Here is a 139,623-nt window from a genome sequence, read left to right on the forward strand (position 1 = left end):
TCTCCCACCCCCATCCCCTGATAATGTATCTCTCCCTAAAGGCTAGGCCTCCGTGACCTTGTCTTATTCATCGAGGGCGTCTTAAGTGAAAGAACTGAATCCTGAATGGGCCATTTCCCCTCTTTTAACACCCCTTGAATGTCATCAGTGAAATATGAAGTCATTAGGCGATATTAAAACACTGCTGACAAACTAATTAACGGGAGACATTAAACAGGACCAGCTTGATTAATCCGCTTTAACGATTATTTTTAAGTGGTTCTGGTCAAAATTAATACAGATTTACTGGTGATCTTAAGAAAAAAACACTCTTATGTGTATCAGACCTCAAGGGCAACCTAAAGTCACTGGTCCTTTACCCACCACAGATCTCATCCTGTACGCTGCTAAACCCACTTCAAACACAGCCTGAACTCCCACAGTTGGTTTCTCAGTCAATGGATAAAACTTACGGAACTATATGAAAACACTCATAGACTGTACATACAGTCTGTGGACACACACATGGGTAGATGGATGGATGGATGGATGGATGGAACTCACATTGCAGAATAATATTGATAATAAAAAAAGTATTTTCATATCATCTCATATAGAATTTTTTACTCAGTACAATGTAATAAAACATTTCTGTGAATATTTCTTGTTGGTTTATATTTCTAATTAGTGATGGCTTTTGCAATTTGCATTGTGTGACCTTTCAGTCCAAAATCGTTAAGTGCTCAATTTTTTCCAGTAATAATAATAATGATGATAATAATAATAATTTGTTTGTACTTTTGTATGTTATTTTGTTTTGTTTGTTTGTTTATTTATTGAGGGGGGGGGGGGGGGGACGACGCGGGAATGTGCTTGTAAATGTCTCCCTCTTGTGGTAATAGGACAAAAACAGCAACGTATTTGTTCCGAGATGGCATGAAAACTCAGCAAGTGATCAGAAACAAAGCAGACGCCTTTCATTTATTTATTTATGTATTTAATTGAGTGTTTTGCATCCATAATAATAACTTGTTTCTCTATTATGGTACAAATGCTTGATTAGGTAGATATCAACAATTAAAACAGATGCTTTGACTAAAGACCTTTTGATTACTGATGGGCAACACTGATACAGATAATATATAATCATTATTATAGATCATAACAACAACGAAAACGACAACAACAACAACAACAATAATGATCAGAAAAAAGAAGCAGACGCTAACGACAATAAAAAACAAAAAAAAACTAATTTACAGATCAAACAAAAGACAAAAAATGTAATGTATTGTTAAGTTAAAAATGTATATACTGCAGATAACTTAAAAAATATATCGCTATTAAACGTTCAGCGCTTGACCGGATGTCATCATCTAATGTGTGATGTGTTTCCGTCATCAGCAGTGTGCCGTCTAATGTCGGTCGCTCAACTGCAAAACCGTATGAACATTTTTCTAATATAGTTTCACAGCGTTACATCATATCCTACAACGGATAGCTGTTATTTAATCTGTGTTGATATCTTTATTTAATGTGTTGATGCTCAGTGGGGAAATTAGAATGTAGCCGTCGTTTTGTTTAAAAAACGTAGGTCGACGTTAGCTGTTAGCTTTGGAAGCCGCTCCGAGCTAGGCTGTATGTGCCTCCACAAAGGCCGTGTGCTGCTTTGTTTTTAACGATGTATCCTACCTGGGGAAATTACGGTGCACCTCAGTCCCAAAACTATGGAGGTGCTGGGCCCCGTAAGCCACTGGCTGGCAGCCACACTGGCCAGGCTCCCGGATTCGGCGGTTTCGAGGCCTCTTCCAGCGGCTCGTTGTTTTCCAGCTTGCAGGAGCAGCACCTCCAGCAGATGCAGCAGCTGCAGATGCTCCACCAGAAACAGCTCCAGTCTGTATTACAACACGGCAACAATGCCAGTACTGCTGCTCCTGCATACGGCGTTGCACACGCTGGTGGGTACATGGGGTCGTCGTGGCGTCCAGAAGGACCTGCACATGTAGACAGCGGCGCTGGCGCTCAGTCCTACTTTAAACCAGAAGAGACTTCAGCGACGAGAGTACCCCCTGCTCCCAAACAGGGTCACCAGCAGCCTCCTCCACTTCCTCCGCAACCGCATCCCACCGATACCCAGCCTGTGCCTCCCCCTCCAGAGCCGCAGCCATCAAAGCCACCAGAGAACAGCAGTCCTCCCAAACCCAAGGAGGCCCCCACGGCAGAAGACGAGAAATCCTTACCGTTGCAGGTAATGGCTTTTAGTGTTGAATTACTAATAATATACATGAAATTAGTAAATAACAAAGACATATGAAGGTACATTGCACTATTTAACAGGAAAACACCGTTCAACCCAAGCTAGTGAAGAGTACAATATATTATTATTTTTAAAATGTAATTTTCAGCTAGGGAAGCTTGGACCCTAATTTGATATTTTACTGTTAAGCCACCTGATTCTTAATAATACCACCAAGTAAATATCCTGAGCTTTTTAATCTGAAGTATAAATTTAAGAGAAGTGTGACATATTCTTAACTTCCTAGCCTTCTTAATTTAAGAAGGTACAGCATAAAGAAATCCTACTCCTTTGTTTTTGTTTCTAAGTATGACTCGACTTCTCCTGTAATTGTCCAAGATTATTGTGTGAAAATGGCTGAACAGATCTTCTTGTAATTGTTTCTGCAAGGAGCAGCAGCAGCTCTGGTACAAACAGCATCTTCAGAATCTGCAGAAACTGAAGCAAGAGAGAGCCAAACAGAATCAGAAAGATGGAGATGGCTCTTTTCCCCTGCCACCACCCCCAGGCAAAACAGCTCCTCCGCCCCCTCCATTAGAACCACCAAAAAGCACACCACCACCCCCGCCGCCTAAAGAGGAACCTCCAACACCGCCACCACTACCTGAGGAAGTAAGGGTAAGAATTCCTACACCATTGGATGCATAAACAGTGAACGCCATCAATTTGCACATTAATATCTTATTAGTTTGCTACAATGAAAGCAGTGCAAAATCTGTTGGAATTTGTAAGTGATATCGGTTTTCAATAGAGCTGAACTCTAAAAGTGAGCTTAACCCACACATCTCTGTAGGATTATCCGGATTTCTGCTTGAGGCTAGCATGTCAAGGCTTCCAGTTAAAAATTTGACTTGCATTGTGGATAATATATAAGAATTAACACATAAATAGTTTCCTAATTTGATAATTTTTTTAAATAATTTGCGATACAACGTACTATTAAAATGTTGCATAAGTCATAAAATACATTTTAACAGCATGGCTTGCTCTCTGTGAATTAAACGTTGGTGTGTGCTCAAAGTTTATATTATAGGTTTGTCAAACTAAATATATGAATAATAATAAAATAATAATGCATTTGAATGCTGTAATGGACAATTAAAATTTCCTGGGCTGCACCGAATTCTGTGGATATCTGAGATCATTTATTTATTTATTTATTTTTGCAAATTATTAATGAAGGCTTTACCTCTACCAGCAACTATTCAAGAAGCAGTCACAGATAAAATGTTTGTCCGTTTGCCTGGGAATTTAAGCAAGTTGCATAGTGTTAACATTACCAGTGTTTTATTCAATAGCCTCTAAGAACACACCACAACCAGTATTAAGAGAAATTAGTTTGTTCCTGAATCTAAACACTGTTTATATTGTTTACATAAATTTACAGAGTGAAAATGTAGGAAAACCACCTACATTTACAGACACAGTAAGTCACACTACCCATTCTGCCATTATTGTAGTGTTCCTCGATAAACTCACTGGATACTTCATTAGGTACACCTTTTTAGTACTGGTTTGGGCCCACCTTTTCCTTCAGAACGACCTTAATTTATCATGGGATAGATTGAACAAATTCCTGGAAACATTCCTTTGACATATTGGTCCATATAGACATGATGGGATCGTACAGATGCTGCAGATTTGGTGGCTGTACATCATTGTTGGGAATTTCCCATTCTACCACATCCTAAAGGTACTTTATTGGATTGAGATTTGGTGAGCGGTGAGGTCATTTGAGTACAGTGAACTTGTTGTCATGTCTTTTGCTTCTATAGTGTATCTGCCTAAAAGTGTTGTGCATTCAGAGATGCTCATCTGCATATCTTGGAAGAACAAGTAGTTATTTAAGTTACTGTTCCCTTCTTATTGGCTTGAAGCAATCAGACCATTATCCTCTGTCCTCTGGCATCAACAAGGCACCTCGAAGAAAATTATCCCTTACTAGATAATTTCTTTTTTTTGGACCATTCACTGCAAACCCTAGAAAAAAGAAAATGATTGAAAATGCATGATTTAGAGTCACTTAAATCACCTTTCTTCCCCACTCTGATGCTCAGTTCAAATTTCAGCAGGTCGTCTGGACCATGACCTCATACTGAAATACATATTTGCTGCCATTTAGTTGCTAATTAGAAATTTGCGTTAACAACCAGGTAAACAGGCATACCTAATGAAGTAGCGGGTCAGTGTATTTTATCCCATTGTTTGTGTTAACTGCCATAATATGAATTAAGTGGCTTAAGTGTGCAGGAATCAACCACTTTCATTCATCCTTCCCATTGTAATTGTAATAGTGTTTGTAATGGCTCTTTCCCAGTTATAGTACTCATCCCATGTCCAATATTTCAGCAATATGAGCAGTATTTTAAGGCACTCTTACCTAAAAATGTTTTTGTTCTCAATAGTGTCTTGGATTCATCGTAATTTCCTTCCTTTCATTACAAACTGCATACACTTTTTTTTTAAAGAAAAATTGTGATTTACAGTGATATACTGTGCTATAATTTTTTCTTGTTTCTGTTTAAAGCCTGAAGTACCAAAAGACCCAGAGGAAGCTGCTCGCCTTCAGCAGTTACAGGCTGCAGCAGCACACTGGCAACAAGTTCAACAGCAGAGAGCCGGTTTACAATATCAGGCTCTCATGCAACAACATGAGAAGCTTCAGCAGATTCTGGAGCAATACCAACGCCTCATTCAACAGCCTGCAAACCTACAGGTAGGTAAATGGCCAATGGGATCTTGATGGCCAATAAGTTTTCAGTTTCATGTGTAATGTCTGAGTAATTACTTTGTTATAACTTATGTACAGTTGTAATTACTTTCTTATAACTGTATGTACAGTTGCATCTGGAAATATTTAAGCAGTGACACAGCTTCCATGATTCCTCCTATGCACTTTTGGACCATTCTCTTTAAACTCTAGAGATGGTATTGTGGGAAAACTCTTGGGGTGCAACAGCTTTGTTACAGTTGGCTTAATATGAGTGCACAGCATATCCTTATACATGTCTGAAGTCAATGGGATTCACATCATCCCTAAACATATAGTGAAGCATGCCCATGTATCATATTGCTTCCACTGTGTTTGATAGGTGGTGTTATGCTTTGAATCATGAGCTGGTCCCAGCTTTCTTTGTGCTTTCTGCTGATTATTCTGTATTCTGTCTGGCTTTTTGTTTTTTGGCAGGTTCAGCCATTCTCCATTTTAAGGCTGATGAATAGTTTGCGCCTGGTGTTAAACCTTCTGTATTTACAGTTATAAAGTCTTCTCTTGGTGACTTGTAAAATTATATGTTTACCTGTTGCAGTTTGTGCTACACTTGGCTGTTTTTTGGGGATAGTTTGTTTTTTGTCTTCACCACGGAAAAGCTCATGTGTTATCATCCACTTCTGTTGTCTGTAGTAAATCTCCAGGCCTTGTTGACTTGCAGAGCAGCTTAAAAACTTGCTACTAATGCTTTCTGCATATCACATGGGATTTGTTTTATATTTGCAGCCTAAGGATGATCTGTTTTCATTAATAGTTTGTTAGATATTGTGTTGTGCTTTCACACCAACCTTTTACCTTCTTAATTAGTTTAGAATTAAAGAATAGCTCAATTCTGTCCATAAAATATCTTTTGAATCATTAACCCAGTTATGTTGGTTCCTAAAAAGAATGTATTTCCTATTAAAAAGCAAAGCCCTAAACCCTTCATTCAATTTGGGTACAAACTCAAATGTGTTTTTCTAAATACTTATCCTATCTGCATGTAAAATTAAGCAATAAATAATCACCAAAATTCTCTTTTGCAGTCAATGTCTGCAGAATTGCAGCTGAGGCACTACGAAATGCAACAGCAACAGTTCACACCTCTATTCCAAGACTGGAATCACTCCTTCACCCTGTGGTATGAGCAATTCCAGAGCTATCCTCATAAAGACCAACTGCAGGATTATGGGCATCAGTGGAAACAGTGGAAGGAACAGATGAATGCAACAAATGCCCACCTTCAAGAAAGAGTGGCTACTCTCACTGCCATGGTACCGTTTGCGTCAAGCCAATATAATAGTGGAATGATGGGACAGTATGGCCAGTACCCTGTACAAGACACGCCTTTGCAGCAGTCAGTAAACCCAGGTATGCAGCAGACCCCTGTTACTGTTGGTCCAAGACTTCAAGGTCCACAGCCTACTGGTTTTGTAACACATTCAGAATCACCTGCTGTGCCCTCAGTTCGAGGAAGTGCCCCTAGTGGCATAGGAGTCCAACCCCCAGTTCCCCCAGTTGTTCAGCCACCAAGTTTCAACAATGTCAGGGGTCCACAGTAAGTTGTAATTGTCTTTTATTACTATGTGTTACTATGTTTTGCTCAGTTATACATTTGGTTATATTTATCTTTTAAAAGCACATCTTTATATAAAATTGCTTCATATTTAATTGTAATTATTGTTTTCTTTAAATGGGGTGTTTTTTTTTATTTTTATTTCAATTTTTGTTTTTATTTTGTTATATTTCCCAGGGTAAACAACCCCAGATTTGAACAACCACATCAGCGATTTGATGGACCCCCAAGGTTTGACCAACCGCAACAGCGATTTGATGGGCCTTCAAGATTTGACCACCCACAACAACGCTTTGATGGTCCTCCAAGGTTTGACCAACCACCTAACCGTTTTGATGGTCCCCCTCGATTTGACCAACCAAGGCATCGTTTTGATGGTCCACCTAGATTCGATCAACAACGGCAACGGTTTGATGGACCGGCCAGATTTGATCAACCTCGATTTGGGCAGCCACCTAGGTTTGATTCCACAAGGCTCACTGGCCCTTCACCTCGTCTTGAATGTCCACCAAACCTTCAAGAAAAACAGCAGCAAGGAATGCTGCCTAAGGTGGAACCAGTCACTCCGCAACCTCCAACTCCAGATTCTAAGACTCCAGAAAAATCGTCTGATAAGCCGCTATCTGAAAATGAAAAAGATAAATTGAAATTGGTTGATAAGAGCGCTTCTGAAGATATGACAGATGACAACTTACTTTCAACTGAGGGTTTTTTTGTCCAAAGTGAACCAATTCCTCAGACATTACAAACAGATACAAAACCTGAGGATTCAAATAGCAGTGTTACTTTGGACAAAGGTGAGAAATCTGAACCTGTTAACAGTAAGCCCCCTGTAAATACTAGTTCTGCTGTTACATCAAACACTACAACACAAAATTCGCAAAAACCAGATGGACCACTGGGAAACAGCAAACCACCACAGATTCCAAAGTCCTCAGGAATCCAACCAGAGCCACAAAAGCAGTCAAAACTAGATCCTCCAAAACCTCCCCCTGGTCGGGGACGAGGCCAGCCCCCAGTGCCTAGCCAGGTGCGCGGACGAGGACGTGGGCAGAGGAGCAGTGGAGAGTTTAAGGGACAAAACACTGTACCAATTGGGGAAGAGATGGGGGAAATGCCTTATGATTACATGCCCCCTGAAGAAAATGTGGGTATGCAAGAAGAACAAGAAAACTACTATTGGCAAGATCCTTCACATGAACAGTTTGGTGGTGAGGAATCAGAAATGCCCCCAGAAGAAATGTGGATGCCAGAAGAACATCACTTCACAGAGGAAGAGTACTATCAAGAGCCAATAGGAGGACCCCACATGGGGAGAGGTAGGCCTCCAATGATGAGAGGAAGGCCCCCAATGCCTAGAGGTGGTCCTCCCATGGGAAGAGGTGGTCCTCCCATGGGAAGAGGTGGACCCCTTATGGGTCGGGGAGGTCCTCCTATGGGTCGAGGAGGACCACCAATGGGTAGGGGAGGACCACCAATGGGTAGGGGAGGGCCACCAATGGTTAGGGGAGGGCCACCAATGGTTAGGGGAGGGCCACCAATGGGCAGAGGTGGACCACCAATGAGTAGAGGTGGACCACCCATGGCCAGAGGAGGTCCACCCATGGCCAGAGGAGGTCCACCTATGGGAAGAGGATTACCCATGGGAAGAGGAGGACCACCTATGGGAAAGGAAGAACCAGTGGACAGACACTGGGAAGAAGCTGAATCAAATGAGTACTTAGAGGATGAAGACCCTTACTGGATTGAAAGGAGACCACCAATGAGAGGCATGAGACCTCCATTTCCTCCTGGTCGGGGTCGTCCCCCACGTGGTCACCCTGGTTTCATGCTTCAAGGACGAGGCCGCCCCCATTTCCCACCACATGGGCCAATAGATCACGAGCCATTAGGCCACGGAATGGAATCTGATGATTCCAATATGGATCCATCAATGCATCCCATGTACCATGGACATGAACCCCCTAGCCATGCGATGCATCCTGACGTAGGACGAGGCAGGCGTCGTGTGCCACCACCACCTCATGAAATGATAGATCATTTGGAGGAGCCAATATACGATGAGGGAACGGAAGGAGAATTAGATTGGCAGCCACCACCTGGCAGAGGTCCTCCACCACCTCCACATGAGATACTAGATAGGGAAGGACTGAGGAGGAGACCTATGGGTCGGGGAATAGGAAGAGGTATGTGGCCGCCAGGTCCAACACATGAGGATTATGAAGAAGGTTATAAAGAGGGTTATGCCGTAGATTATGATCATGGGGAAGATGGGTATCGCTGTCGGCCACCACCAGACTATCATCCTGATGACTGTCGTCGTGATGCCAGGTATCATGAGTCTGAGTGGGACAGAGAGCATGCTCTCTCAGAGAGGGACTATCCCCCCCGCAAGGCACCATCAGAGCCATTCAGAGAACCCCACTGGCAAGAGGAAAGAGAAAGAGGTCACCCATATCAATATGATGAACTTGAGCGGGGGAGAGGAGAACTCAGAATTCGTGAATACAGGGATGAGCCACCTTACCGGAAGGATGAAACATCTTACCCACCTCCTTCAGACTGGGAGAGGCCTTCCAGACGTCCTCCACTGCCAGAGAGAGGGTATCCAATAGACTATGAAGATCGTAGACCTCGCTATGAGGAACAAAGAGAAGAAATTCCTTTGCATATACCTCCACCTACAGCTGCACCTGTCACAAACCTGCCTGAGAGTTCAGTTGAAGCAGCCAGTGGAGCAAATGTACTTGCCCTTTCCCAACGCCAACATGAGATCATCTTGAAAGCTGCTCAAGAGCTTAAACTAATAAGGTAATTTCTAAACATTTACCATTGATTAGGCAAACAAAAACTAGCATCTATCCATGTGATTTACAATTATTTTATTTTCATAGATTGAAAAAAATGTATTTTCTTTGGTTTTTTGTTGAAACTCCATAATTTCACACATTCATTTCTGTTTTAATTTATGGTTAAATCATCTGTTTTAACTTAGTAATTCCTTTCGGGTCCACAGGGAATTGCAGGAGGGTAAAACCTCTGGTAGTGAATCCAAGCCTGCACAAACTGATGTTCTGCCAGATTTGCCTGCTGGTCTTCTTGGATTAGAGATTCCACCAGAAGTCAGGAATGCTCTGAAGGTAAATAAAAATCAACTTTATTATTTTAGTCTGCTTGGTGTGACTACATTGATGTAAAAAGACCAAGATAATTGATTATGTCGATTCAAATCCCGTCTGTTTTGTTTTCATCTATTTAGATATTTTTTCCATGTTTTCTCTTTTCTCATAAAATACAATACAATACATAGAATTTTTTTCCTCCATTTTCTTTTAGTTTTACTGTTAGATCATTCTAATATCAAGTATGTTCCCAGGGTATGACTGCAACAACTCAGACAACTGCAGCTGAATCTGTGCCTCGCGATATAAAATCTACTGCCACACATTATCAGCCGTCATTCCCTGCACCTGCAGTGCCGGTTATTCCAAAGACGGTTGATTATGGTCATGGTCATGGTATGAGCAGCTTGTAGTACCTTTTTTTTTGTTTCCAAATGATGTTTTGGATTTATGCTGATGTGCACTTGATATTTTAGAGCCTGGAACCATGGTTGAGCGGATCTCTTATGGTGAGAGGATTGTGTTGAGGCCTGACCCAGTGCCATCGGACCGGGGCTATGAAAAGGGTAGGTTTCAGTTGTATAATGTGAGGTTGGGCGATTTACTCAATAGTCTTAATTTTCCTGTTGTCCCAACATGGGATCACAGAGAATTGCTGGAAGGATGGGTCACCAATCAGGATCCACTAATCCTGTGTGACTGAAACACAAAAAAATTCAGCAGCAAAACAATTCTGAGAAAAACATACAAAATGATGATTTATTTCTCACTTCCACCATAGGCATAAGCTTTGGTGCATGCTAAACAACAAAAGCTGATTTCAAGCAAACATTATGCCAGCTAATGTTAGGCTTGCGTGTCCTAAAAATCAGGCTTTCCCTCTAAAAAAACAAAAACAGGTTGATTCGATTCTCACATTGTCAGTGTCTGATTTGTTAACAGCATTAAATCCACTTACCAACAGAAATGTTTGGTATGTCCAGTATTGCTGTCATTGGACAGAAGTGAGCTTCTCTGTCTCTTTGACTCATATTACACTCCTTTCACAAAGTTTTACACCAGGGGTCCCCAATCCCAGTCCACGAGGGCCGGTGTCCCTGCAGGTTTTAGATGTGGCCTTGATCCATCACAGCTGATTTAAATGGATAAATTACCTTCTCACCATGTCTTGAAGTTCTCCAGAGGCCTGGTAATGAACTAATCATGTGATTCAGGTGTGTTGACCCAGAGTGAGATCTAAAACCTGCAGGGACACCAGCCCTCGTGGACTGGGATTGGGGACCCCTGCTTTACACCCTCCTCTAGAGTAAATGATCATGGACACAATGGAAGCAGTGATCCGACCATCTAAAATGTGTAGCTAAACACCAGCCAGAGCCTGTGATTTTATTCAAATGATTTGAAATATAATGTTTTGTAAAATTATCATGTTTTATGCACAAACAATAGTAGAAACAAGTCAGCTGGCTGCCATACACGTGTCATGCATCAATAGAGAAGTTAACTAAAGTCCTGCATATATATATGCAGGATTTTATTTTATATTTTCTAATACATGGTTATTAACTACTTGATTCTCATAGAACCACTCAGAGATCCTTACGGCAGAGACTCATATTACGAAAGACGATCAGACCCTTACATGGACCGCCGGGAGTACAGCAGAGAGAGGGAATTATACAGAGAGAAGCCAGAATATGAAAGAGAAAGATTTGACAGGGAGCGCTACCCCCTGAGAGAAAGAGATGACAGGTAAGAAGCTTCTTCACCGTTACTGACAGCATTTTTCCCTACCTATGGAGTAGTGTGCTGCTTCTTTATATATATAATATTGTTTTTTATTTGTCTGTATTTTTGATTCAAGCACTCAGGCCATGAATGATGAAAGGTACTATATGACATTGTGTCATACACTGTGATAAGTCTTCACTGTGCCTTTGTGCTAGTCTGAAATATGAAGTTCTGTTGATGAAATGAAACTTATTATGCCCCCATTCTCTGTAGATCTCCACTGGCATCTTCTCTACGCTCCGGATACAGGGAGAGGGACCGGGATGTTCGAGATAGGGACCGTAGTGGCAGCCGTGATCCAGATGAACATTATGGGAGGCCAGGTTATGATAGACCTCCATATGAGCGTGCTATACTTGAGCGTACTGGGCCTGAACGTTACAGCCATAGCCCATCACCTTACAGTAAGTTGAACATGAGGTAACTCAGGGTAAATTGGTAAAGTAAATATCAAATAAGAAAATCTAAGCTTAAGATTTTTTTTTATCCTATAGTGGACAGAAGAAGTTATCCAGATGACAGAGGGCCCCCCACTGCACCACCAGTCCCACCTCCACAACCTCCCCCACGTGTTGAGAAGAAGCCGGAAATCAAGAATATCGACGATATCCTTAAACTACCTGGCAGATTGTCTCGCCCTGAAAGGGTACCAGCTATCACTGCGATCTTAATTCATGCATCAATACCCCACTCTTTAAATGAGCAGCACTCATTGAAGTTCTCTATTTTAACAGATTGTCATAATCATGAGGGGGCTTCCAGGAAGCGGAAAAACCCATGTTGCAAAGCTCATACGGGTGAGTCGAGTCCTTCTAGCAAATTATAGGGTTATGTAATTTGATTGTAAGCTAAATGAACTTTTATAATAAGTGCACAAACAGTAGAACCTTTACTTATAGACTGTCTTTATGTGTCATTAGGTTTCAACATAATAAATGCTCTTTTGTAAACGACACAAAATCTTAAATACTCTTTTCTGTCTTGTGGACAATGTTAAGGACAAAGAGGTTGAATGTGGCGGTGCACCTCCCCGAGTTCTTGTTTTAGATGATTATTTCATGACAGAGGTTGAGAAAGTTGAGAAGGACCCAGACACTGGGAAGAGGGTAAAAAAAAAGGTAAGTCTGACAGATGAATTACATTGAACATGCAGTAAAGAAAAATACATGCACGATGTAATGCAGAAAAACCTGTCTTGCAGGCTATGGAGTACGAGTATGAGCTGGAGATGGAGGATACTTACCGGAGCAGCATGCTTAAAACGTTTAAGAAAACCTTGGATGATGGCTTTTTTCCTTTCATTATTTTAGACACTATTAATGACAGGGTTAAACATTTTGATCAGTTCTGGAGTGCAGCTAAAACTAAAGGCTTTGAGGTGAGTTATATTAATGAGAGAGCCAGAAAAACACTCATGTCTGCCCTGTGCTAAAAAGGATTTGTTTCTCTCATTTCAAGGTGTATTTGGCTGAAATCACTGCAGACACTCAGACTTGTGCAAAGCGGAATGTCCATGGGCGCACGCTTAAGGATATAATGAAGGTCTATAAGATCACTTAGCTGATCTCAAATACAGAGATATTTGTTTGGACTGCAAAAAGGGTAACGTTTACTAAACGTATAGATGCAGCATTCACTTCTCAATGATACATTCTGTATACAGATGTCTAATAACTGGGAGCCTTCACCACGTCACATGGTGCGCTTGGATGTCCGGTCCCTGCTGCAGGATGCTGCTATAGAGGAGGTGAATTTTTTCAGTCTTGAAAAAAAATCAGAAAATTACACTTCTTTGTTACTAATTAAGATAAACCAACATGTGCTTGTTGTATTTTTTTTAGGTTGAAATGGAAGATTTCAACCCTGATGACGAGCCCAAGGAACCCAAGAGAGAAGAGGAAGAAGAGAGTGATCTGGTAGGACATGAAAAGTTTCACTTCATAAATGCGTGGTTCTTAGATTCATATCCACTATTTTTTTTTCCCATCTTCCACTATTTTTTTTTCCCATCTGGCTTATCCAGTAATTTTTACACAAGTCATTAGTGTTATCTCGCCACTTCTTGTTTCAGCAAGGTGAGTTTTATGTCTCAAATGAAAAGCAAAACATGTGAAATTCATGGAAACGGTCAGGTTCATTCAAAATAATTAGGCTCGTGCTCTTTTGTGTTTATGTAGCAATTAGAAAATTTACAGCGAAGCTCAAACAAGAGCAGGGAAAATAGTACCAAGACCGAAACATATATATGATATGTATAGCTGGAGCAGTCCATTAACTAAAGGAGGAAAGTACCCCATTAGTGTCATGGTTTTCTTTTTAGTTTTTCTAGCATTTGCTCAGGTGTCCATGACTGACTTAGTTCAAAATAATTTTCATTCTCAACTCAATGTCAGGGATTAAAAAATGGCTTTAAATGGTTGCTACCTCATGAGAAACTGTCTCACTTCAGTGTCATGATTCTGGTGAGACCAAAACCAGTTGCTCAGTTTTGGTTTCCTTTTATTTTTAAGGCACACTTTTATCTAGACAAATCACACGTAACACAACCCTATAAAAAATTTCTCATTGTGCAAAATGTTTTTACTCTTTACCACCCGCTTTTATTTTGTATGCCGTTACTACAAAGTTGAAAGTTTTTCAAGAAAGAATTGACATAAATTTTTCTGCCAAATTTTGCACCCGAGGTCAACAGTGCCTGTTGAAATGCAGTGCAGTTGAGTTATATTTTAAAAGGAGGTAACACAGCTGTAAAGATTTTCTAACCTGGGCAAATTTGAGTGATGGACTTTTTTTTTTCTTCTTCTATCTAGAATGGTAAAATGAAACTTTCTCTTCACTGTTTGATGAAGCCTTTGAAGCTGTACCACATAAAATACCAACGTCTAAAAGTTTCCAAACGTGTTTCATACAGTATCAAATTCAGTGGCTTGTTCCCACATTGGACTGCTGGGAAAAGGTTTATGAACTCATGAATAAAAATTCAGTAAACCAGTTTCAAGTTAAACTCTCAATTTATTAAATTAAAACTATTATGTTTTGTTTCTGTTTTTTTCTAATATTCGCAAAACATCCCGGGAGCAACACGTTCTTAAAACATACACTATATTTGATGGTTAATAAAGTTTTATTTAATCTTAAATAAATTAATAACTGAATTTCCTCGAGGAACCCACTCGAGGGATTAATCAAGTTTTATCTAATCTAATCTAATCTAATCTAATCTAATCTATAGTGACAAAAATATTGGGCCACCTATATATATTAGACCTGCTGCTGATTTTATGGCATTCCATGCAAAATTTGTCTTCCCTTTGGATCTGTAACAGCTTCCACTCTTCTGGAAGAGCATTTGTGAGGTTGAGCACTGATGTTTCACGAGAGCATTCCTGGGCATGCTCATGGTGAAACAGAAAAGGGCATTCCTCCTAACTATTCCCACAAAGATGGAAGGACAGAATTGTCCAAAATAGCTTGGTAAGAAACAGCATTAAGTTTTCCCTCACTGAGAGAGAAAGAAAAACAAGCCATAGTATTATTCAGTAAGTTTTGGTCTAATTCTTTTGTCCATATAGTGCAGAGGTATTTAATTAAAGTTTAAGGAGGTCCACTTGAGAAAATCTCTTTAAATATAACATAAAGTACAAATCAACAATGTTTATATATGTTTATTATATTAAACATCATATTAATTTTCACAATGAACTGGAGGGAGTTTTAGTAATAAAATGGTAATAATAATAATAGTAAAATGTTCTTTTCTCATTTCAAGTAAAATAAGGTTTACAGTCATAAATGTAAAAAATAGAGCTTTTGAAAAAATTATAGTTGCTTTTCCTGTTTTCTTCATTTTTCCTACATTTGACTACATTTCGCTTCTCAGCTTCAACCCCTCTTTTCTCAGTCTAGTACTCTGACTTACTTCTTCAGACTTATGCATCTCGTCTCCTTGCTTAGTTTTCTGTTTTCACACACACACACACACACACACACACACACACACACACACACACACACACACACACACACACACACACACACACACACACACACACACACACACAGTTTGCTTGACTAAGTAGCATCACCTGGGATGAATTAGAAAGCACACGTCTGTTTTTCTGTGCGCATAAACTGACTGCTATAAAGACAAAGGAAGAGAGTGTGCATCTTAAAATAGCCTTAACTTAAATACAAGAAAAGCTACACAGAGTAAAATAGAAACAGTCCATCAGCTTAGTAATAGGTCTGGATTTGGGTCCGGACTGCAAGTGTATTCTCTCATGCTGGTTTTTCTGAAGTAGCACAGGCAGTCTTGGGTAAAAACACTGACTTTAGTTAAATATATTTTAAATGGCATGATAAAGTTCCCAACTAAACCTATCCTGCTTGGAGTAGGAAATAGCTCATTCAACAACACTAAAAACAGTCAATATTAATAATTACATAAAAGTATCTTAATAATTTTTTTTTTAATTTCTTCCATTATAATATAAAGATGAGCTCCTGTCCCATGTTGTTAACTGAGACAGTTAACATGTGTGGTATTAGAGCAGTTTGCAGGCTTAGGGGGATTATTTCATTCCAAACTACTTTTTCAAATCTTTTGTTTAGTGGTTTTTGTTTTATTATTTACCCTTTTTGTACTTTTTATGGCTTTTAGTAGTTTTATGAAATGAATTATGAGAGATTTATCCTGCTGAATTGTTAATATTAGTTCATATGTATTGTGATTACATATTGAAAAATTTCCAGTGCAGACCATTTTTATGCAGGTGTTTTCTCCTTTGTGTGCATATGTCATAATTATAAACTTGACAGATTTTTTTTTTTTTTTGCATATGGCTTCATTTTATTGATACTGAGATGATTTTAATTTATGTAAATAACTTCATGAATAAAGAAAAAAAGAAATTCTAAATATCCCTTAAATTCTAAAATATTAAAGTAACTATTGCAGTTGTTGTAATGCTAGCATGTATGCAGCAAGTTAAAAAATCCAATGTTATATAGGACTATGTCATTTTACGAAATATTATTTATATTCAGTTATTTTTGTTCTTATTTATTTAAATATTGTTTGATACTTAAACCACCAGGTCATTGATTTATCTGAGTATGGTCTATTATTTATGAGATTAAAAGATAAAAATATGGATTGTGCAGAAATGTGCAGTCTGTCATAGGACAAACAGAAAAAAACACTAATGTGTAAGGCTGTTTTGACCACTTCAGTCTTGCAGTCCCACACAAAACCTGTGTTATCTTTTATTGCTGTCTTGTCAAACTAAGATTAACAGTCCATGTAAACTGCAGGTCTCAAACTGCTCTGACATTGAATCAAATTGGGTCACTTTGAAGGGCCGCCATGTTTGTTTTATTATCAGAGCTGTCACTGTAAAATTAAGTTCTTTACATTTTTGTTGATAAATGCTTGGATGTGAGACATCTAAACTTCAGAGTTAATTTGAAATAAACAAAACATTTTAAATTGTTTTTACTTAACCTCCTGAGACCCTATGTGCACATTTTAGCTTTTCTGCACTTTACACTTCATTCTGCTCAGTGTTGTTGGTACATTATGTGCTATGTACAACTAACATTTTTTATTTAGATTTTATTCTTAAATTATATATTGCGATGTTAGTACAGAAGATGTAGCTATGGGAAAGTATTTAATCAAATTTAACAGACTTCTCAGATATCAAACTATGTGTGACAGCTCACCTGTCTAAAGTGAAGTATACAAAATTCTGACACATCTAGTCTCCATGTTAAATATAATTTATTATAAATAGATAATGAAGTTACTACAGTTGTGCAAAAACATAAGCTTTCTTGTTTGGAAACCCCGGTGGGATTTATCCTGCTGCTGGTATCTAAGAAGAAAAGGTCAAAGACTGCTTTAAAAAGCTGGAAGCAACCAGCTAACTTCAGTTTTGGATTGTAGCCCAATCAACAGTTTAACAGACTCATTAATTCAACCTGTGACAAACTCTGTTTTTGTATGGTGTTGTAACTTGTGATTTAAAGACAATTCAAACAGTAATAGTAAGAATTCTAGAGCAGAGTGGATGAGGGGAAAAATTGTCTCTTAATTTTATCTTTTAATATAACAGGATCCTGGCTTCGAGGTGAGATTACAGATGCCATATGCGAGTGTTTTACTGTATTTTTTCCCCCCTCTTGTTCTTTTTTTCAAGCATCTTGAGATGCAGGTGACAGTGGTCCTCTTGATAGAATTTAGTCCAAGTTGGGGGAGCTTTTAGGATTTATGTGTGAAGTGTGGCTACCACCCTGAGCACCAAAAAACTTCTTTGTATAAATGGTATTTGAAATGTAGTTTTCCTTAAAATAAGCCATAAAAATCCAGTTTCAATCATACAAATACAATTTGCTATGGAAGGATAGTCATCTAACAAAACATAGATAAAATGTACTCTACACACATTATAGAGGCTGGGTACTGGCTCATAGGAAAGCCAGATGTACACAATATTTGATAAGCTTCCACACAAAGCCCACACCTTACCTGCAATGACTCACACTTTGGCAAAGCCAACAGTGTTCTGATATCAAGCATACCCAAAGTACACAACCATTATACAACAGCTGCAAAGCATTGTTATTATGAAAGACATCATTTACAGAAGAATATCTGCCACTGTCAATTATATAAGTAAAACCAGGACATCAGATCATCACGCAACAACTAATATTAGGCTAATGTGTATTTAAAGCTATAGTTGGTGAAAAAAGGATAAGCATAAGAGAATGGATGGATGTTCTTAATCTCATTCTTGTACTCCAAAAGTGCTTTTTACTTGTGATTCACTGATGACGCTTTTTTATCATGTGTATCTCCAGTCACTGGAGATACTTGGGCCATCATCAAGTTAACTGTAGCTGCTACAGTTAACTTGAGTGCTCATTTTTTCTCCTGTTCATCCGTCTGTTGTCAGTTTATTCCTAGAATTGAGGGCAACCTCAAGTCCAGTTTGGAATTACGTTTGGATTTCCAAGCTGTCTCTTGTTGGATTGGTCTCTTGTGGAGGTACTGTGAAAAACAGATGTGAGCAAGTGTGCCTTAAAAAAAACAAAAAAACAAGAAGAAAACATTGACATCCCTTAAGACAGGGGTCTGCAACCTTTAACACCCAAAGAGCCACTTGGACCCGGTTTCCACGCAAAAGAAAAGGCTGGGAGCCGCAAATACTTTTTGAAATCTAAAATGAAGATAACACTGTATAAATTGTTTTTTTTACCTTTATGCTTTGTGTGAACAACTAAAGTAAGTAAGTAAAGTTTATTTATTAAGCGCTTTTCACAGACAGGCAGTCACAAAGCGCTGTACACAAATATTAAAATAAACAATACAATCAATAGACATTATACACAATGTAAAAGATCAAATGTAAATAATGTAAAGAATATAAAATACGTAGATCAACAAAAGGCTTGTTTGAAAAGAAAAGTTTTTAACTGCTTTTTAAAAGTATCCACAGAGCAACTAAGGTGTGTTGCTTGTGAAATCCATGAAGTGCTACAGAGAAAATTTAATTTTATTTATGTAATTAACACATTTTGAACTCTTAAAAGAAATATAACAAAAGGAGAGACACCCAGCTGAACTAAAATGATCCATGTAGCAAACAAAAACTGTTGTGAGCCACCACCTTTATATCTCCTTTGGGCTTTTGGAGCCTTGACCTGACTTTTAAAAAATAATTGGGGAAAAAAAGCACTATGCTGCTAAAAAAAAAAAAAATAGATATTTGCAAAATTCTGCCTAAATATGTATTTTACCTGGTTAATGTGTGTGGCGGGGCGTGGTCTGCAGTGCCGCTGCATGGGAGTCGGACGCACCTGAGCTGCACCCGCAATCACGCCTCGCCGCCTTAAAGTCTGTGCTCTCTCTGCTGTTGTGTTGTCGGGCTGTGAGCTGAAAAGCTACAGCCGGCTGTATGCGTACAGCAACCGTGGTGAAAAGTGGTCAATAAAGAGATGCTGAAAAGCATGTTCATGTAAACATCATCGAGTCTGCCGCGATATGTTTACAATGGGACTTCTGGTCCCGAACCTCTGCGCACAGCGCCTGCAAATCGGGGCTTTCATCTTTACGCAGGACTGTGAGCTGTCATCTGTGGGGCGTGAGCGGTGTTTGTTTTTAACATAGTTCACGGAGGAGAACAGCTGCCGACATAATAAGGATCTGAAGATCCAGCTACCCGGGGTCCGGCTTCCGCGAGTGTGACGCTTATTTTGAGCAATGAAAAAAATAATAAGATATAATTTTATTTTTATATTTCAAAATCACAATAATCTTCCAATTTAGAACTACCGGTACAAGTTAAAAAAAAAGAACTAAACACAAATAAAATACACTTGAGCTAAATACTTCTAATTTAATTTCCCAAACCACCCGGAGCCGCAAAATAAAGACTAAAGAGCCGTGGGTTGCCGACCCCTGCCTTAAGACATCGAGCCCCAGGGTCTTTTGTATTTCACAAATAGGCTTTTTGGGGTAACTGCATATAAGCTCAAATTGACCCTAAAATGGTTAATGCAATGTGCCTATGTTAGGTTGAGCAACAGAGGTTTGTGTATTTCCCTCTTATTTACTATTTGTTAAACGTCAACTTTAACCAGAAATGTAAAGGGAAAAAAATCACTTTGTAAAACTGATGATTGTCTTTTGGGCAAAGGCCAAATTATCTTAAAACCCTGCAGAAAGCTGACATGTTCAAATGCCATCATATCAAATGAAGACAAATACCTGAGCTATTTTCTTTTCTTTAAAAAAAATATTTTATCTAATTTAATCGTCGAACAAGGAATACGTTCACATTTAAAACAAAAGGAATATGTATATTTTGTCACGTTTTTCTTTTTTTTTGTGATATTTGAGATGATGGGGATATGTTAAAAAAAATCTTCAATTAAAAAGAGGTTCCTCTAAAATGATACTAATCCTAAAGCCATCAGTGTGCCAGTTGCATTTTAACTTTTCCAAAAAACCCACGGCACTTGGGCCTTTCACAGGGTAATGCAGCAAAATAAATAAAAGATAAGGATTTGTACAAGTCTGCAGTGATCGAAAACTTGATCTCGTAGGTGAATATACTTGAGGATGTTGGTAATCAATCGCATATAACATGTTTTTGGTGTTTTTGATTAATTTTCACAGAAAACAAAATCTGTATGTTTGGTAAAATCCTTAAAAGTATCCTATGGAGCCCATGGAACTGTTGCGGAAGGCATCACCAATAACATTACAAAGAGATGAAATTGATATTGAGCAGAATTGAGTTCAGTTTGTTGGCGTTATGCAAATGTTTCCCTGTTGACGTAGAAAAGTCATAAAAGAAAAGCCTGATGTTTTCAAGCAGTATTTTCTGTGGGAGAAAAAAACTGCACCAGAGTGCTGGTGTTATTTTGGTCCCTGTAACTTTGCAGTTAAATAGTTACACACATAAGTTTTAACACATTTGTTGATGTTGTTGAAGTTTTGCAGAGGTGAATTCTGATAAAGAAATCCAAACAAGCCAGCAACCAAGTGTCTTCAATAAATAACACATGTTAAATTCCTACATGCCAATGTTGTCATGCATATGCCATGTGGAATTAAACAGTCAGATTTTATCATACTCATTTGCAGGGTGATTTCCACACTTATATAATGGATTTGACATTTTATGTTTTTGAAAATAGAAAAACCACTTAAAAAACACCTTGTACAATCATTAAACGCAGTATTCACAACATGTGAACTAATTCTGATGCTTTATCTTTTTATAATACGTATGGTTGGTCAAGGTTAAAAACGCATGTTTTTATTGTTGTATTTGTTGTAACTTTTGCTGCCATGATGGCCAGTTCTCTCTTGAAATGGAATTTAAATCTCAATGAGACTTTCACCTGGATAAATAAAGGATAATAAATTGCTTAAAAGTAAAGGACCTTCAAAACGGTTGATATAGTAATAAAAGCAATGCAATCAGTTAAAATGACAAAGCATGCATTAAATATGCGCCTCATGATCTCAGGACCCTCAAAATTCAGACATTACATTTTTTTAGTGAAATGGCAAACATAGTTCACAATCTCATGCTAGAGAAGATGATCTGAACAAGTTCCTGATGCCTTATATTAAATAATTTACCTCTTGTCATCTATAAAGTTAAGCAGTAAAAAGATGCTCTCTCAGTCTCTTTTAGGTGATATACTAACATTATAAGCGCTATTGTTCAGTCTAACAGAAATGACTCCTTCAGAGATTAACAAACAATCCTGAAATTAATAATTAAATAGTGGAGTTCGAGCAATTTGCTGTTGCTAACCAAATATCCTTTTTATTTTAATGTTTTTGTTTTTTTAAATTTGTTTATTTTGCTTTAAAGGCCAGCTAACTACACAGTGATGTTACAGCAGGGAACCTCATTCATGATGATTTCATGTTTGGTAACGAAAGATCTCTACACACTAAAGCCTTTTCACAAGTAGTACTACTGCAATCTAAGAATCAAGAACCTTTGTTCTTTGTAAATTTAGTTATAGGTTTATCAGTGTGTGTGGAATTGAATTGATTTGAAAAAATTACATGTGAAATGTGTTCCAATCACATGATCATTAGCAAACTTCTCTCTCTAGATTCAGTAGCGCTCTGACTGTTGTTAAATGAAGTTTGTGTTCACCAAAGCAGAGCACAGTTGTCCATTTTTAAGCCGGTAACAGAAAACAAAAGACTCAGTGTGAACACGTCTCACCTTGCAATCAAATTAAATTAAACTCTGTGCATGCCATTGTTAGTAGTTACTGTATGTCTTTACCAAGTATTGTACCAAGTTTCACCCTACAGTTGTGCTTGTTTTTGTGTCTTATAACCTCTGATAAACCAGTTTCCTGTCTTTTCAGCCAACCCCTTTCCCCACTTTCTCCACCCTTCCCTTTTCCCCCTGTATCACCCTGATGTTTAACCATTGCAGTGTTTCTTTATGTAATATAGGGCTACATTCCAAAAAGCAAATGGGAGATGGACACATCAGAGGCAAAACTTGGTAGGTATTTATTTTTTAATGATGATCCAGTCTTGCCTTTGTCATATAGAGCCTTCTGCATCATTAAAATGTGTTTTAAGTGTCATGTAGCGAGATCTGTGAAGTCGTGTGTGTATGTTTTGTGTTCTTTTTTCTGTTCCTATTGTGAACTTTGTTTGATTGATGCGATTCTTTTGCATTTTGATTGAGTCACTGGTGGACTTGGTCAAGTTACTGGTCTAATGCTTTGTTGCTGATGAAAAGCAATAATAGTTTCAACTGGTTTCTATATCCCACTAAAGACCAACCAACAGCCAAACCTCATCATTATTAAAACTGCATATAGGGGATACAGCAAATAAAAAAAATATTTTAAAAATCTTTTGGGGGGGGGGGTTAAACAGGTGTTTTAGCTTTATATCTACATATAATTCTTTAGGAGCATACAATTTTGGTGCTCTGAAGGGATTTATTCAGAAAAAGTTTGAGTCAAAGCTTCTTTTGGCTGCTCCTTTATTGATGAGGGGTCACCACAGTGAGTAGCTACCTAATGTTTAATTTGTTTAATCTCCCAAAGGGATTTGAGTCTCCTCCCAGCATTGAACTGGGGATCTTTTGCGCCTGTTAGTACATTAGAGTACACTGTAAACCATAAACCAGTTTATGAATTATGCTTATAGAGAGAGAAAAATGATTTGATAGGACTTGTACAGCTGTTCTTCATTTAGTTGAGCAGGTGTTTTGTTAGATGAGGCTTATGGTGTTATAATCAATAACAGCACAGTACCTCCAGGCTGATCAGATCTAGTACAAACCGCTATTTATGTTGTTAGCATGTCAACAGGAAACAGTCAGTTACTGAATGAGACATGGGCTGCAGTTTCTGTAAGAACACCAGGAAAGCGCCTTAAGTTGTTTCTATTGTGACTGTAAATTTAAAAAATAAAAATAAAAAAAAAAGGTTAAATTTTAAATAAAGACCTCATTTCTCTTTAAGTTAAAAAGACACATTATAGACTAATTCTTTGTATAAAAAAGATCAGGTCCTGGATCATCGTTTTATGGAGCAATGATAAAACAGATGTTACTAGTTGTCTCATAATTTTATTTTATTTTTTGATAAATGAGTGATACCTTGTTGAGGTTTTATGTTGTTTTTATGGGGGAGTAGAGGTAAACTGAACGGTAATCTTCAATTTAAACAGACAAGTTGGATGGTCTGGGGAGTGGCGGGAAGAGGAAGCGTGAAGGCGAACATATGGCAGGCCTCGAAGACTACCTACAGCTGCCAGATGACTATGCCACACGCATGTCCGAACCTGGAAAGAAGAGGGTAAAATTTGACCTGACCATCTATGAGTGCATTTGTTTGTTAGTAAGGAAAAACCAAAAGTTCAAGGTTGTTTTTTCCTTACCATTTCTAAGAATGCATTGATACAACAGCTAGCAAATCAGCAAATATGACCTTTATCAATATCAGAGGCTGATATGTATATTTATGTCAGGTGTGAGCTGGCTACATGTTTAAACATGCATTTAAACAGTGAACGTCAGTTCACTATTAATTAAAAAAGAAATATAACAGAAAACTGAATTATTTTTAGCATTTATTTCACAGTTGGTGTGTCCCTAGTAGTTTCTATGATACTGAATGTTCAAAGATGTTACTGAATTATCTGAAATCATTTACCCATTTCTTGTTCATAACATGATATCCTGGGTTTCTCCCTGGTTTTTTTGTTTGTTTTGTTTGTTTTCCAAAGGTTCGATGGGCTGATCTTGAAGAGCAAAAGGATGCAGATCGAAAGCGTGCTATCGGTTTCGTGGTGGGTCAAACGGACTGGGAGAAAATAACAGACGAGAGTGGCCAGCTGGCACAAAGAGCTCTCAACCGTACCAAGTATTTCTAAGAAGATAATCTTACACTTTTTTTGGTTTCAGTGAAAGGTTCGTATTTTTCCTATTCATATTGTTCAGGTTGTTAGAAAAATTGTAGATGATGTTTGTGGCTATTAAGTCATAATATTCTACAATTTAAAATATTTTAATCAGAATGTTTAATGACTCAAATGAGAAGTTTGAGGGAACGTCTTTTGTATCAGTAATATTGGAAAATATACTGAGAGAAACATTTGGTCAATCAGCCAGCCATTTTCCCGAAAAAGATTCGACTTACCATTTCCAAAGTAATCTTATTGAGTTTGATCGGGAGCATACAGATTAAGAATGACTTATATGAGAATGCAGGTAACACTATTATCTTCTGTATTTAACAGTAGTTAACAGAATGCCATAAAATACATGAAATTTCATTGTTTTAATGCAGTCCTTATTGTCACATAAAACAAATAAACTTGAGTGAAATTTAACCGTGAAATTACCAATATCATGCTTTTCTTTCTGCAGGTGCCCAGAATGTGAAAACTGCTGAAGCTTACTGGCGATGAAATTTTGATCAGGGTGATTTCACCAGCTGTTATCTGTTTCTTATTACATTCATTATTACATATATTAGAGGCTTTTATTTCTCTGGATATAAATCAAATCAATATGTAGTTTATAATTCTCTGATACGTCTAGTCTTGCATCCTATCATTATTCTTATGTTTGGGTTCTTTTGCTGTTTTATACTCTTCCTAATTCATGTACTGTATACCTGTAGCAATGTTTCTTGGTCCATCCATAGTTTTAAAAGGGACAATAAAAAACACAATCTAAACTTTCTGAGTCTTACTGAATTTATCAGGTGGGTTTTATGATCTACATATTTTGTATAAAATTGTATTTTGTTAGAAATTACCATGTAGATCAGTTGACCTACTTTTATTTTCACATGGCATTTTCTCACACAAAAGCTTTAACACTTTGGATTGCTTTACCCAGTGTCTTTACAACATCTTTAGAAATAGATGATGACCAGTTTGAAATTGGACTGTTGGCAGCATCTGTTGAAATGGTTTACAGTGCATCCCTAACCCTGAAACAAACAAAAAAACCAAACAAACCCAAATTGTCAAAATATGGAAGAACATTTTGTAAGGGAAAAATCAGTCCACTCTGGGTTTGGGGTTCTTAGATGTCCCGTTTTTAAAAAATTTCTGTTACTGTTTTTTGTTGGGGTTTTTTCTTTTTTAATTATTAGAAAAACAAAACAAACAATTCTAATATTATTTTTTTGCACTCAAAGTCAAAATAAGATGTTGCCTGTACCACATTTTGATTACTATACCCTCACTGGCTACCTCATCCCTGTTACTAGTACTTGGTTGGGCTTCAATTTGCCTTCAGTTCGTGCACATTTTTTCAGCTGCACATCCATAGTGGAGTCTCCCGTTCTACCACTCCCATTCTGAAGGTGCTCTATTTGATTGAGATCTGGTGAATGTGGAGGTCATTTTAGTATAGTAAACGTGTCATGTTCCATAACCAGTGTGAGATGCTTTGAGCTGTTTACATGGTGCATTAGCCACCAACACACAATGGGTACACTTTGGTCATAAAGGGAAGGACAAGGTCAGTAACAGTACTCAGGTATGTCTGGCATATGAATAGTGCTCATTTAGTTCTAATAGCCCTTTTCCATAAGTACCTACTCAGAACAACTCAACATTTTTATTTATTTTTTTAGGGTTTGCCATTAGGTCATAGTACCTGGTATCAGGTACTTTTTTAGTACCTACTCAACTGGGGTTCCAAGCGATCTGAAAATGTGACATCAACACGCTGCATGCCACTGATTGGCTAGACAGGGACGTCACTTGATAAGTCATGAGAGAAACTCCTTCACGAAAATCAAACCCACCATTTTTGAAATCCAGCAACGATGGAAATGGCTACACAGAAACGACACTCAGAGTCTAACGAAAAGCCACAGACTGACTGCAGGTGTACCATTGTCTTGATGTCCACCTTTGTTGTGGCATTCCGTGTTGCATACAAATGGCGTTCAACCGAATTTGTATAATGATCGTACGCACATCAGACGGTACTCTGTTGTCATGGAAAACAAATTGTCAAGCTCCAACTTCTGACTCTACCATCCCAATGTCGCACCAGAAATCAAGGCTTATTGGACTCATTGGTCTTCTCCTTTCCAATTTAGGTGAGCCTATGTAGCATCAGTTTCCTTTTATTGACTTTAAGAAGTGCCACCCGATGTGGTCTTCTGCTGCTGTAGCCATTCTGCTTCAAGGTTCAATGTGTTGTGTGCTCAGAGATGTTTTTCTGCATTCCTTGGTTTTGACACATGGTTATTTGGGGTTACGTCATAAACCCTAGTGATGGTTATGTGTTAAAAACCCCAGTAGATCAGCAGTTTCTGTAGTACTCAGACCAGCCCAATTGGCATCAACAAACATGCCACATTTAAAATCCCACTTTTTCTCACTCACATTTTTGACTTCAGCAGGTTTGACCATTTCTACATGGCAATTAGCTGATTAGATATTTGCAATAATAAGCAGTTGAACAGTTGTACCTAGTAAAATGGCTTCTTAGTGTGAAATGTATAGTTTCCCAAACTATTTTGTTTTTTTTTTTTGGCCCCTGTTTGCTGTTGAAATCAAGCACATCAGGATTTTATTTTTTATTTTTTTACAATAAATTTAATCTGGATTACCGACATTGTTACTGGAGTAACTGAAGGACACAACAAGGATCGACGGTTACAAACAGACAAATCACTTCTGATGAAGGATTAAATTGGCTTTGGACCATTGGTTGAAGTGTGCCATGTGGTAAATGAATGGATGGATCCAGGTGGTAAGTATGGAAGAAAGCAAGAAACGATTCCTTTTTGTATTAATCCTTTATTAATACTTTAACTGGTTCACTGACATTGTAATTGTAGAATTGAAATGGTTTGTGTTCTATATATTTTTGTCATTTTGTTTGTATGTACAGTAATAAGTTCTGTTCCATCAATATTAAAGATTTTGTAAATTCCTGGTTTGGAATTTATTTTGTGCTTTTTACAGAAAACAAATTGTGATCTGTGACTCGTCGTGTCAACAATAAAATATTTTTAATCATGTAAAATATGTATTGTTGCTATATAATATAGCAAAATACATGCATCTATCCAGCCAATGATGAAACAAAAACGATTGACAGATATATATACACCCCACTGCCATCAGTATGGCAGAATCTACATTACTTTTCAGATGGCCAATCTTTGTTTTTAATTTAATAATAATAATTTTAAAAAAGTATTTTTTTTTTCCCCATGAAGAAATGAGTAAGTCCACATTGTGACCGGTCACTGTGGCACATGATCATGTCGTCTCCTGGTTCTTATACAGAGTGATGACTTTTGAATTCAGCTGGTACATCAGTGTCCAGTTTACAGATCACCTTGTAGATTGCCTTCTTCCAGGATGGATCACGATCTTTGCCCATTGAAATGGCAACGTAAAACTCTCTCAGTGTAATCTCAGCAACTTCCAGGAATCTGTCGGGCACCTGTGAATCCACACAAGAATTTCTTTAATGGGGGAGAGAGGGAATATCAGTCCTTTGCTGCCATTCTGTTCAGTCTGTCGTCGACAGATAGTGTGAATTGTATATGGCACTATATTTTAGATGTGACTCTAACCGAGAAAATTCAGGTAAGTAACAAATCAGGTCTTAGCACAGAGACTGAGAACAAAATTAAAGGAAGTGAAATGATCAAGAACAAATATTATTTTAGCAAGTTTCCCTGACACTGATTCAGCCTTGTCCCAAACTAAGGTTTATGGTCTGGGATCAGGATTAATCTATGTTTGGGAAACTGAACCAATGAGTATACAACTACCTGTGCTGTAATCAGCTTTTCTTATTTTGCAATGTGAACCTTTAAGTGTTTTAAACTACTGTCATGTAACAAAATAAAAGTGCATACACAAATTTTCCAAAATGGACCTGATAAGCAATGTTATGTTATTTAAAGATATGCAATTGTTAAATCTGGTGAAATTTCAAATGAGTACAGCGAGAATATAAGTGATTATAATAACGGTGGGGTTTGGTATGGATATTTTTTTTAACATTTAAAACATATGCACAAAGATTAAAATCTTATTTTGCACAAACTCATGAGAATATATTTGTGACGCCAAGAGTATTTGAACAACATGTCCAGAGTTTAAAGAAATGTATTTATTAGCAACAACACTCAATAAGTTCTATTGGTGGATTTAATGAACAGGTTTAGGACGTATGTATAACATCAGTTTTTTTTTTTCTAGCTGATGTACTTTATGTCACTAACAGCTGACACTAATATATGAGATGGAATTGCAATACTTGCTGTGTAATTAGTGTTAACCATATATGGACTGTGCTAAATTATACAAAATTTCATTGTGCATAAAAAAAACCTCCCTATTCGAATGGCAGTTATTAGTTTTACAGGTTTACTCAGTCCAGTTGCACAGCTAGCACAAGTATGTCTAATGACGAATCATTTTTTTCCTTTTCTTAACCAATCTGTTTGACATACTTGTAGCTCCTCTTATGCTTGCCGTGCTGTCTTTGTCTTCTCCCACTCAAAGCACAATTTATAGGTTTAATTTCTCTGTTACTCATTTGGAAATTAGAGGAATACTCGTGTTAAAGCTTAAAACAATTTCAGTTCCTGGAAAACTAATGAATAAAAAATATAGATGAAAGTTCTTAGTTTTTAGTATTTGTATTTTAGTATATGTTTGTTTGGTAACATTGAAACAAACAATAACTAAACATTTTCAACAATTCCACTAAGCCTAACAACTCTGGTAATCACATGAAGGTGTAGATTTTATTAGGCTGATTCTGATTTCTATCAAATCATGCTGAAATTGTCTCAGCCTTTAAGATCTACACGGAAATGTGTTTTGATTTAAAAGTTGGACAATAAAGAAAAATAATGGTTGTTTTTATTTGCAGAAGTGGGAAATCATGTTGCTTCATTAAAACTCATCACTGTTTTTAATGGTTTAAGTCATACTGAGCACATATAAATGACTACAATCTGCTATTTAATTACCAGTGATTTAAGCTTCTCAGTACAAACAGTCATCATCAGGACGTTTTAGTCCATTGTACTGATCAGCTCTGTTCACAGTGCTGACATTTACTCTGTATTAATAAATGTGCATTTTCAAAGCAAATCTTTATTTAATATATTACTAAGTGCCCTGACTTATTTTTTCTTCAGTAAAGCTTGTCACAGCTGCTTCATCGAAGTGCAACACTCACATCAATATAACATATTAAACCTTTCTTTATATGAACTCTATGAAATAATTTGTGTCATTTGACCTTTTATGATCTCTGTGCATTAACAGCTCAACATGGGCACATTATGAATTAGAAAAATAATCATCGTGACCGTCTGAGAGAAACCATAAGATCAGAATAGGTCAATTTCTGCTTTCTCTTCATCAGTAGTTACAAATTATTAGGTTGTTTACAGTTTTGCAAACTTAACATTAACTGGATGAAACATAACGCTTAACATCTTACTCTCTTATCCTGTTTCACTGCAGTCAACTGTTCAATAAAGGAAAAAACACTATATTTGTACTATACATAGGTGAAAAAGACCTCTCCACATGGGGGTTAAATCAGACTGTAGAGAAAATTCTTACTTTGAAACATGCTTCTTGGGTTTTTTTTTTTGTATGGTTGTTTCTAATTATTGCGTATTTGCTGCAGTTTCACACAATTTGTACCATTTTCAGGTAAAGTTCACATTTTGGAAAGGTTAAATAAACATTTTACTCAACCCTTCAAAGCCTGAACGATTAAATAATTGCCAGAAAATTTTTTTTTTTTTTTTTACAAAATTCTGGGGTATTTAACGAATCTATTATTTATTTATTTTTAAACTGAATTTAAATATTAATTTGCGTATATTTTTGAGTTTTAATTTGTTTTGTATTTGCTTTTAATATTTTTATTTGTTTTCCAATTTAATACTTAGAAAAGCTTTTTATTTTGTATTTTTAGCAAATAAAAAAATCTCATGTATTAAATATGAAACACCAGGCTTTAAGGGGTTAAAAAAGAAAGAATGAGAATTACGTAACATCTACACAATATTAGTCATAATAATGTAATGAATCTTGGTAAGCTCTATTCCTTTATTACTTTTTCTGAAACCGATACGGCGACATAAAAAAGAGGAGCTGCAGATACAGTGGACACAGTACAGTGTTTCTAAAATAAAGATGATGCATGGTCAAAAATGAGGCTATAAATTAAGGAATACCTGAGTGACACCTCACGACTCGCTTTTAGGAAGCAATCAGTGTGTTAGAGTAAAACAAGTCCTCAGTTGTTCCTCACCTGGAAGTCGCTGGCTTTGTTGTAGTGCCTGTTGAGAGCCCTGAAAAGTTCTGATTCTCTCCCCACAGTCAGACCCCTTACGTCTGCCACTCCTTCGATGAGAGCGTGTCGAGCAAACTTCTCCATCTGGATGTAGTAAAACTCCCTGAAGTTACTGAACCACTTGATGAGCTGAGAGGTGATGGAGCGCGTGAACTGAGGAGGAAAGAAAGGTAAGTGAGCTTGTCAAATGTGACAATGAACGTTGTTGTTTTCTGATTTGTATGTTTTACAGTGCACACTACAATATGTGAAGCAAATAAAATCACCCATGAAGCTATTTAACTGTCTTCTGTTTTTTTTTTTTAACACACTGTGAATTATATGATGATGTCTTTGGTTTGTGGATTATGATGCTGAAAACGATGTAATAATAAATCCAAAGGTTACAGAGGACTCTTTGTATGTTTTCAGGTTGAGACTTTTCTCCCAAAATGGAAAGTAGCATCGCTGTTGCTCAAATGCAAAATGAAAGAAATTGTATAAATCTGTAAATTCAGCACATGTAACATGTTTTCTACTCTGTGAGAAGGACGATAACACGACATGTGCAAGAATCCAACTTGCAAGCCATCTCTCACCTGTACATCATGGAAACACATCTTCAGCACAAGTGAACTCGGGTAGCGAGTGTAGAAAAACATAAGCTTTGCTTTCTTCAGATGGTTTGTGGTCAGACCCTCCTAAAATTCACCAGCGTTAAGGACGAAACGCAAAAACAAGATATTTTCTCTCCAAAACTGATTCATTTATAGCCAATATACGATGAAAATGTTGATTCCACAATGGGTAGGTTTATTGTCTTTTTCTTTAAAAGGGGTGGCTGGGAATCAGGAGGTCCAGCAGATCATTTACTAAGTAAATAAAGTTTATTTGTAAGTGCCTTTTAGGACAAAACCAGTCACAAAGTGTTTAAAAGAGGTATTAAAAACAGGGTCACCTACCGATTGGAAGGCCAGTGGTTCAATCCCTGGCTCATCAAGTCCACATGCCTCAGTGTCCTTTTTAACATACTGAACCCCAAATTAAATTGATGTGTTTCTGCTTGATAGAAAGTATTTAAATGAGACTTATAGTACTTACAGTAAAGACTTTAAAGACATCTGCGTGAGATGCTACAGTATTCAGATATATTGGAGGTGTTCTGTCATTGCTAAGTGCTACTTAAAGCCACAGGTTAACACAAGAAATTAGAAAGGATACATTCAGCATGTACAGGTTGCTTTTCACCAGGCTATCAGACTCTGTCTTCACATGAAGGAGACCAGTGCTTTCCAAAATCACCGGATCTGCAGACACAGCGTGAGTCTGTGGGCTTCTCACAGATCTGGAATTGACCTTTGATCTCACTTTAACTGACTTCCAGCCTTCTTCTGAGTAACTGTCCTGTAGGCTCTTGAGAGCACGGTGATTCTTCTCTGATGCTTGAGATTCCTGCAGGGCAGAGTCAACGATGAGGAAATTTGGAGATTTTGGACGGTGGTGAGCTGGTAACCTGGATCTTTCCAGTTCGTGTTTTTGCACAACCAGAGACAGAGCTTCTGTTTGAACATCTGGGGTTTGCACCTCTGGAGTCCCACAACATGGAAGTCTCAACTTATCATCATCACTGCTCACCGATGGCTGAAGAGGCGTACCAGTCTCTACATTTTCCACTTCATATGGCGATGTCTGTAAAAGCGGCACACTTTTGAAAATGGAGTCAATGCTCTTGCTGACAACTCTGGACAACTCGTACTTTAGAACATCTGCCATTAGCCTTATTCTGGCCGGTTTGGATTGGAAGTAGTTCATCAATTTAACCTTCTTCCATCCTTGATATTTTAGACTCGAACTGCTCTCAAACTCACTGTACAAATCTGTAAACGCATCACCAGATGTTTTGATGGAATCATGGGCTTCTCTCACTCCATCCAGGTGAGTAACCTTTGTTCTGAGCTGCCTGGGGTGCTGATGCTGGCTCTCCAGCTGCTTTCTTGTTACCTGGCTTTGAGCCGTGCTTTCCATGCGTTTCTGAAGGAAAAGTGCTTCTTGGATCTTTTCGTCATTGTGCGTGCAGTCAGTCTCTTTACGCTCCTTCGTTTTCACTTCTGTGTCGTACATATGAGTAGGGCTGGTCATACCTTTGATTATATTTTCTACTCTCGCACGCTTTGCTTGATGGCCTCTGTTCAGGTTCCAGTCATGGTGACCATAAGAAGTGGGTGCGGGAGACGGGTGTCTTCCCATGAATAAAGATCCACTGGTGCTGCCTCTGGATGAAGTAAGATCCAGTTGACTGGAATACATCAAACCAGCAACTGCACTGCTATAATGAGCACTATCTGGTAGTGTTTTCATGTTCTCACCTTCTCTGTGTAAGGTCAATGAAACGCCTGACGAATCTGAGTTTGATGGCATGAGGTCAGGCTGAAAAGAGGAGAGATGCTCTGCAGCACAGCCATCCAGGCAGATGTTGCTGGAGGAATACATGGCTTTGCTCCAAACACTCTGATTCATTCTGGTAGGGTTAAAAAGACAAAAGTAAAAAAAAAACCCACTTATGAATAATAAAATGCATGCAAGTAATAGCAGGAAAGAGAACTTGGTACAGCTAGTGGAGACATCTTTCTCACATATACATGATATCCCTTTTTAGGTTGCAGGTTACCTCATTTTTAAAAAGTGTCTATTTAATTGAAATCAAACTAAATAAGTAAAAATACAAACAGATATTAAAGTATCATCAACATGGCATCCTTTTTACTCGATATGCAATATAAAACTTACCTGTCTTACAGCTCAGAGGAAGGGTGCAGGTCTGGGTCCTGGAGGAGGAAACTCGGTTATTTGTAGTGGTACAGCAGAGAGCGCTCCAGAAAGCAGGAGGTGTGTTCTAACATGTCAGCCTATCCCGTCCCCGTAACCTACCGCATTGTTAATAAACATATGAATCTTTGAAGGCTAGTAATGAATAAATTGTTACTTCTTTATGAGTGTATTCATTCATTGTGTCTGTTTTCTTGTTTCTCTAACACCGTGGTCTGCATGATGTGTTATCAATTATAAGTTGTTTTAGTATAGTATGCAGACATGGTACAGTCCTGTTAAATAAATTATTTTCATTATGTTATAATAAGAAAAGCTAAATTTATTTAATTTTAATGACAATATTTAAAGGATTAAAGTTCATGGTGAGGCGAACTATGACCGGAGTGTGAGTAATATCCAGTCTGCTCCCACCGCCCGCTACGGTGGACCCCTCCAGTCCAGCCGCAGTGGTTCCTCCCATTCTTAGAGCTCTGCCGGGCTTCCGTACAGCCGCTTCAACCGCTGTCAGGACCAGGCAGACACTCCCCGGCCACGCTATGTTATCGCGATCTCCGCGTGTTTACCGGACGCTGTGCCGCTCCCTGTCAGCGGCTCGTCAGGTAGGCTGGGAAGAAATAGCCAAACGAGTCTGTGTTTTAAAAGCGCTTCGAGGAGTTACAACATGGCTAGCTTGTTAGCTCGTAAACGCAGGGCCTCGTCACCAGGGACAGACCTGCAGGCACACTGACTGAGAGGCAGCACAAGTTTGTGAAGAGGTCCCGCACACCCACCCGTTCACTGTCCCGCTAACTGTTTTGTTTCTTGGTAGTTTTGAAAGCCCAGCAGTTGCTGTACACTGCTATATGTGACAGGCACAGTCTGAAATAGGATGATGTTTGTGTGTAGAAATAGCCCGTGTCCGACGTGTGTGTAACAGATAGCATGGCTTTTCCTTCACAAGTCCAGCAGTGCGTGCAGATGCATGTGCTGAAATATGAGCTGGATGGTACTGTCTCCTCAGAGTTGAACTGTACTTCTCATGAGTGTGTTGTCAGTGAGTTCAGTCTGCAGAGCTGTGCTGATAATGGTTATCTTGGCTATCAACACAGCTCCTGGTTGAGCTGTGTTGGTTATCAGTTACTTGGAGTGCAGATTAAAGGCTGGCATTTTCCCTGAAGCCTCAAAAAAAAAAAAAAGTGTGGACTCCTCTTTAAGTCATGTTGGTGGCTTTGCGATGACACAGTTGTGCTGCATGCTTATTTTTTTAATACTGCACACACATCAGCTGGATTTTTATAATAGGAATGCACAGATTTTTAGGCTCTCATTGACTTTTTTTAAATGATAGCGGGCTATGGGAAAATAAGTTTCCCTGCAGTTGGCACTAACAAATGTTTTATTTGTTGTGTTACAACATTTTTGTGTCTAAAGATGACATTAGGGCAGTTTAGTTCATGAGGTAATAAATACAGTAACAGAATAAACAAAACAAATAAACAAAAATTTGCCAAATGATTAATTTAAAAATACACGTGAGGCCAGAATTTCACAATCGGTACATCCCACGCTTACAAGTAGGGCTCTGATGAATTGTTGTTTTAATTAGTCAATCTAAGTTATAGTTAAAGGTACAGTGTGGGAAATTTCAACACTAGATGTCAGTAGATTGCAGTCAACTGAATTCTGTTTTTGTACTATGGTGTACAAATCGGTTTATTATGTATGTGGCTAGCCTCTAGCCATGTATATAAAACACTAGAAGGTGGAACAGTGACGTTTATCTCGTCCACTGTGGATAAAATGGCAAGGCATGTGTTTTTATTGCATTCATTCTACATTTATGACAAGGGATTCATTTCTTGGAAGACGTAATTACACACTAGTCACTGTATATTTATGAGTACAATATTTTATTTACCATTTAATAACCTAGAAAAACTGACTGTACCTTCAAATTTCATTAGTGAGGTGGTTCAAGAGTAGGGCTGCCACAAACAATTATTTTAATAGTCGACTAGTCACCGATTATTTTTGCGATTAGTCGACTTATCAGATCGTGCATCAATTGGATGTAAAACGAACAGCTTATTGCACCAGCAGCATCTGCTCTTATATAACTATCATTAGCTTACAGCTTTAAGTTTAAGGTATGTTGCCCCCTGCTAGCTATCGAGCTAGTGGGTAACAGACGTCTCCGAAAACGTCGGAGCGCTTTTGAAAATATGTGGTGTCTTGATAAACTGAGCAGATATTTGAGGCTTACACAGCTACATTCTCGCCTGAAAATATGTTGAACGTTTATTTTGTGACCCAGAAAGAATAATAAGAGTAACATTAAAACTAACTAGCTGCCGCCATTGTTGAAAATTGAGCAGGGCCGCGCTATGAATTCTGGGACACTGCTTCTTCTTCTTCGGAGTTTGATGGCAGCTGGCATCCTTGAACATGCAATGCTGCCATTTTCTGTTTCGGTCCGTTGTTACACTCTTAAATACTACTACTTATTCCTGCGTCTTTTGGGATCTTACAAAGCTTCAAACGACACGTCGACTATTAAATTAGTCGTCGACAATTTTGATAGTCGACGTAATCGTGACTAGTCGACTAATCGTGGCAGCCCTATTCAAGAGCAGGAAAAGACACAAAACAAGCTGGTGTACTTCTAGTGCTGGTTGCATAAAATCTGTGCCATTTCAAATACAAATATTAATTTCAGAATCAGAATACTTTATTGATCCCTAGGGGAAATTAGAAATTAGATTTGTTTTCATGCGTGCAACTCCGATGTCGCACAGATGTGTGGTGAATCCAGTTATGACAGTCTTCAAAGTTTCTCTTTCTCATATCTAGCTCAGATGGGAAACAGTCCACTCGAGCCATGTTCCCACGGCTTCATTTGGTTTAGGTGTGGTGCTGCCAGGATAGGGCGTGCAGGAAAACGGGACATCCACTTAATGTCCGATCAGACACGCGTGACATTTGTGTTCTCACGTGCACGTCCACCAGGTAACATCTGGAAAAGTTTGCATTCAGTTAAGCAGGGTGTGTAATCACGTAAAAGATCTGTATTTTTTAATTCCATATATTATTTTTACTGGAAAAACGCTTGGGGACACACTGAAAGCGGTAACGCAGGATGAGCCAGTGGTTTATCAAGCTGTTAACACTTGGCTGCGTGCTCCGAGTACTTTGAATAGTACTTTCTGACAACTCCACCCTGCTCCGGCAAGCCCAGAGTAAGCAAGTTTAGCTCTGGGGCACAAGTGACACCGCCAGACAAACATTACTGTAAAAGCAGTCATAACTAGACATACCTCTCCTCTAAAATACACAGACGACTTATATCAGGCTGCAGCGGAGTGGCCTTACAGAAGCCTGTGTTGTCAGCACTGGAAAAATCTTGTGGCTATAGCTGAAATTTAAAAGTATGAAGGATTTTCAGACTGTTTATCTTCCACTGGGGAAAAGGGAGAGAAGAAAGAATGAAAGAGAATCAATCATTACAGCGCAGTAGATGTTTTTTATTGGCAATATTGTATCGATACAGAGAGACCAAATGTCGTTATTTCATTTAAATAAATGAAAACGTAAAAGGTGATTAACACATTGTAAAATAGCAACACCTGATCAAGTAATTCACTGAAAATGAAGCAAGATTTAAATTTTCTCTACACCCTTAATCGAATAAGTGGATGGATGGGACAGTGAGTGGGTGGATAACTGCGAAGTTATATCTTCTGGTCAAAAAAAAAAAAAAAAGCACAGCCTCTGTAAAAAAAAAAAAAAAAATTTAAATCGAAATGAAGCAAAACAGTCTGCAGTTTATTAGAGGATGAAAATAATTCCTAGTTACAGCTGCTCTAATTAATCTAATTCTTTTTTTCATATCTTTACAGCTCAGTGATGTGCTGGTCCGACAGAAAACATCAGGTAAGCATGCTTGAGTGGACGGAGCGTTCAGGTGGATTTTAGAGCCTGGATTTCGGGCCACTCTTTTTATCCGGTCTCTCATGAATAACCATGCTCAATTAGCGGGTTGTCTGAAGCAGAATAAGTAATGCTGGCTGAATGGCGAAGATGCCTGAGGAGCCCACAAGTGGTTAACTGCAGCTTTCAGAAAGCTCCACTCATATCTTATGTTAGAGCATGAGGAAAAGCAGCGGCAGTTTGTGCTGATTTTCTTTCCGTGTCTTTTGTTTGTTCCCCTCAAGGCCACACCATCTGCAGCCAGATCGTTTACAGGAAACCTCAGCCGTAAGTTTGTTTCTCATGTACACAAAAATGTCGTCCGCTGTACAGAATGAATCGAAATATTTGATCTTTAAGTGTGACAGTGCTGCATGTGCTTTTTAACGCCGTCATTTAACACTTAATGTGAGCTAGACCTAATCAAAAATAGATCAGCCGGGTGATAAATAATACCACACACTGAATCCCTTAATACATGCTTTTATCTATGTATTTTTTTTGTTTTTTCCAATCAAAATAAATCCCTTCTTCTTGACATTTAGATGTGATTTTCCATCATCAGCCAATATCTACCAAATAAGATACTTTAAGACATCTGCTCACCACAGTATGTATCACATCTATGTCTTTAACCAATGTCAGCATCATGCTTTGTATCTGTTCTGCATTTAACTGACTGCAAAATGTTTTTGCATTTGCTTGTTTTTTTTTCCACAGGGGATGAAGTGGTCACAGTCAAAACTCCTGCATTTGCAGAATCAGTTACAGAGGGGGATGTGAGGTGGGAGAAAGGTTGGTGTGTATAAATATGCCACAAATGACTGACCGTGAGAATAAGCCGAATATTGGTGGTAAATGTTCAACACATGCGATGCATGCTTTCGGATTGATTGTTTTTATCGATTCATTTCCAGCTGTGGGCGACTCCGTGTCAGAGGATGAAGTGGTTTGCGAAATCGAGACTGACAAGGTGTGACAGAGGAAACGTGAGACGGTCTATTTTTGGAGGGTGGGGGTGTTGTTAAAATTACGACAGATTTCTTTGTCTTGTGCTTCCAGACCTCGGTGCAAGTCCCCGCTCCTGCAGCCGGTGTCATCGAGGAGTTACTGGTGCCTGACGGAGGGAAGGTAGAAGGAGGAACGCCTCTCTTTAAACTCCGGAAAGGAGGTTTGCCTGTTTATTTTCAGTAACTTGAGCCCAGTTTACAATACATGGGAAAAATCAAAGACAGAACATGTAATATTAGTTCTATTTGGTGTTTAAAACATGTGTGTTGCAAATTTTGCTGTGAATGTCCTACGGATGAGAAAAAAATCGGATTTTTAATGTTATGGAAATTGGAAGCAAAATATAATATGGCAATCATTGCACCTATACTGTATTTGTCCTTCTCTACTTCTTTCTTCTCAGCTGTTGCTGCCAAAGCTGCCCCCTCCCAAGCTACAGATGCACCACCTCCAGCAGCTGAAACCTCTCCTCCACCTGCAGCCCCAGCTGCCACTCCTCCAGCACCACCACCACAGCCCGCCCAACCCAAGCCTGGTGTGTAGTTTTATGTAGTTGCTGACTGTGTACTCATGTGTACCTCTGCATCTTTTTAGGTTACAATTAGTGCTGTCAAAATTAACACGTTAACACAAGTTAATCCGCCATCACGGTCAACACGGTTAAAATTTTTAACGCATCTGGAGTGCAGAATGACTGAAAATCCCTCAAATGTTTCTGTCAACGCATTTTGGGCAGGTTGTCCAAGTAGAGTTACCTTCGCACATGCGCAAATGGGCAGTAGATCTGGTGGTGACGGGCAGCTGAACCAGTCAACTCAATATGGAAGATTATAAACGCACATTGGGCTTCTAACACGTCACCCAGCTTGCGACAAATCACTCACGCAGCATCGGGGGCTCAGTAAGTCTACCTCGGACATATTGACTGACACAATTGTCAAGTTGCGACAAACTGCAGACGTATTAACATAATTGAGAACACGTGCTTTACAGAGCTTTTGTTCCTCGTTTTAAGGACTTGAAGTGACTCCCCAAGAGTGACAGAGAGAGTTTTTTGTTAACATTAATGTTCAAGATGTTCAATAAACATGTTAAGTGTGTATATTTTCCCTTTTTTCTCGAGTCTGTTTGCTCATGCAAAATGAAATGCGATTAATATAGAATAAAAATGAATGATATTTAATCATGATCAATCAAAATGAATCCACAGTAACCCTGTGTAATGAATCTGATTAAACATCTTAATTGTTTGACAGCACTAATATATATTAGCATATAGGTTTGTTTTAAAAGGTGTATTTCACAGGAGAGAACCTGTGCTAAAAGACTGAAGAAAACTATTCCAATTCTCTTTGAATTTAAGCACACATTCTTTGTGTCTTTCTGCATTTACTTCATTATATTGCATGAATGTCAGTTACAAGCTTAAATATAAAGTTGAAAAAATGTAATTGCAACCAGGCTATTGATCAAGTAAATGCGATTAATTACAGAAAATTGTACGATTATCTAGTTAATTTTTTTAAATCTATTGACAGCACTAGTTACAATCAATTCATGTTGGCTCTCACACCTTTGTTTTACAAGAGCTATGTATTAATCAATGAATGATTTTTGTTTAATTATTAATATGTCTTTATGTTTTTACTTAGTTTCTGCTGTCAAACCCACTGTTGCAGCTCCAGCCCCCACAGCAGCTCCAGGAGTGAGAGGAGAAAGCAGGGTAACACACTCGTTGACACAACATTTCATATATTCCTCTGTTACGTCAACGTCTGTAATAATTTGGCCTCAAAATACAGCAGCATAACGACGACCGTTGTTTCCCGTGTCCAGGTGAAGATGAACCGCATGAGGCTGAGGATCGCTCAGAGGCTGAAGGAGGCTCAGAACACCTGCGCCATGCTGACTACCTTCAATGAGGTAGACATGAGGTGAGCATCAGTCCAGATTTTTTGAGCTGTACCTAAGGCTCCCGATTTCCATCTTTTTCTCCAATGTTCAAAATTTCAGCAACATTCACGAGCTGAGAAAACTCCACAAGGACGCCTTCTTAAAGAAGCACGACACCAAACTGGGTTTTATGTCGGCGTTTGTTAAGGCTGCTGCACACGCTCTGATCGACCAACCAGCCGTCAACGCTGGTAAGAACACACAAACATCTCCACTCTCACACACTCAAGCGGCCAACTTTACTGATTAAAACTTCTTTTTGTTATTTTACAAAATGCTTTTGCAGTTATTGATGACATAACCAAAGAGATCGTCTACAGAGATTATGTAGATATTAGCGTTGCCGTGGCCACTCCAAAGGTATGAGATTTGAGTCTCTGTAAACTGCTGTTAGATCTCTTGACTCCTTCAATTTTTGCTCCAGGTAACATGGATCAGACATTAACCAGGTTTGACTTTTAGGGGCTTGTTGTACCTGTGATCCGGAATGTTGAGACCATGAACTTCGCTGACATTGAGAAAGCCATTAATGCTCTGGGAGAAAAGGTAAATGATGAGAGACAGCACAGACGTCCTAGAATCATTTCGTTTTGAACCATTTCATCTCACTGGGAAAAGCAGTCTTTCAGATATTTGTTGTTCCTGTGCACCCCTGAATAAATGAGTAATTCCTTTGCGTTTTGTTCCTCAGGCTCGTAAAAACGAGCTCGCTGTCGAGGATATGGACGGAGGCACTTTCACCATCAGCAACGGTGGCGTGTTTGGCTCCATGTTTGGCACGCCCATCATTAACCCACCGCAGTCTGCCATCCTGGGCATGCATGGCATCTTTGACAGACCTGTGGCCGTCAATGGCAAGGTGAGAATTGTGTTAACTGATGAAATACAGAGCTCTTCTTTCTTTAAATTATAATCCTAGAATCAGTATACAGTTTTTCATATATAATATTTTTAAGACTACTAACTACTGTCTGCTTTGGCAGGTTGAGATCCGGCCCATGATGTACGTGGCATTGACGTACGATCACCGACTCATTGACGGCAGAGAAGCCGTCACCTTTTTACGCAAGATCAAAGCGGTGGTGGAAGATCCAAGAGTCCTGCTCCTGGGAATGTGACGTTTCCGCCACTAAATTCTTATTTAAAGATACTCGGCTGCATAAAAATGAACTCCACATCACAGAAAACGCACAAAATAGCCTGTACCACTATTGTTTTTTACAAGTGTTGATACTACAGGGGCGTACCGGGGTTGTGTTCCAATGCTCATTGCACTTAAATGCATGACATTACCTGTAACGTATCTGTCAAGTTGCCTAAATTGATGAAACTAAAAGTTTGCTACTTTGATCAGTAATTCTTTTACGACGTTTGAATTCATCAAATGGAAATAACTTCAAAAACAAGACAAAACTCTGGCTTTAACTCCACATAAGCCTGTCTAAAGATGCGTTATGAAGCCTTCGGATGAATGAAGCGGTATGCAAACTCACTCTCATCACAGTTGTATAATCATAAAACAGAATGGCTTTTCCAGACAGCAGCTGCTTGCATAACATTTCCCCCCCGCTTGTTAATTAGTGCTCTTGCGCCACTTTTTCCACAGTAGGGCCGAACAGGGATAATTCAGATTAGTTCAAGATGTTGATGTTAACACAGGTTTCACAGATTGCTTTGGTTAGACACTGTAACCGGCAACAGCCTGGAGAAAATGAGTCAGTAACCAGGAAACCAGGTCTTTGTATGGAACTTGTGTGTACAGCAGTGCCATGCCTTTAAGTCCACATCAACTCTCTGTTTGACTTGGTTTAATCATATTCCTGCCTGTCCTGTGTTGTATATAGCGATCTAGTATAAACTTGCCTCGCTCACTGTTGTCAAGGTTACATGCGCTGATCCAACTGTTATCAGTTATTTAGTAAAACAAACGAACATTTCATTTTTGTTCAGCAGAAACTGTACATAACAAAAACCTCATGCTTTTTTACCTAGATGCACACAATTTGTTACTTTATGAAAAATATGTTCGAAGTAAAGTTCAAAGTGCACAATTTGCAGGTTTTTATGCTGGAACATTCATTTTCATTGTCCAGTCTCGTATATGAAATGCTTCTACTTATTTAAAGAAACAATTTCAAACATTAAATCTCTTGATTTATATGTACTGAAACTTGTCTCACACTTTTCTTCTTCATGTTCATACATAGGTGTTCTATTCTCCTCATGCTATTTTCAAGAAGTCTCTGAAGAAGTCTAGTGAATTATCCCAACTTTACTCCTGATCTTTCAAAAAAACCCTTGTCTTTTTGCAGATGAACTGGACATTACACATTCACATTCATCTCCTGGAAAGTCTTTGTCTCTTTTTAAAAGGTCTTGGAAAAGCAATGCCGGCAAAATAAAAGCAGAGCGCCGAGGTAATGGACGTCTTTGCGGCCGATCTTGGCTAAAACATTTTATCTCGTGCCAGATTCTGTTTCGCTCCCCGAATTCTCTGCCGCATGTGAGTTGTGTGCCAGCAGTGGATCTTCAAAGCCTCATTAGCCAGCCTGCCGCTCAGCTCTTGAGAAGCTCCAAATAATGGGATCATCTCTGACAAAGTCTTGAGGGTTGCTTGGCCCTTTCTCCCACTTCACAAAAACAGGCTCAAGTGTTTGCAGCTGTGTATGATACCTCTTCAGTATTTCTGTTTACTTTAATAATCACAGGGCACAATGGGTCCTAATGTACGTCTTTGTTTCTCTGCCAGCACCTACACAAATGTCTGAACAACACTGTTTGGAGGAAAAACACAGAATTCATTACGCGGGCACAAAAAACCAAAACATTACATTACCATGAGAATACTGGAGGTTCTAATGGGCCTGAATACAGCAAACAATGATACAAGAGCTCCTTTAATTTAATTATTTACTTTTATTACCGCTCAAGATACCATTAGCGCTTTTGAGATCATGATAATTGGCAGCGTATGCCAGTGGGTGCATAGATATCTGAAGGGCCTGTTGGCAGGTTTTATGTTTCGTCTTCAAAATTTGGCCAAATCTGTGAATTTCCAATGGGACTGCTCAATAAGACGTGGGTTTCAAGTCTTTGTGTCCATTCAGATGAAAGATGGCCCATTAGAAATTGGCAGCTAGCTGTTTGTTTTGATTAAGCCACATCAGAGAGATAATTTACCTAAATTATTCTGTTATTTTTTTTCTCGCTTTCAAAACAAGCTCATTGTGGCAATACTGTTATATAAAGAATTATATTTTAGTCCAGCTGAAAAAGTACATTAAGAGAAATGTGTCCATTACTGGACAGCTGATTTAAAAAGCTGAGTACACTCTATGTACAGGTTTTTTGGGAGCAGTACTGCATAAAAGATTGAAGCACTTAAGATGTTTAGTTCAGTTTAGTTTTTTTTTTTTTCAGTTCATCCTCCAGTCTTATTGGCGAAACCTCTGATTGGTCCCAAATTCATTTAGCATCAATGAGCATGACAGAAAAGCCAAACTGAGCCAGAATCAGTTAGAACAAGAAGACAGTGTCCTGTAAAAAGGAGTGAAAGCCTGAAGCCCACAAAAGACCTGTGGCAAGTTCTTCATGTTGCTTGGAACAATCCAGCTGCAAAACACCAGATGCAGGTAAACTGTTTGTTAATACAGTTTATGATTTTTGTGACTTTTTTCTAGGTTTTTTTTAAGCAACCTCACACTAATGCATGAAAAATCTACTCTTTCCTTTCTGCTGCTCCCTCCAGGGACCTCCACAGCTGATCCCATACTCTCAGGTCCACATTCCTGCCTTTGCTACTGTCTCCTACCTTCTAATACACTTCATGCCTTTGTTGCACTTGTTCCTAAATGCTTTCACTTTGCAATAATACCGCTTATAGTTGATGGTGAAATATCTAGGAAGGAAGAAATTTCACAAACTGACAAGGGCATCCCGTTACAACACCACACTTGGATTCAGTGAGCTCTTTAGAACGACCCGTTCTTTCACACAGGTTTGCAAACGTAGACTGCAAGGCTGGGTGCTTGATTTCATGTGGAAAAGGACTGAAACCCCCCTTAAATTCAAAGACGAAGAGGTGTGGCCCAGTACTTTAGTCCCTGTAGTTTGCATACTGAAGCATACAGATGGGCTCAAAATTGGATTCAGTCTGGATCTGGATTCTACAAAACCTGTTTCAGCAGCATTGACAATAAAGCCCAGGTGTTGACATAGAGGTCAACATTCATGTTTAGGAAGATCCAGAAAGAGTGAAAGAAGCACCAACCAAAACAGACGGTGGTTTGCTGACACCTGTAGCTCATCTCGTAGACAAATCTATGGAACTGTTACTCCAAGTTTCTTTGTAACACATGCCTGTTAAAAAACGAATAACTGGGGCTCCTTTCACTTAAAGGTTTCAAAACAAAGCTAAATCTCTGATAAAATATTCAAAAGAATAATGATAATTAAACTGTCAGTTTAAAGGGTGACGCATCTTCTGATCACCCATAGTTGTATCACAAAAAGCCGTTTAATTGTGACACAAAAAGCCGACGCAGATGAGACCGTGCGTTGTGTCATTGTCTCCTCTGTAGCTGCATCTGGAGCCACCTGGCAGAAACCGATAGCGCTGCTCGATATCGCACCTTGAGACAATTCAATTCTGCACACTCTTAATAATAATAGTAATCCCATTCGGCAGGGCCTGCATAAGTAATGCTCTGCATGCATATTCATAAGTGTACCGTTTCCTTTGCGGGCCATTTCATTCAAAGCTAACGAATGTGGTGAAACAACTGGCTCGCATCTGGCCCTATTCTTTGTGTCGCCTCTGTCCTTTGATATGGACCCCAGCTCTTTTCTTCTTCCTCCTCTTGTTCTGTTGTCATACCAGAAGATTATTTTGGATGGAGAGAATGAGGCAGAGGACCCCGCCGGCCGAGCCACAGCTCACAGCACTGAGGTTAGTGCAGCTGGTTGATGTCACAGGTTCAAGTGTACACACTGAAGTGGACCGATTTGGATTTAGCTAAAACTGTGAAAAAATTGCGAAACTGTGCTTTTAGTTGAAAGTTATACTAGAAATCAATGAAGGAACTACTGCATATTAAGGAGAAAATCAAGTATAAACTCCAACAACATTTATTTAAAGATGTCAACAGCCCTCCCAAATCTTCCTGTTAGTGATACTGTGTCTCCACGTCTATGACAGCTCAGTCAGCTGACTGCAAAAATAGAGACACAGTTTAAAGAGAACCTGACATTATATTCATGGCTGACAGACGACGTTCTGAAGATATTTCTCAGTTAGTAAGTGTTTAACTTGAAACACCCCTGATTACATTTAAAGGCTTACTTCACACCCCAGACTGTTTTTAAAATGGATGTATGGATGAAACAGGATGCAAAGCAGCTTAGTTTGAGATTTCACAATGGGACATCACTAACCAATGACAGCACAGTGCCTACGTCCATCATTTATATACAGTCTATCATCCACACATAAAAAACAACCTCACTGAACTCTGTGTTCAAATGAAGACAATAAAAATATTATTGAAAATACTGCGGGGTAAAAAAGCCCAAGTTAAGATGATTCTGTCAAACTTGGATTTCTAAATGAAAAGAACAAGAAAATAAACTTTTTTTATTTAACCTCAGTGCTGTCCAGGTTTTCAAAAACCCAGGCAAACTAGAATAAATGAACTGCATTTGTTAAAGACATCATCAGGGGTCATCATGTGCTGCTGTTTGTGTGTTTGCAGACTAACCTGTACACTATGGTTGCCGTGCAGTTCTTGTCAAACTTCCTGACCAACCAGCCAAGCTGCTGTTGATCCAGAGGTATGTTAGCTTCCTGCATGTGTGACAAGTTCAATTTCCCAATCGCTCATTCACGCAAGAGTGGGAGCTACAACTTACTAAGTTAACATTCTGTCATAGATTTGCTATCGTTGCTCATGAGGTGCATTATTACATTATCACTGCAGCATGACAAACCGTTAGCCTGACCTTTACAGCCTTCCTGAAGGCAGAGGTGGAGACTTTCATGGTTCCCTCTTTGTCCAGAGCCTGGAAGAAATCCATGATGCTCTTATTTTGCTCTTCAAAGAACTTCTACGGAAAAAAACATATAGAGAGAGATCTTGTTTTACAGTTGAAAGCATGTTAAAGAGGCTGCTAAGACTTCTGAAGTATGAACTGAAAAAGCAGAAATGATTTTATTGATTTTCCCATCTTTTCCCATCACCAGTTTTCTCAGCCTTCTTGACAATGTACCTTAAAGATCCCAAGTGCCAATAAGTTCTTGGTGACGGAGGGCAGAATATAATACTGGAACCGCAGAGCAGGGCGGGTCACGCGGGTTTCTTCCAGCAGCTCCACAAAGGTCTCACAGACAAGCACACTCTGCACTCACACAGTCACAGACATATTATGATCATATAATATTGTGATTGTGTATCTAATTACTTTTGGGGGCTTGTGTACAAAAATGTACTCCACTGCGGTGGTGTACAGAGGCAAAATTACAACAAATGCGTCATTAACCAAAAACAGACTGTAAATTAAAACAGATACTACTTTTATTTACACCTCAGCTTATATTCTTTCGCGGCACTTACAGAAATATCGATCTCCTCCAGTGCTGATTTCATGTTGTTTTTAACCGTTCTGAGCAGCGTGGCGGCTCCGATTTTTGTTATAGGGTTGCGAGAGAGCTGAAACGCACACGCAAAGACCAAACATGATCTCAAATTCATAGGGTGCAATGACGTTAAAATCGTTACAATGAAGTATTGCTGCAGGAGTCTTTTACTCACTTTGAGAACCTCGAGGGTTTCGTTGGTGGCCAGGCCCTGGCAGAGCAGCCTTACAGCTTCATCGTCCACACAGTTAATGCTGAGGTCCAGCAGCACAAGTGTGTCATTTTGTTGCAGCACTTCAGCCATCAGCTGTACCTCTGGACGGCCAAATCCACTGTTCGACAGCTGGAGCTGCTTCAGTGTTGCGTTTACCTGAGGAAAGAAAAGGGGGGAGAGAAGGTCAGCAACGAGAGTTAACAAAACTGAACTCTTTGCTCGAGTGTGTCATTTTAGTCACCTTTAGACCAGCAATCAGAGCCGCATTGCCACGTATAAGAAAGTGATTCCAGCTCAGATTTAGGACTTCAATACCGATGTTCTCTGCTACAAGGAAGTGAAATACACATTTTTACAAAGTCACAATACATTTGAGACTAATCTACAAGCTACATGTAAAATTTTCTCAAGTTCAAGAAATACTTTAGGAATACTTAATACTTTACTATTAAGTAATATATCAGTGGGTCACATTTCTCTTTTATAGGCCTGCTTGTTTGTTTTCATAATTACTTTAGTTTAGAAAGTCTGTACAGCAGCCAATCCAGGACTTCAAACTGCTGAAAATCAAATGCTGCCCAACCAAAGTACATCTGATCATCACACGGAATAAGATGAAGTATATAGTATTTAGTTCTTTATGTTTTGTTGATGCATTTTGATTGCCTGCTAATTTGCTCTGCTGGCTTTACTTCTACTACCAGACAGCCATTGCTTCAGTTTTATTTCTTCCCTACTGCTGACGAGATATAAATTCAAGTTCGAGTTCAAGACCAAAAACAGTCAGAAAATTAAAAAATGTGTTATTTTAAAATCCCCTTTTTTTTGTTTCAGTTCTATTTCTTATTTAAATAGTAGCTGTATGTATGGAAATGTATGTAATGTATGTAAATATATAATGTGACTTTTTACCGGTAGTTAAAATCACAAAATGAACCACCTGCAATACTTCCACAGCCCACCAGGAGGCTACAACACCCACTTTGAGAATCAATGCCGTGCAGCAGAATTTGTCTTTTTCTCTAAAATACTTAAACTACTACAATGATATAGTATAATATCATAAGGGCACACTGACTATATTTCATAATGGAAGGAAACTCAACAACAAGAACAATAATGCTCAAACAGCCTTCACAGTATATCTACTAATAAGAAGCTATAATCCTCAGCTTTTTAGCAACTTTCTTTCCCTGACTCTCATTGCATGATCTATAATATTCTTTGTTATCACTACAGAGGTGTCCTCCCACATGAAGGTTTATTTATACGGTGCAAAATTGCCTCAAGGTACTTCCTATCTTCACGGAAACAGGGAGGGGGTAGCCATCAGTGGCAACTGATTGTGGGTGATGGGAGAGAGAGCACAACTCGCAGAGAGAGAAGGCCGAATCTAATGACATGCTGAGTGCTGACAAGGTGAGCGGAGAGGAAATGCTCAGTGGATCACAGGAAGTCACACAGCAGTTTGTGCCTATAACAAGTAACTAAGGGATCCTTCTGAGTCACCTGATTCAGCCCTAACTATAAACTTCATCAAAAAGTCAAATCTTAAAAGTAGAGAAACACCAGAGAGTGAAGAGTGAAGTTCTCTATTAGGACAATATGGTACTACACCAGCGGTCCCCAACCTTTTTTGCGCCACGGACCGGTTTATGCCCAACAATATTTTCATGGACCGGCCTTTAAGGTGTCGCGGATAAATACAACAAAATAAAACTAGTACTGGTACCGAAAAAAAAGAACATTTATTCATAACACACCTGAAAAGCCCAAGGAAAACCAAGTAAACGATAAAAACGACAACAAAATAACGCTGAAAACTGATAAAAACCCTGAAAACTATACATTTCACACCTGAGCCTCAACCGTCGCGGCCCGGTACCAAACGACTCACGGACCGGTACCGGTCCGAGGCCCGGGGGTTGGGGACCGCTGTACTACACGGTCCATATTGTCCTAATACGGCCTGATTATTCAAAATGCTGTTTGTAAGGAAAACAATTTTAAATTCTAGACTTAACAGGGAGCCAATGCAGAGAGAGAGAAATTTACAGCTGGATGTTCCAAAGTGAGGATAGCTTGTTTCTACCCTAACGCTTAAAGCCCAGATGCTATTCCAAAATTGTCAAAAGCTGCTTCATCATTAGAATTTCTAATTTACAAAAAAAAAAAGTAAAGCTTTGCATTAATTTGAAGGATCGAATGTGAACAGAAATAGAGATGATCTGTACCTAACATGACACCCAAGTCTTCTCCTCCTGCATCGCAGATGCAGTTGTAACTGAGGTCAAGCGCTTTGACCACAAAATCATTCTGTTAGATAGGAAACAAAATTCTGAATTGCAGCTTAAAGCATATATAGACGTGACACATATAGACATGTGTAATTCATTATGCGGCATTCGGCAGTCTGCACTCACCTTTAATGCTTCTGCCAAGCATTTAGCTGCAGCGTCACTAAAGTCATTTTCTAAGAGAACAAAGGGAAATGAGAGAATTACCTTCTTCATTTCGCTGCTGTATTACAGTGATAGACAGAAGTTCATGTCAGCATAGCTTAAGACTTGGCTGAGCACCTGAGAGGTTGATGGATTTGAGCTTACGATTGTCTGACAGCATTTTGGAGATAACCTCTGCTCCTTTAAGGCCCAGCTTGTTGTCAGAAAGATTCTGAAGAAAAGACAAGATTGAGATTTTTGTTTTTTAAATAACATTAAGGCCATTTCTCTTGCACATACAGCAAGAGGATTACATCTACACAAAACTGTAGTTTTGAATGTGATATTTTTAAAGTCGTTACTAGACTCTGAATGCTGATGTTTTCAAAAAGCATCGCCATCAGATACTGTGTCCCTTCAGCCTGAAGTGAGTTCCCTTTCAACTCGAGGTGGGTGACTACACCGTGACTCTAAAACATTAAAAAATAAATTAATAAAAAATGATACAATATTGTTTAAAAAGTACAAACTCATTTGAAATATGTTACAGACTCATTACATGACCAGAACTTGATCCAGCATGACCTACACCATCTTAATTTGGGGATTGCATGAATAGCTAGAAAAAAGGATTACTTTCAGAAGGATAGCCAGAGCTTTGGCCCCCAGAGGTCCCAGCCCATAGTAATTCAGGTCTAGAATAGCATCATCCAAGTGGCAGAGGATGTAGGAAACAGGAACGGCTCCTGTCTGCTTGCAGGCCTTTAGATACACGTCTGATGGAGACAAATTCAATCTCCTGCTGGAGGTGAAAACTGAAATGAAAATAAGAAGACGTGACGGGTAAATAAAAAACACATCTACTATTACGGAATTGTTTTGCTCCATGAACATACTATCGTCTTCCAGGTCAGTACTGCATTCATCATCACTGTGCCCTGCTTGGCCCTTAGTGAACTTGATTTCCTCCTGGGATCCTCTGGACAGGACTGACTGAACAGAGAGCTGCTGCTTTTCCTCTTGTGAATTGGACTGAAAATCCACACTGTCTTCATGGATGTTATTCATCACGGCACAAGATCCTGACAACCTCAAGTGTATGTTTGGAAGACAACATAAGAGGAGCAGACAGGTAGGATTCACTGCTGCAGGCTATTAGACTGTTTAAGCAACATTGTGTAATTTTTGTAAACTCCTGTGCACTGCCACTTTCTAGGCTTTAGCATCTATATGAGTGCAAAGAGCTGCACATGAAAGTCTTTACACTGAATTTATTAGGGATGTGCATGATTTACAATATTCAGATGAGTTCTATTTAACTGCCCTACAATAAAAGAAGAAAATGTGATCAACTATGCAAAGTACCCAGACTCGACCGACAAAGTGAGATGAAAGTCTAAACATGTACAGATATTGACAACTGTCAGAAAGGTTATGTGTGGCACCCCTTCAAAAATATATAAAAATGGGGCACAATTAAAGCTACCGAGTCTACCACCACTATCCACAGTAGCAGAGAGCACACTGGGCTGTGGGCAATCTTTAGACAACAATCATCAGTGAAAACTGAACTTAATCTTGAAATATCTTTGCATGAAAAACCCACTCCTGGTATTTCCATCAGCTTAAATATTCAGACTTCCTGTCTTCCCCAACATTTAAAAATCCTGGAAACGCCCCTGGCTATGCACTACTTCCATGAGCAATGTGAACCTGATAGAGAAACCTGCAGAAACAACACACGGATAGTTTTACATGAAGTTTAAAGATCTACTGAACTTAACATGACTTACTTTACAGCGCATTTATTTAACAGTGAGGTAGAAGAAGAGCTGCCAGCTAACTAGCTACCTAGCTACTACTGCATTTTATCAAGCAGTTAACAGTTAGATCAGCAGAAGAGGGGAAACACTGTTTTATTCGGAATTAAAACAAATACTTACTTTTTTATATAAAATCCTATTTGTCAGACCTTTATTATTGTTCATAGCAGAGGAATAATCCGCCTACCTGGGAAAAAATTTGTCGTTTTCTAGTGTTAAGAAGATGATCCAACGGCTGATCAGGAGAAGGAAAGTTATGAAAGATCCGAGGGCGGCCGGAAAATTATCGATAAAAACAAATGAAGCACACTGGAAACGGCCATTTCCATCTTTAAAAAAAGAAAGAAAGAAAGAAAAGTACCCTATATCAATTAATAATGGTTTAAAGTATGGTAATAGTGAAGACTTTGATTCGTTTATATAGATAAGCACTAGATGGCGCTGTTCACCGTAATCCCTATCGAGATGAGACCGGATGTGGTTGTAACGTGGGAGAGACCAATGACTGTATAAAGCACTCCTTTATACAGTCAGACTACCAATTCTACCAAATGGGGTAAAATATAACCACAAATATGAGTTGTTCTTTTATTGCAATAATCTCCCGCACCCTTTTTTAAAACATGCGGCACATTGCGACGTCGACGTGTTTTTGCTTCTTATTACTAATTGTTAACACTTAAGTGCAAAGGCTGTAGGAAGGATCACCACGTATTTGACTCTAATGTTCTCACAGAGCTTTGATTTGATTTTGTTTATAGTAGACACGCATGTGGGTATCCTGTGTATCCTTTTTATCCTGTGTAAAATGTTATCGTCATGAGGTTAGAGTGACTGATATTTGACTGTGGACTCTTGTGCGCTAAAGAACTCATGCGATAAATCTCTGTGTAACCGTGGATAAGGATTAGTTTCATTGACCACATTAAAGCTGTAACTAAATCTGCTTTTTGGCATCTCAGAAATCTAAGTGAGAGATTATGTGTCCCAGCAAGAGCTAGAGAAGTTAGAGAAGCCCATTCATGATTTCACTTCTTTGCTAGTCAGTTCGTTCTTTAGTTGAAGTCAACATTTTCTCAAGGCAATATGTCACAGTGTCCTTTCCTCTCTGACCATGAAAATCTAATTAGCTCATCCTTGAGCTCAATTGCATATTTGTGCTAAATTTAAAGAAATGTCTTCCAAGTGTTTGTGAGGTATCATATTCACAAAAAAAAAAAAAAAGAGTCCGTTCTAATAAATATACTAATAAAATACATGTTCCAATAAACACCAGACTTGTAAACAGTAATAAAGTACTAGGATAAATTCTACAATGAAGAGGCAGCCAGTGATCGTCAGCAGGTACTGGGGCGTCTGCTGTCGGGTTAGTTCTGTGCCGTCTGTCATTTCTCGCGGTGAGCAGTGAACAAAGGGATCTATGTTAATCAAGGCTCGAAGAAATAAAAGCATGAGTGACCTTTTCAGAGTTGTGCAAACAAAAGTAAAGCCCTGACTTTGGCAATATACTGAAGAATAGCGCTGAAGAAAACGTGATTGCACAACATTTGGTATTCTGTAATTCTAGTGTCATGACCGGCTGGTGCAAATTCGACTTCAGTATATTGCAATATTGCATTTTTACAGGTGTAACGTAATGGAAGGAAAACATAAAAGGTCTTTCTTGTAGTTAGAAAATAAAATTTAATCTATTCAGGATATCAGTTTATACATAAAGAGAGATGCAGAACAGACACTGAAATACTGCTCAGCTGAGGAGCCTCTACTCCTTTTCACAGCTGTTTGACAGCGCAACATGACAGACTGCAAAGACTGAAAGACAAATCACATCAAGTGATTCACAAGCATTTCATATATGTTTATGTATAGAAAGCAGTATAAAACAAGTACAATAATGGACAGACAACAAGTCCAAAAAATAAGGGTGTAAACATTTTGTGTATATGTGCTTTTCATGACGCCAGCGTCACCACAAATCGGATCAACCGGTAACTGCCATCGTCCAGGCAGGGTATAGAAATAAACATTGAAAAAAAACAAAAAACCTCTACTCCATTTGGTGTATCTGTAATGAGTATTTTATCCTAATAACTCTACACCTGTATATTTCAGCTAGCATACATTAGGAAAACTGCAGAACACGGCACTGAAACAATGCCACACAATCTACGCAGGGCTTTTGTAACAGAGCACCATAGTGATATTAGTGTGTTTCCTCAGCGCTGTTTCCAGTCATACTCTACTGTTTCCATTGGTCCCTTTTTTGTAGAGATGGTTGAAGTAACAACGAGGCACAGCGGGTATCAACAACAACACTTAATGTGGAGATGAACCTGGGTATTTCCAGTCTTCCAATGGACAGAGCCAGCTCGTGTAGCAGTACTGAGGAAGCCCCACAACCTCAGATCTTTGGACAAAGTCTCCAAAAGTCTCCAGCTTGGAGCTCAAGTGCTTCTTTAGAAATGTATTGCCAGTTATGTTAACATATAAACGGCAGCCACGGTGGTGCTAGTTTGGGCTTCAGGAACTTCCCTGGTTTCTCTTTTTTCACTTGGTTTCAGAGGACAGCTGCTCCAGCAGTGGGTTGGCCTCGCTCTCAGGTGTTTTGACGCTGTCGGTCCTCACGATGCATGTCGGCCGGTGGAGATTGAGCATCACCATTAGCTGCTGCCTCTCCAGACGGAGCTCCTCGATCTGGGCTTTCAGCTCCGAGTTCACCATTTCCAGACGTTCCGATTCCTGGACAAAGGCATTCAATTAGTACATACTACTGGAAAAAAACACCTCACAGAGGACAATCTTACGCTTAATGAGTTGATATTGAAATTTGAGGACAAAAACTAATCTAACCACAAACATGAATAAGTGGTTTGAGATCATGAAAAATGATTTTGTTCTGCTCTTCAGCGTGCAGTGCTGAATCATGAACTCACCCTTTGAAGGAAGTCAGTCCGTTCCTTCTTTTTGTTTCGGCATCGTGCTGCAGCAACTTTGTTTTTCTCTCGTCTTCGTTTCCTCCTTTCTTCATCTTCATCCATCTGCAAATACAAAGTATCATTAATATTAAAACAGAAGAGGTTTTTACATTTTACTGTTCTTATTTTTCCATTTCAATCACAGGTTGTACAAAAAAGTGGACACAGCCACCCTGAGGTTACCCCTTGGCTTACTGATTTGAAGCCATGAGTTTGACACTTTGGCTGCTACCATGTCTTCTGTTTTTGTGACCATACTTGGGTGACAGACAAAAATGACTCTTAATGATAAAACGATAAAGCCTGACTTGATTGGCTAATACTCCCATGACATTCACGTTTCACACACTCTGTTTCCTCTTTTCTCTTCCTCCTCACCTCTGTCTTGATGGCCAACGGCCGTTTCCCCAGCCTGCCCAGGAAGTGCAGCGGAGACAGCATGGTGCCCAGCTGGCGGAAGTCAGCCAGCTTGAGTTGATCGGTGAGCGTGGTGGCCGAGATGCCCGCCAGTGGGCCCAGACTGGGAAGGGAGCCCGCCGCCAGCGAAGGGTCAGGTATCTGTCCCGGCATCATGTCCAACCCGGCCACCACCGCCGCTGTGGGAGGGGAGGGGAAGAGGCGAGGGGGTAAAGAGAGGAAGGAAAAGAGAAAAGAGGAAGAGGGGGATGATTAGGATGAGAGTCAAGCCTAAAAACAACTCGCTGACAGTGAAAATTCAGCTTTCTTTTCTCCACCACAGAGAGAAGCATAGTGCACACACCTATTTTAAATACTTGAGTCTGTAAATCTTTATTTCTAAAAGAAGAAATAATGAAATTAATTAAAACAAATTTTTTTAAGACTTCATGGTGCCAATACTAATATTTTTTCTATTTAATCATAATGCTTTGTTATCAATTTCTGCTCACTTTCACAAGGGAAAAGAAATATTGATTATAAATACTAACTTAATTTTTTAAAGTCTTCCAGCCCACTACCTTATATCTGATCTATCCCTGCATCTGTACTGATAGCTACGGTTTTATTCATACCAAAAACCATGTCATGGGTGCATGCATTTTTCTTTGGATTCCCCCCCCCTTTTCTGACTCCGTTATGATAACATAAACATTTATACTTATTATACTGCAGCCATCTGACAGCATCTTTTGTCTTATTATGATGTTATACAGCTTGCCTTTGACACACACTCGTTTTTCACCATTTTTTGTCTTCGTCATCAAATATCTTTGTAAATACTGGCTGCTGTTTCTAAGAATGATTTCAAAATGATTGTGTTGACAGCTGTGTTATCTTTTCAGTAGGCAGCGGGTGAAGAAAAGAAAACACAAAAACCCAAACACACTCACTCACACACACACACACACACACACACACACACACTCACACACACACACAAACACAGACAGTGTAAGCAGCGACATACTCATTGCTGTAGCTTCACATGCAAAAGGAAGCAACGAATAAAACTTTTCAAAAAGCTTTTGAAGCTTTTTGATCTAAAACACAGATCCATCTTATCTTAACTATCGTCTTTTACCGTCAGATAATTTACAAAGAAGTTTTGATCTCTGTTCATTTTTTTTTTGTTTTGTTTCCTCATGAAAAGGTTTTAAAAGTTATGAAAAGCATTTGTGCCAAAACAGAGCTGGGTAACACTCATGCATTCCATCACCACCCCTCTTCCAACAATTTGGGGTATTTTGGAGGGTTTGACCACAGTACTTTTTAATGTAATCAGGCAGGAATGAAGGACAGAGGAGAAAAAGCAGCATTCACGCAGGCATAAAGGAAGTGGCTGGAGAATTAAGACGTCTCTCTAATTACTGTAAGGCAGAGAGTTGGAAAACTTCTGATGGCCAAATAAAAAACAAATGCTCCAGATGAGAACAGTGTAACATGAACCGACTCTACTCTGTCCATCCCTGCGATCTCTGAGGAGAGGCAAACTGAGACCCACTGACTTTACTCTTACTGTTCCGCATTCAAGCAGAAAATAAAGGCACCCAAAAAATGGCAATTGTAAGCAAAACACTGGCAGACTATTTCACCTTTTCAGAGGGAATTACAAGTAGATCTAATCTATTTGACTAAATTCCTGCACACCTGATACTTCAACTTCTTTGGGTACACTGACAAAACATAGGCTCAACAGCCAAACTTGCAAATGGTATCAGATGGTATCAATGCAACTTTGGCGTTAACAGTTTAATTCACATTTGCTTCTTCGGCATTCAGCCGTAGCCGAACCTCCACAGGTTAGGCACCAACTGAACAAAGCACCTCTCACACCAAACCAACAAAGACGTGTATTGTGAAGTGCTACAAAAACAGCTAACTTTGCTGGTGGGTAACTAGCTGACAGGCTGACTGTATTTAAAGTTAAAGTAGTTAAAGTTTTTCTTTCATTGCTACCCCTTTTTCGCTGGGCTGAAAGACTTTCTGTATTACAAAGGCCATGGAAGAGGTAATGAAAAAAGCAGGGTTATGTAACTCTATTCTAACGTACTCCACCCTATGCATGGGCTGGTCCCAAAGTGTTTTTACAGGCTCACTAGAGTTTACTGTCGTGCATGGCGGAGACCGAATCCAGCAATCAATATGAACCTCTGAGATATGAGATATGAACTAAATAAATCAAATTATTTTGTCTGTCTAATTTGCACTAGAATTCATTCATTTAACCATCTGCATCAAGTGTAGTGCAGAGGTCAGGTCTAAAACAGCCCTATAACCGTAAATTTGTTAAGCTAAAACTTCAGATCACATTTAAACTAAAGATGCAGTGCACGCACAGTAAAAATAAGCTAATCTTGCTAATTCTTTTGATTTTTCAGAAGTCTGCATTATGTATTAAACCCAAGGACAAGTTGATGTGTGGAGCCAGTCCCTCATGAGGCATTTTATTACTTAAATCCCAACTGCCCCCTCTCTCTCGCCCTATGTATACTCCCATTTACACTGCACTTGGCAGCAGCCTGTTGTTTTTGCTGGAGAGGAAAGGAACAAGACAGCCCTGGTTTAAGAAAAAAAAAAACCCTCAGACAAAATTCCTCCTCTCTGAAACTCACAGGAGTGTTGTAGTGGAGTGGAGGGTGCCAAAGCCAACTCGTTCTAAAGAAAGAGTGTGTAAGAACAAGGAAATACAGACAATAGTAGCGCTGCACAGCTAGTTGCTGATCAATAACTTTAATGGAATTCAAAAGACGGGATCCAAACTAAATTCCGGATTGAGAGGAAAGCCACAAGAACTGAAGCTTCTTTTAGGAATTACTGAGCAAACTGCTCTTAGAGCCAAAATAGAGTCTAATATCAAAGTTGGCCAGACAGTGAGGATTGGTTTACAGACTCAAATTAGGCTCCAACCTGGACAAACAATTTTTCAAGGGAAGCTGACATTGAAGAAAATATGTTAATTCAAGTATAATCTTATTTTATGTCGATTGGACTGGCTCAACACACCCTAGTGTAACCTAACTCTGCACTGTTAGATAAGTTACAAGGAAAATCCCCCATTCCTCAGTACGGCGTGTTGAAACATGCAGTTGAAGTCAGCTCTTATATAGACATACACAGGCGCTGATTATATAAGCTTAAATAAATCTCACATTTGACTGCACAACATGAGATCACACAAATCAAAAGTGTGCAGAGACAGTTTCTGCCAGCAGCCTCTAGGACAAAGGTGAAATGATGCATAAAAGAAGATGACTATCAGTAGGAGACGTGAAAGTTGAGTTATACACCATTCCACACAATTAAGCTCCACTGTAAACTCTAACACATAACAGGCACTCAATGTGTCTCGGTTCTGAGTTAAACATGACTTTTAAGTTGAGTTGAGTAGAAAGTTTGTTGTGTTTAATCTGTTCCGTCTGCCACACAAGTGTCTAAAAAAAATCCCCGTTTGCAAATTCAACACCCATTCAAGCCTTAAGACATGAAACCTCACAGAAGCTTCATCTGTACAACACAGGGAAAGTTTGCTGATGCATGTCTTGCGGGGTGTAATTATACATAAAAGCATGAGTCAAAGTGAATTTTACATTTTTCAAAAAAGAGGGTACTTTTCTCCTTTTCTTCTGTCAGCAGCAGCCTGCAGCCAAAGATTAGTGGTCAGCGTTTGATGATGCAACGGCCTTACTGTGCTTTTGCAGTCGAGCAGAAAAGCCAGTGCCACAGCTTTTAGGTCCACTGCAGCCTCGGACAAAGACACCTACTCAACACCAGCAGCAGTGTGGGCACCGCTAGCTCACTGAGGGGACGTGAGCTGAAGCCAAGGGCGGTGAACGGAAACATCACGTATTAGCTATGAAATATAGGTTCTGGCATTAGCCCAGAGCCAATCTAACTGCATGCGAGTTAGCTGAAGGTGTGTGCGTGCTCACGTCTTTTGCTAGGCCAAATGTGTCCATTTCCTGAAAGCAATTAGAAGTACCAAAGAATTCAGGCTCTTATAGACCAGCAGCATGACTGGAGGCCCCGTTATCCTCATTCTTTTTAAAGACTGCCTGAGATGGTCAGAGCAAGGATACAGGGGTTTTCATAGGCTACTCATTACCTGTACATAATACTGCAACCACTATGGCAACTGAAAACAGAAGTCAAAACTGCTTGCATTACGGGAAAGACATGCATGCTTCCCTTGATGCCATTTTGCCACCATTTGTCAGCACACTATTAGAGTCTAATTTTGGATTATTAAGTCGTTGCACGGGCCACACACACCAGTGCACACCTTGCAAAAGTGCTTCTACAGCTCCAAACTCAACATGAGCCCTGAAAATGAGCAATGAGCATAGAGGCTGTGGCCAAGGAACACTCTCAATCTCCGGCCAAGGTCTAGGAGATCATCATTACCGTCTGCACTCAGTCAGGCTGTGTGTTGAGTTACAGCCTTTCGCAATCCTCTGAGGAAACCAGGGAATTTGGCACCAGCTTTCCTCAAGAACAGGACAGTCCAAATATACAGTGTCAACATTCCTCCAAGCCCTCATTATATTTTCATTGGAGGGACAGGACAAGACGCAGACATGGGATTAATAGGTGCTGGTCTGATGGAAGATGAGTGGAAGTGATTTTTTTTCTTTTTTTGGGGGGGGTATTCTTGTGGGTTAAATAGCTGCCGAGACAAAATTAACTTTACCAGAAATTCCTCTTATGGAATTGACTTAATACTCCCAAAGCAATTCAGTCCACAGCTAGTAATAGCAATACTTTTCCTTTACAGTTTGGAGTGAGTGGGATGGAGTGCAGCACATGCAGAGCTTATCTTTTGTTGAAATTACACAAGAGAAGCCCATTTAACTGCTGCATTTTATTGCAGACTTTGACCTGAGAACGACATTTTTTCCAGGCAAATCCAAACACTAAACACCTGCAGATATGCACAAAGCATGCAGGCTGTGGCTGCCATCATTCAAACATTAGTATGTGATCTTTGGCTGTGTTCCTGCTTGGTCTGCTTCGTGCCATTCAAACAGTCGCACATCTATATTCTGCATCTGGGTGGTCCTGGTCGAGTTATTATAACGTTACTATTTTTCCTCCATGCTGTAAGTCAAGATTAGACTGTGCATGGCACAAAGCTTAGGCTTGGCTCAGACACGGATTAAAGGAGTCAAAATGCAAAATGCTGGCAAAAGCCTTTTTAAACGTATGGATTTCACATCTATGACAAATCCAAGACAAGTCCTGTGCAATCTCTGACAACATGATATTGGCCAACCAAGTCCAGAAAATTAGATTTAATGCTGCCTGTTGAAACAATCTCAGTTCTTATGTAACTTGTGGTTGTCACTTTAATGAGGTTTCATACTTTGTCCTCTAGTGTTTCCTCATCCGCCTCATGTCAAGCATACACTTGTACAGTGCAGACACTGGAGCGATCAAACAAGCCGTTCAGTGCTTTTATTCCTCTCAAAGACTAGAAGCTAAAAGGTTTATGTTTAGCTCCACATTTAACACAAAGGGTTCCATTAATCTTTTTTTTTTTCCTAAAGGGTCCTTTTATAAGAAACACCAGTGTTTCTCTCAGTAACACCTTTGGACATGTGGCTGTTTGCTTCCACAGTTTGCATCTAGTCTCCTTGGCAAAAAGGTTTTTACAAACCATGTGGAAAGGCTTATGGGGGACTACAATGTGATACTGATAATGTGATACCCATAGCAGTGAATGGCTGCTCCCCCAGCATTTTAGTATTAGCACCACTGAGCCTGGCTGTTGCATAGTTGGCTCGCTCGCCTGCAATGCGTCTGCTGTCTATTGAGTGTACTGAGGTGCAGCTTGGCAATTCTAGCTCTCCAGAGACACACTGGAAGGCATTTTTACTTAAAATAAACTGTGCGCCCACGTCCAGCCTCACAGCCCCGTCGGCCCCGCGCTGCCTGTCGGCTCGCCAGCCCTTCCCCATTAATCCACTGCAGCGTTCCATTTATGCAGAAACCATCCTACGGATGTGCCCAGGCAGGCGCTGGGGCATTTAAACCCTCTGCAACATGCTCATTCACTTAGACCCACACAAACACAGACACAGACACAAAGGAAGCATACAGTATATAAAGAGCACACACGAATAGTTTCCCCTGCGTGGCATATAGCTGTACGCTGCACCCGCTGAACGGTATGCACCTCCATATAGGAAAAAGCTGAACCTATGAACTTGCAAGTGACAACCATCCCCTACCAATCATTTTTCCAATTCCACGATTGGCCTCTAACCTTGAGGTCAACAAGGGCAGATAAGCTGGCCTGGATACAGTTACATATACAGTAAATCTTTTTAGAAGAAGTTGATAAGGGCGTGTTTTTCAGTAGCTCACACCATCAGCAAGAGGAAAACAAACAGTCGCTGTAGTAAAAAAAAAAAAAGTCAAGGGTTGGAGTATGTTTATCTGATATGCAAATATACATCTAAGCACCACGCGCGTGCACACACACACACACACACAACCCCCACCCCCCTACACACAAACAGAGTTTCCTCTCAGCTCCCAGAAAACTATACTCAAGCATTTGGGGGCCAAAGCAAAGACTACAAATGTAAGCCAATAGGAACACACATTCTTGGCTGTACTCCCATGCTCCCAAAGAAATCTCACACTTCATTTGCATTACTTATATTTCACGGTGAGCTAACAGCACCAAGATATTTTCTTCTCAAGAGAGCATCTCTGATAAATCGCATCTAGATTTGTCTTAAATTGATGCAACTTTGTTTGGAAAGTTTTACAATCTCCAATGGACCCCTTATTTTGTTGTTAAAATGTCATGTTAAAGACAGTTTTTAAGGATCCGACAAAAAAAAAACACCTTTTCTCTCGTTTCCCCCGTTTTGTTTCTGTTTTATGTTATTATAATGTAATAACTTTGGGGCTGACAAACCAAACAGGAATAAAATAAATAATGGGTGTTAATTCTGCAGACCTGACCTGCACGTCTTATCTTACAGCTCCCTGCAAAATTTTTGCATGGAGAAGCTGGACTGGACTAAGAGTCCGATATTAACGCCAATGCACAGAATGACTGTACAAAAACTTTTCAGACACATGTTTGCTGAAAGTGAAAGGGTACAGCCTTGCAGAGCCATGTAGCTCGCTGTAACAGGCTAGCGTAGCTAGCGGTTAACTTTGAAACTCTCAATGAGTGTAAGCCGTTGCATAACTGTCTTCAGAAAGCTAACCGACGCTTGAGTTTAGCAACACAGAAAGGAAGAATCCCGAGATGAAAATACACCCTGACACAAGCGGGCTATAATTTAGCTAACGAGGCTGTAAATAACGAGCTATAAAGCGACAGTTGCTACAACAGTTGTAACAACAACGGGCTTAATGGTTGCGGACGCAACAAATTGACTTCTGCGGTAGGAGCACGGAAAACTTTAAAACTGTAAGGAAACTAGGACTTTCTCGAGCAGCTGAGTGACAGTAGGTTTTAATATAGGAATACGTACATAAATGATCACGGGAATTTGTAATACATACCGAGGAAAAAATGCACTGTGGTAAATGTCTACAACGTAGTAAAAAAAGTGTGAGAAAAATGCAAAAACACGAAGCCTGGCATTTTAGCTAAATACGAACACAGAAACAAAGACTAGGAGGCAACGGCAGCACATATCTCGACGCTTCGCTAACACACTTACCTGTTGTAGGTCCAAAAAAATCCGCAGTATTAGGAGGACCGTGTGGGAGTCAGGAGTCGGATGTGGGGTTTTGGGACTAAGTGAGGTCGTTGCATCAGCCCGTTTAAGTACTGAACTCGCTCAGGAATGCGGAACTGCTGCGTCAGACGTAAGCATGGATGAAAATAGGAGGACGACTGAGGCCCCGCCCATAGCAACAAGAAAACATACACAGACTGCGGAGAGGAAAGTTTCAGCCCGGGGGACACACGGAGAGAAAGAGATACGCACTCCCGGGTAAATACACGTCTGCCACGGCAATAAACGAGTCAATAAATAAAATTGTGGCTGTAAACACACCGCACTCATCTTAGCTGCGGGTGTTTGGCACTGCCAACAACAAAAATATAGACTACCAGTCTAAGTAGTAAGTTATTTATAGCCTTTAATAAAAAGGTTATGTTGCAATGTGACAGTTTTTATCAACTATATCAGTACGTGCAGCGCTAACAAGTCACACACAAAAAGATTTTCATAGTCATTGTTAAATTAAGACAGGGGTTGTCAAACATAAGGCCCAGGGGGGCAGAGACTGCCTGTGCAAAGACTTCAGTCCCGCCTACTGGATGGCTTTGAACAACGTGAAAGAGATCACAAACTTCGGACTTTTAATTTTATTTTAGTACGTTTTACAGCTTTTCCCATTAATAACGACCCCACCCATGGCCATTCAGACTGGCCTGAGTGATTAAGCAATATAATTACTAGATATAATAATAGAATAATACAATTAAAAGGTAAAGTTAGATTTTTATAGCACCATCTGCTTTTTTTTGGAAATTAACAAAAAAACAACAACACATTTTTATATAATTACAGGGCAGTCTGGTCAAATTACAGAACCTTCTATCTTTCATTTATTTCTTATATTTTAAGTCCATATAGTTGTGCTGACAGATGTACTGCAGGAGCATTTCTTTTTCAGGTAGAAAACTGTAACCTGCTGTTAAAATCACACTTGTTTTTCTCATATTAGGATATCTTAAGGATTCCATTTGCATGTCTGTGAAGGTTCTCAGTCATCCAGGTCATGGTAATCTAAGAAACTTGATTGGCCTTCTTCAAGTTTCTTGAAGAGGTTTCACCTCTCATCCGAGAAGCTTCTTCCGTTCTAAGATCTTTAGATTCAATTTGTGTTTACTCTGACAGAACGTGAGTTTCACTAGTCTGGCCCACTTAAGATCAAAGTATGTGGCCCACAATGTAAAATCAGTTTGACATCCCTGATTTAAGACATTTTTAGAGGCCCAAAGATATGAAAGCAATTCATGCATGGTTTAATTATGACTTACCAGTTTAGTGCATATGAAAATGTATTGATTTGTGACCATTAAGGCCTCTAACATTCCCCTTTCCTTCTGTTGTTTTTCATTTGAATATAAATAAGATATAAACTACTGTGCAAAAATCTTGAAGGAGCTCCCATTTCTTTATATTTTTCTGGGAAAACAGCACATATGTGCACTGTTTTATTGAAACACACAAATATAAATGGAAATGCACTTTAAAAGGCAAAAACTGAAATTGAGTTTGTGCAATTCTAACAAGAGTGAAACACAATATTCATATTTTATTCAGCACAGTCTGAACTTTTGACTGACAGACCTGCCCTGTGATTTATAGATGGCTGTAGACGCTCACTGTTGCACCTCTCTCCTGACCTCTTCAACACACGTCAACAATGATTTGATCCAAAGACGTCAAATTTGGATTTATCAGTCCATAAGACGTATTGCCACTGATTCTCAGTCTTGTGTAATTTGACATACCTCAGCCTTTCCTTCCTGTTTCGTATCTCTTAGATTATATGATTGCACTTGATGAATGAAAATAAAAATGACTACAAAAAATATGAGCATTAACTAGTATTCACAAGAAAGAGGAAGGAAAAAACTTAAACGTAGTAATTAAAGTAATCTTTCTAATCTTGTGGGAGCACTTATTTAACCTGGGCATTCTTACGTGGCGCATATACACTGCTTGCATGTACTAATATCTTTATTAAAGTGATATTACTGCTGAGTAGATCACATAAGCCTGCAGTGTTTTTGCAGAAGTGTTAAGAATTGACTGAGCATAGATTTAAAAATATTTTTATGCAAATCCCTGGAAAAACCTAGTCTGAGCATAGCCTCACAAAGGGAATGCTGACATTGGAGTTCTGCAGCCTACAAACAAAGAACCAAACAAAAAAAAGTCTCAATTGAACATCTGGAGATTAAATGTTTTTGAACTCTTCCACTGAAAACTAAGATCTCATGTTTGCTGTGGAGAATGAAAGTGGAAAGTTTGTGCCAACCTCATATCTGATTTTAACGTGCATGTTAATGAGCAGAATCTCTGACTTCACTTTTAGTTTGTAAATAGGCTTCTTTAGGCTCTGTCATATGGAAACTTGAAGCCTGTATTGCGTATGATCTACCTATTCAATAAAGTACACTACTTACAGAGGACACATACATATTTTTAGGGGATTTATGTTTTTTAAGGGAAAAACTATAGTACAGCAATATAATTCAGGGGATATTTAAGGTAATTCCTGTTGTTTTCAATTTAATCTGACGACTTGCTTTTCAGTTGTCAAGTTTCTACTTTAGTTTCCTTGTTGTGTCATAAACAAAACTACATCTGAAGGTGTTTTTTGGAGAGTTGGCACCACAGTTTCACTGCACTTCTTTCACCTTGTTTTTCACCCTTTACCCTTTTGGCTCTCAAAGGTACAGCTGCAGCTGCAGCATACCTTTTCTTAGAAAAGTTCAACACGAAGGTAAAAAAAAATGTGGTTAAGGAAGTTTGTTGCACAAATAATACAGTCGGTCCTGCAGGGTATTTGCACAATAGCTACCCTGAAAGACCATTTTTGTTTTCTTTATTCATTCCTGTGAACAATCGTGAACAAAATTGTGCTGAAATATTTCTAAAGGTGGTTCCAGAAAGTTCTGAAAGCCTCATCCTAATGCTTCCCTCTACTGTGGGCAACAGAAACTACATGTAACTGGACATTTCTACTTATAGGGACGTGCAGTTATCGTTTTAAAAGGCTACAAACAAACTGTTGCCACTACAAGGAGTTGCTTTTTGCCCTCTTTCACTTTATAGCAGTGTTGAGTTATGCATCTCCTTTTATATATTGCAGATACAGCTGAGAAGTTGTGCCACAATTTGAAAATGGATGTAAACAGCGCTGTCACCCCCAAACACTGCTATTGTTTTCTGGTAAATCTTCAAACTGCTTTAAAAGCACCTTATCTTAACACACCAAGCCGTCCTCATTGTCTCTTATTGCGTGTCATGTTTTTATCTTCAACATCAGCTTAGGCTCAGTTTTGGTTTTGCACGATGCCAGCTCAACTGTTCGACCTATAAAAAGCGGCTGAGTTATTGGAGGCTCACCAAAATGCCCCGCTCTGTTCCTTTTTTTAGATTCTAATTTGGTTCTCTGCTGTGATTTATGCCTCGCATCTGATGGCAGGTCGGGGCCGACTGTGCGTCAGAGTCGCTCTTAACGCAGATGACAAATTTTTAGGGGAGACATGTGGAGTTAATAAAGCAGAACTGAGTCCATGACCAGACGGATTATTATAAAACACGAGGGTCCTGGACGTCTGTGGTTAAAACAGAGGTAGCACTCCCTTTGCAGGTGTAGGCTTTCAGCCGGGTTCCTTTGTGCCTGCAGGGAGGCAGCCAGAAATGTCACTCACTACATGAACACACATGGTGCACATTTGACATTCGAAGACAGAGCCGTTACTCACGAAAACAATGAGCCTTGATAATGAAACTAAGAAAATAACACAGCGTGGTATACAGGCAAGTGTGTAGAGCACGTTAGTTAAAGGAAAAAGATCTTTAGTGAGTGTGTAACAGTGCACAGGAATGACCAAAAAGGGTGCTGGTAAAGAAAATCCAGGTCTGTCTCAGGATGTGTAAACCACAAAGTTTCTAAAGCTACTTTCCTGTTTAAACCTTTGCAATCGTACCTCAACGCCTGCCTATAAAGAGCTTTATTATTTGTCTGCTGCAATCCTGCTTTGCATTAAAGCACGAGCTCGGGTGCACTTTTGAGCAGCTGCCACCCTGATTAATGGAGAGTGAGTGGAGTTTGTGGTTTTGCTGCTCTGCCAAACTCGTGCAGAGTTCATAATACGTGGGTGTCAGAAGTCAAGGTAAAGCAAAACCAAATATTTTTTGCCAAAAGCAAGTAAACATTTTTATTTATTTTTTCTGTCTTTCTAATCATTTGGTACATTTCCAAGTCTTCATCACATTCTAAAATTGATAAACAAGTTCAGTCACACTTCTTTATCTTTTCCAAACCCTTGGCCTGAATAAATTCCGTAGGTTAAATGTTTTGCTGTAATATTATCCAACAGCACATCTTTGGGAAATACCCAGTGAACCAGACACCTCCAGACACAAAATCTGACTCATTAACCTCCACGCTGCAGACACTAAATGTTATTTTTAACACTACTCCATTTGATTTCCTTCCTTCCTTTCTTCTTCTTTCCCAAGAATCTCAGACAGTTGTAGACTAAATCATAACGTGTCTATTAATTGTGCGAAGACTCACACGACAGCTCAGGTTATTTAAAACTTTATCACAGATGTCCTGAGTTTTGCCAGCCTTTGGAAATACTGTGTTACTACAGAATGACATTTCCCATTTTCTGACAGCACCGGAGCAAATGGAAATTCTTGTTTTGTCACAGTTTATTCAGCGAGCGTCACATTGTTCATACTTTGACTCTTGTGGCGACATGCCAACATTTAGGAGTACACTAGCTGAAGCATTTACAATGCAGCAGCAGGTGTAACACACAGAAATGCTTACATGTGGTGCTTTAGCAGACTCCATTCACAGAAATCAAGCCAACTACACACTTCATCTCTCTTTCACAACAGACTCATCTATCATAACACTACTCTTCCTCCCATATCATGCTGCATCAAATCCTACAAGAAGCACATTTTTCCCTTCCTGTAACAATCCAAATTTTTGTATGTGTGGCAACTTATTCGTTTGGTACTCAAGAAAAGAACAGGTCAGCCATTTCAACATAAACTCCTGAATCAGCACAAGATCTTTCTGATGTAATACTGAAAGTGCCATCTTGCAGTTGGAAGGAGACGGTGAGTTCACGCACGTACCAGCACCATTGTTGGCAGCGTTACCCATATCAGGTGACCTAACCTTTCCCAAAAAGCACATGACATTGATTTATCCCTGCAAATATAGCACTTCCTCGGGAATATGACGGCAAGCAGGAAACAGATTGGTAAGAAGGTATGTGAGATAACAGAGCTGGAAACGTTGAGCGACGTGATGAATGACAGAAAGATGGAAATCTGGAACCGAGGCAAGCGATGTGAGACATACTACAGGGGGCTGATATCGCTGGAAATAAGTCCAACCTGAAAGCCTTCGAGCTTCTTCATGTTTCGCTCAATTCATTTAAGTTCAACTATAAACACAGACACACAGAAACATATATAAATACCACATGGCCACATAAAAAAAAACAAGGCTTCCACAAATCTGTTCAAGTCTTTAAAAGAAAAGATTTGAAAGTGGAGACTTTGTCTAAGCAATATAAGTGGAAAGTAGCAGCTAACCAGCCTGCAGCTGAGCTGAAAAATGTGCACAGATGTTGGATTAAGTCTTTATAAAGCTGTTAACATGCAAACATTTGATTATTATCAAATCCCAAATGCAGTATATTAAAAACAAACCACATGCCTGCAGGCTCTTTTACACAGGAAACACTCAAACAAGTCAGAGTAAGGCAGAGGTGTGAATAATATATTTAGCTGTACACTCAGGTGGGAGTTTTTTGTTTATGCTTGCCACCTAGATATAGGGACAGTTTAAGATTACGTGTTTGACGGTAAGGTTATTGAACTTGAGCTTAAGGATTAAGCTTTTCTCGCATTTACAGGTGATGCAAGAGGAGACTGAATCTGCCTGAACACGCCCACCTCTTCTCCAACGGGAGAAGCACGCATATGAACTTGAGGAACATCCCATTCTTAATTAAAAGGCTTTAATATGATGTCAACCCACCCTTTGCAGCTATAACAGCTTCAACTCTTCTGGGAAGGCTTACCACAAGGTTTAGGAGTGTTTATGGGAATTTTTGACTATTCTTATGGGAAGTGCATTTGTGAGGTCAGACACTGATGTTGGACAGGAAGGCCTGGCTAACATCTCTGTTCTAGCTCATCCCAAAGTTGGGCTGAATGTGCATGCCAGTCAAGTTTTTCAACACCAGACTTGATCATCTATGTCTTTATGGACCTTGCTTTGTGCACTGGTGCACAGTCATATTGGAACAGGAAGGAGACTTTCCCAAACTCATAAAGCTAGGACCATGAAGTTGTCTAAAATTTCTTGGTATGCTGAAGAGTTGACCCCTTAGTTAAGGGTCAAGTGCAACTTCTAAAAAGAATAAAAACACAACATAATCCCCCCCCCTCTACCAAACTTTCCACTTGCCGTCATTTCCAATTGCTTCCACTTTGTTATAATAACACTAACAGTTGACTATGGAATATTCAGTAGTGAGGAAATTTCACAATTAGACTTGGTGCACAGGTGGCATCCTATCACAGCACCACACTGGAATTCACTGACCTCCTAAGACCGACCCATTCTTAGACAAATGTTTGTAGAAGCAGTCTGCATGCCTGAGTGCTTGATTTTAAACACATGTGGCCATGGAAGTGATTGAAACCCCTGAATTCAATGATTTGGATGCATGAATTAAGGGGGTTGGATTTTATGCTACATTTAAATGTCTCTAATGTGATCATTGTGGCTGCTGTATAGACTGAGATTTTACACAAAATCAAGCAGTTTATAAAATATATTATGGGTTTATGAATGTGCTGCAGATAAATAGGCACCTTTGATCAGATTAAGTGTTATAATACTACTGCTAATGTCTGTTTAAGTGCTCATCCAGGTCATGGTAGTCTAAGGAGCTTGGATAGAAAGCAACTGCACTTCTTCAAGTTTCTTAAAGATGTTTCACCTCTTATTTAAGAGGCTTCATCGGTTCTAAAACCAAAAGACGGACAGTCCTTTAAGTTGCTCTTTGACTCACTATTAATCATGTGCCTTATCACATGAACCAAAGTGTAAAAAAGGCGTGGTTCGTTATCAGCAGAGGTTTCGGGTGAAACTACTGTCTCACCCCATCAAATGTAAAAATGTATTCAAGAAACTTAAAGAAGTCTTTCTGTCCAAGCTCCCAAGATTGCTGCTTGTACAACATACAGTATGCTACATGATGCATCAGTAATAAATATCCAATAAACAACATATAACAATGAAAGGGCTCATTTCTGTGCTTGCATTTGATGCTTAAAAAAACTGTTGTTGTTGCAAACATATTTTAATGCTTGCAGCGTCACCACTTCTCATTCTGATGACGTTGCTACTTTTTCTTAGCTCAAGTTAGAGAGCAAAAAACCACTTCTTTCACTTAGCAATCCCTGGCCTCAATCCCACTCTTAAAATAAAAACTCCTACCGCTCACATTTCACACACAAAGTTTGGTCGTGAACAACTCTGGCTCTCTGATATGGTACAACTGTGAAACAGGCTTCGGGAGGTGAGAAGCATCACGCTGCTGGACACACATAGTTTGATGGAACAAGTGGAGTGGACGGAGTGAGTGAGTCACGAAGCATCAGAGCTGTTGACGGGCCCATCCGTCAGCGCTCTGAAATAGCCATGCGCCAGGACATCACACGCACACAGTTGATATATAAAAAGAAGAACAAGAAGTTTAGTCGTGAGATAAATGGTGAAGAAAAGCACACAGGACCCTCAGAAACACTGAACTGAAGTTTTGTCTAATATCTGCAAAGGTGAATGTTGCTGGCACTTCCAAATGAATTAGACTGGTTTATGCACCATTAAAAAAGCGGAACCAGCCACAAACAATTCATCAGCAGCAGATCAGGCATGTCCATATTCAAGGCAAAGCTTGAAATGTACATTATTTCTTGAGAAATGACCTCAGTTTATTGCAGTGTTTGTGCTTAAATGCATCACTGTTGCAAATAAACATTCAGAAAATATCTTAAAAATAAAATAACTCATCCTTAATGCCATGTCAGTCAGTTTCACAGTGCCAATATGTGGACTTTGTCTACATTTGTCTAAGTCTCGTATACAGTGCAACTGGAATGTATTGACAGTGCTTCACTTGTTCCACATTTTGTCCTGTTACGGCCTTTTTCCAAAGTGGATGCAATTATTTTTTCACCTCAAAATTCTACACTACACCCCATAATTTATTAATTTATTAACAACAGAAGACAAAAATATAACGTGTATACAAATATTAACAGCCTTTGCTTCATTGCTGCAGAAGTTTTTCTGTACTCTTCCCCAGATCTGTGCCTTGGTATAATCTTGTCTCGGAGGTGTACAGACAATTCCTTGGACTTCACGGCTTCATTTGTGCTCTGACATTCATTTTCAGCTGTAGGAGGACCTTATATAGACAAGCACGTACCTTTCCAAAGCATGTCCAATCAACTGAATTTACCACATGTGGACTCCAATCACGGTGTAGAAACATCTAAAAGATCATTGGTGGAAACAGGGGGCACCTGAGCACAATTTTAAGTGTTATGGCAAAGGCTGTGAATACTTCTGTACATTTATTTTTAATAAATTTGCGAGAATTTCAAGCGAATATCGAGAGTAGAATTTTGAGGTGAAAAATGAATTGGATCCATTTTAAATAAGGCTGCAACATGACAAAATGTGAAACAAGTGAAGCACCGCGAATACTTTTGAGATGTGCTGCACTCTCACATCCACACCTGTGGCCTGCTTAGATTTACCAGTCAACCAAATATGCATGCTGTAAACCGAGTCCCTTCAAGTCCACAAATACCCTAGCAGATACACTAAAACTGAGCTATGTTGATTACAGTAAGAGGACTTAAATAAAGGATAATTTTTATATATCAGGCAGATCGCATGCTTTCCTAAGTATCACTGATAACTTCTAAAGATGAACAACTCGATTTGGTTAGGTCTGTTTGTGCAAACGTAACAACTGAGGTATTCAAAGGGGGAAGTGAAAGCCCTGCAGCCCTCATTACATGACAAGTTCTCTGCTCTGCTGTTGCTCTCGCTGTAGCCACCCCTACTGATGAAAAGAAGAACTGCACCGTTCACTGTTAAGGCATGACATGCCGTGTGCTTTGTTGCAAAGGACTTTGTGTTATGAGTAAAAAAGGATAAAAAGTAATCCTCTGGGATGAACATGCTTACTGCAAGCTTGAAACACTATCTTCTCCTTGAAGGACAAACCCCAGCAGGTTTATCCCTCATTAAACCCTTCGTTTGCTGTTCCGAGAAATGCCTCAGCACCTCTAAATTACCGACTGCACCGCTTATCGTCAGTCACGTGACCACCCGCTCCTTAATTGATGAGAAACTTGGTCTTTAATGAGGCTCGCGCTCTCCTCTGGATTGTTTCTTCTCCAGCTCCGAAATTTAACACCCGTTGCTATGGATACAAAACAACTGCAACTACCCAAATATGGTCAAAGGAACTGAAACGAAACGGCAATCGCGTGCTGACGTCACGCACAGCACGCATTGCGCTGCCGTGTGTGCGCTCGGATTCCCTTGGCCGTGACAATAGTGGAGCAGAGAGAAGGCTGTGAATAAATAATTAACCTGCTGTTTGCGCTGCTTCCCACTCAATTCAAACACGTCTCCGTCCACGACGCGTCTCCTTTATGTAATCCCGAAGCCAGAAATAGGCGCAATGCCGTCTTTATGGATTGATACTGAGACGAGAACATCATTAATACCACCCTTAAATTTAGGATTTTTCTTCTTCTGACGTTTTAGTGAGTGTTTGGTAGGTCAGATTCATATTTAAACTGGGTTTAAAGCAGTTTTATTACAGATGAAGTTTGCATTGAAGGTGTTCAGCTGTTCTTCGTCCCCCTCCCACCACATTTCTAAGGCATCTCATGGTTTCTTCATCTGCTGAGGAACTTCATGTAAAGTCACCAACTAAGCAAGGCTGTGGTGCCGACTATCTATTCATATAAATGCTCCTAAATCAATAACAACAGCAGCACAGCATTAATTGCAGTTGTGGTATTTTATTTCCAGCATATTTTATCAATATCTAGTTTCTAGTTTTCTTTTGTTTCTGATTTTGTTTGTTTGTTGTTGATTTTTTTGCATCTCTATATTTTCATAAGTAAAAAAATAAACTATGTCATAAAATACATCTCAATAAAATACATGGCATGATCTTGTTTTTCATGGAAAACAAATGTAAAAGGAAATGTCAGTTCAGGTCTGGAGGCGGGGGGAGGGGGGGCACCTTACAGCAAGATGTTACACTTACATATTAGTATCCTTCTATAATTCACTTGTTACAACACAGCTTTGTCAAAAACAGTGTTACACATATATTAAGCTACTCAGCAGGATCTCGTTTCAGACCACACGCAGAGCTTTTTTTTTAACAACACAATACCATCTCTTCTTGGATTACAGATGACTTGTATTTGCATGCATTTTACTAGCACAAGGTCTCATCTCAGACAACTGCAGCAACAGCATGGAAGAACTCAACCGTGTTTACAGTCACAGAAAAACACTGCGTCTACACAATCTCTGATTTTCAGGTATATGCACGACATCGAAACTCACACTACAAAAGGTTATTTGAGAGCGACTGGAGCTTGCTGGCTGGTTAGAATACAGTATTGTTGCATAACTTCTTTGCATTCACAAGGCCAGGAGTGTGGGCGAGTTAAGACTATCTTTCATTAACTCGGATGCACCGAGGCTGCCTTTGAGGCACTCGGAACCGTCAGCCAGGGAATCAATCTCGGAGTGATTGAAGGAAAACACTGTGCGGTAATTGCTACAAGTGGGACTGGAAGACATGACTGGGGTGCTCAGAGACTCAAGGTCGCTTGCCACGGACTTGTACAGGGTTTCCCAGTCTGAGAGGCAGAAGGGCCCACTCAGGTCAGTACTCTGTAGTATGTCAGGGACAGATGCGGCCGTCTCGGGCGTCACTTCCATCTGTATGCTGGGCACCAAGTCATCCAAGTCATCTCCTTTCAGTTCCTCCAGAGCCTCCTCTTCTGCGCTGGAACACAAAAGGATGTTGGAGTTTCCCAAGATGGCTGCAGCAGGGATGCAAGGGACACTGCTCATGTCTTGACCAATATGGGCTTCTCCAGCTGTGCTGCTCTCTGGGGTTTTTCCATTCTCTAACATGGAAAGCAGCTGCGGGGAGTCCGGTGGATCCTGCAGCATTGTGTCAACATCATCTTCCTTATCATCCCTCTCATCATCATCACCATTGCCGTCATCATCTGAGGAGAGTTTGCAGGACGGTTGGTGAGAAGCTAAGACATGCTCTAGTCTCTCTTTCTCCTTTAGCAGGTTGGCAATCTCTGTCTCCAGGGTGGACTTTTCTTCTTCTAAAGTATCAGTTTCCTGAGGGAAAGAGGGAGAAAGAGAAAAGAAAAGAGCATGAGCAAAGCACAAAAAAACCCTAAACAAAACAAAAAAAAACCTATGTGGCTCTACCGCTCTGCTTCGCTGTTGTGAACTGAGACATTATTCATCTTTGGAAGTATGCAAAGTATTCTGTGAGAATGAATCCTCTATAATGATTTAACAAAGCATTACTTACAGCTTGAAGGGTCTCTATCAGCTCCCTCCGCCTGTTACGACACTTGGCTGCCGCAATTTTGTTCCTCTCCCTCCTGATCCTCCTCCTTTCCTCCTCCTCTTTGGAAGGCTAAAATCAATCAGAAATAGCCCATTAATTTAAACGCTCATCCCACTAGGTCTTGCCATGTCGGCAGTTGGCTCTTAAACACCGTTTCTTGTGCCAAAGTGAGAGAGAGAGAGAAAATCTCCTATGCAGTGAATGCTGATGTGGTCGGTGAAGATTCTCAGTTCAGGCGTTAAAATGCTGCACCACTGGCACGGTCTAGCCAGTCACGTGAACGCGCATTGCATGCAATTTCCTATCCCGCACATAAACAAGGCTGAGCTCGTTACCCCCGCCAAAGTAACCGCTCTGCACCAATTAAACATGATCAAATCGGCTTATGACTGACTCCCCGCAGCAAAATATTCAGATCAATCCGCTAACACTTTATTTCCCCACGACAGGGAAAGAAAAAAAGCAGTTAATTGCGTCCCGTCCCGCTAAAATATCGCGATATCTCAGTTTTCACATTAAGCTTAATGAGTGGAAACGAGGTGGTTGGGGATGGTGTGGGGATCGGGGCAGAGTGCTCTTTTGCTCGCTGTACTGACTGATTGATTGACTGGTGGTTGATTGACACATCAGCATCACCGCCCACCCCTCTCTTCTCTTTACCTGTTCTTTCGGCCCTTTCCTGTTGCTGGCTCTCGCCTTGTTTGCACCTGGCCGGGAAGACGACTGGGTCGCTGCATGAGTTTTGGGCTTTGCACGGCAGGGCGACGGAGAGGCAGATGTGATGACTGTAGGCTGCACAATCCACTTTAGTTCTGGCGATGTTGAGATTGCAGTCACAGTCGGAACAAAGGAGGCTGCTGCACTGGTCTCAGTATCCTGGAAAAACCCACACCAGACAGACATGCATATGCATGCAGTAAAATACTAATTTAGCGTATCTGACGAATGGGTGACCACGTTATTGGCTGACCTTTAGCAATGTTTAAATGTTACATCAATCATTTGTCCAAGGAATGTCAAAGAAGACAAAAAAAATCTGCTCTCTGTAAACACCTCAGAACCAGCCTCGCATCCTCATCAGTTTTTATGATAGATTTAAAAAAAAAGGTTGCAACGAAGACTGTGAAGCAGACAGCAGTACAAACAGTTTTATTTAAATAATAATATCATTGCGCTGTTTTTGCTTGTTTGTTTGTTGGGGTATTTTTTAGGGATTTTCTACAGAGATACGCATGTTTTTCTAGTCATTTTTCCAACACGGGATAGTAATCCTGCTAGGGGAAATGCAGTGCATGAAAAGGACTTCATAAAAATGTGAAGAATTTGAGGAATGCAGTTCTATCACCCGCATGCGTCAAACACAAGATTACGCTTTGTGATCAGGTTTTTGTGTGTGTAATGATGAGATCCGGCTCTACCTTGGTGCTGTCCACTGATGATGAAAGCGAATCAGGAGGATGCTGACTGCACCCAGGGGTGTCCCCGCCAGGCGATGCTGTGCTACAGCTGGACGATAAGTCGAACTCAGTGCTGGAGTCTGGATGCATGGTTTCATTAAAAAATAAAAATTCAAAATAAAATTAAATCACCGCATAAGAGACTGAACAGTCAGTCTGTGCTAGACAGAAAACGGATGTCCCGGACGCCTATATTCCATTTGCCAGGTTCATAACTGTGCACATAGTGGAGAGGCCCGCCTTTTATAGTGAGCTGGAATTTTATGAATGAAATCTGTGTGGTGAGACCGAACCATTTCACCGAGGGAGAAGTGACTGGAGAAAGGGGTTAGCAGATGGGGTTTTTTACAGTTCAACAATCAAATCACTGAAGTGCGTAAAAATCAACACTAACCCATTGTTTCATTTCAGCTTATTATCAGAACTCAAATGGTTTTTTTTAAAAAGTGTGCACATAGAAAGTGGCACCCCTCCCTCCAAAAGGTGCCCACCGCCATGAATGAACTACGTCACTTCATGTATGCAGCATCTGCATCACAGGCTATATGTTCCCGTCATGCCCTCAGATGTTCTCGACATTTACCCTTTGTTTAATGCTTCTGGGCTTTCACGGTAACACGAGCTCTCAATGCATTAGAAGGAAAGTGGAGGCAGTGTAATAGGCTTCATTAATAAATGGTTTTAAAATAGCCAGTGTGGTGCTTCCCCGATTCTTTCTCCTCCAAACTGTCCACATTAGAACAATGATTATGCACTAATGTTCCAACTTCTATTTATAGACACAAAATAAAATCCGGCATTAATTTAATTCTTTCACAAAGCTTCCAGCACACTGTCTGATTATTTATAAGCCGTCAAAATTAAGTGTCATTCACGTATCACATTGCCTTTCACCTGTCTCTACATATGAATAGAGCTCCAGCAACAGAACTGTCGCTGAAGCCAAGCAGCCAATCGCCGATGGACCGGTCGAGCCATATATGGTATTTCCGGGAGGAGAGGGGGGGAGAGGGGGGGCGTGCTGTGGCACAAGGATAGCGCGCAGACGGACGCTGCCGGGCTGTGTGTGGCCCACTCACTCACTGCCGCAAAAAGAAAGTAAAACAAGCTCTCAGAGACTGACCCTATGTTGTACCTGATATCAGCGTCATCAGCTGCGCCAAGAATGCCCGCACAGGCGTTAGTTTGAGGATGCGAAGGATTTGACCCACCTTTCCATATAAGGGTGGCAATTAGGTGCAGCCGCAGATGTGCAAAACACACTCACGAGGGAATCGGAGAATTCAAGAAGGCCAGTGACTGATATAATTTCTAGACAGGAGCAACGTGACTTACTTTCTCACAGACTGTAATGCAGTTTATCGGCACCAATTAAAGCCCGGGCTTTAATTGATGTTCCCGCATAACCTAATTCTGCTCCCATAACAAGAACTTGCGGGCTGGATTGGGCTATATTTAGGTTTCATGTGACCTCACGAATCCACCCAAGTGAAAGGGATAAGCGCTGGATAGAGTGAGAGGCTCCCCCCCTGTTTGCTCTGTGCTCCCGGGTACTTCCCGGCAGTGGCAAACCCCCCGCCTTGGGCCCTATTTACCGGCACATCACTATTGGTGGTCGGCTTGAGCGGCCTGGGACAAAACGAAGTTCAAAGGTCGAACAATACTCACCTCTCAGCACATCTCTAACAGTTGTCTTCTTCAAAGCAACTTGAGCGTGAATGCGCAAAGACTGTGGAGTTTATTTTTAGATCCACTGGCATCCAAGTTCACGGTCATTTTAGTGAACTGTTCTCCTTTGAGGAGCCAAAGAGCAGCGATAAAAAATAAATAACTTCAGCTATTAGATAACCGGAGAGTTTAAATACTTTCAAAAGCAGCAATATAAAAAAATATTTTTTCTTTTAGAAATTGCATTTCTTTCTTTCTTTCTTTCTTTCTTTCTTTCTTTCTTTCTTTCTTTCTTTCTTTCTTTCTTTCTTTCTTTCTTTCTTTCTTTCTTTCTTTCTTTCTTTCTTTCTTTCTTTCTTCTTCTTCTTCTTATTGTTATTATTATAATTTTATTTCGATTAAATTATCATTCCAACACGAAATAACACTAGCAAAAACCAGGTCACTCAAACAGTGCAGGTCAGCAACCTTCATGCCAACCACTCAAACAGAACTCAAACACCGCTCAAGGTAAACGGCTTGTTTGGTGTCCCGTTCCATTCCGTTGACCCGCAGACACCGAGGAAAGGGGAGGACTGTCAGAGACTTGAAAACACTCAGAGCTCTCACTCCGACGTCGTTTCCGGGAACGGCCCCTGACGTGTTCGTGTGCACGTTCCGTCTCCACAGGCGATGCCGAAAAAGTCGGTTTGGTGTTTCTCTGTTGATTTGGCTCCTCCTCATGATTACACACGATCTTCTTTGCTATGAAAAAATAAAAACTAAATGGACGTCACTGACGCGAAAGGGGCTGGGCGTCGCTATGACAACCAGGAATGTTCAACAAAACACTGGCGCGGGAAAGAAAGCGCAAAATCCTATAGCCTGAATTAGGGTCTTTTGACACAATGACACCTTTGTTTAGTCTTTATGGTTTGTTTAATGGGACGAGAGCACTTATGGCGCTTGTTTTGTGCTTGTTTGGTTAAAGAAGGGAATTCCCGGAAGACTCACGAGAGAGAGAAAAAAAGAAGAAGAAAAGTATGAATTGTGTTTCATAAAACTCATAAAATGCTTTGCTCGTGTTTTTTTATGTGCATGAATGTATCGCCTTTATTAAGAATAAACCATGAACAAAACCACCAGCAAAATGTTGCTGACTTTGGTAATATTGCACGAAAGTCACGATGCCTGTTCCACAGACCTACTTCTCAAGTCAACACGATAATAAAAAAAAGTGCTGATGTCAGAGAATGAACAGTTATTAAACAGCAAATGCAGTCGCAATGTTGGCTCACCGTTAAGCCTGCATTTCATGAATTCGTTTCATAGCTTCTTACGTAAATCTTGAGGATTCCCTCTGCTAGTGGCTTTGGGGAAGACCTTTACAATTAACTGCCACCCCTCCCCGTCCCCTCCTTTGAGAAATGTAAACTGTCGTCGAGGAAACGTACACACAGAAAACCAGTTATCAGCTCGCTCTGCAGCTAAACACGCCCTGTTCTGGATTGCAGGCGAAAAGTACAAATAGTACCTGAGGGTGGAGAACATGTCACCCATGTCCTGACATGTAACGTTTATGTAGAGATATTTTAGACAATTCTATGAAACAATTCCATTGTAGCTTACTGGATATAAACGCATGGGATTAAATAAGAAAAATACATGGATAAAATTAAGTATATAAGTAAATTAAAAGTCGGTTTAACAGACAGACCACAGAATCAAGTGAAAATCAATTACCCACCGTTTTCTCGCTTATTCTTATCTTTATTCAAATTATTCTTTGTACTTTGTGACCTACCTACACATACAAACATGGGCCTCCTGTGATTGTATGAATTGTCTTGCATTAAATGTGTAACAATTGATCAAATTAAACACTTTAAAAATAGTCGATAAGTGAGTCAGTGAGTGAAGTTAGCGAGTACTTAAATAACATGTTATTTATATACCACCTTTCAAGGTGAATATCACAAAGTGCTTAACTACAAGTTTGCACGATAAAATTGAGTTTCTATATTTCAAAAATACAAATAAAAAAGGAGGCGCACGGCTGGGGGAGGGGGTTAAAAAACAGAAACAGATTTTTATTTTTTAATGTGTTTGTTTGGTACGTTTTGTTCAGCACAGACACATTTACATGTTTAATTGTGTCCCTGCTGTGTAGGACGCACTTTTCCTCACTGTTATCTCAGTTCTTCAAGTTTTCACAACAGCGTCTGTGTTTGTTGTTTTACATAACGTCATGCCGCTGTCCGCCACTCTCAAGGTGTATTTCCCATCAGGCCCCGCCTCCTTCACAGGATGCACCATATATGGATACCTACGTATCGGGGATCCCGCTCCGGAATATTCCATTTCTTGAAGACGAGTTTTAGAAATAAACATTTTAAATAGTCACTTATCACCTGTAAATGACTCATTCGTGACTCGTGCAAACAAAGTGTATTGAATTTAAATGGAGCGCGAGGAAAAGTCGGTGTTATTACGGCGTTGTTAAGTCAGTGTTTTGGTGTTTTTTTCCTTCCTGGTGTCGGGTGAACGGCACACCCCTCTCGACGTCAGCAGGCACACTATAAAAAAGGCCCAGCTCGGAGAGTTGGCAGTCTAACTTTGAGTAGCAGAACAGCGACTAAAGAGAACTGATCGGGAGCAGCGCTTGAAGAGTTTTCTCGCAAACCCACTAAAGGACTATCCTGACCTCAAGTTTACATTCGTCCTTAGTAGAGTTTGTCCGGATCTTCTTATTTGCTTAAATTTTTTTTCGAAAAAAAGGAACGATGATGTTCAATTTCAACGCGGATTGCGACTCTTCCTCTCGCTGCAGCACCGCTTCCCCGTCCGTGGACACTTTGGGATATTACCCGTCACCAGCGGGATCTTACTCCAGCATGGGATCTCCCCAGTCTCAGGTATGTCCGCTTAAACATTGTTAAATCTTTACAACACGCTATTTCAGCTCAGAAAGAACCTGTTGGAGATTTGAATGTTTACTAAATTAAACTGACAAAGCTTAAATTTGATGTTTTCAAATAATAATAATGTTAATAATGAAAAAGGCTGGCTGGAAATTAAGAAAAGCACCCATTGAGTTTTTAAATATATATATTAAAAAATAACTCTGACCTGCGCACCACACAGTGCAAGGCAAGCTTCATTCATCCACCTGGAAACTCCATAGAGAGAATGTAACGTCATAGCTGACATCATAAGGATATTTTTAAACCATCCAGCTTTTTATAGACCCTCCGTGCTTCATTCATAGACATCTTGCAATGCTGCCACCCCTCCTGATAATGTACCAAATGTCCTGACGATCTCCTTTTTTACTTCATTTCCTCCAGGATTTCACAGACCTGACAGCATCAAGTGCCTCCTTCATCCCCACAGTCACAGCCATTTCCACAAGCCCAGATCTTCAGTGGATGGTCCAGCCTGTGGTCTCCTCAGTGGCCCCTTCCCACGGAGCTCACCCTTACACCTCCAGTCCTAGCCCTGCATACTCAAGAGCAGTCATGAAATCTGCAATGTCCAGGGCTCACAACAAGAGAGGCAAAGTGGAACAGGTAATTATCATTCGTTCATGAAGTGTTATGTATATATATAGACTAAGATTATTAAAGAGCAGGGGTCCTAACTTTTACCTTCTATCATGTGCAGATGACACCTGAGGAAGAGGAGAAGAGAAGGATTCGCAGAGAGAGGAATAAGCAGGCAGCAGCAAAATGCCGCAACAGGAGGCGAGAGCTTACAGACACTCTGCAAGCTGTAAGTATCCCATCAGATTTACCATCACTCATTGAAACATGTTTATTGTCAGAGCTATAGCAGAGCTATCCAACAGCCAAGCTGATGCAACTTCCTCCATTTCTCTCTCTTACAGGAAACTGATATCCTGGAAGACCAGAAATCCAACCTGCAGAATGATATCGCCAACTTGCTGAAGGAGAAGGAGAGGCTTGAGTTCATTCTGGCTGCCCACCAGCCCATTTGCAAAATCCCCTCTGAGCTGGGCACAGACTTCCCCCTGACCTCCCTCTCTCCTACCCACTCCTGCCACTCCATTGCAGTGTCCACCCAGCCACAGATCACCGTCTCTCATACACCCGCTATCGCTTCCAGCCAGTCGACCTTCACCTCAACCTCCAACTCCATATTCTCCAGCGCCAGCGCCACCCTCTCCACAGCCACCGTCTCTAGCAGCACAGTCAAGATGTCAGACCTGGAGTCCTCTGTCCTGGAGGAGTCTCTGGATCTCCTGGCAAAGACGGAGATGGAGACGGCACGGTCTGTGCCAGAGGTCGACCTGTCCAGCTCCCTCTACACGGGTCAGGAGTGGGAGGCTCTTCACACCTCAGCTAATACCAATGACTTCGAGCCCCTGTGCACACCTGTAGTAACCTGCACCCCAGCCTGCACTACCTACACGTCTTCATTTGTATTCACCTTCCCAGAGGCAGAGACCGTCCCCACCTGCGGCGTCGCCCACAGGAGAGGAAGCAGCAGCAATGAGCAGTCCTCCGACTCCCTCAGCTCACCCACCCTGCTGGCCCTCTAAAAGACTGTACAAGAAACAATGATTCTTCCGATCAAAGCACACTTTCTTACGTAGATGTGCCGATCACAGGGCTATGGAACAGACTTATATTAAATTATTTATGATTTTTATCTGCCTTTATCTATACTTGCCTATAACACCAATGTAGCAAGTTTAAAAAACAAAAACAAAAAAAACCCTCCCCGCATGTTTCAACTAATACCATCTAGTCGTTATATGAGTTCGTATATGATTTATATGGTGCTAGATAACATAACTTGTTGTTTATCGATATGTTCAGAGCAATAGCTATTATTGATCCAGTTTGTTTTCTGGTTAATGGAATGTGAGCGTTAACATGTGAATTGTTTGTGAAATTTTAAAAAGAAAAAAACAAACAAAAAAGAAACACGTGCATTGTCTTAACCATGGTCTGAGTGGTCTATCCAAAGTTTTCTGTGAAAACATTAGTCCTTTTAATTTATTAAATTTATTTTTTTACACATAGAGGAATAGAGAAAGAGATAGTAAAGAAGAATGTTGTTTGTAAAATATGTAAATAAAAAGATAGTGATATTTCAATTCAATCATCTGTGCTGGCTGGGTGTGTTGCTTTCCTCTCACGATATCCACACACACACACGCATATGTATTTACATATTTATTCAGTTCAAGTCAGGTGTATTCATCAGTCACCTCATGGGGCAAGCACTTTGCGACAGCGGGAAGGAAAAACTCTTTTTAACAGGAAGAAACCTCCCGCCGTGTTTAGGGGAAGAGAGGCAAAGGAAAAATAATTTTAGAAAAGATGAAAGAGAAGAGAAAAAGAGGGGAATATTCTCAGGAGTAGTAAATTAAAAGCATTTCCAGTAAAATGCTTTCAAAAATTATTAAAATAATGCTAAAATTAGCTTATATAAGGCATAGCCATCTTTTTTCCCTGTACCTCCACTTGCTCTATTTATTGTTCCGCCTGTTGCCAGGGTTAACTATGTCAGTGGCTCTTACGTCAGTGCGTTCTTTCCATTTTTTTAATCGTAAGCCGTGCGCGATGACGTTTGGACTTCCGTGCCCAAATATAGGGCTCTGCGAGGAGTCTGCTGCTCGCTGCCGCCTGCCAACAGAAAGTAACCGGGCAGCTCGGTCAGCGCTTTTCCCCCCCGCTAAAACAGATATACGCTCTCTTCTTTCGGCTTTTTCCCCTCTGCCGGTCTCAGGGAGAGCCGATTTAATCACCGACATCTGTGATAAAAAGATGAAAAAGGCTTGCTGCACACTGCTTTCGTAACCGATGCGACACGTTTCTCACGTCCAACCGTGCGCGCGCGCACACACGCAGACACAGACATACGCACGCGATCTGTAGTTGTGCAAGGGAACTCGCAGGAGGATCTGAAAGTGACGTTTTCAGCCACAATATACGATGGTTTAATTAATTCTCGTGCATCAGAAGGTCCCCGATTAGCCAAAACATCACCTCCCACAGAACAAAAGACGTGCGAGTTACAGCATAATTCGAGGAAGGAAAAAAAAAGGAAAAAGAGGAGTCCTCAGAAATAATTCATAAAGGCACAGACAGCATTGTCGACTTATTAAATGAACTTCTGCATGAGCGATAAGGGTTTATTTTTATGCTGTGACTGTATGCTAAATGTGGATCTTGTTGAAGCACATCTGTGCCAACATGGATGCTGAAGTGACAGCATGACATCCAAATGCCATTTGTTAGTTAAAAAGGTCACCTGATGTGGAAGATCTAGAAATGAAATTTTCATATAATCTAGTATAATCTCCCCCAATCCTTACCCCCATAATTTGTGTATGCAGTATGAATTAAAACTGAAGGTCTGGGGGTGGGGGCATCTATTGCCTCTTGTTACGCAGGAGACCATGAAGGCAATAAATGCATCACTTATGCAGTAATCATTGATTATTTCAGATAAATCTCGGTGGTGTGTTTTGTGTGTGTGTTTTTTCCATTGGCATCTCTGCAGATTAATTATTCTGCTTTTATTGCTCCTCACTGTGTCATCAGACCTCTCCCAGCCTTCTCATCTTGTCTGCATGTCATTCTCTCACCTCATTTGCTCATTTCCCCTTGTACCACTATTTCATCATGTGCAGAATCATCAAAAGGCAGGTTGCCTAATGGCTTCACACAGGAAATGCGTGGTGTGTCTGTGTAAAAGACATGCTTGGTGGAAGACTACTGTCGCACAATAACCAACCAGCTCTGACGTTGGAGGCCTTCCAGTGTGGTCACACCCTTTTTTTTGTAAAGCCACACAAGATGTCAGCAGTTGTTGCTGCTCTGCTTCCTGGTTTCAGGGCCTGCTTTCAAATGAGGAACAAGTTTAATATCGCTCAAAGCACTGAAGTAGCAAAATATGGTGTTCTTTATGAGATTGGCTTTTATAGGGTTTCTTGCTTTGTCCTTGCAGTGCCGTTGCATAACAGCCTATTTCTCAGTATCTGTTTTCCTTTACTCTTCAGCAGTACCCCCCCCCCCCCCCCCTCTTTTCCTCAATAAAGCTTCCGTGTGCGACCATGCAGCATCTAATAACTCTGTTTATTAATACCCCTTTTGCGGGCTCGGGGAGATGGGGTAGCTGCAGAAATAGCAGGTGCCTATTGCTTCTTTTAACATCAGCATCAACAGCAGTAAAATTAGACCACTGTGACGCCAACCTGCGTCGGTGCTGCAACCCAGGGGAGGAACCAGGCAGCATACGCCTGGTAGAAAGAGAGGAGGAGGAGGAGAAGGAGGAGGAAGGGAGACAATGATGAGGATGAGAGGATTGCAGGGAGGGAGACAGACAGAGATCCCTGCCTTGGTGTAATTGTGAGCACAGTGATGATGAAACAGCTGAGTTCGCCTACGTGCCACACTGACAACAGCTCAGCTTGGCTTGGCTTTGTATTCACAGAAAGCCATCCCCCTGATAGCTTTCTGCTGCTGAGAAGGGATGTGAAAGCTTTTAACAAACTACAAAACATCAGTCTGCCAGTCATGGCTAAGTAACAGAGCAAGAGCTGACTCAGAATAACACTTATAGTAATCAATGTTAAGCACACCCAGTTTTATCCAATTTTGCCCTGAAACAACTCTTTGTCTGAGTTATTGTGAGTTTGCCTGAGGCCCTTTTTTTTTTATGATGAATTACTGCTGTGTGAATGTGTCTTCTCAGTATTTAGAAGTGATAAGGAGCATAACTCATAAAATAACAACAGATAGTTAAAGGGTGTGTGCATTTGCGTCAGCAGGCTTGTTCTTTAAGGAAGTGTCTGTTCTTTGGAGTCAAATTAAATGAAATTTTGGAACCGTGCCCAGAGGTGACAAAACGCTTACAGTCAATCAGGTGTAAGATTTCAAAAGAAGCTCTCATCCTACTCCTTGAAATGTTTAATTCACAATCAATAAATAAATGTGCCCAGAAAGGGTTGGAATTAACAAACAGAAGCAAATAATTTTTTTTTCTGAACAAGCATGACTTTCACACTTCAAGAACAGCTGAAACTAGTTCAAATACAGGCTACTCATTATTGTTGGATGTAAAGTTTTGTGAATTTCATTTGTAGCCTAAGCTCCTCTGCGGCACAGAGGAGTGTGTGTGACTTGCTATTCTTAGAGGTTTTGACGCAATAAGATACAAAACTGGAGGGATTTCTCTATCCAATAATTACTGTTCACCTGCTGCCAGACTCCCCACTCAGCAGCGTGTCCTCTTCTTGTCTCATGGGATCAGTAACTAGGATGTTTCCCTGGAAACTGGACAGCTCTATCATATATAATTGGGTAATCCCTGAGCTGCTGACAGAAAAATAATAGCGTTTGGGATTTTCAAAAAGACCCAAGCCAACACTGAACGTAATATGTCTTTTTCATAATCTAGATCCAGCGATTACAGGATAGATCTGGATTATTAGTAACTGTAATGATAAAGGGATTTTAGTGACAATATTTAGATATCAATAAGCAGATTGTGGGGGGTTAAAAGACTTCTAACTATAAGACTGCTATTTATTCAGTGAAAGGAGTTAAAGTCCCTGATCGATCTATTGTGCTTCTCTCCACCTTGAACTGGCTTGTTTGCACAAGCCTTCCCACGCTCTGCCACTAACATTAGTCTCAGATATATAGCCTCTCTGACCCACTAGGGGGCCCAGGTTAAAAATATTCTCTGGTCTGCAAAACACTAACACAAGGATTTTCTGAAAATGATAGCTCCCTCAAAGGAAAGTTGAGAGTTATTTTTGTAAATACAGCTGCTGCTGTGTGAGTTAAAGTGCGGGGTTCTTGTTGTTTACTGCACATCCCATATTTCCAGTCTTAATAGGAAACTGACCACCAGTCTACTGAGTGGTGTTAGTTGAACAGAGGGCTAACAGGGAGACAGAGGCAGCCATTCAGGTCACATCCTTTTGAGAGTCATAAAAGTCCAAAACAATTTTTGTCCTAATGACTGTTATTCATTGCTCTGTGAACTGCAGCTACAGCTCTGGGCTCTGCATATCTTATATTGTGATAGGATGCTTGAATAAATGAATAGTGTGAATAGTGATGATCTTTATAATGATATATTTAGCTTATTGTGCAAGGTCACCTTGTCTCCGTACCCAGGAAACTCCTTTTTTGGAGTTGGAGCACTCTACAGAGCGAACAATACACCTGATGTAAACACTCCATCCCACACAAGACCACTACCGGGGCAGGGGTAAAAAATTGCACTTTGTTCAGCAAAGTAATTTAAACTTAATGGCCAGATAAAATATAGTTGATTCATCCCAAAACTAGGGAAATGCCAGTGGTACAGCAGCCAAGGAATTAAAAAGAATGTGTAAAAATGACTTCAGTAAAGGAGAATAGCTCAGTTAAGCAGAAAAATGGAATTTAAATAAATAAAGGGGCCTAAAAAATAAATAAATAAATAAATAAATAAATAAATAAATAAATAAATAAATAAATAAATAAGCAGAAATGAAAAAGCAATGTGTAAAAATCTGATGATACAATAAGAATACCTGTTATAAAGATGAATAAGAATAAACCTTTAAAAATATATGTATATTTAGCTAGCTATCTCACTAGATGATAGCATAGTGATGATACTAATGTCAGAGCAGGGGTGTGTTCTCCAGGGGGGCATCGGATGGCACCAGCTCCAACTGATGCCCCCCTACAAATGATTTGTGCCCCCTAAAATGAGGGCATTAGATAACATTACTGTTAATTTTATAATCCCCCAAATCAGTAGATATATAATTCTAAAGGTGCCATTCCACATAATGAGTACACTTACTTTAGTTACTTTAAAGCTTTAAGTAACTAGCTTAAAGCTTTAAAATTTAAACAATGAACCTGTGAACTATTAAGCTACTTGATTAGGATTTTAACGTTTAGTTTGCTTTTACTTAAATGAAAAGTCTAAATACTTTTTTCCACTTTGAAACAATTTTATCCAGTGCAAGATTATGTTTAAGTTAATAAATTGGATACAGGCATTCGTGAGAGCCTAAAAATCATGTTTTCTACACCAGTTTTCTACAATGCTTTTACTTCTGATGAAATATTCTGACTTATTAGTACCTCTGTGCCACGGTTCTTAAACAATCTTGGAAACACGCCTGTGTCACAGCGGTCATTTCCGTCTCATATGCAGTCTTTGGTTAAAACACACTGGAAAGCTTGAAGAACATTTCCTACAGATCCTTCCAAAAGGCTTAAAAAGAAAAGAAAAGAAACCAGGTAGATTTTCCTGTCATAAGTAGGAGTAAGCTGTTCTGCTATTACAGTAAACATGTTAACAGCCCGGTACAGAAATTGTTTTGGTTTTTCAAGCTAAGGTATCTCTTTTAACAAGACCTGTGTGGCTGGGGCAGAGCTAGAGAAATTTTCTTAGGGTGGCATGAGGGTGGCATGGAAATCAGAGGGGGTGGCAAAAGCAAAGCCATTTCTTTAGACACATACAGTAGTTACATTCTGTAATATGCATTATATATAAATGGTGAAAATACATCAAATGCAATAAGTATACACGTTTCATATAAACAATAACAATAACAAAGTCTATAACTTTCTTATTGGCTTTATCCCAAATCATTAAACATTTCAGTTCGATCTTATGTACTGTACAGCCAACATAATAAATAAGCATGTAGCTCAATAAGTATAAACTCCTGAAAGCTACACAACATTAGGTGGATCAGTTAGAAATGCAAGTCTAACTTCTCTTTGGCACTTTTTTGTTACATGCTTGAATTTACACATAAGGTCAGAAATCTGTACTGTCAAACACTACTGACAACAGGAAATAAAGCCAGCTCAACACTATGGGTAACACATTTTTAATGCAAGGGTAACATTTTGCAATATATTAAGTTTTAGAATTTATATTCAATGTTAACTGTAGCTAGGGTAAAAGTGTTCATGCTATAAACAACACTGTCATATGCAAAACTATGGTTGCACTAGGGATGGCAAGGGATTATTTTAGGATGGCACATGCCACCACAGTAGATCTGCCCCTGCCTGTGTGGTTGCTTTATACAATTTATATAATCATCATGTTAAGGCAGGTCCTGAAGACCAGAACCAGACCACCAAAGGTTCTGTTGTAACCCACTGAATGGCTCTGCAAAATGTGACAAGTGGAAAGAAGAAGGGTATAAATTTCATCGTTTTACTAACAACAGCCTTAACCTGTTAGACACAAAAATACGAAGAAAATAAACCAATAAATATTCGACATGTACATGTTTTTATTGTTAGTATTCCACTAAATAACAAGTAAATAATAAGTTCCCTTTTTTTTCTTTACGATTTTTTATGTTTTCACAGCAGGCGCACAGTAAAGTTTGACTGAAAGGTGAACGCTGACTAGGTTGCTGTCTGCTTTGAACCTCTCACGTCAGTGGCACTGTCGTCAGTAACTGAACTGAACTCTGTTGGTGCCTACATGAAAATTTTAAATGACAATATCTAGCAAATAACATGGTTTGCTACGTGGTTAGTTTTTTTTTTTCTCTTTCTTTTTTTCAATTGATCTGCGTGAACTTGACAAACAGTACAAAAGTCTGAGCTCCAGTTTTAGTGAGAAAGAACTGGTTTTAGCCAGGAAAACCCCTGCAACCTGATACAGTATGCTCCAAGAAGAAATTACGCACTTCACTTAAATGCTCCGTTTATGACCAATATACACAAAAAGTAAAGCTCTGAGCAGTTGGAGTTGTGATTAATTTAGGAAAACATTTAGCAAATAACTCAAGAGTTGTAGTCATTCCTCTGACACATTGTGACACACTTATATACAGTATGATTTAGTCCTTTAACATACAATATGTGCTTGTCACACCAAAGCACTAAAGCTCATTTACCATTTTGAGTATATCTTGTAAATTTCCCCATGCTTATCATTAATTCCCCCCCTCCAAGTGTTTCCTTATCTTTCCCTCTTCTTTATCTGTGGGGTTGATTATATTTGGTTTGTGAAATGCAAATATCTGATGTTTCAGCGTAACTGTGTGTAAAATGTACTGGACAATGCAACAAAGTGGCTTATTGTGTGCAGAGAGTTGAATATTGTGACAGTACAGGGTGGAAATGGAGAACAGTTGACTCTCTGCTGGAGAATCTACTTTTCTACTTCATGTAATGACGATGTGGAGCGTTATTATATGAAGTAGAAAAGATTCTGTAGTTGAGGGCTTCACTAAATAGAATATAGAAAGTGCTCCCCTGCCTGCCCAGTGAGTGGTACAGAAGGCAGTCAGGATTAGCTTACACATGATCAAAGGATGAAGAAATCCTCCTTCAGCTTTCACTGGCCAAAATTTTGATTCCTCTTCTGTTGCAGCTGCTGTCTGTTTGGTGTCCATGCCACCTGTCATTGATCGCTGCCTTTACACCAATTTGGAGTTTTTCACATATGCATGTACCAGTCCCTCCCTTTGTAGATGATACACTAGCAGATTTCTTAGGTGTTGGATGCTTTGTGGTAAGGGCTCTTTGTGACCTGAGCAGTTATTTTTACAACAGTTTAGTCATAGAAAAGTCTTGCTGTGATTCTTCTGGTAGTTTCTGTCAAGGTAGAGTCCTTGTAAGTATTTTAATTGCCTGAGTGCAAACCAGATCTGCAATGTCATGCCTACTGCAAATGCATCCTTCTCTTTGCACCAAAGTTATAAAAGTAAACCATAACTTAACAAAAGACTAAAAATAGGTGCAAAACTGTTTCAGCTACTTTAAAAATGTAATTTAAAGCTTACTCCGCCACTCCAATCAAAACAAAACAAAAAATATTTCTTAGAAAAACATTTTTTGCCACCCATAAATCAAAATTTCAACTCACTAACTCAAAACATCAAGAAAATTAACATAAAACTTAAAATGTCAAGTTATAAAGTTCAGTATGTTCAGATACTGGTCCATCACGCACCAGGGTGAGTTATAACAATGACAAACCCTGGTTTACCCCTAAACTCAAAAAGCTGTGGCTGGAAAAGAGTAAGGCGTTCAGAAGCGGAGACAGGGACTGCTACAGAGAGGCCAAGTACAGGTTCACTAAGGAAGTGGACATTGCCAAACATCAGCACTCTGAGAAGATGCAGCAGCAGATCTCAGAGAATGACTCGGCCTCTGTGTGGAAAGGTTTTAGGAATATTACAAACTACAAGCCTAAAACCCCCCACTCCACTGACGACTTGCTCTTGGCCAACACCCTCAACGACTTCTACTGTCGTTTTGACGAGCCATCAGGCAGCCTTCACACCTCCAACGACCCCAACAATAGAGGCACTTTGGACACTCATTCCCCCACCTCTCCCCCCTCCATAGAGCCATCACCACCTTCAAACTGTTCACCTGCAACACCCGCCCCCTCACCCCACACAAAAGAGGATTTCACACCACCTCCTCCCACCACAACTCTTCATATTCATGAAGCAGATGTGAGGAAGCAGTTTAAGAATCTGAATGCTCGGAAAGCTCCCGGCCCAGACGGTGTGTCTCCTGCCACCCTCAGACACTGTGCAAACGAGCTGGCCCCAGTGTTTTCTGGCATCTTCAACTCCTCACTGCAGGCATGTCATGTGCCTGCCTGCTTCAAGTCCTCTACCATAATCCCTGTCCCCAAGAAACCTAGGATCACTGGACTAAATGACTACAGACCCGTGGCTCTGACATCTGTGGTCATGAAGTCATTTGAGCGCCTAGTTCTCTCCCATCTCAAGACCCTCACGGCCCCCCTCCTGGACCCCCTGCAGTTTGCATATAGAGCCAACAGGTCTGTAGACGACGCCATCAACATGGCCCTACACTTCATCCTGCAGCATCTGGACTCCCCAGGAACCTACGCCAGGATCCTGTTTGTGGACTTCAGCTCTGCCTTCAACACCATCCTTCCAGACCATCTCCGAGGCAAGCTTTCCCAGATGAATGTGCCTGATCCCATCTGCCGGTGGATCACTGACTTCCTGACGGACAGGAAGCAGCATGTGAGGCTGGGAAAGAATGTCTTGGACTCCCGGACCATCAGCACCGGCTCCCCTCAGGGCTGTGTTCTTTCTCCTCTGCTCTTCTCCCTGTACACCAACTGCTGCACCTCCACCCACCAGTCTGTCAAGCTAATCAAGTTCGCAGATGACACCACCGTCATTGGGCTCATCTCGGACGGGGACGAGTCTGCCTACAGGAGGGAGGTTGAACGTCTGGTGTCTTGGTGCAGCCACAACAACCTGGTGCTGAATGCCCAGAAGACAGTGGAGATTATTGTGGACTTCAGGAAGCACACAGCCCCACTCCCCCCCATCATCCTGACTGACACCCCCATCACCTCTGTGGACTCATTCCGCTTCCTGGGTACCACCATCACCCAGGACCTGAAGTGGGAGCCCACCATCACCTCCGTCATTAAGAAAGCCCAGCAGAGGATGTACTTCCTGAGGCAGCTGAAGAAATTCAACCTGCCAACACGGACGATGATGCAATTCTACACTGCAATCATCGAGTCCATCCTCACCTCCTCCATCACCGTGTGGTACGCTGGAGCCACTATCAGGGACAAACAGAGACTGCAGCGTGTTGTGCGCTCTGCTGAGAAGGTGATTGGCTGCAGACTCCCATCTCTGCAGGACCTGTACACCTCCAGGACACTGCGGCGTGCAGCCCGGATCTCAGCTGACCCTTCTCACCCTGGACACAGTCTGTTTGACCTGCTCCCCTCAGGCAGGAGGCTCCGGTCCATTCGCACCAGAACCTCTCGCCACAAGAACAGTTTCTTCCCCTCTGCTGTTGGACACATGAACAATAACCACATGACTGTCCCCGCCACTAACACATGACCCTACGCTGTGTCACTGCATCATTTCATGTCTGGCACTGATCACCACCTGCACTCATGTATATATCTTTCTACGTAGCACTCATAATTCTTACTCTCATGTATATATCTCATGTATATCTCATGCACATATCTTTCTTTCTACATAGCACTTTAATTCTTATTGTTTGCACTGAAGCACCGCAGCAATTTCCTAATGTTGTAAACCTCAACATCTGGCAATAAACCCATTCTGATTCTGATTCTGATAATAACCCCAAATTATGAAAAAAGAAGAAAAAAAAAACAGGGTTTGTGATTGGCAAATACCAGGTTCTATACAAATATCTTTAGTTTTAGATATAATAGATATGCTGGACAAAAGGTTTTAAACATGCGCTGCTGCGAGGCAGGACGAAAAGAGGAAGTACACAGAGAAGACAATTGCCTGGACAAAGTGTTTATATTTTTATATGCTTTATTCTTAATTCCATGAATATTGCTCTTAACCAGTTGGCAAGCCTGGATATAATATAATAAAATGACTGTAAAGGGACTAAGATAAACTAAAATGAACAAAAAATAAAACACTTGGACCTCACCCGAACTTCATGGACACAGGATCTGCAGTTGGAGTTCCACGTCCAGGCCAGCGGCGGCGCTGGAGTGCTAAGGGAGGCCGGTAGTGTGAGTTGGAAGTCGGTGTTAAGCTGGTTGGCTGGCACGGTCTGGTTGGTCGGTTGATGGTAGCCATGGCTCGAGTCGCTGCGCTACTGCTCTTACCGGTTCTTATTGAATCGGTATTATCAATTTCCTTCTTTTTACCGGTCAACACCAGAAAGTGTTTACGGGAGGAGATCCACAAAGACGTGCTAGTCACGGGGGAGTATGACATAAGCGAGCAGGCGAACACGAAAACTAATCTGAAGGTGAGCGCAGACCTGCTGGCTAGCTACCCTCACCATTACCAAGTTTGTTGTCGGGGCCGAAATGGCTTCAATCTGGTTTTTAATGACCCGATGCATCGCTTACAAGTGACTCTCGTGGCTATATATGTTAAATCGAGTAATTTCTGCTGCGAAAATGTCTACTGTTGTTAGCATTGTAGCTAGCCCAGGCCCAGAAAACCTCGGCTTCCTGGTTTTAGAAGCTAATTAGCCAGCTGGCTACAGTCAGTGCTCGCTAACACTCCCGTTCAGGTTAATTTGAGGGGTAATTTACTTTTAAAAAAAATTAGTTAAGATACCTTGACACTAGTGAGCACTCGCTGTAACACACAGTGCACGTATTTATATTAAAACATTGGAGAAACGACCCTGCCGGTGACTTCGTCTGGGCTCTGCTGCTGTTACACGTCAGTCTTAGGGTCCATTCAGCTGCCAAGCACAGCTTAGCCATATTAGCACATTAGCTTCCAACACGTCAGTGATGGTTTGTGTATTATTTAAATGAAGATCTTAAAAGATTTTCCTCACATCAAAGAAAATGACCGATATTTATACTGTTACAGATTGCACTGCGTCCTCACGAAGTTATTTTGTTTTTTTTACTCCCCTCATGTTCTAACAGCTGGCAGTTTAATGGCTTGCGTGGGGTGTTGCAGCCTTGCATTTTCAGACACATGTAAGGATGACAAGCAACCATCATCACAATCTCAGCCTATAACTATCTAGAAAACGACACAGTTGAAGTGTCTGAAATCCTCATGTTGGTGTCATAAAAATACCATTATTAGTGATAATACTGGTCAATGATTTAAAATTCCCACATTAAAGAGCAAAGTAATTCAGTATTGATTTAAATATTTCAGTTAATATTCTGCTGTTTCTTTGGCTCTTGACTGTTGTTTATTGCTTTTGTGTATCTTTGCAGATCACAGACTCCTCTGGCCACACTCTTTACTCCAAGGAAGATGCTTCAAAAGGAAAGTTTGCATTCACCACAGAGGACTATGACATGTTTGAGGTTTGCTTCGAGAGCAAATCACCCATGGGTAAGCATGCCAACCCCCCATGTGTGTTATGGACAGCTGCTGCTGTTCACACACACTTGGTTTTATGGCTTAGTCACTGTCAAATCTTCTGATTAACCATTTAACCCGCTGTCTTCATCCGCTATTACTTATTAGTTTTAGTAGATTTTGCAGTGATTTTGGGTTATATCGATAGATGGTCATGAAACTGAAAAGTGTAATTAATGAAAATGATTAATAAAATAAATGAATGCAAGTGATATTCCAGCCACTGTTGGCCTATGAGGTGGCTGGTGACAACAACTAGTGCTAAATGTTCAACATGACATAATGTACAACTGAAAGACTACATTTATTGATTCTTTACTATATGGCAGGGCTCGCAAAATCGCTAGCCCGACATCCCGGAGCTAGCGATATCTCTGGTCGGGCGACCAAAATCTATCTCAGCCCCGCCCGTCGGGCTATATGATAACCCGACGGGCGGGTTGAGATAGATTTTGGTCGCCCGACCGGAGATATCGCTAGCTCCGGGATGTCGGGCTAGCGATTTTGCGAGCCCTGTATGGGGATTTCTACATTTCAGATAGGGGGAAGAAATAAGAAAGGCCAAAATTATCATCATCACATCAAGCCAATGTTTCAAAATCAGGGCATCGCTACAAATACATCAATTATCTATACGTTTTATGTATTGATTCCTATTTGCACTGTGACTGTTAAAGTTTTACAATGCTTGTCTTTCCTGGTGTGTAAGTTAGTGATTTTTAGTTCAAGCTTCACAAAGTGCTGTAAAAGAATACACTGTATTCTTTTACAGCACTTTGTGAAGCTTGGTAAAAAAAAAAGTGCTAGAAAGGATAAATTATATAAATGATGCTCATTTTAAATGTTTCAGTGAAATTGAATATGATGATTAAAGTTTTTTGCTCTTTTAATCAGGAACTGGAAGAGTGCCTGACCAGCTGGTCAATCTGGACATGAAGCACGGTGTTGAGGCCAAAAACTACGAAGAGGTCAGAATCAGTCTGAAATGTTTGTTTGTTTTCATATAGATGATGCACATGGTGTCTTGGAGATCAGGTCAGTAGGTTTTCTTGAAGCAGCCTACAATATCTTCACTGTTACATATAGGTTTAGTCTCATGTTAATCAAATGTTACGGAAGCATAATCTGGCAGTTGTGACCTCAGTGCCTCCTTTTTTAAAACTTGTCTTTTTTCCTGGAAGTACTGCTGTAGTTGTCTTTTGTTGAAGGACAGTGTTGACCTCAGGGTGCTTTGGTAATGTGTGCGGGAGGTTCCCTGGCTTCACATCATTCAATTTTTCTTGTATAGGGACGTGTGTATCGTCACAGTACTTGGGTTCCTTTCCCGAAAATGTATTACCACTAACTGTGACTGCCTTAGGCAACACTTTAGAAATTTAGGCGTGATAAAGAGCTGTGAGCTGATGATCAGTCCTCCCTCCCCACCCACACGCAGCGCACAAACATTACATGCTGTTCTTTGCGTGTTGATGGATGTTCGCCGAGACTTCCAAGTGGGCATTCCTGTTTGTGGGTAGCTGCAATTTCAGCTCCACCCACCATGTATTCACCTACATAGATGGACATGTTACTTATTGAACAAATTTGCAAGCTGTTCAGTGGGGGGTGTAGTTAAAAACACTGGAAGAATTCCTCACTGTTGCAGAATACTTGAGAATGTGTGCTTGGTAGAGCCGGCTGTAGTGTGCTGTGTTTTTGATCATTTGGCAGCTCACGGGTTTTTTACATCCAAGGTCCTAATGGCTGAGTGGGCCTGAAAAATAAATAAATATATATTTTACTTTATTTATTTTTGTTTCACACGACTAAAGGATGCATAGAGAAATTAAGTAGAAACATTCAAACCTGTTTCGGGCAGTTTTCCAGGCCTTTCTTGGACTGACGAGAATTTGTTCTAGTGGCTTACATCAAGTCATGCACAAAAAAAACAAACCAGGAGCTACCACATAACCAAGAAACTTTCTGACGCTAGTTGAGTTGGTACACGTCGTGCATTGATATCATAACACGCTGTGGTTGGTTGTGGTTGCGGAACAAGGCCAACCACACCCAGGCTTTTCTCAGGTGCAATTGTTCACACCAGAGTTCGAATGGCAGATTCTCATGAACCTGTGTAAACAGGAATGCTTTGGCATACACACGACACTAGACTGACACCTGCTGGACAAATTATTTAATAACCCTTCTTCTCAAGCTGTTGTACAACCTTCTCTGCCATTTCCCTCTGATCATTTTCTTTTGTCCCTCCAGATTGCCAAGGTGGAGAAATTGAAGCCTCTTGAGGTTGAGCTCAGGCGCCTGGAAGACCTCTCGGAGTCCATCGTGAACGACTTTGCTTACATGAAAAAAAGAGAAGAGGAGATGCGGGACACCAATGGTAATACAACCCAGCACATAGCTATTCAGTAGCTCTCTCACTGAATTCAGTTTAATTTTATTTATATAGTGGCAAATTGCAGCTGTCACCTCAAGGAGTGTATTTTAAGTTAAAAATCCAACAATCCCAAAAGTCACACAACTCCTTATAAACTTGGACTTGGTGACTGTGGGAAGGGAAAACTCAGATTTAGCATAAAGAAACCTCTAGCAGAAGCATTGTCGGGCTGGAGCAGCCATCTGCTGCAAATGTTCCTTTGTTATTGTTTTCTTAGGAAGTAGCTAAAGACGTCAGAGTAAAGTTGTCTGCTTGTAGTGGTTACTTCAGTGATGAACAAGGAGTATTGCATCACTGTCCTATAACACGGCTACCCTTTTTTCGGTCATCTGTCTACAGAATCCACCAACACACGCGTGCTGTACTTCAGCATATTCTCCATGTGCTGTCTGATTGGGCTGGCCACATGGCAGGTCTTCTACTTGAGGCGTTTCTTCAAGGCTAAGAAGCTGATTGAGTAGAGCGACCCGCTCCCAGCTCCTTACCTCGCGGGACGCTGCCTGACGGTCAGCCAACACATCCAAACATCCACCCTCCTTGGACTAGCTTCAGCAAACAACAGCAAGTGGGGGCTCAAAATCTAGTTTTCAAGGCTGAGAGAGAGAGTACCAAGGTTTTCTTCTGGGGAAAAATAAAAGTAAAAATAAAAAAAATATCACCTGCTTATTTAGTGGTTGGAAACATGAAAAGCGCTGTAGGGAGAAATGCACTGTAAGACATGGGAGATGTCCGTCTCTGTGGTTGACATTTCTGTCTGCACTGTTTTGAATGTTGCAGCTCACTGAATAAGAACTTCGAGCGTTCGTTGAACAGCAATGTTTGATTTTGAGCTCAGTTTGAATGGATGTGCCATGAGCGAATGTCTTTTGCCCTCCTGTTTATACACTCATTCTTTGCCATGCCAAGTAAACTAGATCCTTGGTGCCCTTTTATTGAGTGAAGGTTCTTTGAAAACACAGTTTGTTGTTACTTTGATGAGACAATTGGCAACCACTGAACTTCTGTGTTTTGTCACTTAATTTGCATACATGTCTGGTAGCTAAATTTAACTGTTTTTTTTTTTTCATATTGTAATTACCACTTAGTTCTTTCAACTGGTAATTTTCTTTTTCTTTTTGGGGGTTGTGAGTTGTCAGTAATATTCTTAGTTGTAAATTAGGTCATTTCTATGGGCTCTTGCATAGATTTTTGTTTCGGAACATTAACATCACCTATCAAATGAAGCAAGGAACCAAAAACCTTGTTCCTAGGAAGGAATTTGTAACATCCTATGTATATGGTTATGAGTAAAAACACCCTCCTGATTTCTATTATACAGTTTATATATATCTATATATATATTTGTGAAAGCTTCTCCTGTCAGAGTGCAATGGACAGAGGTGTTGAAATGTAAAGCTGTCCAAGCATTTTCAGTCACAGGCCCTTCTTCTTGACACTGGTAGAGCTAATTATTCTTCTGAAATTTCACAAATATCAGTTCCCAACTACAGTATGTGCAGATCCATCCAACATGCTTCTTTCCAGCAGAATTGTTTTGGCTCGGGGTGGTTGCAGATTGTTTTTGATGGGGATAATTTAAAGCATCTGTCATGGGGTACATTTTTAACAGTGAACGTTGTGCGCAGTCACTGATTTTTATGTTGACTGATTAAATTTTGTAAATTTGTGTTGGGCTTTTATTCAATAAACTATTGGATGGATTTACATTATTTTTGTTTTGTCCTTTGAATTGCCTATTTAGGCATTTTTGAAAAGTAGGAGACGCATGTAGAGTGCATGTGCTCTCATTGGCTGATTTGTTATGTACCCCTGCCCAACTGCCAAGTAGTGCATGCATCTAATCAATCACATGGCAGCAGCTCAGTGCATTTAGACATGTAGACATGGTCAAGACAACCTGCTCAAGGTCAAGCTGAGCATCAGAATGGCGAAGAAAGGTGATTTGCGTGGCTTTGAATGTGGCCTGTTTGCTGGTGCCAGATGGGCTCGTCTGAGTATATCAGAAACTGCTTGTCCACTTGAATTTTCTCCACACAACCATCTCTGGGGTTTCCAGAGTATGGGTTTAAAAAAAAAAAAGAAAAAGGAAAATATCCAGTGAGCAGCAGTTCTCGCAAGTTGGGTGAAACTCCATCATTGATGCAAGAGGTCAGAGAATGACCAGATTGTTTTAATCATTTTTAGTCATGTTTTTATTGTGTTTTTACCGTTTTAAATACATTGGAAACCTCCATTTATTTATTTTTGCCTTTCCACGTTTCCAACATGTTACATATGCATGTTCTGTATTGTTTAGCTGTAAAGAAGGCTAAAGAGCAATTTCTGCTCGTATTTCACATGTACTAATGCTTTATAGCGGTTTTAAAAACAAAGCCTGTTTGACTACAATGGCAACTGTCACTTCAGTTAGACTGTCATTCTTCTGTTACTGTTGGTTGATTGAAAGCAAATAATAGCTCAAAAACACTTGTCACACCCAAGGTATTCAGAACAGCGTCTATGAATGGACAACATACAGAAGTTTGGGAAGATGGGCTGCAGCAGGAGAAGACCACACCAGGTGTATTTCCTGTCTGCTAACAACAGGAAACTGAGGCTAAAGTTCACGCAGGCTCACCAGAATTGGACAAAAGAAGATTTGGACTAAGGAACATGAAAACTTGGATTCCGGATGCCTCGTATCACTGGTTCAGGATGGTAGTGATGATGTAATGAAGTTGGGGATGTTTCTTTGGCAGCATCTTGTTGAATCTTTGCCACAAAGAATTAAAGCAGTTCTGAAGGCAAAAGGGTGTGCTAGTGAAGTGTGTTTATGTTTGTTTATGACTGTTATTGAATCTGCTGAGTGCTACAGTTTCTAACATGAAGCCATCATGTTAAAGTGACTTGATGCTTTCCAGTAGCCTAATATTTAGATGTGGAAGTCACCTTTTAAATGTATTTTTTGCCAGATCAAAGTGGAAAAAAATCAATGAAATAATTTTAGTAACAAACAATCTAGAAATAGACTAAAATCTAGTGGAAAAACAGTGTTGCTAACAAATTAAAACCAAGCAGAAAAACAGGTGTCCTCTGTGTCACAGCCTGATGACATTCAAATTTCCTGTCACACTAATGATTTTAAACCAGAAATCCAAACATCCCATCACCATAACAGCAGTTATCTAGGTTGGCTAGAGAACCTGCCTCACTAACCTATTAATCTTACTTTTTAGAACAACTCTTTCTGTTGATCACAGTAACGACCAATAAATTTTCTTTTTGCATGCCTTAAAGCACGTGAATAATGATCACTAATGACCAATTAAATGGTAAATGGCCTGCATTTGTATAGCGCTTTTCTAGTCACTAAGGACCCCCAAAGCGCTTCACACTACATTCAGTCATTCACCCATTCACACACACATTCACACACTGGCGATGGCAAGCTACATTGTAGCCACAGCTGCCCTGGGGCGCACTGACAGAGGCGAGTGATCAAACTGTCCAGAAGATGATAACCATCTAAACACAGCTAGGATGCATGCAACACAGCGTATCTGAAGAGATGATGGAGCCATTAACCTCATGTGGAAGATGCTTCGATCCAAACAATTTCCAATAGATTGAACCTCTGCAGTGAGAAGAGGCAGATGCCATCAAAAGATGAAAAGTGAGCAACTGTGTTCTTATCTTTGTGTTTTGTGAGGCAATACTTTATAATGTCTTATATGCATCCAAATAAAATACTTGTGTCTGAAAGAGGAAGGCTGACAGTCACGACTGTTACTGGAGGATAATACAGAGACGCCAGGGTGTACTTTAGTTAGAGATTCCACTTATAGTTGCTATCAATTATTCAGACTCCCAGATCAGTGCCACAGGATACCTGCACCATAATCACAATCCACCAGGCTCAATACAAAATCATATGATTGTGACAGACAATAACCTCAACATTAATTTCAAGGTGATGGAATATCATGGGAGTGCGCTCTATTATTGCTTTGTTATAAGATAGAACTTTATTAATCCCTCGGGTGGGTTCCTCTGGGAAATTCGATTTCCAAAAAAAGCACAGCAACGACCGAAGTTACAGTTACAGAATTGTTATATATATATATATATATATATATATATATATATATATATATATATATATATATATACACACACACACACATATAAATACAGAAACAAATATAAATAAAATATGCAAAGGGGATAAATAGAATAAATAGGAATAAAAAATAAAAATACAAGTGAATTGCACATTTCAAGTATTGAGTCTATTGCACTGTTGACTATTTACAAAAAGTATTGCACAAGGTATTGTACAGTGAGGTGAAGAGGCACTACAGCTTAGTTGTTCCCCCCTCCTTTGTCCTCCTGTTTCCCCTCCCTCTCCCCTCCAGAGAGGAGTTAAACAGTTTGATGGCGTGTGGGACAAAGGAGTTTTTAAGTCTGTTAATAATCCCCCTGCATAAAGCAACAGTCCCGACATATTCTCAGAAACTTATAGTTAGTAGAAATCCAAGAAAAGTCAGCAGTATTTCAATGGCTTACAGTTTTTTCTGATTGCTTAAGCACATTTTTTGTAACTATTGGCTAATTTTGCAAAACTCTTCACACAAATAAGAAAACCTGTCACCCAATAATCAAAACATTGTAGTTCTCTTGCAAAAGCAAACACAGCTAGATTAACTCTTCACACCTTCGTAAAAATGGTGTTTCCATATCAAACAGTACACACAAGCCATCATCTACTAAGCACACAATGCGCCAACTGCACACTGATGGTATGAATACAAAACACATCTGGCTTTTGCTTTCTCTGTGCACAAGGTAGGCTATGTCAGTTTGAGCTCATACTTCTGTCATAGATCCATAAGCATAGAGGGATCCAAACTTCAAGTACTGGTGTTTATTCAAACACATCAAAACAAACACAAGTGTTCATTTCCAAGTATAGGATTATTTGCAATCGCCATAATGACTATATGGGTTACTTGGTCTGCAGTGAACATGCTTCCTCTGCCCCCAGCATCTGGTCATCTAGCAATTCTGTAAAGTAACAATTTCAGTATTTTTACATCAATGGTATTGGTGTGTTTCTCATTGGCATATGGCAGTGCTACAAATCTTTGTGCGAAGTGACTGTACTAACCGATTCTCATTTCAAGATGTCCTCATGGTACTTGCTACAGTGTAGCGGCTCGAGATAGGGTGGACCTGTTGGCCAGCTACCCTCAGGGTCATTCCACGGTTGATTACATGGTCCACTATTGTAGCTCTGATGTCATCAGCAATTCTATTTCTTACTCTTCCTACCCTTCCTCTCCCCCCTCCTCATCTTCCTCTCCTCCCTCCTCATCTTCCTCTTGCTCCTCCTTGTCCTTGTCGTCCTCTTCATCCTACTTCTTCACCTCCACGTCCTCTTCCTCGGCCTCCTCTACTTCTCACTCTTTCTGCTCCCTCCATTGTACTCCGCACACACAGCTTACCTGTATTATAGTGCTTAGGCTGATTGCAAAGTGAACTAATTATCTAAAAAAGTTTTCACATGTGAAAGTGTGCCAGACAGTTGGCAAATTAGTGTTAATGATAGCCATACATGTGTATACTTTTGCTAGGAGTGTGTTGGAAATTTGGTAATTGAGTGTTGTGCAGTGAATTGTGCCTACAGTTTTGCAAAGTGTGTGTTACAAAATTGCAAACTGAGTGCAAAGCAGTTTTTGTGCTTTTAGTTTTGCAAACTCAGTGAGTGGTTTTGCTATAAGTCTGAATAGTTTTGGAGATTGTGCTACAGGAATCACAGTTAGGGTTTAAGCATTCAGAAAAAACTGTAATATCAAGGCCAAACTTCCACTCAGCCTCAGACTCAAGTAACCAAGGGCTGCTTGAGAATATAACCCCCTACTAAACAGCTGACAAGGATACAAAAAGTTGTTGTTTTTTTAAAGGGAGATTATTTCTTTTGGCTTCAAGCATCATACTGAAACACATGTAAAATCCTACTCTTTAGGACTGTGTTTTCCAACCACTGTGACCGAGAAATGATCAGGAGTACCGTGGAAGATTATCTGGTTCCACCAGATTAGTGCACTAAGCGATCGACGTGAGTAACTAGCAGAACAATTACATTCTCTTCCACTAGAGGGCGGTACAACTATCTGCTCTAATTTAATGGGTTGCCAACTGCCAGTAAAATAGAATATGACGTAGAGGAAATTACATTGTCAGTGAGACAACGCAGCGCGTAATAGCAATAGATAAATATTTGAAAAGAAAAAGTGGTAAATCTGACCTGGGTCCTGGAGAAAATTGCGACCCAGACGAAGGCCGTAGCATGAGTAGTGATCAGAAAAAGCAAAAAAGGTATACTGGGGACAAACCGAGCCAGTTCCTCTATGCCTGGTGCGCGGGGGGAAATGATCAATATGCCTTTTGTGACATTTTTGTTTGGTGGTGTGCCGCGTGATTTTTCTAATGTTAAATATGTGCCATGGCTCCAAAAGGTTGGGAAACACTTCTTTAGGAAATATATGTTTTCAACAGTGCAGCGTGATCACTTTCAATGAGTCTGACAATGACAGGAAGAAGAAAAGCCTCTTGTGATGTGTTTGTGTCTTTGTGTTTGTGTCTTATTTATATTTTATTTAATTGTATATAATTTATTAAAATTATTTTGTTGCATTTTTTACAGTATGTATAAATTAACCAGGAGTGGACTAGATCTAATAAACTGTCAACTTTGTGTAAATATACATATGTTTTCTATAAAATTTGAAACCAAACGAGCAGCCAGCCCGTTCACTAATTTCTCAATTTAAATGTTTTAACGATACATAGACGATAAATATCTACTATTTTTTATTGCTATGATAGTAACTATTAATATTACTATAATTAATCTTTCTTGCGCTGTTTTCCATTTCTCTTAAAAATACACTTCTTTCAGCCTCTCTTGGTTTTCATCCAGCATCTACGGCCCAAAATGGCCATAAAAAGGAATATTTGTCAACAAAGAATTAAATTAAATGGAAATAGCACAAAGCATTGACCAGAAAGGTGTATGCTTTAGCTGAAGCTTGTTTTATCTCCAATGTATACAGAGCATATTTTCATAAATAGCAAGCAAGACTTTTATTATGGAATCTAATTTCTGCCACTAGGAAAACTAAAATTAAAAACTTTTCGTCTATAAGTCCAAAGTTGGAGTTATTGTCTCAAAATTTCAGCTTATGTACTCAATCTTCTGAGAAAATAACTAAAAATTGATCAAATAGCATATATGTTCAAGTTATTAAGTCCGGGTTTTGAGATAATAACCCGATATTTTTTACGATATAATAATAATAATAATAATAATAATAATAATAATAATAATAATAATATATCGTTGTTTTACATTTCACTTTCAGACTGTCATTTTACTGTAGAAATGGGAAATTGTTGTAATTTCGACCCACTCTACTGTAACGCACGTGAAGCGGCAGACCAATCAGATGACGGCGAGCCCACAGCCACCCGGATGTACTCCTGAAGTGCTTCCTCGTCAAAACACTGGCATGGTGGAACTATTGAGTGACTCAAGTGTTACAGTGACAGCTTTTTAAAACAGCTATGCCGGGCCCATACAAAGAAACAGACCTAACCGAGAGGGTCGAGGCGTTCCTGTCCGACCTGAAGCGCGGGGGGACCGGGGCAGGACCTCTCCGGGGCTCTGCGGAGACAGCCCGAGAAACGACAGCCCTGCTCCGCAAAATTACAGCCCAGGCTCGGTGGAGCAGTGCAGGTGCTGAATGCTGTTTGTTGTCGACACAGTGAAGTTAACTGCAGCGACAGCTGCCATTGTAGTCAAACAGGCTTTGTTTTTAAATCTGGTATAACGCTGTAGTACATGACAAATAAGCTTTCTTTAGCTTTCCTTACATCTAAACAATACAGAATATACATATGTAAAATGTTGAACATGTAGAAAAAATGGTTGCTGATGTAAAATCATACACAAAAAATATTCTATCCCAAGATTTTGGTCTTTTGCAAACATCTTCTCGATTTCAGGTGATCTGATGGAAATAATCCGCAAAGACGGGAGGAGGATGACAGCAGCTCAGCCCTCAGAGACCACAGTGGGTAACATGATCAGACGGGTGCTGAAGATCATCAGAGAGGAATATGCCAGGTGAGGACGCCAAAACCTACCATTTTCAAAAAAAAAAACCATTTGGTCCTTTTTAATTTGATAGCAACGTGTCCCAAAAAAGTTCGGATGAGGAGAACAAAAAGCTGGAAAAGTAAGCAGTACTAAAAGTAAACAGCTGGAGGAACATTTTAAAACCAATTAGGTGAACTGGGAACAGGGAATTAACATGACTGGGTATAAAAGAGCATCTTAAAGAGGCAAAGTAAAGTAAAGATCAGCAGAGATTCACCAGTCTGCAAAAGCCCTCCATAAATTGTTGATGAATTTCAGAATAATGTTCCTCAACGTAAAAATGTGAACACTTTGAATATCGCATCATGAAAAGATTTTGAGAAACTCGAGAAGACTCTGTGCGCAAGGGACCAGACTGAAAAACAGGACTGGATGCCTGTTATATTCAGGCCCTCATATGGCACTGCATTTAAAACAGACATGATTCTGTCATGGAAATTCACTGCATGGGATCAAGAGCACTTAAAGAAATTATTGTTTGTGTTCACCTGTGTTCATCCACAAGTGTATGTTAAAGCTATACCATGTAAAGAAGAAACCAAATGAAGTGAGTCAAAGTGGAAAACTCTTCTATGCATCATCAGTGCTGAAAACTATTTACAGGTTTTAGAGTAACATATGTTCCCATTCAGATATTGGTAAACTGCATCTTGTACAGCAGCATGGCTCTGTAGTAGAGGTAGGGCTGTGCGATATGACCAAAATCTCATATCCCGATATAAGAATTCTATCGTCCCGATAACGATATAAATCACAAAAATGTAACATTTTTGTAAATTCTGTGAATCTCGGGCAGCTCGACTTGCGGCAAGTGTTTCCAGCTGCGCGTCATGTAGCTGGAGTCGAGTGTTTTAACCGATGTATGAAACTATACATTTTTAGACATAAGTTGTAACGGCTGCCGTTTTCTTTGTGAGTATTTATTACACAGTGTGCCACGGGAAACAGCCTGTTCTAACGTTTGAGTCTAAGGTTTATTTTTTAGCACCTGGCGGCTCTTTTTTACTTCTCATCCGTAAATAATCTGCTCTTTCACGTGATTCTGTTTATTTTGAAAAGTCTCAACAGGATCTTGAGCTTTATTGTGAAAGGTTTATGTGGAACATAAACAAGCGGACACGCGATGGTTTTACCGTCGTTGTTGCTAACGACAACGCATAAAAGCAGGCGCTTGTCCGTCTGTAGTGTGGTTATATAAAATATAAGAGAAAGAGAGAACTTTAAGAAATTAATATCGCCACTACAGTGACCATCAAAACTATGAAAAAATATTGCTGTAAAGAGTTTATTTTGCGACACCACGAAACAAACGATAGCATAAAATGAAACGATAAATGTTTTTATATCGTCATCCGATATATATCGTTATATCGAACAGCCCTAAGTAGAGGTGCTTCAGCTCTGAGCTTCCCTTCCTGCAGTCCAGACCTTTGACTATCTGGAAACATTTTATGCGTGTTGAAGTAAAGTAAATGTGACAAAGAAAACCCAGGACTATCGAACAGCTAGAATCCTCCAGCATCCTCCAGCAGCTTTTCTCTTCATTTCCCAGATGTTTACAAACTATTTACAAACATGTCGCTGTCCCAACCTATTTGAGATGTGTTGCTGCCCTCAAATTGAAAACAAACTAATGAGCTGCAGTTTCAAGTTTTTTCTTCTGTCCCAGAAAACCATTTGACCTAACAGTTGAAGTTGAATCAATAGGCAGCCATGAAAAGCAAGTACAATCGTACCATATATTAAAGGATGAGAGTATGTTGCTTAGAAATACTTAAGCTACAGACGGCTGAAATACTTTGTGTTTTTGGTGAGATTTGTGCTTAACTGTGTTTTTCTTTCAGATCTCGGGGCAGCAGTGAAGAAGCAGACCAGGAATCCCTCCACAAGTTGCTGACCTCTGGGGGACTCAGCGAGGAGAACTTCAGGCAACCTTTTGCTCTCCTCAAATCCAACGTCATCGAGGCCATCAATGAGCTACTCACTGAACTGGGTAAGTTGCGTTATTACCAAGATAGCGTCAGTTTGTATTTTAAATCACTCCAATTCTTGGTGCCCATCATTCTGTTTTTCAGAGGGAACGACCGACAACATTGCCATGCAGGCCCTGGAGCACATCCACTCTAATGAGGTCATCATGACGATCGGCCGCTCGCGCACCGTGGAGGCTTTCCTCAAAGATGCTGCACGCAAACGCAAGTTTCACGTCATTGTGGCAGAGTGTGCTCCTTTCTGCCAGGTAGCTCATCTACATCAGTCATAAAGGAAATATTAAATGTCTAACTTTAGATAGAAAACACAGTTCCTAATCTTATTTTTTCACCTCTCTACAGGGGCACGAAATGGCTACAAACCTCTCAAAGGCTGGCATCGAAACAACTGTGATCACAGATGCTGCCATATTTGCAGTCATGTCTCGAGTTAATAAGGTACTTAACGTTTTAAGGAGACGTTAGCGCAGTCATGTTAGAGCATGCAGGTGAACTTGTGTCATGATCTTTTTGCAGGTCATCATTGGAACACAGACAGTTCTAGCAAATGGAGGCCTGAGGGCCATCAACGGGACACACACACTGGCCCTTGCAGCTAAGCATCACTCCACACCTCTGATTGTTTGTGCTCCCATGTTCAAGCTCTCACCTCAGGTAAGAGATTACTCCAAAGTCCGAGTTATCTCCTTTCAACCCCCATAAATGATTAAACTCATACTTCTGTGAACATGATATGTCATATTTCAGTTTCCAAATGAAGAGGATACCTTCCATAAGTTTGTCTCCCCACATGAGGTGCTCCCGTTCACTGAAGGTAACATTTGCAACAAAACTGACCTCAACCACGTGCCCACCTTTGGAAAATCCTTTTCAGATTTGGACATATCCTCTTTGTCAGGTTTTTTTTAAAATAACTCACATTTTTCTGTTTATATTTCAGGTGAGATTCTCTCAAAGGTGAATGTGCACTGTCCTGTGTTTGACTATGTCCCGCCCGAGCTCATCACACTGTTCATCTCCAACATCGGAGGACACGCACCGTCATACATCTACAGACTGATGAGTGAACTTTACCACCCAGAGGACCATGAACTTTAATCGGTGTATTTAACAAATAAATAGAAATGAATGATTTTGCAGTGTAGTTTGTGTCTCTTTTGATGTGGTTTCATTTTTTGTACCTGAAGTCCCTTACAATAAAGAGAGAGCTGTTAAGAACAGCTGAGGTTATTGTGTAACACCAGTACAGATAAACGCTCATCATATCATAATGAATAACACTGACTTCCCTTTAATGGAACAATGGATTCAAACTAAGATGTGGAAACAGAGTCACATGATCCTGATGAACAGCAGACTGTAGTTGCAACTGTTGTCCAGGTGGAGGTGGTGTAGGACATGCAGAGCAGCAGGTTTGTGAGTATTTCTGATGGTGATAAGAAGAATAAGACTTGGAGAAAGTCAGATTTCATCACAATAGTCTCAGTGTGAACGTCTCCAAAGAGAGGTGAGAGTGGAACAATGGTAATCCTCTCCCTCTGGTGAATTTTTTTCAAATTATTCAGGACTTCACAGTGTTGATGATTACAAAAGTGTAGAGAGATTACAAGCACACAACTAAGGTATATTTGGAATTAACACATGTTCATGATTTCAGTAGTAAAGTGATTTCTTTTTGTGTGTGTGGGGGTGGGGGGGGGGGTGGGGGGGGGGAGACTACAAACAGCAACCTGAAGGTCTGACAGATCATGGAAAAATTTCGCTGTCAGAAGTGGGATTCGAACCCACGCCTCCAGGGGAGACTGCGACCTGAACGCAGCGCCTTAGACCGCTCGGCCATCCTGACATACTAAGTAATTATTTTAAAATACAATATACAATTTCATTCAGTAATAGATGGCATTACAACCTGGCAAAAAGTATGATTGAATACTTTTTGGAAGGTTGTCATGACCTGACAGTATGATTGCTGCAACAGGGGTTCCATGGTGTAATGGTGTAATGGTTAGCACTCTGGACTCTGAATCCAGCCATCCGAGTTCAAATCTCGGTGGGACCTGATATTTGGGAGGTGTCTTCTCCGGCACTTTGAATTTCTGTATGAATTGTGTTTTCAGTGAACGCCGTATAAAATCAAGCAGCTAACTATGACGTCTGCCTTTACAAAACACTTGTCAATCACTAAAGAGCTGTCTGAAATTCAGTTGCACACCACACAAAGTTACAGAGTAAAAGTCACAAACACGCTGCTGACTCTCTAACCGCACAGCTCCAAACCTCTTCCGACCTCAAAGTCAGCACAGAAAGTGGGCGCCACGAGCTTCGTAGTATGTGTTTACATGGCTGAACAGCTGCTATATTCGAACAAAAGCCTCCAGAGGAGACTGCGACCTGAACGCTTGGCGACCAAAAACCTGCACAAGTTATCATTACCTGACATGCAGTATGGTTTCACCTCTCAAAAAGCAGTCCCAAACTATATATATATATATATATATATATATATATATATATATATATATATATATATATATAGTTTTATATACTGTTGATTATAAGATGAAAAATCTATTTAAAAAAATAGAGAAATTATCCCAGTAAAATGCAACACAGTCCCTTCCCTGGCAATCTTTCACCATACACTCAAAGAAGTGATGTAAAGAAAACATTTACTTTACCCTGAAATCCTGACTCATGCCTGTACTGAAGTTGTGCACAGTTCACTTCTAAAACAAAAAAAACCCTTTTTACATGACAGTCAAAGCTGTGATCATAAGATGCAAATATTAAACCCAAAGGTTACCTGAATGAATTTCCTAGTTTGAGTTTGTCTCCACCTGCTGGGCATCAGAAGTGTTTAGGATGGAGGATGTATTTGCAGCTGTCCGGCAGGTGGAGGTGGTGTAGGACAAGCAGAGCAGCAGGTTTGTGAGTGTGTTTAACGTCAATTAAAAAGACAAAGAAGGACTGATGAGGTTGCTGTGTGAGGTAGAGACAGGTATAATGGTGTGTATAAAGATTGGGTCTCGCTGTATTGCTCAGTCTGCGCTACAGCATCTATTCACAGGCACCATCCCACTACTGAGCAACACGGGGGCTTTGACCTGCTCCGTCTCCGACCTGGGCCGGTGTACCCCTCCTTAGGCGACCTGGTGGTCCCGGGCTCCCCGAGGATCACCATATCAATGCCGAACTTAGTGTGGATACCCGATCGACACAGCCTGCTGCAGCTCAGAGCTCCTGACCTTAAACGATCCTCCAACCTCAGCCTTCCGGTAGCTTGGATTACAGGCACGCGCCACCGCACCCGGCGAGAAGCAGCTACGTTAACAAGGATTTTAACTATGTCTGAGGTGACATCATCACATAAACTTCCTGCCCATCATTAGCCAAGTTGTAATGCAATAAGTTATTAGATAGAGAGATAGAGAGATTGATTGATTGATTGATTTAGTTTGTCTTCACCTGCTGGGCGGCAGGAGTGTTTAGGGTGGAGGATGTAGTTGCAGGTGGAGGTGGTGCAGGACAAGCAGAGCAGCAGGTTTGTGAGTGTTTTTGACGTCAATTAAAAATATAAATAAGGGCTGACGAGGCTGCTGTGTGAGGTAGAGACAGGTATAATGGTGTGTATAAAGATTGGGTCTCGCTGTATTGCTCAGGCTGCGCTACAGCATCTATTCACAGGCGCCATCCCACTACTGAGCAGCACGGGGGCTTTGACCTGCTCCGTCTCCGACCTGGGCCGGTGCACCCCTCTTTAGACGACCTGGTGGTCCCGGGCTCCCCCAGGATCACCATATCGATGCCGAACTTAGCGCGGACACCCGATCGACACAGCCTGCTGCAGCTCAGAGCTCCTGTGCTCAAACGATCCTCCAACCTCGGCCTCCCAGTAACTTGGATGACAGGCACGCGCCACCGCACCCGGCGAGAAGCAGCTACGTTCACAGGAAGTTTTACTTTCATTCATGTGAGCTCATCAGGTTAGTGGCCATCATCAGCCAAGATGAAATGCTGTAAAAGTAAAAAACCTAATCATTTCAAAATGAGGAAGTCAGCACAGTAATAACAGGTTGTTGTTTTTTGTTGGGGTTTTTTTTTTTGACCAAGCAAAAACATGACAGCCTTTTTAATAAGCCGAAGGACAGCGTATGTGTACGTGTGTGTTTGTATATTATTGTTTTGTGTGTACACTGTCAGAAATACAATAAAAATGTTGAAGGATTTTTACTCAGTGTTTACCATTTTCGCAAGTATCTGATTGAATTGATGACAGCCTGTCATATTTTCATGCCATGACATGGGATGGGACCAGTCCTTATTTTAGGCTAATTGGAGTCAATAAGAAAGATTGTTTCAACTTGCTGAAAGTTTTGACTTCACAAAATCAGGTTTTTAGCACATCAGTGTCAATGTGAGCACATTCAAAGATGCACCAGTAATCAGCTTCCTGTAGTGAATTTTATTAGAATTATGTAGAATGTTTTTACAGTGTACATCATTATAAAATCCACTACAGTTCAGGGATGAACGGTGCACAACTGTGATAAGCAAGTTGTGAGAAACCTCGTGGTTCAACCAAATTTCAAGTGTATGTTGTGACAATATGAAGAAGAGCAAAGCTTGAATGTCAGAAGTGGGATTCGAACCCACGCCTCCAGAGGAGACTGCGACCTGAACGTAGCGCCTTAGACCGCTCGGCCATCCTGACGTACTACATGGGACTTTCGTGGAGGTTACAACTTTAGATAGTTGGGACGACACAAACGTTATACTCCACATAACACATATAGCAGCTGTTCAGCCATGGAAACACATACTCGTGGCGCCCACTTTCTGTGCTGACTTTGAAGTCAGCTGTGCAGTTAGTGAGTCAGGGGAGTGTTTGTGACTTTTACGCACAAGCGCACCTCAGCACTCAGACACCCCACTCTGTAACTTTGTGTGGTGTACAACTGAATTTCAGACAGCTCTTTAATACCACATAGTGATTGACAAGTGTTTGTAAAGGGAGAGGTCAAGGTTTGCTGCTTGATTTTATACACCTCTCACTGAAAACACAATTATAGCACAGTTTTGGTGTCCCAGAGAAGACGCTCAAATGTTTCACATCCCAATCAGCGGATAAAAAAACTCAGGTCCCACCGAGATTTGAACTCGGATCGCTGGATTCAGAGTCCAGAGTGCTAACCATTACACCATGGAACCCCTGTGAGAGTGTGTGAACTGCCTGATCATGGCAACCTGCCAAAAAGTATTCAGCCAATATGTAATATATATGTATATATATATATATAGTTTTATATACTGTTGATTATAAGATGAAAAATCTATTTAAAAAAATAGAGAAATTATCCCAGTAAAATGCAACACAGTCCCTTCCCTGGCAATCTTTCACCATACACTCAAAGAAATGATGTAAAGAAAACATTTACTTTACCCTGAAATCCTGACTCATGCCTGTACTGAAGTTGTGCACAGTTCACTTCTAAAACAAAAAAAACCCTTTTTACATGACAGTCAAAGCTGTGATCATAAGATGCAAATATTAAACCCAAAGGTTACCTGAATGAATTTCCTAGTTTGAGTTTGTCTCCACCTGCTGGGCATCAGAAGTGTTTAGGATGGAGGATGTATTTGCAGCTGTCCTGCAGGTGGAGGTGGTGTAGGACAAGCAGAGCAGCAGGTTTGTGAGTGTGTTTAACGTCAATTAAAAAGACAAAGAAGGACTGATGAGGTTGCTGTGTGAGGTAGAGACAGGTATAAGGGTGTATATAAAGATTGGGTCTCGCTGTATTGCTCAGTCTGCGCTACAGCATCTATTCACAGGCACCATCCCACTACTGAGCGACACGGGGGCTTTGACCTGCTCCGTCTCCGACCTGGGCCGGTGTACCCCTCCTTAGGCGACCTGGTGGTCCCGGGCTCCCCGAGGATCACCATATCAATGCCGAACTTAGTGTGGATACCCGATCGACACAGCCTGCTGCAGCTCAGAGCTCCTGACCTTAAACGATCCTCCAACCTCAGCCTTCCGGTAGCTTGGATTACAGGCACGCGCCACCGCACCCGGCGAGAAGCAGCTACGTTAACAAGGATTTTAACTATGTCTGAGGTGACATCATCACATAAACTTCCTGCCCATCATTAGCCAAGTTGTAATGCAATAAGTTATTAGATAGAGAGATAGAGAGATTGATTGATTGATTGATTTAGTTTGTCTTCACCTGCTGGGCGGCAGGAGTGTTTAGGGTGGAGGATTTAGTTGCAGGTGGAGGTTTTGCAGGACAAGCAGAGCAGCAGGTTTGTGAGTGTTTTTGACGTCAATTAAAAATATAAATAAGGGCTGACGAGGCTGCTGTGTGAGGTAGAGACAGGTATAATGGTGTGTATAAAGATTGGGTCTCGCTGTATTGCTCAGGCTGCGCTACAGCATCTATTCACAGGCGCCATCCCACTACTGAGCAGCACGGGGGCTTTGACCTGCTCCGTCTCCGACCTGGGCCGGTGCACCCCTCTTTAGACGACCTGGTGGTCCCGGGCTCCCCCAGGATCACCATATCGATGCCGAACTTAGCGCGGACACCCGATCGACACAGCCTGCTGCAGCTCAGAGCTCCTGTGCTCAAACGATCCTCCAACCTCAGCCTCCCAGTAACTTGGATGACAGGCACGCGCCACCGCACCCGGCGAGAAGCAGCTACGTTCACAGGAAGTTTTACTTTCATTCATGTGAGCTCATCAGGTTAGTGGCCATCATCAGCCAAGATGAAATGCTGTAAAAGTAAAAAACCTAATCATTTCAAAATGAGGAAGTCAGCACAGTAATAACAGGTTGTTGTTTTTTGTTGGGGTTTTTTTTTTTGACCAAGCAAAAACATGACATAGCCTTTTTAATAAGCCGAAGGACAGCGTATGTGTACGTGTGTGTTTGTATATTATTGTTTTGTGTGTACACTGTCAGAAATACAATAAAAATGTTGAAGGATTTTTACTCAGTGTTTACAATTTTCGCAAGTATCTGATTGAATTGATGACAGCCTGTCATATTTTCATGCCATGACATGGGATGGGACCAGTCCTTATTTTAGGCTAATTGGAGTCAATAAGAAAGATTGTTTCAACTTGCTGAAAGTTTTGACTTCACAAAATCAGGTTTTTAGCACATCAGTGTCAATGTGAGCACATTCAAAGATGCACACATTTAGTTGTGCACCAGTAATCAGCTTCCTGTAGTGAATTTTATTAGAATTATGTAGAATGTTTTTACAGTGTACATCATTATAAAATCCACTACAGTTCAGGGATGAACGGTGCACAACTGTGATAAGCAAGTTGTGAGAAACCTCGTGGTTCAACCAAATTTCAAGTGTATGTTGTGACAATATGAAGAAGAGCAGAGCTTGAATGTCAGAAGTGGGATTCGAACCCACGCCTCCAGAGGAGACTGCGACCTGAACGCAGCGCCTTAGACCGCTCGGCCATCCTGACGTACTACATGGGACTTTCGTGGAGGTTACAACTTTAGATAGTTGGGACGACACAAACGTTATACTCCACATAACACATATAGCAGCTGTTCAGCCATGGAAACACATACTCGTGGCGCCCACTTTCTGTGCTGACTTTGAAGTCAGCTGTGCAGTTAGTGAGTCAGGGGAGTGTTTGTGACTTTTACGCACAAGCGCACCTCAGCACTCAGACACCCCACTCTGCAACTTTGTGTGGTGTACAACTGAATTTCAGACAGCTCTTTAATACCACATAGTGATTGACAAGTGTTTGTAAAGGGAGAGGTCAAGGTTTGCTGCTTGATTTTATACACCTCTCACTGAAAACACAATTATAGCACAGTTTTGGTGTCCCAGAGAAGACGCTCAAATGTTTCACATCCCAATCAGCGGATAAAAAAACTCAGGTCCCACCGAGATTTGAACTCGGATCGCTGGATTCAGAGTCCAGAGTGCTAACCATTACACCATGGAACCCCTGTGAGAGTGTGTGAACTGCCTGATCATGGCAACCTGCCAAAAAGTATTCAGCCAATATGTAATATATATGTATGTATATATATAGTTTTATATACTGTTGATTATAAGATGAAAAATCTATTTAAAAAAATAGAGAAATTATCCCAGTAAAATGCAACACAGTCCCTTCCCTGGCAATCTTTCACCATACACTCAAAGAAATGATGTAAAGAAAACATTTACTTTACCCTGAAATCCTGACTCATGCCTGTACTGAAGTTGTGCACAGTTCACTTCTAAAACAAAAAAACCCTTTTTACATGACAGTCAAAGCTGTGATCATAAGATGCAAATATTAAACCCAAAGGTTACCTGAATGAATTTCCTAGTTTGAGTTTGTCTCCACCTGTTGGGCATCAGAAGTGTTTAGGATGGAGGATGTATTTGCAGCTGTCCTGCAGGTGGAGGTGGTGTAGGACAAGCAGAGCAGCAGGTTTGTGAGTGTGTTTAACATCAATTAAAAAGACAAAGAAGGACTGATGAGGTTGCTGTGTGAGGTAGAGACAGGTATAAGGGTGTATATAAAGATTGGGTCTCGCTGCATTGCTCAGGCTGCGCTACAGCATCTATTCACAGGCACCATCCCACTACTGAGCGACACGGGGGCTTTGACCTGCTCCGTCTCCGACCTGGGCCGGTGCACCCCTCCTTAGGCGACCTGGTGGTCCCGGGCTCCCCGAGGATCACCATATCAATGCCGAACTTAGTGTGGATACCCGATCGACACAGCCTGCTGCAGCTCAGAGCTCCTGACCTTAAACGATCCTCCAACCTCAGCCTTCCGGTAGCTTGGATTACAGGCACGCGCCACCGCACCCGGCGAGAAGCAGCTACGTTAACAAGGATTTTAACTATGTCTGAGGTGACATCATCACATAAACTTCCTGCCCATCATTAGCCAAGTTGTAATGCAATAAGTTATTAGATAGAGAGATAGAGAGATTGATTGATTGATTGATTGATTTAGTTTGTCTTCACCTGCTGGGCGGCAGGAGTGTTTAGGGTGGAGGATTTAGTTGCAGGTGGAGGTGGTGCAGGACAAGCAGAGCAGCAGGTTTGTGAGTGTTTTTGACGTCAATTAAAAATATAAATAAGGGCTGACGAGGCTGCTGTGTGAGGTAGAGACAGGTATAATGGTGTGTATAAAGATTGGGTCTCGCTGTATTGCTCAGGCTGCGCTACAGCATCTATTCACAGGCGCCATCCCACTACTGAGCAGCACGGGGGCTTTGACCTGCTCCGTCTCCGACCTGGGCCGGTGCACCCCTCTTTAGACGACCTGGTGGTCCCGGGCTCCCCCAGGATCACCATATCGATGCCGAACTTAGCGCGGACACCCGATCGACACAGCCTGCTGCAGCTCAGAGCTCCTGTGCTCAAACGATCCTCCAACCTCAGCCTCCCAGTAACTTGGATGACAGGCACGCGCCACCGCACCCGGCGAGAAGCAGCTACGTTCACAGGAAGTTTTACTTTCATTCATGTGAGCTCATCAGGTTAGTGGCCATCATCAGCCAAGATGAAATGCTGTAAAAGTAAAAAACCTAATCATTTCAAAATGAGGAAGTCAGCACAGTAATAACAGGTTGTTGTTTTTTGTTGGGGTTTTTTTTTTTTGACCAAGCAAAAACATGACATAGCCTTTTTAATAAGCCGAAGGACAGCGTATGTGTACGTGTGTGTTTGTATATTATTGTTTTGTGTGTACACTGTCAGAAATACAATAAAAATGTTGAAGGATTTTTACTCAGTGTTTACAATTTTCGCAAGTATCTGATTGAATTGATGACAGCCTGTCATATTTTCATGCCATGACATGGGATGGGACCAGTCCTTATTTTAGGCTAATTGGAGTCAATAAGAAAGATTGTTTCAACTTGCTGAAAGTTTTGACTTCACAAAATCAGGTTTTTAGCACATCAGTGTCAATGTGAGCACATTCAAAGATGCACACATTTAGTTGTGCACCAGTAATCAGCTTCCTGTAGTGAATTTTATTAGAATTATGTAGAATGTTTTTACAGTGTACATCATTATAAAATCCACTACAGTTCAGGGATGAACGGTGCACAACTGTGATAAGCAAGTTGTGAGAAACCTCGTGGTTCAACCAAATTTCAAGTGTATGTTGTGACAATATGAAGAAGAGCAGAGCTTGAATGTCAGAAGTGGGATTCGAACCCACGCCTCCAGAGGAGACTGCGACCTGAACGTAGCGCCTTAGACCGCTCGGCCATCCTGACGTACTACATGGGACTTTTGTGGAGGTTACAACTTTAGATAGTTGGGACGACACAAACGTTATACTCCACATAACACATATAGCAGCTGTTCAGCCATGGAAACACATACTCGTGGCGCCCACTTTCTGTGCTGACTTTGAAGTCAGCTGTGCAGTTAGTGAGTCAGGGGAGTGTTTGTGACTTTTACGCACAAGCGCACCTCAGCACTCAGACACCCCACTCTGCAACTTTGTGTGGTGTACAACTGAATTTCAGACAGCTCTTTAATACCACATAGTGATTGACAAGTGTTTGTAAAGGGAGAGGTCAAGGTTTGCTGCTTGATTTTATACACCTCTCACTGAAAACACAATTATAGCACAGTTTTGGTGTCCCAGAGAAGACGCTCAAATGTTTCACATCCCAATCAGCGGATAAAAAAACTCAGGTCCCACCGAGATTTGAACTCGGATCGCTGGATTCAGAGTCCAGAGTGCTAACCATTACACCATGGAGCCCCTGTGAGAGTGTGTGAACTGCCTGATCATGGCAACCTGCCAAAAAGTATTCAGCCAATATGTAATATATATGTATATATATATATATATAGTTTTATATACTGTTGATTATAAGATGAAAAATCTATTTAAAAAAATAGAGAAATTATCCCAGTAAAATGCAACACAGTCCCTTCCCTGGCAATCTTTCACCATACACTCAAAGAAATGATGTAAAGAAAACATTTACTTTACCCTGAAATCCTGACTCATGCCTGTACTGAAGTTGTGCACAGTTCACTTCTAAAACAAAAAAAACCCTTTTTACATGACAGTCAAAGCTGTGATCATAAGATGCAAATATTAAACCCAAAGGTTACCTGAATGAATTTCCTAGTTTGAGTTTGTCTCCACCTGCTGGGCATCAGAAGTGTTTAGGATGGAGGATGTATTTGCAGCTGTCCTGCAGGTGGAGGTGGTGTAGGACAAGCAGAGCAGCAGGTTTGTGAGTGTGTTTAACGTCAATTAAAAAGACAAAGAAGGACTGATGAGGTTGCTGTGTGAGGTAGAGACAGGTATAAGGGTGTATATAAAGATTGGGTCTCGCTGTATTGCTCAGTCTGCGCTACAGCATCTATTCACAGGCACCATCCCACTACTGAGCGACACGGGGGCTTTGACCTGCTCCGTCTCCGACCTGGGCACCCCTCCTTAGGCGACCTGGTGGTCCCGGGCTCCCCGAGGATCACCATATCAATGCCGAACTTAGTGTGGATACCCGATCGACACAGCCTGCTGCAGCTCAGAGCTCCTGACCTTAAACGATCCTCCAACCTCAGCCTTCCGGTAGCTTGGATTACAGGCACGCGCCACCGCACCCGGCGAGAAGCAGCTACGTTAACAAGGATTTTAACTATGTCTGAGGTGACATCATCACATAAACTTCCTGCCCATCATTAGCCAAGTTGTAATGCAATAAGTTATTAGATAGAGAGATAGAGAGATTGATTGATTGATTGATTTAGTTTGTCTTCACCTGCTGGGCGGCAGGAGTGTTTAGGGTGGAGGATTTAGTTGCAGGTGGAGGTGGTGCAGGACAAGCAGAGCAGCAGGTTTGTGAGTGTTTTTGACGTCAATTAAAAATATAAATAAGGGCTGACGAGGCTGCTGTGTGAGGTAGAGACAGGTATAATGGTGTGTATAAAGATTGGGTCTCGCTGTATTGCTCAGGCTGCGCTACAGCATCTATTCACAGGCGCCATCCCACTACTGAGCAGCACGGGGGCTTTGACCTGCTCCGTCTCCGACCTGGGCCGGTGCACCCCTCTTTAGACGACCTGGTGGTCCTGGGCTCCCCCAGGATCACCATATCGATGCCGAACTTAGCGCGGACACCCGATCGACACAGCCTGCTGCAGCTCAGAGCTCCTGTGCTCAAACGATCCTCCAACCTCGGCCTCCCAGTAACTTGGATGACAGGCACGCGCCACCGCACCCGGCGAGAAGCAGCTACGTTCACAGGAAGTTTTACTTTCATTCATGTGAGCTCATCAGGTTAGTGGCCATCATCAGCCAAGATGAAATGCTGTAAAAGTAAAAAACCTAATCATTTCAAAATGAGGAAGTCAGCACAGTAATAACAGGTTGTTGTTTTTTGTTGGGGTTTTTTTTTTTTGACCAAGCAAAAACATGACAGCCTTTTTAATAAGCCGAAGGACAGCGTATGTGTACGTGTGTGTTTGTATATTATTGTTTTGTGTGTATACTGTCAGAAATACAATAAAAATGTTGAAGGATTTTTACTCAGTGTTTACAATTTTCGCAAGTATCTGATTGAATTGATGACAGCCTGTCATATTTTCATGCCATGACATGGGATGGGACCAGTCCTTATTTTAGGCTAATTGGAGTCAATAAGAAAGATTGTTTCAACTTGCTGAAAGTTTTGACTTCACAAAATCAGGTTTTTAGCACATCAGTGTCAATGTGAGCACATTCAAAGATGCACACATTTAGTTGTGCACCAGTAATCAGCTTCCTGTAGTGAATTTTATTAGAATTATGTAGAATGTTTTTACAGTGTACATCATTATAAAATCCACTACAGTTCAGGGATGAACGGTGCACAACTGTGATAAGCAAGTTGTGAGAAACCTCGTGGTTCAACCAAATTTCAAGTGTATGTTGTGACAATATGAAGAAGAGCAGAGCTTGAATGTCAGAAGTGGGATTCGAACCCACGCCTCCAGAGGAGACTGCGACCTGAACGTAGCGCCTTAGACCGCTCGGCCATCCTGACGTACTACATGGGACTTTTGTGGAGGTTACAACTTTAGATAGTTGGGACGACACAAACGTTATACTCCACATAACACATATAGCAGCTGTTCAGCCATGGAAACACATACTCGTGGCGCCCACTTTCTGTGCTGACTTTGAAGTCAGCTGTGCAGTTAGTGAGTCAGGGGAGTGTTTGTGACTTTTACGCACAAGCGCACCTCAGCACTCAGACACCCCACTCTGCAACTTTGTGTGGTGTACAACTGAATTTCAGACAGCTCTTTAATACCACATAGTGATTGACAAGTGTTTGTAAAGGGAGAGGTCAAGGTTTGCTGCTTGATTTTATACACCTCTCACTGAAAACACAATTATAGCACAGTTTTGGTGTCCCAGAGAAGACGCTCAAATGTTTCACATCCCAATCAGCGGATAAAAAAACTCAGGTCCCACCGAGATTTGAACTCGGATCGCTGGATTCAGAGTCCAGAGTGCTAACCATTACACCATGGAACCCCTGTGAGAGTGTGTGAACTGCCTGATCATGGCAACCTGCCAAAAAGTATTCAGCCAATATGTAATATATATGTATATATATATATATAGTTTTATATACTGTTGATTATAAGATGAAAAATCTATTTAAAAAAATAGAGAAATTATCCCAGTAAAATGCAACACAGTCCCTTCCCTGGCAATCTTTCACCATACACTCAAAGAAATGATGTAAAGAAAACATTTACTTTACCCTGAAATCCTGACTCATGCCTGTACTGAAGTTGTGCACAGTTCACTTCTAAAACAAAAAAAACCCTTTTTACATGACAGTCAAAGCTGTGATCATAAGATGCAAATATTAAACCCAAAGGTTACCTGAATGAATTTCCTAGTTTGAGTTTGTCTCCACCTGCTGGGCATCAGAAGTGTTTAGGATGGAGGATGTATTTGCAGCTGTCCTGCAGGTGGAGGTGGTGTAGGACAAGCAGAGCAGCAGGTTTGTGAGTGTGTTTAACGTCAATTAAAAAGACAAAGAAGGACTGATGAGGTTGCTGTGTGAGGTAGAGACAGGTATAAGGGTGTATATAAAGATTGGGTCTCGCTGTATTGCTCAGTCTGCGCTACAGCATCTATTCACAGGCACCATCCCACTACTGAGCGACACGGGGGCTTTGACCTGCTCCGTCTCCGACCTGGGCACCCCTCCTTAGGCGACCTGGTGGTCCCGGGCTCCCCGAGGATCACCATATCAATGCCGAACTTAGTGTGGATACCCGATCGACACAGCCTGCTGCAGCTCAGAGCTCCTGACCTTAAACGATCCTCCAACCTCAGCCTTCCGGTAGCTTGGATTACAGGCACGCGCCACCGCACCCGGCGAGAAGCAGCTACGTTAACAAGGATTTTAACTATGTCTGAGGTGACATCATCACATAAACTTCCTGCCCATCATTAGCCAAGTTGTAATGCAATAAGTTATTAGATAGAGAGATAGAGAGATTGATTGATTGATTGATTGATTTAGTTTGTCTTCACCTGCTGGGCGGCAGGAGTGTTTAGGGTGGAGGATTTAGTTGCAGGTGGAGGTGGTGCAGGACAAGCAGAGCAGCAGGTTTGTGAGTGTTTTTGACGTCAATTAAAAATATAAATAAGGGCTGACGAGGCTGCTGTGTGAGGTAGAGACAGGTATAATGGTGTGTATAAAGATTGGGTCTCGCTGTATTGCTCAGGCTGCGCTACAGCATCTATTCACAGGCGCCATCCCACTACTGAGCAGCACGGGGGCTTTGACCTGCTCCGTCTCCGACCTGGGCCGGTGCACCCCTCTTTAGACGACCTGGTGGTCCCGGGCTCCCCCAGGATCACCATATCGATGCCGAACTTAGCGCGGACACCCGATCGACACAGCCTGCTGCAGCTCAGAGCTCCTGTGCTCAAACGATCCTCCAACCTCAGCCTCCCAGTAACTTGGATGACAGGCACGCGCCACCGCACCCGGCGAGAAGCAGCTACGTTCACAGGAAGTTTTACTTTCATTCATGTGAGCTCATCAGGTTAGTGGCCATCATCAGCCAAGATGAAATGCTGTAAAAGTAAAAAACCTAATCATTTCAAAATGAGGAAGTCAGCACAGTAATAACAGGTTGTTGTTTTTTGTTGGGTTTTTTTTTTTGACCAAGCAAAAACATGACAGCCTTTTTAATAAGCCGAAGGACAGCGTATGTGTACGTGTGTGTTTGTATATTATTGTTTTGTGTGTACACTGTCAGAAATACAATAAAAATGTTGAAGGATTTTTACTCAGTGTTTACAATTTTCGCAAGTATCTGATTGAATTGATGACAGCCTGTCATATTTTCATGCCATGACATGGGATGGGACCAGTCCTTATTTTAGGCTAATTGGAGTCAATAAGAAAGATTGTTTCAACTTGCTGAAAGTTTTGACTTCACAAAATCAGGTTTTTAGCACATCAGTGTCAATGTGAGCACATTCAAAGATGCACACATTTAGTTGTGCACCAGTAATCAGCTTCCTGTAGTGAATTTTATTAGAATTATGTAGAATGCTTTTACAGTGTACATCATTATAAAATCCACTACAGTTCAGGGATGAACGGTGCACAACTGTGATAAGCAAGTTGTGAGAAACCTCGTGGTTCAACCAAATTTCAAGTGTATGTTGTGACAATATGAAGAAGAGCAGAGCTTGAATGTCAGAAGTGGGATTCGAAACCACGCCTCCAGAGGAGACTGCGACCTGAACGCAGCGCCTTAGACCGCTCGGCCATCCTGACGTACTACATGGGACTTTCGTGGAGGTTACAACTTTAGATAGTTGGGACGACACAAACGTTATACTCCACATAACACATATAGCAGCTGTTCAGCCATGGAAACACATACTCGTGGCGCCCACTTTCTGTGCTGACTTTGAAGTCAGCTGTGCAGTTAGTGAGTCAGGGGAGTGTTTGTGACTTTTACGCACAAGCGCACCTCAGCACTCAGACACCCCACTCTGTAACTTTGTGTGGTGTACAACTGAATTTCAGACAGCTCTTTAATACCACATAGTGATTGACAAGTGTTTGTAAAGGGAGAGGTCAAGGTTTGCTGCTTGATTTTATACACCTCTCACTGAAAACACAATTATAGCACAGTTTTGGTGTCCCAGAGAAGACGCTCAAATGTTTCACATCCCAATCAGCGGATAAAAAAACTCAGGTCCCACCGAGATTTGAACTCGGATCGCTGGATTCAGAGTCCAGAGTGCTAACCATTACACCATGGAACCCCTGTGAGAGTGTGTGAACTGCCTGATCATGGCAACCTGCCAAAAAGTATTCAGCCAATATGTAATATATATGTATGTATATATATAGTTTTATATACTGTTGATTATAAGATGAAAAATCTATTTAAAAAAATAGAGAAATTATCCCAGTAAAATGCAACACAGTCCCTTCCCTGGCAATCTTTCACCATACACTCAAAGAAATGATGTAAAGAAAACATTTACTTTACCCTGAAATCCTGACTCATGCCTGTACTGAAGTTGTGCACAGTTCACTTCTAAAACAAAAAAACCCTTTTTACATGACAGTCAAAGCTGTGATCATAAGATGCAAATATTAAACCCAAAGGTTACCTGAATGAATTTCCTAGTTTGAGTTTGTCTCCACCTGTTGGGCATCAGAAGTGTTTAGGATGGAGGATGTATTTGCAGCTGTCCTGCAGGTGGAGGTGGTGTAGGACAAGCAGAGCAGCAGGTTTGTGAGTGTGTTTAACGTCAATTAAAAAGACAAAGAAGGACTGATGAGGTTGCTGTGTGAGGTAGAGACAGGTATAAGGGTGTATATAAAGATTGGGTCTCGCTGCATTGCTCAGGCTGCGCTACAGCATCTATTCACAGGCACCATCCCACTACTGAGCGACACGGGGGCTTTGACCTGCTCCGTCTCCGACCTGGGCCGGTGCACCCCTCCTTAGGCGACCTGGTGGTCCCGGGCTCCCCGAGGATCACCATATCAATGCCGAACTTAGTGTGGATACCCGATCGACACAGCCTGCTGCAGCTCAGAGCTCCTGACCTTAAACGATCCTCCAACCTCAGCCTTCCGGTAGCTTGGATTACAGGCACGCGCCACCGCACCCGGCGAGAAGCAGCTACGTTAACAAGGATTTTAACTATGTCTGAGGTGACATCATCACATAAACTTCCTGCCCATCATTAGCCAAGTTGTAATGCAATAAGTTATTAGATAGAGAGATAGAGAGATTGATTGATTGATTGATTGATTTAGTTTGTCTTCACCTGCTGGGCGGCAGGAGTGTTTAGGGTGGAGGATTTAGTTGCAGGTGGAGGTGGTGCAGGACAAGCAGAGCAGCAGGTTTGTGAGTGTTTTTGACGTCAATTAAAAATATAAATAAGGGCTGACGAGGCTGCTGTGTGAGGTAGAGACAGGTATAATGGTGTGTATAAAGATTGGGTCTCGCTGTATTGCTCAGGCTGCGCTACAGCATCTATTCACAGGCGCCATCCCACTACTGAGCAGCACGGGGGCTTTGACCTGCTCCGTCTCCGACCTGGGCCGGTGCACCCCTCTTTAGACGACCTGGTGGTCCCGGGCTCCCCCAGGATCACCATATCGATGCCGAACTTAGCGCGGACACCCGATCGACACAGCCTGCTGCAGCTCAGAGCTCCTGTGCTCAAACGATCCTCCAACCTCAGCCTCCCAGTAACTTGGATGACAGGCACGCGCCACCGCACCCGGCGAGAAGCAGCTACGTTCACAGGAAGTTTTACTTTCATTCATGTGAGCTCATCAGGTTAGTGGCCATCATCAGCCAAGATGAAATGCTGTAAAAGTAAAAAACCTAATCATTTCAAAATGAGGAAGTCAGCACAGTAATAACAGGTTGTTGTTTTTTGTTGGGGTTTTTTTTTTTGACCAAGCAAAAACATGACATAGCCTTTTTAATAAGCCGAAGGACAGCGTATGTGTACGTGTGTGTTTGTATATTATTGTTTTGTGTGTACACTGTCAGAAATACAATAAAAATGTTGAAGGATTTTTACTCAGTGTTTACAATTTTCGCAAGTATCTGATTGAATTGATGACAGCCTGTCATATTTTCATGCCATGACATGGGATGGGACCAGTCCTTATTTTAGGCTAATTGGAGTCAATAAGAAAGATTGTTTCAACTTGCTGAAAGTTTTGACTTCACAAAATCAGGTTTTTAGCACATCAGTGTCAATGTGAGCACATTCAAAGATGCACACATTTAGTTGTGCACCAGTAATCAGCTTCCTGTAGTGAATTTTATTAGAATTATGTAGAATGTTTTTACAGTGTACATCATTATAAAATCCACTACAGTTCAGGGATGAACGGTGCACAACTGTGATAAGCAAGTTGTGAGAAACCTCGTGGTTCAACCAAATTTCAAGTGTATGTTGTGACAATATGAAGAAGAGCAAAGCTTGAATGTCAGAAGTGGGATTCGAACCCACGCCTCCAGAGGAGACTGCGACCTGAACGTAGCGCCTTAGACCGCTCGGCCATCCTGACGTACTACATGGGACTTTCGTGGAGGTTACAACTTTAGATAGTTGGGACGACACAAACGTTATACTCCACATAACACATATAGCAGCTGTTCAGCCATGGAAACACATACTCGTGGCGCCCACTTTCTGTGCTGACTTTGAAGTCAGCTGTGCAGTTAGTGAGTCAGGGGAGTGTTTGTGACTTTTACGCACAAGCGCACCTCAGCACTCAGACACCCCACTCTGTAACTTTGTGTGGTGTACAACTGAATTTCAGACAGCTCTTTAATACCACATAGTGATTGACAAGTGTTTGTAAAGGGAGAGGTCAAGGTTTGCTGCTTGATTTTATACACCTCTCACTGAAAACACAATTATAGCACAGTTTTGGTGTCCCAGAGAAGACGCTCAAATGTTTCACATCCCAATCAGCGGATAAAAAAACTCAGGTCCCACCGAGATTTGAACTCGGATCGCTGGATTCAGAGTCCAGAGTGCTAACCATTACACCATGGAACCCCTGTGAGAGTGTGTGAACTGCCTGATCATGGCAACCTGCCAAAAAGTATTCAGCCAATATGTAATATATATGTATATATATATATATAGTTTTATATACTGTTGATTATAAGATGAAAAATCTATTTAAAAAAATAGAGAAATTATCCCAGTAAAATGCAACACAGTCCCTTCCCTGGCAATCTTTCACCATACACTCAAAGAAATGATGTAAAGAAAACATTTACTTTACCCTGAAATCCTGACTCATGCCTGTACTGAAGTTGTGCACAGTTCACTTCTAAAACAAAAAAACCCTTTTTACATGACAGTCAAAGCTGTGATCATAAGATGCAAATATTAAACCCAAAGGTTACCTGAATGAATTTCCTAGTTTGAGTTTGTCTCCACCTGTTGGGCATCAGAAGTGTTTAGGATGGAGGATGTATTTGCAGCTGTCCTGCAGGTGGAGGTGGTGTAGGACAAGCAGAGCAGCAGGTTTGTGAGTGTGTTTAACGTCAATTAAAAAGACAAAGAAGGACTGATGAGGTTGCTGTGTGAGGTAGAGACAGGTATAAGGGTGTATATAAAGATTGGGTCTCGCTGCATTGCTCAGGCTGCGCTACAGCATCTATTCACAGGCACCATCCCACTACTGAGCGACACGGGGGCTTTGACCTGCTCCGTCTCCGACCTGGGCCGGTGCACCCCTCCTTAGGCGACCTGGTGGTCCCGGGCTCCCCGAGGATCACCATATCAATGCCGAACTTAGTGTGGATACCCGATCGACACAGCCTGCTGCAGCTCAGAGCTCCTGACCTTAAACGATCCTCCAACCTCAGCCTTCCGGTAGCTTGGATTACAGGCACGCGCCACCGCACCCGGCGAGAAGCAGCTACGTTAACAAGGATTTTAACTATGTCTGAGGTGACATCATCACATAAACTTCCTGCCCATCATTAGCCAAGTTGTAATGCAATAAGTTATTAGATAGAGAGATAGAGAGATTGATTGATTGATTGATTGATTTAGTTTGTCTTCACCTGCTGGGCGGCAGGAGTGTTTAGGGTGGAGGATTTAGTTGCAGGTGGAGGTGGTGCAGGACAAGCAGAGCAGCAGGTTTGTGAGTGTTTTTGACGTCAATTAAAAATATAAATAAGGGCTGACGAGGCTGCTGTGTGAGGTAGAGACAGGTATAATGGTGTGTATAAAGATTGGGTCTCGCTGTATTGCTCAGGCTGCGCTACAGCATCTATTCACAGGCGCCATCCCACTACTGAGCAGCACGGGGGCTTTGACCTGCTCCGTCTCCGACCTGGGCCGGTGCACCCCTCTTTAGACGACCTGGTGGTCCCGGGCTCCCCCAGGATCACCATATCGATGCCGAACTTAGCGCGGACACCCGATCGACACAGCCTGCTGCAGCTCAGAGCTCCTGTGCTCAAACGATCCTCCAACCTCAGCCTCCCAGTAACTTGGATGACAGGCACGCGCCACCGCACCCGGCGAGAAGCAGCTACGTTCACAGGAAGTTTTACTTTCATTCATGTGAGCTCATCAGGTTAGTGGCCATCATCAGCCAAGATGAAATGCTGTAAAAGTAAAAAACCTAATCATTTCAAAATGAGGAAGTCAGCACAGTAATAACAGGTTGTTGTTTTTTGTTGGGGTTTTTTTTTTTTGACCAAGCAAAAACATGACATAGCCTTTTTAATAAGCCGAAGGACAGCGTATGTGTACGTGTGTGTTTGTATATTATTGTTTTGTGTGTACACTGTCAGAAATACAATAAAAATGTTGAAGGATTTTTACTCAGTGTTTACAATTTTCGCAAGTATCTGATTGAATTGATGACAGCCTGTCATATTTTCATGCCATGACATGGGATGGGACCAGTCCTTATTTTAGGCTAATTGGAGTCAATAAGAAAGATTGTTTCAACTTGCTGAAAGTTTTGACTTCACAAAATCAGGTTTTTAGCACATCAGTGTCAATGTGAGCACATTCAAAGATGCACACATTTAGTTGTGCACCAGTAATCAGCTTCCTGTAGTGAATTTTATTAGAATTATGTAGAATGTTTTTACAGTGTACATCATTATAAAATCCACTACAGTTCAGGGATGAACGGTGCACAACTGTGATAAGCAAGTTGTGAGAAACCTCGTGGTTCAACCAAATTTCAAGTGTATGTTGTGACAATATGAAGAAGAGCAGAGCTTGAATGTCAGAAGTGGGATTCGAACCCACGCCTCCAGAGGAGACTGCGACCTGAACGTAGCGCCTTAGACCGCTCGGCCATCCTGACGTACTACATGGGACTTTTGTGGAGGTTACAACTTTAGATAGTTGGGACGACACAAACGTTATACTCCACATAACACATATAGCAGCTGTTCAGCCATGGAAACACATACTCGTGGCGCCCACTTTCTGTGCTGACTTTGAAGTCAGCTGTGCAGTTAGTGAGTCAGGGGAGTGTTTGTGACTTTTACGCACAAGCGCACCTCAGCACTCAGACACCCCACTCTGCAACTTTGTGTGGTGTACAACTGAATTTCAGACAGCTCTTTAATACCACATAGTGATTGACAAGTGTTTGTAAAGGGAGAGGTCAAGGTTTGCTGCTTGATTTTATACACCTCTCACTGAAAACACAATTATAGCACAGTTTTGGTGTCCCAGAGAAGACGCTCAAATGTTTCACATCCCAATCAGCGGATAAAAAAAACTCAGGTCCCACCGAGATTTGAACTCGGATCACTGGATTCAGAGTCCAGAGTGCTAACCATTACACCATGGAACCCCTGTGAGAGTGTGTGAACTGCCTGATCATGGCAACCTGCCAAAAAGTATTCAGCCAATATGTAATATATATGTATATATATATATATAGTTTTATATACTGTTGATTATAAGATGAAAAATCTATTTAAAAAAATAGAGAAATTATCCCAGTAAAATGCAACACAGTCCCTTCCCTGGCAATCTTTCACCATACACTCAAAGAAATGATGTAAAGAAAACATTTACTTTACCCTGAAATCCTGACTCATGCCTGTACTGAAGTTGTGCACAGTTCACTTCTAAAACAAAAAAAACCCTTTTTACATGACAGTCAAAGCTGTGATCATAAGATGCAAATATTAAACCCAAAGGTTACCTGAATGAATTTCCTAGTTTGAGTTTGTCTCCACCTGCTGGGCATCAGAAGTGTTTAGGATGGAGGATGTATTTGCAGCTGTCCTGCAGGTGGAGGTGGTGTAGGACAAGCAGAGCAGCAGGTTTGTGAGTGTGTTTAACGTCAATTAAAAAGACAAAGAAGGACTGATGAGGTTGCTGTGTGAGGTAGAGACAGGTATAAGGGTGTATATAAAGATTGGGTCTCGCTGTATTGCTCAGTCTGCGCTACAGCATCTATTCACAGGCACCATCCCACTACTGAGCGACACGGGGGCTTTGACCTGCTCCGTCTCCGACCTGGGCCGGTGTACCCCTCCTTAGGCGACCTGGTGGTCCCGGGCTCCCCGAGGATCACCATATCAATGCCGAACTTAGTGTGGATACCCGATCGACACAGCCTGCTGCAGCTCAGAGCTCCTGACCTTAAACGATCCTCCAACCTCAGCCTTCCGGTAGCTTGGATTACAGGCACGCGCCACCGCACCCGGCGAGAAGCAGCTACGTTAACAAGGATTTTAACTATGTCTGAGGTGACATCATCACATAAACTTCCTGCCCATCATTAGCCAAGTTGTAATGCAATAAGTTATTAGATAGAGAGATAGAGAGATTGATTGATTGATTGATTTAGTTTGTCTTCACCTGCTGGGCGGCAGGAGTGTTTAGGGTGGAGGATTTAGTTGCAGGTGGAGGTTTTGCAGGACAAGCAGAGCAGCAGGTTTGTGAGTGTTTTTGACGTCAATTAAAAATATAAATAAGGGCTGACGAGGCTGCTGTGTGAGGTAGAGACAGGTATAATGGTGTGTATAAAGATTGGGTCTCGCTGTATTGCTCAGGCTGCGCTACAGCATCTATTCACAGGCGCCATCCCACTACTGAGCAGCACGGGGGCTTTGACCTGCTCCGTCTCCGACCTGGGCCGGTGCACCCCTCTTTAGACGACCTGGTGGTCCCGGGCTCCCCCAGGATCACCATATCGATGCCGAACTTAGCGCGGACACCCGATCGACACAGCCTGCTGCAGCTCAGAGCTCCTGTGCTCAAACGATCCTCCAACCTCAGCCTCCCAGTAACTTGGATGACAGGCACGCGCCACCGCACCCGGCGAGAAGCAGCTAGGTTCACAGGAAGTTTTACTTTCATTCATGTGAGCTCATCAGGTTAGTGGCCATCATCAGCCAAGATGAAATGCTGTAAAAGTAAAAAACCTAATCATTTCAAAATGAGGAAGTCAGCACAGTAATAACAGGTTGTTGTTTTTTGTTGGGGTTTTTTTTTTTGACCAAGCAAAAACATGACATAGCCTTTTTAATAAGCCGAAGGACAGCGTATGTGTACGTGTGTGTTTGTATATTATTGTTTTGTGTGTACACTGTCAGAAATACAATAAAAATGTTGAAGGATTTTTACTCAGTGTTTACAATTTTCGCAAGTATCTGATTGAATTGATGACAGCCTGTCATATTTTCATGCCATGACATGGGATGGGACCAGTCCTTATTTTAGGCTAATTGGAGTCAATAAGAAAGATTGTTTCAACTTGCTGAAAGTTTTGACTTCACAAAATCAGGTTTTTAGCACATCAGTGTCAATGTGAGCACATTCAAAGATGCACCAGTAATCAGCTTCCTGTAGTGAATTTTATTAGAATTATGTAGAATGTTTTTACAGTGTACATCATTATAAAATCCACTACAGTTCAGGGATGAACGGTGCACAACTGTGATAAGCAAGTTGTGAGAAACCTCGTGGTTCAACCAAATTTCAAGTGTATGTTGTGACAATATGAAGAAGAGCAGAGCTTGAATGTCAGAAGTGGGATTCGAACCCACGCCTCCAGAGGAGACTGCGACCTGAACGTAGCGCCTTAGACCGCTCGGCCATCCTGACGTACTACATGGGACTTTTGTGGAGGTTACAACTTTAGATAGTTGGGACGACACAAACGTTATACTCCACATAACACATATAGCAGCTGTTCAGCCATGGAAACACATACTCGTGGCGCCCACTTTCTGTGCTGACTTTGAAGTCAGCTGTGCAGTTAGTGAGTCAGGGGAGTGTTTGTGACTTTTACGCACAAGCGCACCTCAGCACTCAGACACCCCACTCTGCAACTTTGTGTGGTGTACAACTGAATTTCAGACAGCTCTTTAATACCACATAGTGATTGACAAGTGTTTGTAAAGGGAGAGGTCAAGGTTTGCTGCTTGATTTTATACACCTCTCACTGAAAACACAATTATAGCACAGTTTTGGTGTCCCAGAGAAGACGCTCAAATGTTTCACATCCCAATCAGCGGATAAAAAAACTCAGGTCCCACCGAGATTTGAACTCGGATCGCTGGATTCAGAGTCCAGAGTGCTAACCATTACACCATGGAACCCCTGTGAGAGTGTGTGAACTGCCTGATCATGGCAACCTGCCAAAAAGTATTCAGCCAATATGTAATATATATGTATGTATATATATAGTTTTATATACTGTTGATTATAAGATGAAAAATCTATTTAAAAAAATAGAGAAATTATCCCAGTAAAATGCAACACAGTCCCTTCCCTGGCAATCTTTCACCATACACTCAAAGAAATGATGTAAAGAAAACATTTACTTTACCCTGAAATCCTGACTCATGCCTGTACTGAAGTTGTGCACAGTTCACTTCTAAAACAAAAAAACCCTTTTTACATGACAGTCAAAGCTGTGATCATAAGATGCAAATATTAAACCCAAAGGTTACCTGAATGAATTTCCTAGTTTGAGTTTGTCTCCACCTGTTGGGCATCAGAAGTGTTTAGGATGGAGGATGTATTTGCAGCTGTCCTGCAGGTGGAGGTGGTGTAGGACAAGCAGAGCAGCAGGTTTGTGAGTGTGTTTAACATCAATTAAAAAGACAAAGAAGGACTGATGAGGTTGCTGTGTGAGGTAGAGACAGGTATAAGGGTGTATATAAAGATTGGGTCTCGCTGCATTGCTCAGGCTGCGCTACAGCATCTATTCACAGGCACCATCCCACTACTGAGCGACACGGGGGCTTTGACCTGCTCCGTCTCCGACCTGGGCACCCCTCCTTAGGCGACCTGGTGGTCCCGGGCTCCCCGAGGATCACCATATCAATGCCGAACTTAGTGTGGATACCCGATCGACACAGCCTGCTGCAGCTCAGAGCTCCTGACCTTAAACGATCCTCCAACCTCAGCCTTCCGGTAGCTTGGATTACAGGCACGCGCCACCGCACCCGGCGAGAAGCAGCTACGTTAACAAGGATTTTAACTATGTCTGAGGTGACATCATCACATAAACTTCCTGCCCATCATTAGCCAAGTTGTAATGCAATAAGTTATTAGATAGAGAGATAGAGAGATTGATTGATTGATTGATTTAGTTTGTCTTCACCTGCTGGGCGGCAGGAGTGTTTAGGGTGGAGGATTTAGTTGCAGGTGGAGGTGGTGCAGGACAAGCAGAGCAGCAGGTTTGTGAGTGTTTTTGACGTCAATTAAAAATATAAATAAGGGCTGACGAGGCTGCTGTGTGAGGTAGAGACAGGTATAATGGTGTGTATAAAGATTGGGTCTCGCTGTATTGCTCAGGCTGCGCTACAGCATCTATTCACAGGCGCCATCCCACTACTGAGCAGCACGGGGGCTTTGACCTGCTCCGTCTCCGACCTGGGCCGGTGCACCCCTCTTTAGACGACCTGGTGGTCCCGGGCTCCCCCAGGATCACCATATCGATGCCGAACTTAGCGCGGACACCCGATCGACACAGCCTGCTGCAGCTCAGAGCTCCTGTGCTCAAACGATCCTCCAACCTCGGCCTCCCAGTAACTTGGATGACAGGCACGCGCCACCGCACCCGGCGAGAAGCAGCTACGTTCACAGGAAGTTTTACTTTCATTCATGTGAGCTCATCAGGTTAGTGGCCATCATCAGCCAAGATGAAATGCTGTAAAAGTAAAAAACCTAATCATTTCAAAATGAGGAAGTCAGCACAGTAATAACAGGTTGTTGTTTTTTGTTGGGGTTTTTTTTTTTTGACCAAGCAAAAACATGACAGCCTTTTTAATAAGCCGAAGGACAGCGTATGTGTACGTGTGTGTTTGTATATTATTGTTTTGTGTGTATACTGTCAGAAATACAATAAAAATGTTGAAGGATTTTTACTCAGTGTTTACAATTTTCGCAAGTATCTGATTGAATTGATGACAGCCTGTCATATTTTCATGCCATGACATGGGATGGGACCAGTCCTTATTTTAGGCTAATTGGAGTCAATAAGAAAGATTGTTTCAACTTGCTGAAAGTTTTGACTTCACAAAATCAGGTTTTTAGCACATCAGTGTCAATGTGAGCACATTCAAAGATGCACACATTTAGTTGTGCACCAGTAATCAGCTTCCTGTAGTGAATTTTATTAGAATTATGTAGAATGTTTTTACAGTGTACATCATTATAAAATCCACTACAGTTCAGGGATGAACGGTGCACAACTGTGATAAGCAAGTTGTGAGAAACCTCGTGGTTCAACCAAATTTCAAGTGTATGTTGTGACAATATGAAGAAGAGCAGAGCTTGAATGTCAGAAGTGGGATTCGAACCCACGCCTCCAGAGGAGACTGCGACCTGAACGTAGCGCCTTAGACCGCTCGGCCATCCTGACGTACTACATGGGACTTTTGTGGAGGTTACAACTTTAGATAGTTGGGACGACACAAACGTTATACTCCACATAACACATATAGCAGCTGTTCAGCCATGGAAACACATACTCGTGGCGCCCACTTTCTGTGCTGACTTTGAAGTCAGCTGTGCAGTTAGTGAGTCAGGGGAGTGTTTGTGACTTTTACGCACAAGCGCACCTCAGCACTCAGACACCCCACTCTGCAACTTTGTGTGGTGTACAACTGAATTTCAGACAGCTCTTTAATACCACATAGTGATTGACAAGTGTTTGTAAAGGGAGAGGTCAAGGTTTGCTGCTTGATTTTATACACCTCTCACTGAAAACACAATTATAGCACAGTTTTGGTGTCCCAGAGAAGACGCTCAAATGTTTCACATCCCAATCAGCGGATAAAAAAACTCAGGTCCCACCGAGATTTGAACTCGGATCGCTGGATTCAGAGTCCAGAGTGCTAACCATTACACCATGGAACCCCTGTGAGAGTGTGTGAACTGCCTGATCATGGCAACCTGCCAAAAAGTATTCAGCCAATATGTAATATATATGTATATATATATATATAGTTTTATATACTGTTGATTATAAGATGAAAAATCTATTTAAAAAAATAGAGAAATTATCCCAGTAAAATGCAACACAGTCCCTTCCCTGGCAATCTTTCACCATACACTCAAAGAAATGATGTAAAGAAAACATTTACTTTACCCTGAAATCCTGACTCATGCCTGTACTGAAGTTGTGCACAGTTCACTTCTAAAACAAAAAAAACCCTTTTTACATGACAGTCAAAGCTGTGATCATAAGATGCAAATATTAAACCCAAAGGTTACCTGAATGAATTTCCTAGTTTGAGTTTGTCTCCACCTGCTGGGCATCAGAAGTGTTTAGGATGGAGGATGTATTTGCAGCTGTCCTGCAGGTGGAGGTGGTGTAGGACAAGCAGAGCAGCAGGTTTGTGAGTGTGTTTAACGTCAATTAAAAAGACAAAGAAGGACTGATGAGGTTGCTGTGTGAGGTAGAGACAGGTATAAGGGTGTATATAAAGATTGGGTCTCGCTGTATTGCTCAGTCTGCGCTACAGCATCTATTCACAGGCACCATCCCACTACTGAGCGACACGGGGGCTTTGACCTGCTCCGTCTCCGACCTGGGCACCCCTCCTTAGGCGACCTGGTGGTCCCGGGCTCCCCGAGGATCACCATATCAATGCCGAACTTAGTGTGGATACCCGATCGACACAGCCTGCTGCAGCTCAGAGCTCCTGACCTTAAACGATCCTCCAACCTCAGCCTTCCGGTAGCTTGGATTACAGGCACGCGCCACCGCACCCGGCGAGAAGCAGCTACGTTAACAAGGATTTTAACTATGTCTGAGGTGACATCATCACATAAACTTCCTGCCCATCATTAGCCAAGTTGTAATGCAATAAGTTATTAGATAGAGAGATAGAGAGATTGATTGATTGATTGATTGATTGATTGATTTAGTTTGTCTTCACCTGCTGGGCGGCAGGAGTGTTTAGGGTGGAGGATTTAGTTGCAGGTGGAGGTGGTGCAGGACAAGCAGAGCAGCAGGTTTGTGAGTGTTTTTGACGTCAATTAAAAATATAAATAAGGGCTGACGAGGCTGCTGTGTGAGGTAGAGACAGGTATAATGGTGTGTATAAAGATTGGGTCTCGCTGTATTGCTCAGGCTGCGCTACAGCATCTATTCACAGGCGCGATCCCACTACTGAGCAGCACGGGGGCTTTGACCTGCTCCGTCTCCGACCTGGGCCGGTGCACCCCTCTTTAGACGACCTGGTGGTCCCGGGCTCCCCCAGGATCACCATATCGATGCCGAACTTAGCGCGGACACCCGATCGACACAGCCTGCTGCAGCTCAGAGCTCCTGTGCTCAAACGATCCTCCAACCTCAGCCTCCCAGTAACTTGGATGACAGGCACGCGCCACCGCACCCGGCGAGAAGCAGCTACGTTCACAGGAAGTTTTACTTTCATTCATGTGAGCTCATCAGGTTAGTGGCCATCATCAGCCAAGATGAAATGCTGTAAAAGTAAAAAACCTAATCATTTCAAAATGAGGAAGTCAGCACAGTAATAACAGGTTGTTGTTTTTTGTTGGGGTTTTTTTTTTTGACCAAGCAAAAACATGACATAGCCTTTTTAATAAGCCGAAGGACAGCGTATGTGTACGTGTGTGTTTGTATATTATTGTTTTGTGTGTACACTGTCAGAAATACAATAAAAATGTTGAAGGATTTTTACTCAGTGTTTACAATTTTCGCAAGTATCTGATTGAATTGATGACAGCCTGTCATATTTTCATGCCATGACATGGGATGGGACCAGTCCTTATTTTAGGCTAATTGGAGTCAATAAGAAAGATTGTTTCAACTTGCTGAAAGTTTTGACTTCACAAAATCAGGTTTTTAGCACATCAGTGTCAATGTGAGCACATTCAAAGATGCACACATTTAGTTGTGCACCAGTAATCAGCTTCCTGTAGTGAATTTTATTAGAATTATGTAGAATGTTTTTACAGTGTACATCATTATAAAATCCACTACAGTTCAGGGATGAACGGTGCACAACTGTGATAAGCAAGTTGTGAGAAACCTCGTGGTTCAACCAAATTTCAAGTGTATGTTGTGACAATATGAAGAAGAGCAAAGCTTGAATGTCAGAAGTGGGATTCGAACCCACGCCTCCAGAGGAGACTGCGACCTGAACGTAGCGCCTTAGACCGCTCGGCCATCCTGACGTACTACATGGGACTTTTGTGGAGGTTACAACTTTAGATAGTTGGGACGACACAAACGTTATACTCCACATAACACATATAGCAGCTGTTCAGCCATGGAAACACATACTCGTGGCGCCCACTTTCTGTGCTGACTTTGAAGTCAGCTGTGCAGTTAGTGAGTCAGGGGAGTGTTTGTGACTTTTACGCACAAGCGCACCTCAGCACTCAGACACCCCACTCTGCAACTTTGTGTGGTGTACAACTGAATTTCAGACAGCTCTTTAATACCACATAGTGATTGACAAGTGTTTGTAAAGGGAGAGGTCAAGGTTTGCTGCTTGATTTTATACACCTCTCACTGGAAACACAATTATAGCACAGTTTTGGTGTCCCAGAGAAGACGCTCAAATGTTTCACATCCCAATCAGCGGATAAAAAAACTCAGGTCCCACCGAGATTTGAACTCGGATCGCTGGATTCAGAGTCCAGAGTGCTAACCATTACACCATGGAACTCCTGTGAGAGTGTGTGAACTGCCTGATCATGGCAACCTGCTAAAAAGTATTCAGCCAATATGTAATATATATGTATATATATATATAGTTTTATATACTGTTGATTATAAGATGAAAAATCTATTTAAAAAAATAGAGAAATTATCCCAGTAAAATGCAACACAGTCCCTTCCCTGGCAATCTTTCACCATACACTCAAAGAAATGATGTAAAGAAAACATTTACTTTACCCTGAAATCCTGACTCATGCCTGTACTGAAGTTGTGCACAGTTCACTTCTAAAACAACAAAAACCCTTTTTACATGACAGTCAAAGCTGTGATCATAAGATGCAAATATTACAGTTTTTTCTGATTGCTTACAGTTTTTTCTGATTGCTTAAGCACATTTTTTGTAACTATTGGCTAATTTTGCAAAACTCTTCACACAAATAAGAAAACCTGTCACCCAATAATCAAAACATTGTAGTTCTCTTGCAAAAGCAAACACAGCTAGATTAACTCTTCACACCTTCGTAAAAATGGTGTTTCCGTATCAAACAGTACACACAAGCCATCATCTACTAAGCACACAATGCGCCAACTGCACACTGATGGTATGAATACAAAACACATCTGGCTTTTGCTTTCTCTGTGCACAAGGTAGGCTATGTCAGTTTGAGCTCATACTTCTGTCATAGATCCATAAGCATAGAGGGATCCAAACTTCAAGTACTGGTGTTTATTCAAACACATCAAAACAAACACAAGTGTTTATTTCCAAGTATAGGATTATTTGCAATCGCTATAATGACTATATGGGTTACTTGGTCTGCAGTGAACATGCTTCCTCTGCCCCCAGCATCTGGTCATCTAGCAATTCTGTAAAGTAACAATTTCAGTATTTTTACATCAATGGTATTGGTGTGTTTCTCATTGGCATATGGCAGTGCTACAAATCTTTGTGCGAAGTGACTGTACTAACCGATTCTCATTTCAAGACGTCCTCATGGTACTTGCTACAGTGTAGCGGCTCGAGTTAGGCTGGACCCGTTGGCCAGCTACCCTCAAGGTCATTCCACGGTTGATTACATGGTCCACTATTGTAGCTCTGATGTCATCAGCAATTCTGTTTCTTACTCTTCCTACCCTTCCTCTCCTCCCTCCTCATCTTCCTCTCCCCCCTCCTCGTCTTCCTCTTGCTCCTTGTCGTCCTCTTCATCCTACATCCTACTTCTTCACCTCCACGTCCTCTTCCTCGGCCTCCTCTACTTCTCACTCTTTCTGCTCCCTCCATTGTACTCCGCACACACAGCTTACCTGTATTATAGTGCTTAGGCTGATTGCAAAGTGAACTAATTATCTAAAAAAGTTTTCACATGTGAAAGTGTGCCAGACAGTTGGCAAATTAGTGTTAATGATAGCCATACATGTGTATACTTTTGCTAGGAGTGTGTTGGAAATTTGGTAATTGAGTGTTGTGCAGTGAATTGTGCCTACAGTTTTGCAAAGTGTGTGTTACAAAATTGCAAACTGAGTGCAAAGCAGTTTTTGTGCTTTTAGTTTTGCAAACTCAGTGAGTGGTTTTGCTATAAGTCTGAATAGTTTTAGAGATTGTGCTACAGGAATCACAGTTAGGGTTTAAGCATTCAGAAAAAACTGTAAGTGGTTTTGTCATCTAGCAAGAACTGCAGTCAAGCATTTGCAATAACTAATAAAAAAGAAGCACTTGGGACAATTGTGTTGGTGACAGCTTTTGTTATAATATCAATAATATTTCTATGAATATGGGATACTGTTACATGTTTGCATAGACTTTTGTGGAATATGGAGACACTCCTGGCACTATATGTGCAAAGTGAGACTCATTTTTTAGGGTTGGTGGAGATGAGTGTGAAGATCCAAACAATCCCTGTCAGTGATGGAGAAGCTTTGATGAAAATATTTGGTAAAAAGTTCACCAGCATGAAGGAAATGAAGTTTCAAACTTTCGTTAGGAGGAGCCCAGCACACCTGCTTAAAGAATAGTAAGTGCTTGCAGCGACTGCTGTATAGAGGCCATCCTGCTACACATGAAACACATCAGAGTCATAATTGTTATTTTAGTCACGTGTTTGTTTATTATCCTTATTGTTTTATCTGGGACTGTTTGCAGACATCTCAGAGAGAGGAGACACCAGCATCTGAACAGAGACTCAAACCAGC

The 139,623-nt window shown here is 40.9% G+C and overlaps 9 protein-coding genes and 21 non-coding genes across 50 annotated transcripts; 5 read left to right on the forward strand and 25 right to left on the reverse strand.

Annotated features, from left to right (window-relative positions):
* Positions 1–1,359: 1,359 nt before the first annotated feature.
* On the forward strand, positions 1,360–31,178 carry ylpm1 (YLP motif containing 1). 7 transcript variants are annotated; one of them, XM_026194029.2, is made up of 24 exons: positions 1,360–2,227; positions 2,666–2,893; positions 3,663–3,701; positions 4,803–4,991; positions 6,071–6,395; positions 6,492–6,582; positions 6,778–9,411; positions 9,617–9,740; positions 9,977–10,118; positions 10,199–10,288; positions 11,306–11,474; positions 11,587–11,610; positions 11,727–11,917; positions 12,008–12,159; positions 12,248–12,310; positions 12,512–12,631; positions 12,715–12,891; positions 12,972–13,055; positions 13,177–13,260; positions 13,355–13,429; positions 22,516–22,567; positions 23,752–23,879; positions 24,310–24,493; positions 24,953–25,265. In XM_026194029.2, the coding sequence occupies exons 1-23, from the start codon at positions 1,661–1,663 to the stop codon at positions 24,454–24,456; spliced, it is 5,895 nt and encodes a 1,964-aa protein (XP_026049814.2). In that variant the 5' UTR covers positions 1,360–1,660; the 3' UTR covers positions 24,457–24,493; positions 24,953–25,265. The 7 variants fall into 7 exon arrangements, with proteins under 7 accessions (XP_026049814.2, XP_026049811.2, XP_080145852.1 ...); XM_026194026.2 differs by having other exon boundaries at positions 6,071–6,582; XM_080289726.1 differs by lacking the exon at positions 3,663–3,701.
* LOC113037211 (uncharacterized) lies at positions 26,156–34,138 on the reverse strand. 3 transcript variants are annotated; one of them, XM_080289728.1, is made up of 6 exons: positions 33,668–34,138; positions 33,247–33,398; positions 32,102–33,152; positions 31,480–31,581; positions 30,860–31,054; positions 26,156–28,009 (listed from the first exon to the last, which is right to left on the reverse strand). In XM_080289728.1, the coding sequence occupies exons 3-6, from the start codon at positions 33,125–33,127 to the stop codon at positions 27,842–27,844; spliced, it is 1,491 nt and encodes a 496-aa protein (XP_080145854.1). In that variant the 5' UTR covers positions 33,128–33,152; positions 33,247–33,398; positions 33,668–34,138; the 3' UTR covers positions 26,156–27,841. The 3 variants fall into 3 exon arrangements, with proteins under 3 accessions (XP_080145854.1, XP_026049819.2, XP_026049818.2); XM_026194034.2 differs by having other exon boundaries at positions 32,102–33,398; XM_026194033.2 differs by lacking the exon at positions 33,668–34,138 and having other exon boundaries at positions 32,102–33,648.
* A 20-nt stretch (positions 34,139–34,158) lies between these two features.
* Positions 34,159–42,788, forward strand: LOC113037264 (dihydrolipoyllysine-residue succinyltransferase component of 2-oxoglutarate dehydrogenase complex, mitochondrial-like). The gene is made up of 15 exons (XM_026194162.2): positions 34,159–34,308; positions 37,585–37,618; positions 37,900–37,942; positions 38,200–38,264; positions 38,375–38,449; positions 38,572–38,627; positions 38,717–38,825; positions 39,069–39,200; positions 40,318–40,388; positions 40,502–40,599; positions 40,679–40,809; positions 40,905–40,978; positions 41,081–41,164; positions 41,310–41,477; positions 41,602–42,788. Exons 1-15 carry the CDS (start codon positions 34,246–34,248, stop codon positions 41,734–41,736), a joined length of 1,338 nt encoding a protein of 445 aa, XP_026049947.2. The 5' UTR covers positions 34,159–34,245; the 3' UTR covers positions 41,737–42,788.
* Positions 36,037–53,233, reverse strand: LOC113037263 (leucine-rich repeat-containing protein 74A-like). Of its 13 annotated transcripts, XR_013901772.1 has the most exons (15): positions 51,915–53,233; positions 50,801–50,994; positions 50,541–50,719; positions 50,267–50,374; positions 50,043–50,136; positions 49,887–49,936; positions 49,698–49,779; positions 47,705–47,790; positions 47,425–47,619; positions 47,227–47,322; positions 46,883–47,011; positions 46,616–46,720; positions 46,375–46,460; positions 37,003–43,392; positions 36,037–36,701 (listed from the first exon to the last, which is right to left on the reverse strand). XR_013901772.1 is itself a non-coding variant. In XM_080289731.1 (14 exons), the coding sequence occupies exons 2-14, from the start codon at positions 50,970–50,972 to the stop codon at positions 43,371–43,373; spliced, it is 1,374 nt and encodes a 457-aa protein (XP_080145857.1). In that variant the 5' UTR covers positions 50,973–50,994; positions 51,915–53,233; the 3' UTR covers positions 42,228–43,370. The 13 variants fall into 13 exon arrangements, 12 of the variants coding, with proteins under 12 accessions (XP_080145857.1, XP_080145855.1, XP_026049937.2 ...); XM_080289731.1 differs by lacking the exon at positions 36,037–36,701 and having other exon boundaries at positions 42,228–43,392; positions 46,375–46,430; XM_080289729.1 differs by lacking the exon at positions 36,037–36,701 and having other exon boundaries at positions 42,228–43,392; positions 46,375–46,433.
* A 153-nt stretch (positions 53,234–53,386) lies between these two features.
* On the reverse strand, positions 53,387–63,019 carry jdp2b (Jun dimerization protein 2b). Its single transcript, XM_026194163.2, has 4 exons — positions 62,847–63,019; positions 55,081–55,298; positions 54,661–54,765; positions 53,387–54,466 (listed from the first exon to the last, which is right to left on the reverse strand). Exons 2-4 carry the CDS (start codon positions 55,273–55,275, stop codon positions 54,275–54,277), a joined length of 492 nt encoding a protein of 163 aa, XP_026049948.1. The 5' UTR covers positions 55,276–55,298; positions 62,847–63,019; the 3' UTR covers positions 53,387–54,274.
* A 9,996-nt stretch (positions 63,020–73,015) lies between these two features.
* On the reverse strand, positions 73,016–76,305 carry LOC113006737 (protein c-Fos-like). Its single transcript, XM_026142887.2, has 4 exons — positions 76,048–76,305; positions 75,290–75,505; positions 74,591–74,698; positions 73,016–74,391 (listed from the first exon to the last, which is right to left on the reverse strand). The coding sequence occupies exons 1-4, from the start codon at positions 76,174–76,176 to the stop codon at positions 73,669–73,671; spliced, it is 1,176 nt and encodes a 391-aa protein (XP_025998672.1). The 5' UTR covers positions 76,177–76,305; the 3' UTR covers positions 73,016–73,668.
* A 4,030-nt stretch (positions 76,306–80,335) lies between these two features.
* Positions 80,336–82,860, forward strand: fosab (Fos proto-oncogene, AP-1 transcription factor subunit b). The gene is made up of 4 exons (XM_026142888.2): positions 80,336–80,648; positions 81,081–81,302; positions 81,397–81,504; positions 81,620–82,860. The coding sequence occupies exons 1-4, from the start codon at positions 80,517–80,519 to the stop codon at positions 82,292–82,294; spliced, it is 1,137 nt and encodes a 378-aa protein (XP_025998673.2). The 5' UTR covers positions 80,336–80,516; the 3' UTR covers positions 82,295–82,860.
* A 10,362-nt stretch (positions 82,861–93,222) lies between these two features.
* On the forward strand, positions 93,223–98,749 carry tmed10 (transmembrane p24 trafficking protein 10). Its single transcript, XM_026142762.2, has 5 exons — positions 93,223–93,518; positions 94,462–94,582; positions 95,504–95,577; positions 96,860–96,986; positions 97,383–98,749. Exons 1-5 carry the CDS (start codon positions 93,333–93,335, stop codon positions 97,502–97,504), a joined length of 630 nt encoding a protein of 209 aa, XP_025998547.1. The 5' UTR covers positions 93,223–93,332; the 3' UTR covers positions 97,505–98,749.
* Positions 98,750–104,533: 5,784 nt separating this feature from the next.
* Positions 104,534–108,367, forward strand: eif2b2 (eukaryotic translation initiation factor 2B, subunit 2 beta). The gene is made up of 8 exons (XM_026194933.2): positions 104,534–104,820; positions 105,090–105,210; positions 107,088–107,236; positions 107,319–107,482; positions 107,577–107,672; positions 107,751–107,888; positions 107,982–108,048; positions 108,175–108,367. Exons 1-8 carry the CDS (start codon positions 104,649–104,651, stop codon positions 108,330–108,332), a joined length of 1,065 nt encoding a protein of 354 aa, XP_026050718.1. The 5' UTR covers positions 104,534–104,648; the 3' UTR covers positions 108,333–108,367.
* A 630-nt stretch (positions 108,368–108,997) lies between these two features.
* On the reverse strand, positions 108,998–109,080 carry trnal-cag (transfer RNA leucine (anticodon CAG)). The gene has a single exon. It is a non-coding gene; the product is annotated as a tRNA-Leu (tRNA).
* A 2,782-nt stretch (positions 109,081–111,862) lies between these two features.
* Positions 111,863–111,945, reverse strand: trnal-cag (transfer RNA leucine (anticodon CAG)). Its single transcript has one exon. It is a non-coding gene; the product is annotated as a tRNA-Leu (tRNA).
* Positions 111,946–112,370: 425 nt separating this feature from the next.
* trnaq-cug (transfer RNA glutamine (anticodon CUG)) lies at positions 112,371–112,442 on the reverse strand. The gene has a single exon. It is a non-coding gene; the product is annotated as a tRNA-Gln (tRNA).
* A 2,200-nt stretch (positions 112,443–114,642) lies between these two features.
* Positions 114,643–114,725, reverse strand: trnal-cag (transfer RNA leucine (anticodon CAG)). The gene has a single exon. It is a non-coding gene; the product is annotated as a tRNA-Leu (tRNA).
* A 425-nt stretch (positions 114,726–115,150) lies between these two features.
* On the reverse strand, positions 115,151–115,222 carry trnaq-cug (transfer RNA glutamine (anticodon CUG)). Its single transcript has one exon. It is a non-coding gene; the product is annotated as a tRNA-Gln (tRNA).
* A 2,202-nt stretch (positions 115,223–117,424) lies between these two features.
* trnal-cag (transfer RNA leucine (anticodon CAG)) lies at positions 117,425–117,507 on the reverse strand. Its single transcript has one exon. It is a non-coding gene; the product is annotated as a tRNA-Leu (tRNA).
* Positions 117,508–117,932: 425 nt separating this feature from the next.
* Positions 117,933–118,004, reverse strand: trnaq-cug (transfer RNA glutamine (anticodon CUG)). The gene has a single exon. It is a non-coding gene; the product is annotated as a tRNA-Gln (tRNA).
* Positions 118,005–120,199: 2,195 nt separating this feature from the next.
* On the reverse strand, positions 120,200–120,282 carry trnal-cag (transfer RNA leucine (anticodon CAG)). The gene has a single exon. It is a non-coding gene; the product is annotated as a tRNA-Leu (tRNA).
* Positions 120,283–120,707: 425 nt separating this feature from the next.
* Positions 120,708–120,779, reverse strand: trnaq-cug (transfer RNA glutamine (anticodon CUG)). The gene has a single exon. It is a non-coding gene; the product is annotated as a tRNA-Gln (tRNA).
* Positions 120,780–122,974: 2,195 nt separating this feature from the next.
* Positions 122,975–123,057, reverse strand: trnal-cag (transfer RNA leucine (anticodon CAG)). The gene has a single exon. It is a non-coding gene; the product is annotated as a tRNA-Leu (tRNA).
* Positions 123,058–123,482: 425 nt separating this feature from the next.
* On the reverse strand, positions 123,483–123,554 carry trnaq-cug (transfer RNA glutamine (anticodon CUG)). The gene has a single exon. It is a non-coding gene; the product is annotated as a tRNA-Gln (tRNA).
* Positions 123,555–125,755: 2,201 nt separating this feature from the next.
* Positions 125,756–125,838, reverse strand: trnal-cag (transfer RNA leucine (anticodon CAG)). The gene has a single exon. It is a non-coding gene; the product is annotated as a tRNA-Leu (tRNA).
* A 425-nt stretch (positions 125,839–126,263) lies between these two features.
* trnaq-cug (transfer RNA glutamine (anticodon CUG)) lies at positions 126,264–126,335 on the reverse strand. Its single transcript has one exon. It is a non-coding gene; the product is annotated as a tRNA-Gln (tRNA).
* Positions 126,336–128,539: 2,204 nt separating this feature from the next.
* trnal-cag (transfer RNA leucine (anticodon CAG)) lies at positions 128,540–128,622 on the reverse strand. Its single transcript has one exon. It is a non-coding gene; the product is annotated as a tRNA-Leu (tRNA).
* A 426-nt stretch (positions 128,623–129,048) lies between these two features.
* Positions 129,049–129,120, reverse strand: trnaq-cug (transfer RNA glutamine (anticodon CUG)). The gene has a single exon. It is a non-coding gene; the product is annotated as a tRNA-Gln (tRNA).
* A 2,184-nt stretch (positions 129,121–131,304) lies between these two features.
* trnal-cag (transfer RNA leucine (anticodon CAG)) lies at positions 131,305–131,387 on the reverse strand. The gene has a single exon. It is a non-coding gene; the product is annotated as a tRNA-Leu (tRNA).
* Positions 131,388–131,812: 425 nt separating this feature from the next.
* Positions 131,813–131,884, reverse strand: trnaq-cug (transfer RNA glutamine (anticodon CUG)). The gene has a single exon. It is a non-coding gene; the product is annotated as a tRNA-Gln (tRNA).
* Positions 131,885–134,074: 2,190 nt separating this feature from the next.
* On the reverse strand, positions 134,075–134,157 carry trnal-cag (transfer RNA leucine (anticodon CAG)). Its single transcript has one exon. It is a non-coding gene; the product is annotated as a tRNA-Leu (tRNA).
* A 425-nt stretch (positions 134,158–134,582) lies between these two features.
* On the reverse strand, positions 134,583–134,654 carry trnaq-cug (transfer RNA glutamine (anticodon CUG)). Its single transcript has one exon. It is a non-coding gene; the product is annotated as a tRNA-Gln (tRNA).
* Positions 134,655–136,860: 2,206 nt separating this feature from the next.
* trnal-cag (transfer RNA leucine (anticodon CAG)) lies at positions 136,861–136,943 on the reverse strand. Its single transcript has one exon. It is a non-coding gene; the product is annotated as a tRNA-Leu (tRNA).
* A 425-nt stretch (positions 136,944–137,368) lies between these two features.
* trnaq-cug (transfer RNA glutamine (anticodon CUG)) lies at positions 137,369–137,440 on the reverse strand. Its single transcript has one exon. It is a non-coding gene; the product is annotated as a tRNA-Gln (tRNA).
* Positions 137,441–139,623: the final 2,183 nt, after the last annotated feature.

This window comes from Astatotilapia calliptera, chromosome 15 (genome assembly GCF_964374335.1).
Source record: "Astatotilapia calliptera chromosome 15, fAstCal68.1, whole genome shotgun sequence".
Lineage (NCBI taxonomy): Eukaryota > Metazoa > Chordata > Actinopteri > Cichliformes > Cichlidae > Astatotilapia > Astatotilapia calliptera.

Bases quoted from the DNA above. Each gene is read 5' to 3' on its own strand.
- ylpm1 (XM_026194026.2), top strand. From the start codon at position 1,661: ATGTATCCTACCTGGGGAAATTACGGTGCACCTCAGTCCCAAAACTAT. The intron at 3,702-4,802 runs GTAAGTCACACT...TTCTGTTTAAAG, and splicing joins CACCTACATTTACAGACACA to CCTGAAGTACCAAAAGACCC. The intron at 12,311-12,511 runs GTGAGTCGAGTC...GACAATGTTAAG, and splicing joins ATGTTGCAAAGCTCATACGG to GACAAAGAGGTTGAATGTGG.
- LOC113037211 (XM_026194034.2), bottom strand. From the start codon at position 33,397: ATGAATCAGAGTGTTTGGAGCAAAGCCATGTATTCCTCCAGCAACATC. The intron at 31,582-32,101 runs GTATCCTTTCTA...GGTGAATTTTAG, and splicing joins GCAACCTGTACATGCTGAAT to GAGGGTCTGACCACAAACCA. The intron at 28,010-30,859 runs GTGAGGAACAAC...GTGGATTCACAG, and splicing joins ACAAAGCCAGCGACTTCCAG to GTGCCCGACAGATTCCTGGA.
- LOC113037264 (XM_026194162.2), top strand. From the start codon at position 34,246: ATGTTATCGCGATCTCCGCGTGTTTACCGGACGCTGTGCCGCTCCCTG. The intron at 37,943-38,199 runs GTAAGTTTGTTT...CTTGACATTTAG, and splicing joins GTTTACAGGAAACCTCAGCC to ATGTGATTTTCCATCATCAG. The intron at 38,628-38,716 runs GTGTGACAGAGG...TTGTGCTTCCAG, and splicing joins GCGAAATCGAGACTGACAAG to ACCTCGGTGCAAGTCCCCGC.
- LOC113037263 (XM_026194152.2), bottom strand. From the start codon at position 50,972: ATGAATAACATCCATGAAGACAGTGTGGATTTTCAGTCCAATTCACAA. The intron at 46,461-46,615 runs GTCAGGCTAACG...TCACACATGCAG, and splicing joins CCTTCAGGAAGGCTGTAAAG to GAAGCTAACATACCTCTGGA. The intron at 45,829-46,374 runs GTTAGTCTGCAA...CTATTTTTGCAG, and splicing joins ACGGCAACCATAGTGTACAG to TCAGCTGACTGAGCTGTCAT.
- jdp2b (XM_026194163.2), bottom strand. From the start codon at position 55,275: ATGATGCCGGGACAGATACCTGACCCTTCGCTGGCGGCGGGCTCCCTT. The intron at 54,766-55,080 runs GTGAGGAGGAAG...TTGTATTTGCAG, and splicing joins CGTTGGCCATCAAGACAGAG to ATGGATGAAGATGAAGAAAG. The intron at 54,467-54,660 runs GTGAGTTCATGA...GCCTTTGTCCAG, and splicing joins GGACTGACTTCCTTCAAAGG to GAATCGGAACGTCTGGAAAT.
- LOC113006737 (XM_026142887.2), bottom strand. From the start codon at position 76,176: ATGCATCCAGACTCCAGCACTGAGTTCGACTTATCGTCCAGCTGTAGC. The intron at 74,699-75,289 runs GTAAAGAGAAGA...GATTGATTTTAG, and splicing joins GGAAAGGGCCGAAAGAACAG to CCTTCCAAAGAGGAGGAGGA. The intron at 74,392-74,590 runs GTAAGTAATGCT...TCTTTCCCTCAG, and splicing joins TGATAGAGACCCTTCAAGCT to GAAACTGATACTTTAGAAGA.
- fosab (XM_026142888.2), top strand. From the start codon at position 80,517: ATGATGTTCAATTTCAACGCGGATTGCGACTCTTCCTCTCGCTGCAGC. The intron at 80,649-81,080 runs GTATGTCCGCTT...CATTTCCTCCAG, and splicing joins TGGGATCTCCCCAGTCTCAG to GATTTCACAGACCTGACAGC. The intron at 81,303-81,396 runs GTAATTATCATT...TATCATGTGCAG, and splicing joins AGAGAGGCAAAGTGGAACAG to ATGACACCTGAGGAAGAGGA.
- tmed10 (XM_026142762.2), top strand. From the start codon at position 93,333: ATGGTAGCCATGGCTCGAGTCGCTGCGCTACTGCTCTTACCGGTTCTT. The intron at 95,578-96,859 runs GTCAGAATCAGT...TTGTCCCTCCAG, and splicing joins AGGCCAAAAACTACGAAGAG to ATTGCCAAGGTGGAGAAATT. The intron at 96,987-97,382 runs GTAATACAACCC...ATCTGTCTACAG, and splicing joins GGAGATGCGGGACACCAATG to AATCCACCAACACACGCGTG.
- eif2b2 (XM_026194933.2), top strand. From the start codon at position 104,649: ATGCCGGGCCCATACAAAGAAACAGACCTAACCGAGAGGGTCGAGGCG. The intron at 107,483-107,576 runs GTAGCTCATCTA...ACCTCTCTACAG, and splicing joins AGTGTGCTCCTTTCTGCCAG to GGGCACGAAATGGCTACAAA. The intron at 107,889-107,981 runs GTAAGAGATTAC...GTCATATTTCAG, and splicing joins TGTTCAAGCTCTCACCTCAG to TTTCCAAATGAAGAGGATAC.